At 42.1% G+C, this 144,179-nt stretch overlaps 1 protein-coding gene across 1 annotated transcript; it reads right to left on the reverse strand.

Moving 5' to 3' along the window:
• Positions 1-6,367: 6,367 nt before the first annotated feature.
• On the reverse strand, positions 6,368-94,411 carry ANXA10 (annexin A10). Its single transcript, XM_056551716.1, has 11 exons — positions 94,336-94,411; positions 75,603-75,697; positions 62,566-62,679; positions 61,194-61,284; positions 55,449-55,528; positions 49,282-49,335; positions 45,553-45,646; positions 41,173-41,268; positions 32,208-32,266; positions 27,357-27,479; positions 6,368-6,584 (listed from the first exon to the last, which is right to left on the reverse strand). The coding sequence occupies exons 1-11, from the start codon at positions 94,376-94,378 to the stop codon at positions 6,516-6,518; spliced, it is 918 nt and encodes a 305-aa protein (XP_056407691.1). The 5' UTR covers positions 94,379-94,411; the 3' UTR covers positions 6,368-6,515.
• Between the last annotated feature and the right edge of the window lie 49,768 nt (positions 94,412-144,179).

Below are 144,179 nucleotides of genomic sequence, written 5' to 3' on the forward strand. Positions count from 1 at the left end.
ATGAGTGCACACACATCTTACTTATCACTGTCTTCTTGCTCTGTGCAGTGAGGTCAACCCTTTAACCCCTTAAGGACCGGGGTTTTTTCCGTTTTTGCATTTTCGTTTTTTGCTCCTTGCCTTTAAAAAATCATAACTTTCAATTTTGCACCTAAAAATCCATATGATGGCTTATTTTTTGCGCCACCAATTCTACTTTGTAATGACGTCAGTCATTTTGCCCAAAAATCTACGGTGAAGCGGGAAAAAAAATCATTGTGCGACAATGGGGGCTTCCGTTTCTACGTAGTACATTTTTCGGTAAAAATGACACCTGATATGTATTCTAGGTCCATATGATTAAAATGATACCCTACTTATATAGGTTTGATTTTGTCGGACTTCTGGAAAAAATCATAACTACATGCAGGAAAATTAATACGTTTAAAATTGTCATCTTCTGACCCCTATAACTTTTTTATTTTTCCCTGTATGGGGCTGTATGAGGGCTCATTTTTTGCGCCGTGATCTGAAGTTTTTATCGGTACAATTTTTGCATTGATAGGACTTATTGATCGCTTTTTATTCATTTTTAAATGATATAAAAAGTGACCAAAAATGCACTATTTTGGACTTTTGAATTTTTTTGCGCGCACGCCATTGACCGAGCAGTTTAATTAATGATATATTTTTATAATTCGGACATTTCCGCACGCGGTGATACCATATATTTTTATTTTTATTTACACTGTGTTTTTTTTTTATTGGAAAAGGGGGGTGATTCAAACTTTTAATAGGGGAGGAGTTAAATGATCTTTATTCACTTTTTTTTTTTTCACTTTATAGGTCCCATAGGGACCTATAACACTGCACACACTGATCTCCTATGCTGATCACTGGTTCCTCATAAGAAACCAGTGATCAACGATTCTGCCGCATGACTGCTCATGCCTGGATCTCAGGCACTGAGCAGTCATTCAGTGATCGGACAGCGAGGAGGCAGGTAGGGGCCCTCCCGCTGTTCTGTCAGCTGTTCGGGATGCCGCGATTAGCCGCAGCTATCCCGAACAGCCTGACTGAGCTAGCTGGGAACTTTCGCTTTTAGCCGCGTGGCTCAGCTCTGAGCGCGTGGCTAAAGGGTTAATAGCGCGCGGCGCCGCGATCGGCGCTGTGCGCTATTAGAGGCGGGTCCCGGCTTCACTATGACGCCGGGCCCACCGTGATATGACGCGGGGTTACTGTGTAACCCCGCGTTATACCAGAAGAGCAGGACCAAGGACGTACCGGTACGTCCTTGGTCCTTAAGGGGTTAAGGACCCAGCCAATTTTCACTGTAGGACCCGGCCATTTTTTGCACATCTGACCACTGTCACTTTAAGCAGTAATAACTCTGGGATGCTTTTACCTTTCATTCTGATTCCGAAATTGTTTTTTCGTGACATATTCTACTTTACGTTAGTGGTAAAATGTTGTCGATACTTGCATCATTTCTTAGTGAAAAATGCTAAAATTTTATGAAAAAATTTAAAATTTTGCATTTTTTTTACTTTGAAGCTCTCTGCTTATAAGGAAAATTAATATTCCAAATAAATTATATATTGATTCACATATACAACATGTCTACTTTATGATTGCATCATAACGTTGACATGTTTTTACTTTTGGAAGACATCAGAGGGCTTCAAAGTTCAGCAGCAATTTTCACATTTTTCACAAAATTTTCAAAATCAAAATTTTTCAGGGACCAGTTCCGTTTTGAAGTGGATTTGAAGGGCTTTCATATTAGAAATGCTCAACAAATGACCCCATTATAAAAACTGCACCCCCCAAAGTATTCAAAATGACATTCAAAAGGTTTGTTAACCCTTTAGGTGTTTCACAATAGCAGCAAATTGAAGGAGAAAATTCTAAATCTTCATTTTTTACACTGTCATGTTCTTGTAGACCCAGTTTTTGAAATTTTACAAGGGGTAAAAGGAGAGAAATCTTCCTAAAATGTGTAGCCCAATTTCTCTCGAGTAAGGAAATACCTTATATGTGTATGTCAAGTGTACGGCGGGTGCAGTAGAGGGCTCAGAATGGAAGGAGCGACAATGGGATTTTGGAGAGTGAGTTTTTCTGAAATGGTTTTTGTGGGGCATGTTGCATTTAGGAAGCCCCTATGGTGCCAGAACAGCAAAAAAAAAAAAAAAAAAAAACACATGGCATACTATTTTAGAAACTAGTATTGCTCGCATGCATTTGGAAAATTGTTTTATTTATCAATTTTAAATAAACCACTTTTAACCTCCATCACTATTTCGACTGAACCTTTGTGGACCAAGCAGCGCCGGACCTAAGGGCCTCCTTTTTCTCTCCATAATCCATTATCCTACGGGTTCCTGCATAGGATACCAGTCAAGGCACCTCGGCTGCAGCACGGACACTTCCAACACCCCTGGAAACGGGGAGATACGCATAACCCTCAAGAGGGTCACCAGGTGAGAGTTTACCCTGCCAGGGTTTCCAACTGGGGTCCGTTGTTTTTACGGTATCACACGAGGCGCTGTCCTCTCTCCACTTTTTTCTCTCTCTCTACTCTATTTTAGAAACTACACCCCTCAAGGAATACAACAAGGGGTACAGTAAGCCTTAAAACCTCACAGGTGTTTGACGACTTTTTGCTAAAGTCGGATGTGTAAATGAAAAAAAAATTTTTTTTTCACAAAATTGCTGGTTTTTCCCCACATTTTATATTTTTACAAGGGGTAATAGGAGAAAATTACCCCCAAAATTTGTAACCCCATTTCTTCTGAGTATGGAAATACCCAATGTGTGGACATCAAGTGATCTGCTGGCGCACTACAATGCTCAGAAGAGAAGGAGCACCATTGAGCTTTTGAAGACAGAATTTTGTTGGAATAGAAGTCGGGGGCCATGTGCCAGAACAGTGGACCCCCCCACGTGACCCCATTTTGGAAACTACACCACCCACAGAATTTAATAAGGGGTGCAGTGAGTATTTACACCCCACTGGCGTTTGACAGATCTTTGGAACAGTGGGCTGTGCAAATGAAAAATTACATTTTTCATTTTCACGGACCACTGTTCCAAAAATCTGTTAGACACCTGTGGGGCGTAAATGCTCACTGTACCCCTTATTACATTACGTGAGGGAAGTTTCCAAAATTGGGTCACATGTGGGGGGGGTCCATTGTTCTGGCTCTATGGGGGCTTTGTAAACACATGTAGCCTTCAATTCTGGACAAATTTTAACTTCAAAATCCCAATGGTGCTCTTTCTCTTCTGAGCATTGTAGTTCGCCCACCGAGCACTTTACATCCACATATGGGGCATTTTCTTACTCAGAAAAAATGGGGTTACAAATTTTGGGGGGCTTTTTTCTTATGTTTCCTTGTGAAAATGAAAAATTTTGGGTAACACCAGCATTTTTGTGAAATTTTTATTTTTTTTCATTTTTCCATCCAACTTTAATGAAAATTCGTCAAACACCTGTGGGGTGTAAAGGCTCACTATACCCTTTGTTACTTTCCGCGAGGGGTGTAGTTTCCAAAATGGGGTCACATGTGGGTATTTATTTTTTTGCGTTTATGTCAGAACCGCTGTAAAATTAGCCACCCCTGTGCAAATCACCAATGTAGGCCTCAAATGTACATAGTGCGCTCTCACTCCTGAGCCTTGTTATGCGCCCGCAGAGCATTTTTACACTTACATATGGGGTATTTTCCTTTTCATAAGGGGTAAAAGGAGAAAAAGCCCCCCAAAATTTGTAACGCAATTTCTCCCGAGTACAGAAATACCCCATATGTGACCCTAAACTGTTTCCTTGAAATACGACAGGGCTCTGAAGTGAGAGAGCGCCATACGCATTTGAGGACTAAATTAGGGATTGCATAGGGGTGGATGGACTAAATTAGGGGTGGCATAGGGGGTATTCTACGCCAGTGATTCCCAAACAGGGTGTCTCCAGCTGTTACTAAACTCCCAGCATGCCTGGACAGTCAGTGGCTGTCCGGAGATGCTGGGAGTTGTTTTGCAACAGCTGGAGTCTCCGTTTTGGAAACACTGCCGTACAATAAATTTTTCATTTTTATTGGGGGGACAGTGTAAGGGGTGTATATGTAGTGTTTTACCCTTTATTATCTTTTAGTGTAGTGTAGTGTTTTTAGGGTACATTCACACGGCCGCAGGTTTACAGTGAGTTCCCCGCTAGAAATTTGCGCTGCGGCGAAAAATTTGCCGCAGCTCATACTTGAAGCAGGAAACTTACTGTAAACCCGCCCGTGTGAATGTACCCTGTACATTCACTTGGGGGGGGGGGGCAAACCTCCAGCTGTTTCAAAACTACAACTCCCAGCATGTACTGATAGACCTTGCATGCTGGGAGTTGTAGTTTTGCAACAGCTGGAGGCACACTGGTTGGAAAACCTTCAGTTAGGTTCTGTTACCTAACTCAGTATTTTCCAACCAGTGTGCCTATAGCTGTTGCAAAACTACAACTCCCAGCATGAGGGATCGCAACCACAACTCCCAGCATGCCGAGACAGCTGTTTCAGCATGCTGGGATTTGCAGTTTTGCAACATCTGGAGGGCTACAGATAGAGACCACTGCACTGTGATCTCCAAACTGTGGACCTCCAGATGTTGCAAAACTACAAATTCCAGCATGCACAGACAGCAAACAGCTATGTGGGCATGCTGGGAGTTGTAGTTTTGCAAGATCTAGAGTGCTACAGTATAGAGATCACTGTACAGTGGACTCTAAACTGTAGACCTCCAGCTGTTGCAAAACTGCATCTCCCACCATGCCCAGCAGCTGTCTGGGCATGCTGGGAGTTGTAGTTTTGCAACATCTGGAGGACTACAGTCTCAGACTGTAGCCCTCTAGATGTTTTTAGGCAACTTACCGGCTTCTGTCGGATCCAGAGAGCCGTCCTCTTCTGCTGCACGACACGCCGCCCGCGCCGATCACTGCTGCCGATCCCATCCCGCAGCTTCGGCGTTCGGTCCCCGTCGTTTCCCCGTCCTGCCGCGCCTATTGTGGGTGGGCAGAACGGGGAAAACAAAAGTAAACCCCCCCGCCCCTGATCTGCTATTGGTGGTCGCGTCTAGACCACCAATAGCAGAGATAGGAGGGGTGGCATCCCTGCCACCTCACTCCTATCGCTACAGGGGGATCGTGGGTGTTTTAGACAACCGCGATCCCCCTTATATTCCGGCTCACCATAGACCCATATGACCCGGATTCGGCGCAAATTGCAAGTGTGAATTCACTTGCGATTTGCGCTGATCGCCGACATGGGGGGGTCTGATGACCCCCCTGGGCATTTGCACGGGGTGCCTGCTGATCCAGGTACAGAAGGCTTATCCATACGCCCTAGGTCCTGTACGGGTTAAAGGGGTACTCCGGTGGAAATGTTTTATTTTTTTCTTCAAATCAACTGATGCCAGAAAGTTATACAGATTTGTAAATTACTTTTATTAAAAAATCTTAATCCTTCCAGTACTTATTACCTGCTGTATACTACAGAGGAGTTGAGTTGTTCTTTTCTGTCTGAACACAGTGCTCTCTGCCGACACCTCTGTCCATGTAAGGAACTGTCCAGAGTAAAAGCAAATCCCCATAGCAAACCTCTCCTGCTCTGGACAGTTCCTGACATGGATAGAGGTGTCAGCAGAGAGCACTGTGGTCAGACAGAAAATAACTATACATCTTCCTGTGGAGCATACAGCAGCTAATAAGTACTAGAAGGATTAAGATTTTTTAATAGATGTAATTTACAAATGTGTTTCACTTTCTGGAGCCAGTTGATAGGAATACGATTGTTTTTCACTGGAGTACCCCTTCAATCACTCTCCTATCCATGAAGGGCAGGAGTTCCTGCACAGAAGTAAGATGTGGTTGCTCCCCTGCCTTCGTCCTACTTGCCCCCAGGCCACATGTCCCCTCTTGATACTCTTCTGCACTGGCTGTTAGAAAATCAGGAAGCATGCAAGCTGGAGGTCTGTATATAACACAATACGCCCCCTCAGAGTGATAAACAGCCCGTGTCACTCGCTAAGCAGACGAGGCAGAGCGGGCCGTGTCCTGGCTGTCAATCAAGCTGAGGGGGACTACTTATGGTGCAAGGTGGGGAAACTTTCTGACTTCATATCCTTCCCATCCCTGCGGGCAGGAACGTCTCCGGGGATGGTGAGGAAGAAGATTTTACCACATATTACACATTGCCTTGCGTTATATAAAAAATCTATACAAACAGAAGGCTTTTGAATTAGATTGTAGAGACGTGGCACAGTGCCCACTGGACATTATATTTATGAGGCAACATCATTCAGTATTTGCTGTGGAAGCACAGATCTTTTGCATAAATGAGTATTTATGGGAATTTCTGACTTTATTAGGAACATTAATTAAGATTATGAACGTGTTATGATTCAATGATACATTTTCTGTTGCACGTGTGTGATCATTTTTCATCATTCATGATATCCATTGACTTCTTTGGTAGAGGTTATCCCAGAGGTATCTCTGTCCATCACCATTCTTGTCCATCACCTGCTAAAATTGCAAGCAGTGCCTTCTCATAGTGACCTGAAGCATAGTGCTGCAAAGAAAATTAGAATCAGGTTATTTCTGTTCTCAAGTTCTCTTCATCTATGTGATTTCTGTGCAGACCATACAGGCAACCATTACAGTTTAAAGTGTTGTCATCCAGATTTCCCAGATTAAAGGGGTACACCACCCCTAGACATCTTATCCCCTATCCAGAGGATAGGGGATAAGATGTCTGATCGCGGGGGCCCTGCCGCTGGGGACCTCCGCAATATAGCATGCAGAACCCACTTGTATCTGCTTCCGGAAGTGCTGGAGGTTCTGGCTCCCGACCACGGGGACGGAAGATCGTGACGTCACAACTCCGCCCCCGTATGACGTCACACCCCGCCCCCTCAATGCAAGTCTATGGGAGGGTGTTGCATGCTATATTGCGGGGGATCCCCAGTGGCGGGACCCCCGCAATCAGACATCTTATCTCCTATCCTTTGGATAGGGGATAAGATGTCTAGGGGTGGAGTACCCCTTTAAGCTGCAAATTGTAACTTGATGTTTCTGGGCCTTAAAGGAATACTGTAGTGCAAAATAACCTATCCGAAGGATAGGGGATAAGTTATAGATCGCGGGGGGGTCCCATCGGTCAGACCCACCGCGATCTCCTGTATGGGGCGCTGGCAGTCGGCAGGAAGGGGGTGTGTCTGTCCCTAGCATGATGCGGCAGCTGACACGCCCCACATGTATCCCATAGAGATACATGGAGGGGGCGTGTCAGCCGCTACGTCATGCGGGGACGGAACGCTCCCTTCATTCAGACTGCAGGGGCCCTATACAGGGGTTCACAGGGGTCCCAATGGTCTAACCACCCGCGATCTATAACTTATCCATATCCTTCAGATAGGGGATAAGTTATTTTGCACTACAGTATTCCTTTAATGCAAAATCTGTAATAGGGCACCTGCAGTATCTCCCATGTTCCATTTATAATATTTGTGTCCACATATGTGGGAAAGGGACCTCGGGGTTGTTCCAGGCCTTGGTGTGACATCACATCTTCAGGCTTTAGGCCTAGGTGTGAATGTTACATCTTCACCTCATTATCTATTCTCTGTTTTTATTCCTAAAATAAGCAATTCATTGCATTTGTTGTTGATACTTTAGGCTAGGTTCAGACCAGTGTTGTTCCTTCCATGCTTTGCTCAGTCATTGGAGCAGAACTATGGAAAAAATAGCACTGTAGAATTCATGGCATGCAGACTCCAATAGTGCTCAATGGACTCCATTGACTGTAATCAGGTTGGGCTGTTCACCAGACAACCAACAGAGCCTCCAATGAGCTTAGTAAGTAAAAAAAATTATGGGTAACAACACCATTTCACAGCACAACATGCACAGTCCTGAGACCTGCTGTGATAATCAGTAATAGACAGGTACAGTGCTCAGCAGCACTTTTCATTCCCAGGCTGCCAATGTTGACTCAGAGCTGGATGTGATTGACAGGAGAAGATTTCTGCTCAGAAATTCCATTGCAGCAGCCTCCAATTGTTTTTAATGGGATTCTGCTGCACCGTGCATTCGGCAAAATTTCGACACCAGCAACATCTGCAGCAGAAATTAAGATTTCTGAACTCTGAAAAGAGAATTTTTTGTGGAAATTGCTAGGAAATGCATTGCCAAGTGGCCCTAGTGCCGAGTGATTAAGTCAGCGCCTGCTGCTCACAGAATGTTAAAGAGTACCTGTCATGATCTTGTAAAATTTTCTAATCTTCCCAGTTCACTGCCCCATCATGATAAACCACCCCCTGCCTTTATTTTTTATTATTTTTTTAGTTTTCTACCTTGATATTGCTCTGTATTTTCAGCAGGCGTGACATCATCTGAAGCCATGCAGGGGAGAACTTCCTCCCTCACCCTGCTACACATGGCCCACAGCAGTTCAGTGTGAGATGAGCTATGATTGGGTAAGGCTGCACCCCCTCAGCACTCCAGACTGCATTTTTCCTGCTTTTGGGCTTCTGCCAGGCCAGCAGGAGTCCAAGGTCTGTGCAAGAGATAGGGGAAATGTGCTCTTGACAAGTAGGGAGACACCTAGTGGCAGCTTTTTTAAACACAAATAAAACATAAAAAATCTTTCTAATGTACTTTGTTTAAAAAAATGAAGTTTTCTATTTACCATAATGAGTGCAATAGCAAAAGTTTGTTTTAATGACAGTGCCCATTTAAAGGGCCCAAACACTTTCATTAAAACACGTCACTCACACCTCACTGTCATCCCAATAATTAAAAACACCAACCTCTAATTGTACTTTCAAATTATCTGCTAATCCTAAAGGTTCACATACTTTTGCCACTACCAGATTTGGGATATTGGATCATTTTCCTCAATAAATAAATGACCAAGTCTTATACTTTTGATATGTTTGATTTTGTTTTCTTTATCTACTTTTAGGACATTTTACTATTGCGTTCAATGTATAATCAAGTGTTTAGCCAGGTCCTGGGCACCTTCTAATGGTGGCTATGAGTAGACAGAATTTTATTGTTTCGCTCTGTCTATTCAGTGGATTTTGAGCTCACGTATTACAGGACTATAAACTCTATACAATGTAAATTCTATTTGATACACCTTAAAAAAGTCCATAGATTAAGAAAAATATGCCAAAAAAGCATAGGTTAAACGCAACAATGCATACATACATACATACATCAAACACAGCACAATGAAAATGTAAATCAAAAATCATGCATTGAATGAGTAAATACCATGGTCCAAAATTCAACCACTCAGGTACCAGGCACCTTGGATATGGTTGTGGGAGCTGTTGTGAATTGTGCCACCTACTGCTGCAATCCTTAATTTAGTGAGTTAATGGAGCCAATGTCTGGCATGTTCAACTGCATGTCATCTGACAGCCATACAGCCGGCCACACTGCTGCACCCACAAAATGTGCATTAATGGTAAAGGGATCCCGATCAGGTCAGGGCTGTCATGCGCACTGTTGTCCTCCAGCAACCAGGTCAAGAAGAAAGCTGTTTGATAAAAGACCACACCGCTGCTTAAATAGAGCAAGCAGAGGCCCAAACTACATGACTGTCAGCGTACCAGAAAAAATGAAAGGTGCGAGCAGGGTGAAAAAAAGGATAAAACCTCCCTCTTCTCTACAAAATGTATAAGATGAAAAAAGTGTGGATGCTTGAGGGTGCATTCACACGGGGGTATTTGTCAGCGGATCCGCAGCTGCGGATCCGCTGACAAAGGCCCCTAAAGTGCTGCCCTTTGTGCCTGCTAATAGCGGCAATCCGCCGCTACCAGCAGACACACTGTGAAGTGCGAGTCGCAGTGTATCCGCACATCCCGCATATCGCAGCCGCTCCCCCGGCTCCCTGAGCTACACAGAGAGCGGCCACGATGTGTGCGAGTACACTGCAGAGTAACTCGCACATCGCAGTGTGTCTGCTGGTAGCGGCGGATTGCCGCTATTAGCAGGCACAAAGAGGATAGCACTTTAGGGGCCTATGTCAGCGGATCCGCAGCTGCGGATCCGTTGACAAATACGCCCGTGTGAACGCACACTTAGATTCAGTATAAGATGAAATGTTATACAAAGCGTTATACCAGGTGCAGTGCATACAATGTTAATCTGAATCTAATTCTAACAACACATACCGTATTTTTCGTCCTATAGGCGTATAAGACGCACCCAATTTTTAGGGGTAAAATTTTGAACCCAATAGTGGTCTTCAACCTGTGGACCTCCAGATGTTGCAAAACTACAACTTCCAGCATGCCCGGACAGCATGCGTTGGCTGTCCGGGCATGCTGGGAGTTGTAGTTTTGCAACATCTGGAGGTCCGCAGATTGAAGACCACTGCAGGAGGAGGTAATACTCACGTGTCCCCGCCGCTCCGGACATTTCACCGCTGCCCTGGATGTCGCTCCATCGCTGTCGCCGTGTCCCCGTTGCTCCGGAACGTCTCTGCTGCCGGCCGAGTATCCTCGCTCTCCGTCGCCGCCATCACGTCGTTACGCACGCCGACGCACGTACGCGACGACGGGATGACGAGGAAGGAGAGCGCCGGCATACAGGGGATCCCTGAACGGAGAAGACACTGAGGAGGCAGGTAAGGTCCCCCCCGGTGTCCTGTAAGCACTAACCCGGCTATTCTGTCGGGCTGTTCGGGACCGCCGCGGTGAAATCGCGGCGGTCCCGAACAGCCCGACTGAACAGCCGGGTTAGTGTCCCTTTCCCTTCAGACGCGGCGGTCAGCTTTGATCGCCGTGTTTGAAGGGTTAATACAGGGCATCACCGCAATCGGTGATGTCCTGTATTAGTCGCGGATCCCGGCCGTTGATGGCCGCAGGGACCGCCGCGATAGGGGTATATTCGCCGTATAAGACGCACCAACTTTTTCCCCCCAGTTTTGGGGAAGAAAAAGTGCGTCTTATACGGAGAAAAATACGGTAAGTCCTATGATATGGGCAAATAAATATGTTGTAAGTTATCAGTTGAATATGTGGATGGATCTATTATTATCACTCAAATAAACACGTACAGGCCCCTCTGAAGATTGGCAATGGACCTCTGAATCATGCAGATGTTCATTGGCAAATTTCAGACCTGTGCAAGTGCTTTCTTGAGCAGAGTGACCAGCAGGATTTCAGACCTTCACAGCATAATGTGTTACCTATTGTTTTCTTGGTGATTGGTGATCATTGACAAGATCTTCTCGTGTAGTTCAGGGCTGATTCCTCACTGTTCTCATGATCACTGAAACTCCATGAGGTGAGATTGTGCATGGAGCCCCCGACCAATTTGCGAATAATCGCATGTCTCACAAGATTTTTGCCGATGGTCTTGTAGCTCATTTCAGCCTTGTGTAGGTCTTGTCCCTGACATCTTTGGACAGGTATTTAGTTTTGGCCATCATGGAGAGTTTGGAATCTGATTGATTGCTTCTGTGAACAGGTGTCTTTCATTCAGGTATAAAGATCATATTAGGAGTGCTTCTAATCTCAGTGCTTTTAGAGAGTGCTTTTAATCTCAGTGCTTACCTGTTTAACCCATTAAGGACAGACCCATTTTTTACCTTAACCCCTTAAGGACATAGCCCATTTTGACCTTAACCCCTTAAGGACAGCGGGCGTATCCATACACCCCCGTTTCAAAGTCCTTAAAGACTATCCGTGGTCCGTAGCACCTTTAGCTGCGTGACCCCAGCCCTACAGGGTCTCTGCGGTCTGCCCCCAGCATTTTTTGGGGGCGTAGACCTTTTTTTTTTTTTTTTTGCTAAATGTGTGGCGGGCCCTCTTAGCTATAAAAGAGTGGTCCGCCACCGTTAGCTAAAGCCCCCCTGCCGCTGATCAGTCCCGTAGTACTGATTAGGGATCGACTGATTATCTGTTTGGCCGATATTATCGGCCTATATGCATGATTTTCTAAGTTATCGGTATTGGCGTCCTGCGCTATTGCTGTGTGCTGCACAATGACGAGTGACGTCCACAAAGTGACGTCACTGTCAGCGGCCCAGCGCACAGTGACAGCTCAGGACGCCGCCGGAGCCACAAGTAGCGTGGGAACAGGTAATTATAAAACCGGGGATGGGGGAGGCAATGGGGCAGCGGCGGCAGTCTCTGGCAGCGGCAGTGGTTGGACCCCAGGACAGGCAGGGGGAGAGAAGTGGGCGGCAGCAGCGGTCTCTGGCAGCGGCGGTGGATGGACTCAGGACCCCAGGGCACGCAGGGGGAGAGAAGCGGGCAGCAGTCTTTGGCAGTGGCGGTGGTTGGACTCAGGACAGGCAGGGGGAGAGAAGCAGGTGGCGGCGGCGGTCTCTGGCAGCGGTGGTGGTTGGACTCAGGACCCCAGGACAGGCAGGGGGAGAGAAGCAGGCGGCAGCGGAGGTCTCTGGCCCCACAAAAGCCGCTTCAGTTCATTGATTTAAAGAGCCCGGGGGGGATTAAAATGCGGTATAAGTTATCGGCTATCGGCCTGAAAGTTCACAGGTTATCGGTATTGGCTCTAAAAAATCTATATCGGTCGATCCCTACTGATCAGCGTTTTGTGTGGTGAAGGCGTATTTTCAGGGATTAAAGTGTCTTTGTTATTTTATTTTTTGCACCTATAGGCGGTCCATGCCACCAGTAGCAGGCCTGTGTTGTGTGGATGGACCGCACCCCACCGCTGTCAGTGATTTATCACTGATTATCGTTTTTTTTTTTGGGGTTCAGGTGGGTGCTTTTTTTGGGGTTTTAATCGTTGTTCATTTTATTTTTCGGGTTTTTTGTGTGAGGGTCTGTGTATGTGCCATCAGCCACTGTTCTGGGCTGAGTGGCCAGACCCCCCACTGACTTCTGCGCCTCCTGCTACCACCAAGCGCTAATCAGTGTGCACATCACTGATTAGGTAAACACTTTTTCTTGGCGCAGGTTTTTTTGCGCTAGAAGTCTTTTTTTTTTTTAAGTTTCTTTTTCTTTTTTTAGTTTAGTTTTATTTTATATTTTTATATTTTTGTTCTTAGGGTTAGTTAGGTTAGTTAGTTAGGTTAGGTTAGGGCTGGTTAGGGCAGGTTAGGGAGGTAGTATCGCACCACACCACACGCAGCACACACACACCAATAAAGTTCCCCCCCCCGACATATATACATTTCACCCCCATTATAGTAGAGAAATGGCCCGCAGGGCGTTTTCAGCGGAGGAGGCATATGCCTTACTTGCCTCCGACTCTGAAAGTGCCTCAGAGGTCGAGGAAGACCCCACCTTCCTTATTTCCTCTTCCTCCTCATCATCTTCTGATGATTAGCCACCAAGGCGGAGGCGACGCCAAGCGAGGCTGAGTCCCCCTGGTGCTCATACTAGTCAAGCCCCCCAGCCAAGTTTACTGGTGCCCCATACCGACGAACTTGTCTGGACTCAGCCAGCAGACCACGAGCCCGTGATTCCTGAGTTTGTTGGCGACTCAGGAGTCAAGATTGACATTGTCGGGTTCACTGAAATGGACTATTTCATTTTTTTTTCAGTGACGACTATGTCAATCTGATGGTTGACCAGACGAACCTGTACGCCCAACAGTTCGTCGCTGCAAACCCGGGCTCATTTTTAACTAGACCCAATGAGTGGTACCCAGTCAATGCAGCCGAAATAAGGACATTTTGGGGCCTCATACTGCATATGGATCTAGTTAAAAAACCCAGTGTCCGGCAATACTGGAGTGGGGATGTCCTTTACCAGACCCCGCTTTACAGTATGGCCATGACACATCCCCGGTTCGAGGCCATTCGGAAATGTTTGCATTATGCTGATAATGCGGCATGCCCCCCCAGAAGTGATCCCGCGTATGACCGCCTGTATAATATCAGGCCAGTCATCAATCACTTTGGGGCCAAATTTTGGGAGGCCTATGTCCCAAGGCTCTCTCATGGGTCTCTCATCAGCTTTAAGGAGAGACTCAGCTTCCGGCAATACATCCCTACCAAGCGAGTGCGGTATGGCGTGAAGATGTATAAACTTTGCGAGAGTACCTCAGGGTACACTTGCAACTTTATGGTGTATGAGGGACGAGATTCCCGTATTGAACCCCCAGAATGTCCCCCCACTCTGGGTGTTAGCGGGAAAATCATTTGGGGCCTTTTGCTAGATAAAAGTTACTACCTTTACGTGGATAACTTTTATACTAGTATCACTCTCTTCACATCCCTCGCCACCAGATCCAAGGTCGCTTATGGGACAGTCCGGAAGAATCAAAGAGGCCTTCCGCCCCATCCCCTACACGCTCCTATCCCTTGGGTGAGTCCCATGCCTTTTCCCATGAAAACCTGTTATTGGTCAGGTATAAGGACAAGAGGGATGTCCTTATGCTCACCACAATTCATGGGAACGGCAGACCCCTGTTCCTGTGCGAGGTACCGCGGAAACGGTCTTCAAATCCGATTGTATTCTGGACTATAATGAGTATATGGGGGGAGTTGATCTTTCTGATCAAGTCCTCAAGCCATATGATGCCATGCGGAAAACATGGACATGGTACAAAAAAGTTGCGGTCTACATGGTACAGGTTGCCATGTACAACTCTTTTGTACTGTCCCAGTACGCTGGCAACACAGGGACATTCCTGCAGTTCCAAGAGGTAGTTCTAAAGGCCCTCATCTTTGGTGGCCGCCAAGGAGCGTGTCAGAGCACCTCTGGAACTGTGGGCCCCTGGATCGTCCCCGGCCAACACTTTCCAGGTAAGGTCCCCCAAACTGGAAAGAAGGGACAATCCCAGAAAAAATGCAGAGTGTGTCACAGCAGAGGGATTCGGAAGGACACCACCACTCAGTGTGAAACTTGCCCCGATCATCTGGGCCCCTGCATTAAAAACTGCTTCAGGGAGTATCACACTTCCATGGAGCACTACATTTTTAATCATTTTCCCTAATTTTAATTCCCCAGAATTCGACTCCAATGTACCAGTCCAGAGTACATTGTCTTCCAAATTTTAAAACCAACCCCCCCCCCCAAAAAAAAAAAATCCCAAAACCTCATTCCCAATACCCCTGATATATTTTTTTCCCCCAAAAAAATGGGTCAAGGGACACAGAGTCAACAGCATTGGGGGTTTGCAGTTGCCTCAAATGCACAGCGCTCTCTCTCCACCTGAGCGGGGTGCGCATTTGAGGTAACAGAATAGGGACGGCCACACACATCACATTCCCAGAATGATGATTCAGAACATAGGGTTTGGGGCAGGCATAATTTTTACTTTCGGCTATACTCTGGGTCATCATTCTGGGAATTGGCATATCAGTATTAAAATTGCAATTGCTTCATCCATCCCTGGAAAATACATTTAGGGAACACCCGTCTGTTCCAAATCTCCACTTCATCCCTATACACCTTCCCTAGAGGGTGTACTGTTTGTAATAGGCTCACATGGCGGTGTTCCTTTCTTGTATTTTCCTCTGAATGTATGTAATTGTTAGGTCCGTAAGAAACATTGGCCTCAAATGCGAAGAGTTCTCGCTCATGAGCTCTGTCGTATTTCCAGGCATCAATTCAGAGTCACATGTTAGTTGTTCCCAGAAAGATGAAGCAGAGTATAGGTTGAAAATTGCAATTTTCAAAAGCTACCCTTCATCCATTGCTGGAAAATAAATTTAGGAAACACCCGTGCGTTCAAAATGTCCTCTTTAGCCGCATACCCATTCCTCAGGTTGGGGTACTTTCTGTAATGGTGTCACATGTAGGTGTTTCATTTTTGTATTTTCCTCTGAATGTATGTAAGCGTCAGCTACTGATATGCCATAGGCCTCAAATGCAAACAGACCTCTATGACTTCTGAGCCTTGTTGTGCTCCCGCCCAGCACATTACCCCATATTTGGATGTGTTCCCATAGGAACCCAATTTCTCCAATTACCCCTTGTGAAAATATAAAAAATTGGGTAACCCCAGCATTTTAGTGGGAAAAAATCTAATTTTCCATTTTACGTCCCACTGCTCAAAAAACCTGTGAGATATAAGTATTCACTGTACCCCTTGTTAACTTCCTTGTGGGGTGTAGTTTCAGAAGTGTGGTAACTTGCCGGAGTTTTTTATTTTTTGGTTTTACGTCAGAACCTCAACCATTGCAGTGCAAAGCACCACTTTAGGCCTCAAATCTCATCGGTTCTGTCACACTCCTAAGCCCTATTTTGCACCCACCTAGTGTTTTACCACCATATATGGGGTATATCCTTATTCTGGAGAAATTGGGCTACAAATTTTGTGTTTTTTTTTCTTCTATAACTTGTGAAACTAAAACAATTTTGGTTAATACCAGCAATTTAGTATGAAAAATACAAATTTTCACTTTTAAGGCCCACTGTTCAAAAAACCTGTGAGGTGTAAGTACTCACTGTAACTCTTCTTACGTTCCTGGAGGGGTCTAGTTTCCAAAATGGTGTCACATGTGGGGGGTTCTTGCTCCATGGGAGGTTTGAAAATGCACATGACCCCCGACTTCAATTTCAGCAAAATTCTCTCTTCAAAAGACCAATGGCGCTCCTTCTGTTGAGACCTGTGGTGCGCTAGCAGAGCACTTAACATCCACATATGGGGCATTTTCTTAATTGGGAGAAATTGGGCTTCAAAGTTTGGGGTCAATTTTCTCCTATTACACCATGTCAAAATGAAAAATGTGTGGTAACACCATCATTTTAGTGTTAAAAATCAAATTTTCCATTTTCACGTCCAACTTCAACGCAAAGTCGTCAAACACCTGTGAGGTGTTAAGGCTCACTGCACCCCTTGTTACATTCCTTGAGAGGTGTAGTTTCCAAAATAGAATGCCATGTGGGGGCTTTTTTGCTGTTCTGGCACCCTGGGGACTTTCTAAATGCAACATACCCCCCCAGTAACCATTTCAGCAAAATTCTCTTTCAAAAAGCCAAATTTTGCTCCTTCTCTTCTGAGCTTTGTAGTGTGCCAGCAGAGCACTTAATGTCCACATATGGGGCGTTTTCTTAAATGGGAGAAATTGGGCTTCAAATTTTGGGGTCCATTTTCTCCTATTACCCCTTGTGAAAATGAAAAATTTGGGGTAACACCATAATTTTAGTGTTAAAAATTGAATTTTCCATTTTCACGTCCAACTTCAACGCAAAGTCGTCAAACACGTGTGAGGTGTTAATGCTCACTGTACCACTTGTTACGTTCCTTGAGGGGTGTAGTTTCCAAAATAGTATGCCATGTGGGGGTTATTTTGCTGTTCTGGCAACATGGAGGCTTTCTAAATGCAACATGGCCCCCAAAAACCATGACAGCTAAATTTGTTTTTAAAAATCCCACAGTTGCTCTTTCCCTCTTGAGTCATGTTGTGAGCCCACAGAGCACTTTATGTCAACATATGAGGTATTTCCATACTCAATAGAAATTGGGCTACACATAAAAATGCAGATTTAGATTTTCTCCTCTACTTTGCTGCTATTCTTGTGAAACATTTAAGGGGTTAATAAACTTTCTGAATGTATTTTTGAATACTTTGAGGGGTGTAGTTTCTGTAATGGGGTCATTTATGGGATATTTCTCACAGAAAGGCCCCTCAAATCCACTTCAAACTTAACTGGTCCCTGAAAAATTCAGATTTAGAAATTTTCGTGAAAATGTTGAAAATTGCTGCTATACTTTGAAGTCCTCTAATGTCTTCATAAAGTAAAAACATGTCAACTTTATGAAGTCAACATAAAGTAGACAAATTGTATTTGCGAATCAATATAACATTTAATGGAATATCCATTTTCCTTACAAGCAGAGAGTTTCAAAGTTAGAAAAATGCAAAATTTTAAATTTTTTTATCAAATTTTGCAATTTTTCACTAAAGTTTTTTCACTAAAATTTACCACTAACATAAAGTAGAATATGTCACGAAAAATCTCGGAAATCAGAATAATCGGTAAAAGCATCCCAGAGTTATTAATGCTTAAAGTGACAGTGGTCAGAATTGCAAAAACAAGGCTCAGTCCTTAAGGTAAAAAAGGGCTCAGTCCTTAAGGGACTTGTTTTGCGTTTTCGCTTTTTTCCTCCTTGCCTTCTAAAATTCAGAACTGTTTTATATTTCCATTCCCAGACTCATATGAGGGCTTGTTTTTTACGTGACCAGTTTTACTGTGCAATGACATCACTCATTTTACCCAAAAATTTATGCTAAACCTCCCCAAAAATTTTGTGCAAGGAAATGTAAACGAAAATCATAATTTAGCAAATTTGGGGGGGTTTCGTTTTCGCGTTGTACACATTGCAGTAAAAATTACATGTTTTCTTTATTCTATGGGTCAATATGATTAAAATGATTCCCATGGTTACATACATTTCTATTACTGTACTGCTGTTAAAAATCTCAAACTATTTTTAAAAAAATCAGTATGTTTAAAACTGTCCTATTTTGACCACCTCTAACTTTCTTATTTTTCTGTATTCAGGGATATATGAGGGATAATTTTTTGTGCCATGATCTGTAGTTTGTTTTGGTACCACATTTGCGTATATGTGACTGTTACGCCTAGCGCTCCGGGTCCCCGCTCCTCCCCGGAGCGCTCACGGCGTCTTTCTCCCTGCAGCTCCCCGGTCAGTCCCGCTGACCGGGAGCGCTGCACTGTCATGGCCGTTGGGGATGCGATTCGCACAGCGGGACGCGCCCGCTCGCGAATCGCATCCCAGGTCACTTACCCGTTCCCGTCCCCTGCTGTCATGTGCTGGCGCGCGCGGCTCCGCTCTCTAGGGCGCGCGCGCGCCAGCTCCCTGAGACTTAAAGGGCCAGTGCACCAATGATTGGTGCCTGGCCCAATTAGTTTAATTGGCTTCCACCTGGTCCCTGACTATATCTGACCTCCTCCCATGCACTCCCTGGCCGGATCTTGTTGCCCTTGTGCCTAGTGAAAGCGTATTGTGTGTCTAAAGCCTGTGTACCAGAACTTCTGCTATCCACCCTGACTACGAACCTTGCCGCCTGCCCCCGACCTTCTGCTACGTCCGACCTTGCTTCTGTCTACTCCCTTGTACCTCGCCTATCATCAGCAGTCAGAGAGGTGACCCGTTGCTAGTGGATACGACCTGGTCACTACCGCCGCAGCAAGACCATCCCGCTTTGCGGCGGGCTCTGGTGAAAACCAGTAGTGACTTAGAACCGGTCCACTAGCGCGGTCCTCGCCAATCCCTCTCTGGCACAGAGGATCCACTACCTGCCAGCCGGCATCGTGACAGTAGATCCGGCCATGGATCCCGCTGACGTCCCTCTGCCTTATATCTCTGATATCACCACGGTGGTCGCCCAGCAATCCCGACAGATCGCCCATCTAACCCACCAGCTGTCGGAAGTATTCACCATTGTGCAGCAACTTCAGTCGCAACTTCAGCAGCAATCATCTCCTCCGCCAGCTCCTGCACCCCTTTCGCAGCGAGTGGCCACTCCTAGCCTCCGCCTGTCCTTGCCGGACAAATTTAATGGGGACTCTAAGTTTTGCCGTGGCTTCCTTTCGCAATGTTCTCTGCACTTGGAGATGATGTCGGACCAGTTTCCTACTGAAAGGTCTAAGGTGGCTTTCGTAGTCAGCCTTCTGTCTGGAAAAGCTCTGTCATGGGCCACACCGCTCTGGGACCGCAATGACCCCGTCACTGCCTCTGTACACTCCTTCTTCTCGGAAATTCGAAGTGTCTTTGAGGAACCTGCCCGAGCCTCTTCTGCTGAGACTGCCCTGCTGAACCTGGTCCAGGGTAATTCTTCCGTTGGCGAGTACGCCATACAATTCCGTACTCTTGCTTCTGAACTTTCCTGGAATAATGAGGCCCTCTGCGCGACCTTTAAAAAAGGCCTATCCAGCAACATTAAAGATGTTCTGGCCGCACGAGAAACTCCTGCTAACCTGCATGAACTCATTCATCTAGCCACGCGCATTGACATGCGTTTTTCTGAGAGACATCAAGAGCTCCGCCAGGAAAAAGACTTAGATCTCTGGACACCTCTCCCACAGTCTCCACTGCAATCTGCGCCTAGGCCTCCCGCCGAGGAAGCCATGCAAGTGGATCGGTCTCGCCTGACCCTGGAAGAGAGGAATCGCCGTAAGGAAGAGAATCTTTGTCTGTACTGTGCCAGTACCGAACATTTTTTGGTGGATTGCCTATCCGTCCTCCACGTCTGGGAAACGCACGCTCGCACCCAGCTCTCGTGGGTGTGTCGTCTCTGGATGCTAAGTCGGCTTCTCCACGTCTCACGGTGCCTGTACGGATTTCTACTTCAGCCAGCTCTTCCCTCTCAGCCGTGGCCTGCCTGGACTCTGGTGCTTCTGGGAATTTTATTCGGGAGTCCTTGGTGAATAAATTCCGCATTCCGATGACCCGTCTTGTCAAGCCACTCCACATTTCCGCGGTCAACGGAGCCAGGTTGGATTGCACCGTGCGTTACCGCACGGAGCCCCTCCTAATGTGCATCGGACCTCATCACGAGAAAATTGAATTTTTGTTCCTTCCCAATTGCACTTCCGAAATTCTCCTTGGACTACCCTGGCTTCTACACCATTCCCCAACCCTGGACTGGTCCACTGGGGAGATCAAGAGTTGGGGTCCCTCTTGTTCCAAGGACTGCCTTAAACCGGTTCCCAATACTCCCTGCCGTGACCCTGTGGTTCCTCCTGTATCCGGTCCCCCTAAGGTCGTTAGGGACTCTGCCTGCCACAGAAAATGCCTCTCCCCCCCTCCCAGTCCCTTCAGGCAAGCCTCTGTGTCCCCTCATGGCTCCCGTCCTTGTGTCTCCCTGCCCCGTGCCAAGCTTCACCCTCTGCCCTCCCTCCCCATTCCTACTCCTGCTGTACTGCCTGCTATTGAGGAAACCATCCATTACTTCCCGGTGTCCTCATCCCAGGGGAGGCAGTCACCGGACAAAAAAAAGGGGAGACCTAAGGGGGGGGGTACTGTTACGCCTAGCGCTCCGGGTCCCCGCTCCTCCCCGGAGCGCTCACGGCGTCTTTCTCCCTGCAGCTCCCCGGTCAGTCCCGCTGACCGGGAGCGCTGCACTGTCATGGCCGTTGGGGATGCGATTCGCACAGCGGGACGCGCCCGCTCGCGAATCGCATCCCAGGTCACTTACCCGTTCCCGTCCCCTGCTGTCATGTGCTGGCACGCGCGGCTCCGCTCTCTAGGGCGCGCGCGCGCCAGCTCCCTGAGACTTAAAGGGCCAGTGCACCAATGATTGGTGCCTGGCCCAATTAGTTTAATTGGCTTCCACCTGGTCCCTGACTATATCTGACCTCCTCCCATGCACTCCCTGGCCGGATCTTGTTGCCCTTGTGCCTAGTGAAAGCGTATTGTGTGTCTAAAGCCTGTGTACCAGAACTTCTGCTATCCACCCTGACTACGAACCTTGCCGCCTGCCCCCGACCTTCTGCTACGTCCGACCTTGCTTCTGTCTACTCCCTTGTACCTCGCCTATCATCAGCAGTCAGAGAGGTGACCCGTTGCTAGTGGATACGACCTGGTCACTACCGCCGCAGCAAGACCATCCCGCTTTGCGGCGGGCTCTGGTGAAAACCAGTAGTGACTTAGAACCGGTCCACTAGCGCGGTCCTCGCCAATCCCTCTCTGGCACAGAGGATCCACTACCTGCCAGCCTGCATCGTGACAGTGACTTTTTGATCGCTTTTTATAAAAAAAAAAATTGCAGTTTGATGTGACAAAAAAAGCAGACTTTTTTTTACTTTTTTTCTTTTACGTTTACGCCATTCACCGTACGGGATCATTAACATGATATATTTATAGTTTTGACATTTACGCACATGGCGATACCAAATATGTTTATTAGTTATCTTTTTTTATGCTTTTTTGTATTAATATGGGGAAAAGGGTGATTTAAAACTTTATTGGGGTAGGGGCTTTTTCAATTTTTTTTCCACTATTAGATTGCTAATGCTGTTCAGTGCTATGCATAGGGCATAGCACTGATCAGTATTATCGTTGATCTTCTGCTCTGGTCTGCTGGAAGGCAGATCAGTGCAGAAGACCCCGGGAGACGGACGGAGGCAGGTGAGAGGACCTCCGTCCGCCATCTTGGCTGATCTGATCCCCACGGCATGTATTGATCACGGCATCTGAGGGGTTATTGACAGACATCAGCATGATCGCTGATGTCCGCCATTACTGGCGGGTCCACCGCTGCTGACAGCCACGTCACAGCCATGCCATAAATATACGGCACTGTGAACTAAGTGACACTATGAAGCGCCGTACATTTATAGCGCATGTCCTTAAGAGGTTACAGGGGTACTCCGCTGCTCAATGTTTGGAACAAACTGTTCAGAACGCTGGAGCCGCCACCAGGAGCTTATGACGTCATAGCCCGCCCCCTCATGACGTCTATGGAAGGGGGCGTGACAGCTCTTTCAAATGCTGAGCAGCGGAGTACCCCTTTAATGACCGGGCTCTTTTTCTTTTTTTAAATGTGACTGGTTCTCTTTAATGGTAATAACTTTAGAATGCTTTTTCTGAGCAGAGCGATTCTGCGATTTTTTTTCCGGGACATATTGTACTTTGATGCAGTATTTTTGGTGAAAATGTCTGGCATATTTTTTTTTTTATGGTGTACACCGTGCGATAAAAGTAATGTTATATTGTACCAAAATTGGCCAATTTTGCGCTTTTTTGTTGTTTTTTTTTACGGCGTTCACTGTGCAGGATAATTTACATTATAGTTTTATAGTACACATCCTTACGGACATGGAAATACTTATTATGTATATGATTAGTGTTTTTGATCTTTTTTGATGACAATACAGGGTTTTATTGGGAAAGGGGCATTTTTTTTTTTTTATACTTCATACATATATTGAGCAAACTTTTATTATTTTAGTTTTCACTTTTTTACAGGTTATTCTATGCTGCAATACATTTGTACTGCAGCACAGTATAACCTGATCTGCTGCAGATACTACAGCCTGTGGCTGGATTTTACAGGCTTCCGTAGCTGGCAGACAGGAGGCCATCATCTGACCTCCTGCTGCCATAGCAACCAACGGCGACCCGCGATGGTATTGCAGCGCCGCCGTTGGTGAACAGGGTGATCGCTCCCCCCTGTCAACACCAAAGATGCCGTGGTGAGGATTGATCACCTCATCTATGATGTTAATGCTGCCAGGACCGGCACAATCGCGGCTGTGATTGACAGCCAGGTCCCGCTGCTGATCTCCTGCACTTTCTGTGGCAGTGCAGTTGATCACTAGGACATATGCATATGTCCCAGCGCGAACATGTCAAGTGCTGGGAGGTATGCATACGTTCTATAGTGGGAAGGGGTTAAGAGACACCTAGCAGCAATAATTCTTGCTGACTGATAGGGGATCAAATACTTATTTCACTCAGTTTAAAAATGAAAATCAATTAATTATCTAAAATGCATTTTCTTGATTTTTGGTGTTGTTATTCTGTCTTTTACTCAAATAAACCTATCAAAGGGGTATTCCAGGCAAAACCTTTATATATATATATATATATATATATATATCAACTGGCTCTGGAAAGTTAAACAGATTTGTAAATTACTTCTATTAAAAAATCTTAATCCTTCCAATAGTTATTAGCTTCTGAATTTTTCTGTCTAACTGCTCAATGATGATGTCACATCCCGGGAGCTGTGCGTGATGGGAGAATATCCCCATAGGAACTGCACAGCTCCCGGGACGTGAGTCATCAGAGAGCAGTTAGACAGAAAACAACAACTCAACTTCAGAAGCTAATAACTATTGAAAGGATTAAGATTTTTTAATACTAATTTACAAATCTGTTTAACTTTCCGGAGCCAGTTGATATATAAAAAAAAAGTTTTGGCCTGGATGACCCCTTTAAAATTATAGACTGATAATTTCTTTGTCAGTTGATGAACACTGCTGCTCAATCTATCACCGGCCAAGGCAGGACGCCATTTCTGCAGTCAGTTAGCCGAGCCACAGTATTAGATTTCAGGTACCAAAAGCCAGAAGAGGACCAGGACCCAAAAGTTTCCACAGCTTTGCATGCCACACGGCTTGCATTCAAGCAATGATTCCCTGGCAATAGATTTTTAATAATGGCTATGTACCAGGCTCCTGCATCTATGATATGTGACACTCGGACAATATAGGAGAACATAAAAATGTCAGCATCTACTTTCAAAACGTGCCAATATCTCTGTAAGATGCCAAGTATACACTTGGACTAGTTATCGTAGGGCTTATCAATCTAATTATATTTTCATCCTCATCCTTCTGTCTTGTTATCAGCAATTCCTGATGGTTTTGGGATAACGGACACTTAAAGGCAACCCCCAACCCCTCTTTACTTTGGGGGATGATGACACCTCCAATGAGGGAGGCTGTTTGTAGATGTAGGTCTACAATAGAGGATATCTTTAAAATGGCAGGTTCAGAAGATATTTTTTCAGTCCATCAGGCTTTTTCTAAGGGAAACACAACAATTTCTTCCCATCAGCCCAGAAAAAGGATAGCAATATGTGGTTAGCATATAAGGGTTCCCCTAAACCCCAGATAATATCAGACTGCAATAAGGCCATACAACAAGGCCTAGGCCTAGTGAGGCAGTATAAGGAGGGACAACACCACTGATTCCAGCAACTGCTGCCATCGATTGGGTGCCATGTGGGTGTTGAGTGGGAAAAGTGCAAGTCTGCATTGGAGGAGGGGTTGGCCTAGGGCAGCATGTATCCAAAATACACCATTTATTACAAGGCTTCCACATTAATACTCACTATAAACACAGAGGTGTCCATTTCAAGGGACTCAATCTTAATAGCCAAATCCATACTATCACGTGTGTAGAGGTGTCACAAAGTTTCTAAGAACTTGGTAGATATAGACAAGGGCTTCTAGTTCCGAAAAGGTCCCACCATAGGTAACCCATAAAAACTAGAGGTCTGAGGACATGATGGAAGCATAAAGGAAAAAAGCTTATTTGTAATAAACTTGGGCTCCAGACCCTCAAATAAACTAGTACACAGTTGCCCTAAGAACTAAAATTTTGAGCTCAGAAAAAATTAAGCTCCGACATAATGAAAATAATTATTAGAATCTGGACAACCCCTTTAATTCTAGAACTCTGTAGTGTAATTTCCTGTTAATGTGTCAGTCATAATATTTTTTCACTATAGTAAAATGTATGTTTTAGCCTCATACTGCAGAAATGAATAGGTAAACAAGTAGCAGTGCCATATAAAGTGCACTGCCGTTCCAATTAAATTAGCAGGGTTCTTGCATATGTATAGTGGATTTTAATATCCAGTATAACATCTCTTTGCAAATAAACAAGTCATGAGAGACATTTGGATTTCTCTGCTCGGTGCAAAGTCTTACTAAATCAGATGGAGAAAAAGTGAATTTGCTGTTTTAATAGCATTTGACATTTTGGATTATGCGACATGCTGCAAATCAGCAAAATGGCCAAATAGGATTATTACCCCTTCTGGCTAAAATATGCTGCAACTAAGATGTTTTATAGTAGGAAATGACAAAAAAGAAACCTATAAATCTTTATTGTGAATTAAATATGTGAAGAACACCATATGGCATTTGTTGTATTGACAATAAACAGTGCAGGAAGCCATAGAATAAAAAGAATACTTCTGTTTAGTCTTTGTATCTTATCTACATGCATTCTTAATGTAATTGCTCTGCATTATATGGGAATAGAGGAAAGCATAAGTTCAAAAAGTGCTTTTTAATGTTAGACAGGCCCTAGGATGTTCTCCGTCCCAGCATCTTATTCTGATAGAGAGGGGCCCTCAGAAACCATTTTATTGTGGAACAGTCCTTGAGGACAATATGATAGACTTTAGAATAGACAGTATGAGAATGCCAACACTATGGAAGTAAAGAAAAAGGTAAACTAAGCATTGAACTACCCTTAAAAAGAACCTATCCAGTCCCCAGAGACTCAAACACTACCCCAGGGCCTGATAGGGGACAGTTTTCTGAAGCAATTTCTCCTCTGCATGATGATGCTTAGAGCAGAAAAATAAGTTTATATTGGATGCATAGAAAGTGGATGCATGGGGAGTGGACACAGAGAGTGGACACATAAGGAGTGGATGCATGGGGAGTGGACACATAGAGAGTGGACACATAGGGAGTGGACTCATGGGGAGTGGACACACATACAGAGTGGATGCATGGGGAGTGGACACATAGAAAGTGGATGCATGGGGAGTGGACACATAGAGAGTGGATGCATGGGGAGTGGACACAGAGTGGACACATAAGGAGTGGATGCATGGGGAGTGGACACATAGAGAGTGGACACATAGGGAGTGGACTCATGGGGAGTGGACACACATACAGAGTGGATGCATGGGGAGTGGACACATAGAAAGTGGATGCATGGGGAGTGGACACATAGAGAGTGGATGCATGGGGAGTGGACACAGAGTGGACACATAAGGAGTGGATGCATGGGGAGTGGACACATAGAGAGTGGACACATAGGGAGTGGACTCATGGGGAGTGGACACACATACAGAGTGGATGCATGGGGAGTGGACACATAGAAAGTGGATGCATGGGGAGTGGACACATAGAGAGTGGATGCATGGGGAGTGGATACAGAGAGTGGATGCATGGGGAGTGGACTCATGGGGAGTGGACTCATGGGGAGTGGACACACATACAGAGTGGATGCATGGGGAGTGGACACATAGAGAGTGGATGCATGGGGAGTGGACTGATGGGGAGTGGACACATAGAAAGTGGATGCATGGGGAGTGTACACATAGAGAGTGGATGCATGGGGAGTGGACACAGAGAGTGGATGAATGGGGAGTGTACACATAGAGAGTGGATGCATGGGGAGTGGACTCATGGGGAGTGGATTCTGCAGCTCTAATCCAGTTATGCTGGGACCTTTTACTCCTCAAAATTAAGTCCAAAAAATAAATTAGGCAGACACCACATATACCACTTACCTGTCCCACACTCCTGCAGAACTCCCACCTTCGCTGATGGAAGTTACATGTGAACATTTATCAGGTTCACACTATGGAATGCCTATGGAATTTCGGCACGTGGAATTGCTCTTTGGAATTCTGCAGCGTCAAACTTTGCCTTGGTGTGAATGGGTCTTTCGTTGACTTGTTCACACTGCAGAATTTTACCTGGAAATTGATCCGTCGAAAGAACTAACATGTTAATTATTTCACCGGAATTACATGTGAGCGGAGATTCCATAGTGTGAACGCACTCTAATGCAGAAAAGAAAAATTAAGTGGTTTCCATGTAAGGGAGGCTTATGCATGATATGTGCAATAAAATGAGATATACTAAACCGTATAAAACTGTGTTTTTAGATTTACCTTAATGTCATGGAAGAGGGATTTTCCATATTTCTCCTTGTATCTCTGTCTGATAGTCATAAGATCTATTTCACTTCTGGCTATGATGGTCCTTATAACTGTTTTATTGTGAAAACCAAAATCCTAAAGAGAACAAGGGAAGAGCATATCCATGTTACATATACCAACATTGTAGAATGCATTCCAGTAAAAGTAAACTTTAAAAATGTTATCCCAACTGGAAGATGCCCTGGTGACCAGGTGATCAGTGAAGTTCCAGCTTTCCTGACCTTCACTGATCAAAGGTTACCACTGAGGGTAGCTACATACCACTTGTTTCCTGTGCAGTATTAGTATTACACAACACCTCTTCAAATGAATGAGCCACAATGTTTTATAAAGTAGTGACGAGTCCACAAGAGTAGGAGTCCCTCCATTGATGTGTATATATACACTGATAGAGCATATGGGGGAGATTTATCAAAATCTGTCAAGAGCAAAGTTGCTAAGTTGCCCATAGCAACCAATCAGATCACTTCTTTCATTTTTCAGAGGCCTTTTGAAAAATGAAAGAAGCGATCTGATTGGTTGCTATGGGCAACTGGACAACTTTTCCTCTGGACAGGTTTTGATAAATCTCCCCTTATGAGTAACATGGAGTCTGCTTTGAACTTGCAGTTGAACAAATAGTTTTGATTAAACAATGGAACAACTTTCCTTCTGAGTACTCCACAACTGGGGCCAGAGAGGTCACCACTGCTGGAGGTCCCACTGATTTGGGATCTGTTTAAGTGACAGTTGGCTACCAGCCTATTCTCTTTATGCTGCTCTAGGACTGTGAGTGGCTACCCAGTTACTTAGCATAGGAATTGCCCTGTGCCTTTTGCAGGTACTCTTGGCCACTATGCCATTGCTTTCATGGAAACCCTACTACTGTTGGCAAGCTTGTAACATGAACCACACCTATGTGCTGTGTAACACTTGAATACAGCTCCAAACTACAGTTTGAGTCCTTATAAAAAATGGATCACTAAATTTATCTTGCAGAACACAAGGTCAAAGGAATTATCCATCTTTTAAATACACTTTTTAAAGGCCCCAAATGCATTAAAATAGCAAACTGTTACCTCTTCCTCCATTCCCATGCTGATCCCCCATTCTGCCTCCTATCAGTGCTACGTTCTTGCTTTAGGAGTGGTGGTCACGTGACTGCCGAAGCCAATCATTAGCCTTGGCAGTCACACTCAGTACCCCTGGCACCAAGGCTTCAGTCACAGAAAGGTGATGCCAGGAGTACTGAGAGTGAAAGACAAAGCCTATCAGTGTTCTCCGCTCCTCTAGCAAAACCCCTTATACACTCTAATGTTCCTTATGTGCAAAAGATGGAGTAGTGCTCTTGTAACAGTCCCTTTTATACCTTTTTGTTAGGCTGGAGACATTAACCCCTCTGTAGGCCTTAAAGCAGCCAGACTCTTTCTTTCTGCCGTGCATTCAGCCAGTCTCTGAATTGGCATTCCCAGCCCATGCAGTTCAGGCCGTGGCATTCAAAGTGTTCCCTAGCCCACAGGCTTGTCTATTGGATGTTGTACTCAGGCTTGCTGCTCAGCACTATGCATTGGTCCCTTACCACAATACGGTGCAATGCTTTGCACCTTGGCATTGACCACCAATGTCATCATCCAGCCCTGCATAGGCTCACACTGACCCTAGGTTTTATCTCCTGTGACCTGACAACTGGGAAATTCTAGCAACCAGTGGCACTATATGTGCTCAGTAGCACCGCTATGCACAGCAGCCTGCCAAACATCATGGTAACGAGAAAATAGCCATTCCTGCCTATTGTTGACATTCCTACCCCCCACCCCCCCCCCTTACATATACTGAACTTTACCAAATAGACCCTTCTATACAAAGAACTGGCAAAATATTTTGAAAACCAGTTATACACAGTGATGACTACATACATACTGTGACTGGATTGTTCAGCTTGGTTAGATAGTTTATACTGGTTTATTCATTTATTGTAACAATTGCACCTTGCCAGGTTTCCAGGGCTGTGCTCTGGCCACTCAGGAGCAGCAATTGCAGGGCCACTGGGATCCGGCCTTAGCAACCGCTCCCTCCTGAGCTGGTCTTTAGAAGACATCAGTCTGCTGTTGGACTTGGCTTGTGATTACAGCTCATACATGTCTCCATTCTGTTTGCTTTGCCTTATATGTTTCTCTGACCTCCTGCCTGTTTATTGACTATTCTTTTGCCTGCCGTTTGTGTTTTGTAGTCCATCTGATTTGACCTCTGTTTGTATTTATCTTCCCTCAAGCCTAGTATATTGGTACTTTGAGCTTTCCTGGTTTGATCTGGCCTGTCTCACATCACTTTGTTAGTCTATCTGTTTTCTGGTCTATACTTTGGTGAACCCTTTGTGTCCTGACTTGATCACTGACCTCTTTACTGTATTTTTAATTATTTAGACTTGTGATGCTTCTGACAGCTCCAAGTTATGGAATCGCCATTTAGGGCAATTACATAAGTAGGCGGAAACAATGGATCTGGGTGAGAGCAGGGGTGCACTGTTTTCTGCCCATATGTGACATTTATTGACTCAAACTATCTTTTTAAGATCTGGGACTTTTATCCACAGTAAGATTTTTATAGTTCTGTTTTCCTCTCTCTCATTTTAAGTCTCATTGTAAAAACATAATGCCATCTGTGATATAGTCTGATTCATGCTGCCTGCTATAGAAGCACTGAAATCCTGGGTGTATCATACAACAGCCTCAGTATTGTTGGTTGCTTGAATGCAAACTCGTTGTTAGAGGAATTTTTTTATGATATCAGAATATATAAAATGGATTCTGGATCGAATGTCAGGCACATGAGGCCCCTCTATGCCTGCAATGTTTAGGTGGCTTTTTAAGACTGGGTTCACACTTCCTTTCTGACATCCATTAAATGTATACTTCAGGAAAAGTTCCTGACATAATCATTAGATGGATGCTGTGATGGATGCCTAACAATGGTTTCTGTCACCCATAAACTAATAAAGGATTATGAAAAGGTCATCCTCGAAACACTAAAAGTGTACCTATCGTCAACAAAAACTTTTTATATATATATATATATATATATATATATATATATATATATATATAATATTTGTAATATACATTGGTTAAAAATTGTGTTTATTTTTGGGTGAAAAAATGCTTCCCCTGCAGCTATTGCCTGTGTTTCTCTATGAGGAGTCCAAATACAGGAAGTGAGGGTAGCACAAGAAGGGATGTGTGTAGACTCCTGGCTTGTCGATCATCCTGATGCATGAGCCAGAAACATGTTATAGAGCCTCAGTTCACACTGTCCTGCTTTTTCTTGGTGCACAGAGCCCTGCTTGTCCACCCACACTTCCTGTACTTGGTCTCCTCATAGAGACACACAGGCAATAGCTGTAGGGACAAAAATATACAAATTTTTTAACCAATGTATATTACAAATATACATATAATGGTATTATCTACATTATATAAAACGTTTTTGTTGACGACGGGTACACTTTAAATCCATGCTGTTTCCTAATGACTACTGCATCCATATGTTTTCAATAGAATTACAATAAAAAGAACTTTTAATAGACTTTCTAGCACAGGACATTTTCCTGTTTGTATAGACAAGATATCCGCACTAGTGAAGTATCTATGTGCCCTGCGCAGTTGCGTACAAGTGGGCAGCTGACTGGACTTTCTTGTGTTATAAACTAATAGGGGATCATTGATTAGATATATTATAGGCTTTTCTTGACAAATCCAATAAACAGGGGCCATTATCGTCTCTGGGTAATGTTGTGCAAACATTTAATACATCTATCACATAAAGGTTTTTGTGGCATCTGTTTACAGTATACATAATGTAAAGCTTGATAATGTTTTCAATAAAGACTTGCCTGGATGTAAGGATGTCATACAGAGGCATCCATTACCTTTAGGTAAAAATGGTATCTGTGTAGCAGATATTTGTCTACTATGCTATTCCATACTTTATTTTTTTGCAGTATATTGTTGTATAACAGTCAGATGGAGGCCAAAAGACAACTCTAGTAATGTATTTTAATGTTTTAATTAAATTTTTTGCTTGATTTTAGCATATTAGGTTTGATCATACAATCATTCCACTGAACTGCACTATGTCATAGCCATTATAGTGTAACAGGTTTGGACTTATAGGTGAACAGTATGTATTAACCACTTCATAACAGATCTCTAGTTTTCTGACTTGTGAGTGAACAACTTTAGGTTGTCATTTTTCCAAAAGTACCTTGTATAGCTGCAACTGTTGAACTGTATGCATTAGAACAGTTTAACACCAGGTGGCAGCAAAGTCCATATAAATAGTATTGCAGTAAGGGAATTTTATTAATAGATTTACATGCATTTTAACTTGTAGAATAAATACAGAAATCTGTTATCTTTTGCCTTGTATCTGTTCAGAACAAGGGATTTTTTTAATCAAAATATCATTTTACAGCAAATGCATTGTAGAAATGAAGTGGAGGAGCCCAGTTGTTAGATATATTATTTTAAAGCAGTTTTGACATTGTAAAATATTTTTTACTATCTGGTAAAAGCATCTAGTTGATCTCTATTGTAGTTTTCATCCATAGTGAGACCCTGTTATTGAGACATCACGCTATCAGCTCCATTTAATGGCCTTTCACTTCAGTTAAGGTTGTCTTCAAATTTGCCCAATGTACCCAAATAATGGTTCTCTTAATATTTTACCCAACCCAGAACACCTCTGAACTAGGTTGTGTTGTTTGCCCCTTAACATTTATAAAGATGGCATATACTTTACAATGTATAATAAAGAATACCCACTTACGTGAATAGCACAGTACAACCTGTATGCAAAATAGGAAGGCTTGTCTCTAACACAGGACACTGGGAAATACAAAAATATTAAAGATAGATGGTTAGTTGTATTATCAAGACAAGTTCTTGTCTGTAGAAAAAAATGACAATTAATCTACTGTTACACATATTCCACGCATGTGTAGCTCCAGAGTTTGCCCTATACCCTGGCATACAATTACAGTAGACGGTTTACAGCATCAACAAGCACTGTATGTAGTCATTGTGTAAGTCCTAAGTATGCCCTGCATTACATCACTTTCTGCACAAAGATGCCAATAGCATCATGCAGTGTGTTCAAAAAGTTTTCAGACCCTTTCACTTTTTTCTAATTTTTTTTATCTTATGGCTTTGTGCTACAAAATAAAAAAAATAATTGAGTTTCCTTCCCTCATTCTACACTAAATACATCATGATGAGAATGTGAACATTACATTTTTTTTTTTTACAAATGTATTAAGAAATTGGCGTAATTACAGTATTTAGAACTTTTACTCTGTACTTAGTTGAGGGCCGTTGAGGATGATGCCACAAGGTTTCCATCTCTGGATTTGGGGATTTTCTAAAATTGTCCTCTGCAGATCCTCTGCAGCTTTGTTAGGTTAGATGGGGACCATCTGTGGACAGTCATATTCAGGTCTCTCAAGAGAAGTTCATGGCTGCGGCTGGACACTCATGGACATTCATAATGTTGTCCCTAATCCACCTCTGTGCTTAGGGTCATTGTCGTGTTGGAAGGTGAACTCAGTTCTGCCAAGTCTGAGGTCCAGAGTACTCTGGATCTGGTTTTTATTATAGCACTCCAATTTGTTTTTCTGTGCCCATATCATGCACATTCATCATCACTAGTTCTACAGGGTGATCTGTTTTATTCCAGCACAGCTGCATCCATGCAGCTTTTTTAGGTTAGATGGGGACCATCTGTGGACAGTCATATTCAGGTCTCTCCGGAGAAGTTCACAGCTGCGGCTTGACACTCATGGACATTCATAGTGTTGTCCCTAATCCACCTCTGTGCTTAGGGTCATTGTCGTGTTGGAAGGTGAACTCAGTTCGGCCAAGTCTGAGGTCCAGAGTACTCTGGATCAGGTTTTTATTAAAGCACTCCAATTTGTTTTTCCGTGCCCATATCATGCACATTCATCATCACTAGTTCTACAGGGTGATCTGTTTTATTCCAGCACAGCTGCATCCATGCATTTTATTTCTGGGTCATGTGATCACCAGTCTGACAGACAAAAAAAATCACAGAGTGCTTAACATATGAGAAGAAGTGGCCAGTCCTGGGTCAGCTGACTTTCTGTAAACTACTATCAGACAGCTCTCTCCTAGCTCTATCTGTATACTACTGCTGCTTTATAGTAGTTATATATCTCCTGTAATGCTGTGTTCACACATTCCTTTTTTGGAGTTTTTTTTTTTTCTTCAGTTTTTGACTAGAAAAAAATTGTTTTCCACTGGAGTACCCACTTTAACATAAAATGTGAAAACGCAAAAGTGTATGTATATAGTTGACTGCTATTATTGGGTGTGAATATTGTATCTTAAAGATACCCCTTAGCAGATAGTTAATGCTTACTGCAAAGAATAAGAAGAGTTATCAGAGTAATAAATACTACCTTGACTTTGGCCTACTACCTTTTATCAAAGGCCATATAAAAAGTGATTATCTAAAATGCTCCTTTTTCCCTAGAGCAGTGCCATGAAGTAGTCTTCCTGGGTTGTGCCCTATAAATATAGATACAGAATGTTCACACCTGCAAAGGTGATATAGCAGCTATGCCGAAGTGTTGTTTTCTTCCCTGTGCAGCTAAATGCCCAAAGGAGAATTGTTTTTTTGTATCATCTATGTGTTAGGAATGCTTTTTAATTACAGTTGCGGTATATGGAGGTTGCTATGTATCTTACTTGTCACCTTTCTCAAAAAGCAGAAGGAATAGATTGAAATGTTCACACAAATCTTTTTCCATGGTAACAATATAGACAACAACTGACCCAACAAATATGATTTGTAGAAACAGAAGCAGGAGCTCCTATGCACAATGACATTTTATAGTAATGCATTCTGCCTCAAGCAACTTGCTGAATAACAAAGAGTATTATCCTAAGAGGAAATTGCATTGATATAAATTAATCTTCTGTATGGGTATACAGCATTAGTCGTAGTGAAGTGTGAAAGCTTTGGCATACTGTATAAATTAATCCCAATTTATTTTTAGAGTTCTATTATATGTTATAAATGGAGTTAAGCGAGCCAAGACCAGCAAACCTGGTCTCGCTCAGAACTTTGGGTTAAAGGGGCTTCCTAATCATTAAAACTCAGCTTGAGCAAACATGACGTTTTGTTGCCTGAATAAATAGATGAAGTATTAGGAACACTGAGATGATGTTAGGGTAGCCCAGCATACCTTGCAGCTAGCAGCATGATCACATGACCCCAGGTTAGTTAATCATTGCTTGCATTATGTGATATACAGCTCCCAGGCCAATCAGGAGACAGCATATGGATAGATTTAAGAGGCTGATTAAACCCTATCCACTGCATCTAGGAGAAAAAGCTGAGAGAGAGTACAGAGGAACTACTGATCTCAAAAAACTTCAAAAATCCAACAGAAAGCAAGCTGAGCAAAGCATAAAGCAGTGGACTGACCTCAGTGACCTGTCACCTGCATTGCTGTGTCCAATTGGTCCACTACACATTCCAGCAGTCTGACTGGAGAAGAAGCCTATAAAAGCTATCACATGACAATAGAAAACAAGCTGAGCAAAGCAGTGGGCTGACCTCACACAGTCACCTGTTAACTGCATTACAGGTATTTTGTGGGTTTAATAAAACATATAGCATTTCTACCTGGGTTTAACAGAAATATACATATGAAAAGCATTGAGAATGAACGTGCAATATGCATTTTAGGCCAAGTTTTTTCCAATTTTTTTCTAGGTTTGATCTAACAAATAGCATTTCTACTTGTGTTCAACATAAATCCGCTGTAAAAGCTTTGAGATGAAAGGTGATTGACAGTTTTTCTGCCACCTACTTGGTGAGTGCCAAATCACCCCATAAATATAAAAATAACCTCCAAATCTTTTTCAATTAAAAAAAAAGGCTCTTAAAGGAATGGTTGGCAGAGGAAGGGGTAATGGAAAATGCCATGTCATCTGTCAAAATGCTTGTTGGTAGCAGTAGCACCTCTGAGGGCACCACCCATTTGCCCAGGTCCAGTGCAGGTAGCAGCAGCCCGGTTCTGATGTTATTAGTAGTAGACGTTGAACCAGGTGTCAGTGGATTCCACTTACAGTTCCACAGCATTGTGGAATTGTCAGGGGTCCATTCTCTGCTTCCCAATAAGTCAATTCTCCATTCCCTCTGCCAGCTATACCCCTACAATAGACATGAGCGGCAGCAGCATCTTCACATTGAAATACGTGATGACAACATTTTTGCATCCTATATTTCACCCTGATATAATTAATCACCAAAGGGATGTACGCCACCAACTGAACAACCAGGTTAGTGCATACCTAGACTGTTCCCTTTCTCTGATAGATACGATGAGACCAGATGCTATGGACTTCTGGATCACCAGATTAGACCATTGGCTAGAACTTTCCCAGTTAGCTATAGGTGTTCTGCCTTGTCCACCCTCTAATGTAGCATAAGAGAATTGTTCAGCATGCAAGGAGTTGTAACACCTAAGGAAACAAGATTGGCTGCCAGCAATGTGGAAAACCCACGTTTGTTAAAATGAATCAGGCATGGATCATTAAGAAATGTAAAATGCCTGTGCCAGATGCTACTGATTAGACAGTACTACCACCACCCCTGCGGTCTGCTGGCTACTACACCTCCCACCAGTCTACTACTGCCTGCTGTTCTTTCTACTGGCTACTTCAACTCCCACCAGTCCACCACTGTCTGCTGTCCTGTCCACTGGCTACTACAACTCCGACCAATCCGCCACTGACCGCTGTCCTTTCCACTGGCTAATACCATTCCCACCAGTCCACCACTGCCTGCTTTTTGCTGGCTACTACAACTTCAACCAGTCCACTACTGCCTGCTGTCCTGTCCGCTGGCTGCTACAACTCCCAGCAGTCCACCACTGCTTTTTGCTGGCTACTACAACCAGTTTACTACAGACTGTTCTCTGCTGGCAACAATAACCAGTCCACAATTACGCTTGCTGCTGCTAATACCAGCCAAGCCTACACATACACAACCCATGATCCCAAAAGGGATAATTTTTTTGGCTTTTCAAACAAAAGCTATTTCTTTTACACTATTTTGGACACCAATCCTGTTGCAACTCTCAAAAGGGAGAACAGTTGGGAAGAACCATGGCAACTGAAAACTTGTTGCTACTTTCAAAAAGGGAGAATTTTTTTCTTTCGACACATCCATGTGCATTTAACACCAGTAGTAGGCATCTGCCAACAACCAGGGATATTTTATGCACCTTTTTTTTAGTTGATAATGCAGTGTGTTTTTAAACAAGCTGTTAGTTACCATGGGTTACCACATGTCGCCATAGCTTTGGCATTAACTTAGCCATAAAAAAACAATTTAAAACTACTTTAATACATTCCAATGTGACCCTTGCAGTATTATACAGGACTTTAGAGCTATTTGGCAGTTTTATACATATGTTTTGAGGCTTATTGCAACATATAATTTTTCAAAAATTTCAGCAAGCCAGACGAGCCAAACTTTTAAAAATTTGCTCAAATCTAGCTATAAATTTGTCTGTTTCACCTTTTAAATACTGAAAATTATATTAGTTAAAGGGGTTATGTGACAAAAGAAAAATGTGTTACAGAAAGTCAGAGTGCCTTATCTACTTACTAGAAAAAAAGAAGGAAAGAGCGCTCCATAGCGTAATACCGCAAGGTAGGGGATCCACAGGTAAAATAGGAAATGCCCTTACCATGAGCGGTTGTGTAAACTCACACACAACAGTGGTCAGAGTGAGTGAGAGACAAGTCCAGTCTGCAGCCTTCCCATCCAAGCGAGACAATGGCAGGATAAGACTTCAAGGTGTGATGGGATTCAATGGGGCTGAGCAGGAGCAGACACATCAGGTAAGGTGGAGGATGACTTTATTAAAACAATGCTACGCGTTTCACCGCAGGTGCGGCTTCATCATGCCTGATGAAGCCGCACCTGCGGTAAAACGCGTAGCATTGTTTTAATAAAGTCATCCTCCACCTTACCTGACGTGTCTGCTACTGCTCAGCGCCATTGAATCCCATAACACCTTGAAGTCTTATCCTGCCATTATCTACTTACTGACTGCCCACAGACCATAAACTAGAGCCAGTCCACAAGTGGCTCTGCAAGGATGTTCCTAAACATCTTTGTATGGTCTTCAGTGATGCGAAAATCATGCAAGAAAGAAAAGCTAGTGGTCCGCAAGGACAGTTTATTGCACGTCTGATCGCTGTACACAAATTAGAAGATTTATTATGTTCTTTGCTCCATATTTCTGTCTAAATTGGTGGTATTTTTTTATTTTCTTCAGCAGTAAGTGTCAAGAAACTTCTTTACTAATTTATCTGGGGCTAATATTTCAGCTATAAAAAAAGTATTGAAAATGTTATGTTAAAATGCACTCTCCTTAGGTCTTTTATGACCTTATGCGTCATATGAGGGTTATAATATGTGAGATAAAAATATATAAAGAGTAAAGTAATTAAATAAGTAAAGTAAAAATAAAAAAATGACCAAAACCACAACTTCCTGCTCCTATGTGAAAAATTACACAAAAATAACATCACTGTTGCATAGTATGAAAATAATACATTTTATTAAATATTCAAGTTAAAGGTATCTCAATGCAGAGTAGCTATCAATACAAATGAATAGAAAGTACAAAAATGATAAAGGCCTTTACATAATCAGTAGGGACTCATTAGGGTTATAGGTTGTACTTGATGGACTTTGGTCTTTTTTCAACCTTATGAACTATGTTACTATGTTACTATAATGCCATGATTTGGCTAATTATGAACTGACTAGGCTATAATTGAATTTTAAGGCCTGCACACTTTTGCCCCAATACAAAACAGTGTGGAGCTGTAAGACCGTACCTGACTGCTTGTAAGGACAGACAAAAGTCATTACCAAATCGCCCAGTATAAAGGGCAAAATCATGTAAAGTGCAAAATACAAGTTTACTAATATAAAGATACATTAAAATAAACAGTTTCACAGAAAAAAAAATTGAATAACTGTATAGCTTTTAATTCCAAATGCACATAAATATGCACAAAAATGTGTCTTGTGACCTGCCTTAGCTAGTGTTCTGGCAGTCTGTGTGTCAAGCCATTACCCAGAAGCACTAAGCATGGGAGATCTAGGCACCATCAGAGTAACAACAGTGAAAGATTGGGTAGGTAAGTGTCCTATATTTTTTATTACTTGTTAAATGGTCAGTCTCATTAAAACTAATTTGTGCTATTGAATTCCTTATGGTAAATAAAAAATATTTCTAATATACTTTGTTTAAAAAAATGAAGTATTTTAATTGTGCTTAAAAAAGCTCAAGAGCACATTTCCCTCCATCTTATACACACACTTTGGACCGAAGCCCAAACACAGGAAGTGCAGCCTGGAGTGCTGAGGAGGGTGTGTCCAACCAACAGCATATGACAGTTAAGTGTGAGAGAAGCTATGATTGGATGAGGCTGGACACACCCCCCTCAACACTCCAGGCTGCACTTTCTGTGTTTAGAATTCTTTTTGTGCTCTTAGGTTTTTTAAGCACAAATAAAACATAGAACACTTCATTTATTTTAAACAAAGTATATTATAAATATTTTGTATTTACCATAAGGAGTACAATAGCAAAAAATTTTTTAATCAGAGTTACCGTTTAAGCACCCGGAATCATTTAACCCCTTAAGGACCACGGGTTTTTCCATTTTTGCACTTTAGTTTTTTCCTCTTCACCTTTTAAAAATCATAACCATTTCAATCTTGCACCTAAAAATCCATTTGATGGCTTATTTTTTGCGCCACCAATTCTACTTTGCAGTGACATCAATCATTTTACCCAAAAATCTAAGGTGAAATGGAAAAAAAATCATTGTGCGTCGAAATTGAAGAAAAAACGCTATTTTGTAAATTTTGGGGGCTTCCGTTTCTGCGCAGTAAATTTTTATGTAAAAATGACACCTTATCTTTTTTCTGTAGGTCCATATGATTAAAATGATACCCTACTTCTATAGGTTTGATTTTGTCGTACTTCTGGAAAAAATCATAACTACATGCAGGAAAATGTATACGTTTAAAATTGTCATCTTCTGACCTCTATAACTTTTTTATTATACTGCGTATGGGCCGGTATGAGGGCTAATTTTTTGAACCGTGATCTGAAGTTTTTAGCGGTACTATTTTTGTATTGATCGGAATTTTTATTCATTTTTTTCATGATATAAAAAGTGACCAAAAATATGCTATTGTGGACTTTGGAAATTTTTGGCGCGTACGTTATTGACCATGCGGTTTAGGTAATGGTATATTTTTATCGTTTGGACATTTACACATGCGGGGATACCATATATGTTTACATTTATTTTTATTTACATGTTTATTTTTCATGGGAAAAGGGGGGGTGATTTGGACTTTTATTAGGGAAAGAGTTAAATGACATTTATTAACTTTTTTTTTGCAGTGTTATAGCTCCCATAGGGGGCTACAACACTGCACGCACTGATATTTTACACTGTTCACTGCAAAGCCATAGCTTTGCATTGATCAGTGTTATTGGCAGTCGATTGCTCAAGCCGACATCTCAGGCTTGGAACAATCAATCGCCGAAGGGACGCACCGGAGGAAGGTAAGAGGACCTCCGCTCGCGTCCCAGCTGATCACAGGTGCCGATCTGCCCCACTGAGCAGCCGGGAAGTTTTTACTTTCGTATTAGATGCGGCATTCAACTTTGAATGCCGCATCTAAAGGGTTAATAGCGCACGTCACCGCGATCGCTGACGCACGCTATTAGCCCCGGGTCCCAGCTTCAGATACATGCAGGGACCGACCCGATATGACACGGGGTCACCGAGTGACCCCGCGTTATATTGTGGGAGCCGGCCAAGGATGTAAATATACGTCCTTGGTCGTTAAGAGGTAATATATATATATACACACACACATATATATATATATATATATATATATATATATATATATATCTTCATTTATTGCATTACAGCTGTATAGATTTTCATGTTCTATCTATATACTCATGTTTCATCTATATCTTTGTGCTAGCAGTGTGCTGCTGTATTCTCCAGTTGTTGTATATTTAGCCCAGCAGCCTGCACCTGCAAGCCAGGTTTTTACAATAGTTTGGAATTAATAGTGCTGGCCAACTTTATTCTTTGGTTGTATTACACATACGGGGGAGTGGCTACCTCCATGTTGGCTCCTGCACCCCACCCACCTCTATTAGGTGTATATAAGGTGCCTTGGATGTTTCAGACCTTGCATGCCTGCCGTACTGTTCACACAGAGGCATATTCACAGTGTAGGGTCCTTCCCAGAATGAGGTCACCTTACCGTGGTGGGACGGTCCACGCTATTTGGCGCCAAATTTGCAAGCTAAGTACCTCATAATTTCATAGTTTCATATCTTCATTTATTGCATTACAGCTGTATAGCTTTTCATGTTCTATCTATATACTCATGTTTTATCTATATACTCATGTTTCATCTATATCTCTGTGCTAGCAGTGTGCTGCTGTATTCTCCTGTTGCTATATATATATATATATATATATATATATATATTTTTTTTTTTTTTTTTTTTTTTTTTTTCATTTCACCTTACAGTCCTTTTAGGAATACTAACTGTAAACTGCTATAGTAAACTGGCATTAAAAGTTTATCAAACACATGAAATATAATACATTTTCCTATTTTTTTGTCTACTTACCTATTGCCAAGAGAAGCTGCTGAAAGTATCCATCATAACATTCTTCAATTGCTGCTGCTATGTCTTGTCCAGAAACATTTTGGAATTCCTGAAAAACTTTAAACAAGAAACATCACTTTTAACATTTTGTAATAGATACAGTTCAAATGTTTTTTCCAATGTAATTTCTAAATAACAGCCTACTTTAGTAAAGTACCAAAATAACTAAAATGCTGCAGCAACTAACAGTGAGTCTTTAGAAAACCCTTCCTGCAATTTATAAATGGCCTGTCCTGGGGAAGCTGGCCAAAAATTTTTTGGAGTAAAGTTTGCTTACAGTTGGTGCCTGTTTGTGCCAAATTAACTAAATTCCAAAACTTAAAACCAACCATGAGCAAAATATAACAATTGCCTGATGTTTGAACTATGTTCGGTATTTCTAAGAAATTTCGAATCTGTTTTTCTTTGTAAGTATACACCACAGAGTTTCTTGTATTATACTGTGATATTACACTGCCTTATTATTTGTGATCTTATAGCTACAACAGTAGTTTTCGCTTGCTTTACCATTGACCACAGCTTTATACTGAATTATCCATTAGTGTATGTTTACAAAACCCTGGATCTTGCCACAAGACCTCCAAGGTAATATTTTCTGAAATATTACCTGTATCACGAGACACACCAGAGAGGCAGAGGGAGATTAGGGAGGTAAAAAAGTGTCTCAGAAGCTAGTGTAGGAAGGAGGGGTTTGGGTTCATGGAGAACTGCGCTGACTTCACTGTTGGTTACCGGCTCTACCGTAGGGACGGGCTGCACCTCAATGGGGAGGGTGCAGCTGTGCTTGGGAAGAAGATGGCTAGAAGGGTGGAGGAGTGTTTAAACTAGGGACTGGGAGGGAGGGAACCTACAACGTAGAGGGGGAAGATAGTATAGATAGAGAAGGGAAACTTATTAATGTACCTAGGGGGGACAGCGGAGGATAGAATAGTTAATAAGGATAGGCTTCATAGGAAGAAAACACCTGACTAATGCCAGAAGTCTGTCCAATAAAACAGAGGAACTGGAGAGGTTGATGTCTGAGGAAAATTATGACATATATAGTGGGTATAACAGAGACTTGGTTGAAAGCTGTGACTGGGCGGTCAACATACAGGGTTATAGTCTATTCAGGAAGAATCGGGCAAAACAAAAAGGGGGAGGAGTTTGTTTTTATGTGAAATTGAGCCTGAAGGCCACACTGCGGGAGGATATATGGGAGGGAAACGATAATGTGCAGTCATTATGGGTAGAAATATATGGAAATAAAAAATGAAAAATTCTGATAGGGGTTTGCTATAAGCCACCAAACATAATGGAAGAGGCAGAAGATCAATTACTGTGGAAAATAAACAAGGAAGCAAATCAGAATGACAGAATGAGGTGATAATAATGGGGGACTTTATCCTGATATAAACTGGGAGACTGAGACCTGTGAATCTCATAAAGGAAACAGGTTTCTGAGCTAAAGACAATTATCTGTCCCAAATGGTGCAGGGCCCGACCAGAGGGGGTGCCCTACTGGATTTAATATTACCCAACAGACCTGACAGAGTAACTAATGTGCAAGTAGATGGATACCTAGGAAATAGTGATCATAATATAATACTTTATAACTTGTTCTTCAATAAAGGAATCTCTCGAGGGGCCACAAAAACAATGAACTTTAGGAAGGCAAAGTTTGATCAACACAGAGAAGCCCTTAACAATATAAATTGGGATAATGTCCTCAAAAACAAGAATACTGACACTAAATGGGAGACATTTAAAAATATCTTAAATGGGAACTATCAGATACAAAAACATTTGATATGTTGTAAAGCATGCAAAATCAATAGGTTTTGCAATTGCTTTTATTAGAAAGTTTTTAGTATTTCATACTGAAAAAAAAACAGTCAAACTGCCCCCCCCCCCGCTGCTTGAACACTTACTAGTCCTGCTGCGTCCATGCGTCATCACCTATGTCATGGACACACTTCCTTGATTGACAGCTGTAAGAGCAGGGTTCACAGCTGGAGGAAAAATCCTCCCACTGTCAGCTTGTGTGCCACTACTGTCAGTGAAGACAAGCTGGAAGTTGTAGTTTTGCTAATTCTAGGGGAAATGTGAGCAGACAGCATACTGATGGAGGGGGCGGAGACCTGCACAGTGAGGCCATGCCCCCTCCCTTTGAGAGGAATTCAGATTAGTGAGCTAAATTAAAAGTGTAATAAAAAAATAAATAAAGGTGCTAGACACATAAAAATTAGATGTACATGGTCAGGATTAGAATAAAATAATAACATTACAATAACATTAGGTCTATAGGGACAGAATCTATAGGGATCTATTCTGATTGCCAAATTTGGAGTCGGGAAGGAATTTTTACCTTGAGTATGAGGGTTTTTTGCCTTCCTCTGGTATAACTTAGTAGGGACTCATTAGGGATATAGGTTGAACTTGATGGACTCTGGTCTTTTTTCAACCTCATGAACTATGAAGTATGCAACTATGTAACAAGAGGGTTCAAAAGTGCTTCCCCCATTACCACTTAAAAAGGGCTCTCAGAGGCTACTTTTCTGTAGTGTGTCTGTTGGTGAGAGATCACTGAATGCTACACATGCTATAAGATGCACTCAAAACATTTTTTTTATTTGGCAGAGGGAGCACATCATTGGACCGAAAGAAACCGGATGATAGTTTTTAATAATTTTTTACCATCTAGGCTGTTCTGACCAAGCTTTTGGAAGGTGTCGGAACCAGTGTTTTTTTGAGGGTTGCTGGCACATTTATCATGAATTGAGCATTTATGGCAAGCCAGCTTCAGCAACCTACAACTGTTTGAATGGAGTTGTGGTCAAAATGGGCATTGCTGCTTTATTTAAATTCTATCATATAGCCTCATGCCTCTGTACCTTCCTCTCTCTTTGTGGTAATCACACCATATGCATTGGGAACCCGTGAGCACCACTGTATTAGTATTTGAGCCTTTAAATTTGTATGGTTGGCCATTTTTCTTATGCAAAATGTAATGCATAATAGAAATTTGTAAAGTGAAGTGAAGAACATTTTAAACATATCACATATGTGAGATTTTGCATATAAATCCTTCATTAGGAAGCATGATACATCCCTAGTCCTAGTATACTGAGCCTGGCCTATGCAAATAACTTTCTGCTTGCTTCGGCAATGTAAGAAGTTTTTCTTTTGTTCTGTGCGCCTGTGTGGAACTGACTTAAGGGGGTAATCCACTGGCCAGAGTTCGGAACTAAATGTTCTGAACGTAGTTTTTCTAACTTAAAGGGGTACTCCACTGGCCAGCGTTCGCAACTTAATGTTCTGAACGTAGTTTTCACACTGCAGGGGTCGGCCACGCCCCTCGTGATGTCACGGCGGTGCCCCTCAATGCAAGTCTATGGGAGGGGACGAGATGACCGTCATGCCCCCTCCCATAGACTTGCATTGAGGGGGCATGGCCGTGACATCACGAGGGGCGTGGCTGACCCCTGCAGCGTGAAAACAGCAGTCAGAACATTAAAGCGTACCTGTCAGATTCAATAATTTTTATATATATATATATATATATATATATATATATATATATATATATATATCATTATCGGTACCTAATCCTGATCATGTACATCTAATTTTTATGTGTCTAGCACCTTTATTTATTTTTTTATTACACTTTTAATTTAGCTCACTAGTCTGAATTCCTCTCAAAGGGAGGGTGTGTGGCCTCACTGTGCAGGTCTCCGCCCCCTCCCCCAGTATGCTGTCTGCTCACATCTCCCCTAGCATTAACAAAACTACAACTCCCTGCTTGTCCTCACTGACAGCAGCGGGAGACAAGCTGACAGTGGGAGTATTTTTCCACCATCTCTGAGCCCTGCGCTCACAGCTGTCAATCAAGGAAGTGTGTCCATGACATAGGTGATGACTCATGGACACAGCAGGACTAGTATGTGTCCAAGCAGGCAGGGGGGCTAGTTGTCTGACTGGCTATTTCAGTATGAAATACTGAAAATTTTCTAATGAAAGCAATTGCAAAACCTATTGGTTTTGCATGATTTACAACATATCAAATGTTTTTGTATCTGACAGTGCCCATTTAAGTTCCAAATGCTGGCCAGTGAAGTACCCCTTTAAGGAGTTAGTCAATACACGTGCAGCATGGGAGCTTTCAAGTCACTGGACAATCTACATCATATGATGACATTAATCATTCGTAACTGCTCCTGTTTATAGAACATCAGATCTACCTTATATTAAAGTTTAGCATTTCTGATGCTCAGTTCTGGTTACTTCATTCATCTAACAAAATAGTGTTTGTTTATGCAACCTTACTCAAGACATTCAATAACAACAAAGGAACATTACCCATCCATAACTGCTGATGGCTTTTATTACACAAGATCATTTGCATCATATTTTTGTGCTCCGCTGTTCTTCTTTGACATGCTTCCCACAGAACCTATAACATAACAAGATACATTATTAACTTTACTTTGTTCAGCAGGAGAGCCTTTAAACAGTAGTACATAAATCCATGTTAAATACTAACAAAAAGAGATGCTCCTCTTGGAACATGGTCTCCTAAAGGAGTGGTCGTCTCGAAAAAGAAGGTTACTATATCTGGTAAAGTGGCGTAGCTATAGAGGTTGCAAGGGTCGCAATCGTGACCGGGCCCGGAAGCCCGGGGGGGGGGGGGGGGGCCCTGACACTTCCCTTTACTATGCTGCAGCCAGGGCCGGACAAGATATCGGGCACACCGGGCATTTGCCCGGTGGGACCGGGCCGTCCAGTGGGCTGTCTGCCTCAATGCAATGTTTAAAAACTTAATTTTTTCCCCCTTAAGTTTGCGGCGGCTCTTACCCCTCCTCCTGCTGCAGCGGATTGGCTGCTGGAGGCAAACGTGTGCCGCGCAGGCACGAACGTCTTCTTGCTCCTGGCGCCGAGGAAGAAGTGGAGGCTGGCAAGCAGATGGGAGCTGGTGCTCCCTATCTGCCTCTGACCCCAACATCCACGGCAGCATATTCCTGGTGGCCGGCAGGGGGGGGGGGTTGCCTTCCGTCTATGTAGGGGCCCCCAGCAGTGCCCCCCTCCAAACTAAAACCCATAGAAACCCAGCACCCCAACCCCAACCTCCCGCATTCCCGGTAGCACGGGACTCTGCTTTGGCCTACCCAGGGCACTAAAGCTTCCGTGCGGCCTGATGCCTCCGACGCTGGATTCCCAGGACCGGATTACCCTGAACTCACGGCGTATGCAGGTGAGGAGGCCAAGGACCGGGGGGGGGGAGGGATCATGTGAATGTATGATGTTTGCATGTATGTGTTATGTGAGGTGTGTGTGTATGATGTGTGTATATGTATGTTTTATGTGTGAGTACATGTATCATGTGTGTTTGTATTATTGCGTTTGTGTATGTATGTTGTGTGTATGTATATGTATGATGTGTGTAGAATGTGTGTATGTATGTAATGTATGTATGTATGTAGTTGTAAGCGCGATGTATATATGCATGGGGGGATTCTGGGTCTGGAGGCAGCGTGTGTATGAATGATATGTGTGTATGTACAGAATGTATGATGTATGAATGATAGATGTTGTGTAAGAAAGATGTATGTATGTATGATGTGTGTAAGCTAGAAGAATATATGTATGAGGTGTGGACATGTATTATGTTGGGGGATCTGGAGGCGGCAGGTGTATGTATGATATGTGTTTATGTATGATGTATTTGTATGTATGATGTGTATGTATTATGCATGTGTGGTGGGCCAGAAGCGGCGTGTGTATGAATGATGTGTGTATGTACTGTATGTATGATGTATGAATGATGTGTGTAAGCAAGATGTATATGTATGATGTGTGGAGATGTGTGTAAGGTAGAAGGATGTATGTATGATGTGTGGAGATGAATTATGCAGAGAGATCTGGAGGCGGCGGGTGTATGTATGATGTATGTGTATGTATGATGTGTGTGTATGTATGTATAATGCATGTATTTGGGGGGTCCAGAGGTGACGTGTGTATGAATGATGTGTGTATGTACTGTATGTATAATGTATGTATGAATAATGTGTGTATGAATGATAGATGTGTGTAAGCAAGATGTATGTATGTATGATGTGTGGGAGGGTACAGCGTATAGCATGGTTATTTTTGAGGGTTTATATTCAGGGGCACAGTATGTGGCAGTATTATATTTAAGAGGTACAGTGTGTGGCAGTATTATATTCAGGGTGAACAGTGGGTGGCTGTATTATATGCAGGAGGTACAGTGGATGGTAGTTTTATATTCAGAGGGTACAGTGTGTGGCAGTATTATATTTAAGAGGTACAGTGTGTGGCAGTATTATATTCAGGGGGTACAGTGGGTGGCAATATTATATTTAAGAGGTACAGTGTGTGGCAGTATTATATTCAGGGGGTACAGTGGGTGGCAGTATTATATGCAGGAGATACAGTGGATGGTAGTTTTATATTCAGGGGGTGCAGTGGGTGGCAGTATCATATTCAAGGAGTACAGTGGATGGTAGTTTTATATTCAAGGGGTACAGTAGGCGGCAGTATTATATTCAAGGAGTACAGTGGATGGTAGTTTTATATTCCGGGGGTACAGTAGGCGGCAGTATTATATTCAAGGAGTACAGTGGATGGTAGTTTTATATTCAGGGGGTACAGTAGGTGGCAGTATTATATTCAAGGAGTACAGTGGATGGCAGTTTTATATTCAGGGGGTACAGTAGGCGGCAGTATTATATTCAAGGAGTACAGTGGATGGTAGTTTTATATTCAGGGGGTACAGTAGGTGGCAGTATTATATTCAAGGAGTACAGTGGATACAGTGGGTGGTCCAGGATTGGGGAAGAGGGTCGTTAGGTGGTAGGGGGCCCAGGGCAATTTTTTGCACCGGAGCCCCGTGGTTTCTAGCTACGCCCCTGATCTGGTATACAGTAATATTTTAAAAAGCTACCACTTTGAGAAGGCCACCCCATTCTACACTAGATTAGTATGTGATAGATTATTGATTCCTTTATATTCTACCATCTTCTATGAGAAGATCCCCCTTCTGGAAGACAACTTTTCACTTAATTTTTGAATAGTTGTTTCTAAGTTAGTTCACCGTACAAGCAAGTTGAAAATCTATCATCAAAAAATCTGATCTGATTTAGGAGTGATTCAATCACAGAGACAGTGTTTTGGCAAAGATTTACTGTATATCTCTCTTTATAGAAACAAACTCTGAGGCCTTATGCTGAGGTCATGTTTACTTCACATTCACCATTTTTCAGAGGATCTCACTGTGTACTCTCTCTAGGAACATTCCTGGTTGGTTTACCAGCAAGCACTCATGTGAGCACATAGCTGTCCTGCACTATACCGATCTGACTTAAAGGGGTACTCCAGTGGAAAACATTTTTTTTTTTAACTCAACTGATGCTAGAAAGTGATACAAATTTGTAATATTACTTATATTTAACAATCTTAATCCTTACAGTACTTATCAGATGCTGTATGCTCCAGAAGAAGTTCAGTTGTTATATTCAGTCTGCCCACAGTGCTCTCTGCTGACACCTCTGTCCATGTCAGGAACTGAGCAGGATAGTTTTGCTATGGGGATTTGCTCCTACTCTGGACAGTTCCTCACATGGACAGAGGTGTCAGCAGAAAGCCCTGTGGTCAGACTGAATATAACAACTCAACTTCCTCTGGAGCATATAGCAGCTGATAAGTACTGGAAGGATTAATATTTTTTAATAGAAGTAATTTACAAATCTGTTTAACTTTCTGGAACCATTTGATTTGAATTTTTTTCCCCCACCGGAGTACCCCTTTAAGGCACTTTTACTTCAGTGAGGTTACATTATTCTTTTAATGACACAATGAAACACTGATATACTGATGTCAAGATTTATTATTTGGGTTTCATTTTATTGTATTGTGAGAAAAAAATCACCTAGAAACCATTAACAAACTTCGGATGACACATTAGTATTAGCACAGCAACTAAAATTAATGTGGAAACAATTCACAACATTTCAAACTGTTTAAATGATACATTTCTGAATAAAATAATCAGCTAAATATCTTTTCACATACCATAGCATCCTGAGCTGCCATTCCAGGATCGGCATATCCTTCCTCTCTTACTGCCTATGCAGAGATAACATAAATGTGTCAATGTTATGTGATACAATTCGGATACATCAAATGATAAAAATGAGTTTTAATTTGTATGTTAACTCAGTAGTCAAGCATCTACCGTATTTTTCGCCGTATAAGACGCACTTTTTCTTCCCCAAAACTGGAGGGAAAAGTAGGTGCATCTTATACGGTGAATACACCCACCTATCGCGGCGGTCCCTGCGGCCATCAACGGCCGGGACCCGCGGCTAATACAGGACATCACCGATCGCGGTGATGCCCTGTATTAACCCTTCAGACGCGGCGATCAAAGCTGACCGCCGTGTCTGAAGGGAAAGTGACACTAATTCGGCTGGTCAGTCGGGCTGTTCGGGACCACCGCGGTGAAATCGGGACACCGGGAGGGACCTTACCTGCCTCCTCGGTGTCTGCTCCGTGCCGGGATCCCCTCCATGGCCGGCGCTCTCCTTCGACTTCATCACGTCGTCGTGCACGCCATCCCGTCATCCAATAGGAGCGGCCTGCATAGCGACGTCATGACGGCGGCGGAGAGCGTGGATCCCGGGGAGAAAGACGTCCGGAGCGTCGGGGACACCACGGCGACAGCGATGCAGCGGTGACGGGTCCGAAGTGGCAGGGACACATGAGTATTACCTCCTATAGTCCAGTGGTCTTCAACCTGCGGAGCCTCCAGATGTTGCGAAACTACAACTCCCAGCATGCCCGGACAGCCAACGGCTGTCCGGGCATGCTGGGAGTTGTAGTTTTGCAACATCTGGAGGTCCACAGGTTGAAGATCACTGTTGGGTTCAGAATATTTTTTTTTCTAGATTTTGCACCTTTAAAATTGGGTGCGTCTTATATGCCGGTGCGTCCTATAGGGCGAAAAATACGGTAAAAGAAATGAGGACAAATCTGTGGAGGTATTGTCACAACTCGGTTGAGGACTGTAAGAGAAGAATGCAAAATGACATCTATATGGTGCTGTCAGCTTTCCAAGAGATGGGTCTAAAGCGTCACATGCACAGATAGCCATTGCAGTGTAAGTCTTTGTTGTTTAAAAGTCTTAAATAATAACAAATATTTTTTTGTTTCAGGTGCAACTCACCCTTCTGCAGATTAATTGACACAATATTAAAGAACATACAAAAATAAGAGTATACAGGAAAAAGCATCAAACACTTTACCTTCAATGTGTGGGTAGTGCAAGTCATGTCCAACAAAAGGACAAATTACAGAAAGCGATAAAAAAGGTAGTGGGAACTGTTACAAAAAGTATAATATACACTATTGTATATCCATGACAAAAATTAAAATATAACATTTACTTTCTCTCCAATTTTTATTCATTGATTTATTTATTTTCTGCAGTTTAGTATTACTATAACAAAACGCATAATCTACATATTCAGGGAATAAAAGAGACATATCGTTCATTATAAATTTTACAACAAATGTTAAAACAACTGAGCAATAAGAGTATATAAGAATCCTTGAGATAGTTAATACAAATCACAACAGTAATGAAAACAATCGGGGTAGGTAGGATGCTCTAGATATCAGGGACATACCAGCCCTAATTACATACTGTTTATATCTCTATACATACTGTTTATACCTCTATCGTTAACTCCTCACAATATTAAACATACAATGATGATAACTCACCCATGATGATGATGCTAGCCCACATCTTGCCCCGATGTACATTTGGTCACCGCTTTCTCAAAAGCGTCCCTTGAGAAAGCGGTGACGAAACGTACGTCGGGGCAAAGGTGAATTACTTTCAGGAGATCTGCCCCACAATTGTTTAGGACTTTCTTTTTTTTTCTCCTATCTATCTCATATTTGTAATAGTGTTACCTTCCAATCATGTCTATTTATGTCTGCTTATACAATTAAATAAAATGATGCATTTTTTAAGCAGTAGTAATGCTCAATAGCTTTGCCTAAAGTTGTACAATATTTCTATGGAGCCTGTCTTCAGTGAATGTGAGACAGCAGGGATAAACAGCGCTTATCTCAGGGATTTGTATACTCTTATAGCTCAGTTGTTTTATTATTCACGTTTGCTGTAAAATTAATAATAAACAATATATCTCATATTCTCTGAAGATGTAGATTATGCGTTTTGTTCTAGTAGTGCTTCCGCTGGATAACCCTTTTAGGCTAGGTTCACGCTCTAGATTTTAGAGTGTAATTCAGTTTAGAAATTAGGCTAAATTTCCATAAGGGAGGAGAAGTATAAGTCCTTCCTTTATATGTCCTATTCCTTTTTGAATACATTTCTGGCTTTGACTCAAAACTGCCAGAAAAAATAAAAACAAGTGTAAACTTAGCCTTACGCTCAGAAAATCTGGTGCAGCAGAGTCCCATTGCTGTCAATGGGATTCCGCTGCACAGTGCACACTATGGAATTCTTTCCAAGTGGAATTCATTGCAAACTAGGGGGACTGATTCCATTGGTGCAGACCACTCTTGGAAATGTTGGCCAGAATTTTTCCTGCTAGAGATTCCGTAGTGTGAACCTAGCCTAGGTTAGATAGTCCTGAAAATTCCATTCTGTAAGATTCTGCATTCTTCATGATTTTTCAATTAATTTTTTCTCTATATGTTGTAATAAAAATAAGAATAATCTTAGCAGTGTAAAATGTTCTGTTTTACACGAATTCTAATTAAAAGGCATTATCCCAAGGGGAGAACCCTCTGCACATCACAAACTTTGAAAAATATTTTAACCTTGAGTAAGTTAAAGGAGGAAAATAACATTCAAAATACACTTGATCTATTTCCGTAACTAGTGGGAATTATAAATGTAATCATTTTGCTAGCAAATGTAACAATGAAAAAAGTTCACTTCCTATACTACTTAAGAAGCTTTTTTTTTTGTTACAGTATCTTACTTTTAAATAGTGAGTTGGAATACATAGTGTAGCTACTAGAATGTAGTTCTAAGGTAATAGCAGCAAAGGATTCCCTCTACATAGTGTGTCAAAACATGCAGCAATGTGACATAGCTGTAATGTTTTTGGACTTTACTGTCACTTCTATTGCACACATAAAGAATGATGTCCTTCACTGCCTTGATCTTTTTATTTATTTATTTTTTAAGTGTGATGCTTTTTGGGTCTAAACTATAGACATTAAAGAACATCTGTACTGCATGAATTTTACATATTTCTGTGCCTGGGCGGCAAAAATAAACAAAATAAACTTTAACTCACCTTTCTACATTCCCCTGTTGCTCTGGTACCGGCCTCATGGTCCTCCGCTGCGGTCCTCTTGCTGCTTCCTGGGGACGGTAACATTACAAAGCCATCAACATATCACCGGCCGCAGCGATGTCCTGCCTTGGACGGTGATAGGCTGAGCGCACTGTCATGTAAGGAGCCGGCCAGAGCTCCCTACATGACAGTGCGCTTAGCCTATCACCGGCTGAGGCGGGACATCGCTGCGGCCGGTGATACACTGACGGCTCTGTAACGTTACAGTCCCCAGGAAGCAGCAAGAGGACCGCAGTGGAGGACCGTGAGGCCGGTACCGGAGCAATGGGGGGACGTAGGAAGGTGAGTTAAAGTTTATTTTGTTTATTTTTGCAGCCCGGGCACAGGGATATGTAAAATTCATGCAGTACAGATGTCCTTTAACACCTACAGAATATATTAAAAGCTTAGTGTGAGGTTTTTTATATATATATATATATATATATATATATATATATATATACTGATAGATAGATAGATAGATAGATTGGTAGATAGATATAGAGATAAAATAGATATAGATACATCTTGGCAAAACATTACCCTTTCTAATATACTTCATAAGAAAATTCAATTTCCTTTTTTATAGAAATCATGTCTTATAAACTCACGGCTTTATCCAAGCTGAAGCACAGGTACGGACAAAGTCCAGTAAGTGAGGACAGGCTAGCACTACTCTGTATTCTCTCCTGTCTCATAGTACTCCTCTGCACTCTCTCCTGTCTGATAGGACTCCTTTGTGCTCTCTCCTGTCTGATAGTACTCCTCTGTGCTCTCCCCTGTCTGATAGTACTCTTCTATGCTCTATCCTGTCTGATAGCACTCCTCTGTACTCTCTCCTGTCTTATAGTACTCCTCTGTGCTCTCTATTGTCTGATAGCACTCCTCTGTGCTCTCTCCTGTCTTAAAGTACTCCTCTGTGCTCTCTCCTGTCTGATAGCACTCCTCTGTACTCTCTCCTGTCTGATAGCACTCCTCTGTACTCTCTCCTGTTTGATAGCACTCCTCTGTGCTCTCTCCTGTCTGATAGCACTCCTCTGTGCTCTCTCCTGTCTGATAGCACGCTTCTGTACTCTCTCCTGTCTGATAGGACTCCTCTGTGCTCTCTCCTGTCTGATATCACTCCTCTGTGCTCTCTCCTGTCTGATAGCACTCCTCTGTGCTCTGTCCTGTCTGATAGTACTCCTCTGTGCTCTCCCCTGTCTGATAGCACTGCTCTGTGCTCTCTCCTGTCTGATAGCAATCCTCTGTGCTCTCTCCTGTCTGATAGCACTCCTCTGTGCTCTCTCCTGTCTGATAGTACTCCTCTAGGCTCTCTCCTGTCTGAAAGTACTCCTCTGGGCTTTCTCCTGTCTGATAGTACTCCTCTGTGCTATCTCCTGTCCTATCAGACACAGAGGAGTGCTAGCCCACCCTCACTTTCTGGACTTTGTCCATGCCTGTGCTTCAGCTTGGACAAAGCCATGTTTATATAAGCCACTAGCTGAGTACACGGCGTTGCCTGTTTTTTTCCTTCCTAATCCTTGTTGGGGAGGAAAATCAACAAAGGAGGAAGCTTTTGACTTCATATCCCGTCGTCATATATTGTTGTCATATCCCAACCCCATATCCTGACCTCCTATCCCGACCTCCTATCCCGACCTCCTATCCCGACCTCCTATCCTGTCCTCCTATCCCATTCTCCTATCCCGTCCTCATATCACGTCCTCATATCACGTCCTCATATCCCGTCCTCCTATCCCGCCCTCCTATCCCGACCTCCTATCCCGACCTCCTATCCCAACCTCCTATCTCGACCTCCTATCCCGACCTCCTATCTCGACCTCCTATGTCGACCTCCTATCCCGGCCTCCTATCGTGACCTCCTATTCCGTCCTCATATCTCGACCTCCTATCTCGACCTCCTATGCTGACCTCTTATCCCGACCACCTATCCCAACCTCCTATCATGGCCTCCTATCCCGTCCTCCTATCTCGACCTCCTATCCTGACATCCTATCCCGACCTCCTATCCCGACCTACTATCTCGACCTCCTACCCTGACCTCCTATCCTGACCTCCTATCTCAACCTCCTATCTCGACCTCCTATCCCGACCAGTATCAGAGAGCACTTATACAGAAAAGAACAACTCAAATTCATCAGCTCATAAGTACTGAAAGGATTAAGATTTGTTAATAGAAGTAATTTACAAATCTTTTTAACTTTCTGGAGCCAGTTGATCTATAAAAAAAAGTTTTTTCCTGGATAACCCCTTTAAATTACCTATCCTATGTTTGGTGTTGACATATAAGTAACATGTGTGCCAAGATTCATGTTAATATCTTTAGCCGTTTGAACGTGATGCTGGAACATACACACATACAGCTTCTAGCTTCAAAAATGATGGACTTCCATACAAACTTTCAATCCCTTTTTCACCCCCTTAAGGGTTGAATTTCGAAAAATACTTTCTTATTCCTCGTCTATGTCTTAAAAACAACACCTGTGAAAAAATTCAGCTTTCTAGGTCCAAGGGTTTAGGCTGGGCTCTGATGAGGCAGTGAGTCAGGCCTTCTCTTTTTATATACATAAGATGATTTCTATAAGGAAATAACATTTTCTTATGAAGTATATTAGAAAGGTTAATGTTTTGCCAAGTTGAACAACATATAAAAAGATTTTGTATCTGACAGTGCCCATTTAACTAAGAAAACATGTAGGAAGATATTTTCATGTGGAAACACTTTTATGTATTTTGAAAATATCTTGGTGGTTCTTATGAATTATGTTTAAATGATGATTTTTTTTTTTACTTTCTTGTATTGCCTATGTCCTGGTTCTACTTTATCCATCTACAATAGAACATAGCATACTGTACCTGGGCTAGGTTTATTAAAGCATCTCTAAAATGCCCTGAGGTTTCAGAATAAATGTCTTGATCCAGATTGCAGCCATATTCTACAAAGGAAACAAATGTTTGCATATTATTCTAAATGTCAGGCATGTGTTCTATGAAAACATCCATTTAATGTAATCAAACTTCTGAAGTGCTGACTACGTCACCAGAACTGTTTCTATGAAGAACAGCGACAGGCAGACATTGAAGAAATATGGAAGACTCATCAGGTTGTGCTGAATGCAACACAAACCAGACACCCACAGTAGAATTCACTTGTTTCTATAGTGTCCAAGCATATACAAAGGCAAATAAATGTGGTTTGGGGGCTTTAATCTTTAGGTTATGTCTTTGATGAGCACAGATAAAACATTTGCACTTCATATATACATTTGTTTGGCTGCATGAAGGCTTCTTAGACATTCAAAGTAAAAAGAAGCATCAAAGTAGCAGATATGTGAAAATAGCATATGACTAATTGACTATGTTCACATGTGCATGGAGGTTCTGTTTGCTTTTTCATTTATTTGTCCATTTATAAGTCTGAGAGCAGAAAAAAAAACAGATGTGCACAATGGACACATTGGGCCTCATTTACTAAGAGTGTCGGGTTTTTACTAGTGGGAAATCTTGTTTCAGAATTCCTCTGTATTTACTATGGGGAAAAGTCAGGAACATTTTCTGACCAGTTTTTGGATTTTCTGTGAATGCCATAGTAAATAGGTTGGGTTGTGAAGCCACACCCTTTTTAGGCTTTTCACAGTGCAATATCGGGTTTGTCGGATTTTCCTGGCGCATACTGTCACACACTGGCGCAGACATGTCCGAGACACTCTACACCAAAATAACCAGACAAAAACAGGTCGGTTTTAGCTTAGTAAATGAGGGCCAATGTAGCCTGTTTGACTGTCGGATTTCTGGCTAGTATCTGTTTTTTACTAGGTTTTTCACTGGACACTACAGGGGAGATTTATCAAAATCTGTCCAAAGGAAAAGTGGCTAAGTTGCCCATAGCAACCAATCAGATTATTTCTTTCATTTTACAGAGGCTTTTCTCAAAAATGAAACAAGCGATATGATCAGTTGCTATGGAGAACTCAGCTACTTTTTCTCTGGACAGGTTGGAAAGGACCAAAAATGGTTGGAGGTGACCAAAAATGTGCTACTTTGGACTTTGTTTTTTTTTATACGTGTACGTCAGTGACCGTGCGGTTTAACTAACCTTATATTTTAATAGTTCGACATTTACACCCACGGCGGTACCACATATGATTATGTTTATTTTTTATTACATAAATTTATGTAAAAAATGGAAGGAGGGTGATTCAAATTTTTATTAGGGGGTTGGTCCACTTTTATTAACTTTTTTTTTCCCTATAGAGGGCAATACCATGCAATCTTATGATTCCTTACACTGTTCAATGCTGAGCATCAACTAAGCATTGATCAGTGTTATCGGTGCGCTGCTGCTCTAGCCTGCCATGGCTAGAGCAGCATCAGAGCATCGACCGGACAGCAAAGAGGCAGGTAAGGGCCCTCCAGATTTCCATTCAGCTGATCTGGACACGCGATTTCGCCGCAGATGTCCCAATAAGCTCCGCTGAGCTAACCAGCAATGTTAAAGGGGTACTCCGGTGCTTACACATCTTATCCCCTATACAAAGGATAGGGGATAAGATGCATGATCGCGGGAGGCCCGCAGCTGGGGACGCCCGGGATCATGCACGCGGCACCCCGTTTGTAATCAGTGCCCGGAGCGTGTTCGCTCCGGGTCTGATTACGGTCGACCGCAGGGCCGGCGGCGTGTTATGTCACACCTCCGCCCCTCAATGCAAGCCTACAGGAGGGGGCATGATAGCTGTGACGTCACACGGGGCGGAGGCGTGACGTCACACGCCGCCAGCCCTGCGGTCGACTGTTATCAGACCCGGAGCGAACACGCTCCGGGCACTGATTACAAACGTGGTGCCGCATGCAGGATCCCGGGTGTCCCCAGCTGCGGGACTCCCGCGATCAGGCATCTTATCCCCTATCCTTTGGATAGGGGATAAGATGTGTAAGCACCGGAGTACCCCTTTAACTCCCGCATTTAGACTCTGCGATCAACTTTGATCACGGTGTCTAAAGGGTTAATGCCGGGCAAGGTTCTACAAGCTATTGAATCAATGGGCAAACTTTGTTTTTTACACGTGGGCTTTCCATTTTGGCCCAGTGTTTGGTAACTAATTGTATACATGGTGAAATATGGTGTTTTGTTGTTCATCTGAGGTTGTATTTACCTAATTGTAAAACTCTCAAAGGACCAGGTGTTTTTTGTATTATACCCTAATAAGTTAAACCATAGGAATTGTGTGTATATATAAGCTTTAGCTGATTAAATGTAACAAAACAAAAAATGTTAGTTGTTGTTTAAGGTCTTTTTTTTTTTAGGCCTGGTCATTAAGTAGTTAATATATTTGTTGCACACATGTGCATGAAAATCTCACAATGCACTTTTATGGATTGCCAGAGTTTAAATTGTTACTACAAAATTCCTGTCTATAATTCTAGCATATTGAAGAATAAGGCAAAATCTTCAGTAAATCATATACAGTGGGGCAAAAAAAGTATTTAGTCAGCCACCAATTGTGCAAGTTCTCCCACTTAAAAAGATGAGAGGCCTGTAATTTTCATCATAGGTATACCTCAACTATGAGAGATATAATGAGAAAAAGAAATCCATAAAATCACATTGACTGATTTTATTTGCAAATTATAGTGTGGTGTCAAAATGATCACTAGAACGGTGATCGACAATCCCAGAACCACACGGGGGGGGTAACCTAGTGAATGACCTGCAGAGAGCTGGGGCCAAAGTAACAAAGCCTACCATCAGTAACACACTACGCCGCCAGGGACTCAACTGGTAAAAACTCTGGTAAAAACTCAACTCGTTGTGTTTGGAGGAGAAAGAATGCCGAGTTGCATCCAAAGAACACCATATCTACTGTGAAGCATGGGGGTGGAAACATCATGCTTTGGGGCTGTTTTTCTGCTACGGGACCAGGACGACTGATCCATGTAAAGTAAAGAATGAATGGAGCCATGTTTCATGAGATTTTGAGTGAAAACCTCCTTCCATCAGAAAGGGCATTGAAGATGAAATGTGGCTGGGTCTTTCAGCATGACAATGATCCCAAACACACTGCCCGGGCAATGAAAGAGTGGCTTGGTAAGAAGCATTTCAAGGTCCTGGAGTGGCCTAGCCAGTCTCCAGATTTCAACCACATAGAAAACCTTTGGAGACTTACAGAAAATATTTGACCTCTGTCATTGCCAACAAAAGGTGTATAACAAAGTATTGGGATGAACTTTTGTTATTGACCAAATACTCATTTTCCACCATCATTTGCAAAAAAATTCTTTAAAAATTAGACAATGTGATTTTATGGATTTTTTTTCTCATTATGTCTCTCATAGTTGAGGTATACCTATGATGAAAATTACAGTCCTCTCTCATCTTTTTAACCCCTTAAGGACTCAGGGTTTTTCCATTTTTGCACTTTCGTTTTTTCCTCCTTACCTTTAAAAAATCATAACCCTTTCAATTTTCCACCTAAAAATCCATATTATGGCTTAATTTTTGCGTCGCCAATTCTACTTTGCAGTGACATTAGTCATTTTACCCAAAAATGCACGGCGAAGCGGAAAAAAAAATCATTGTGCGACAAAATCAAAAAAAAACCGCCATTTTGTAACTTTTGGGGGCTTCCGTTTCTACGCAGTGCATATTTCGGTAAAAATTACACCTTATCATTATTCTGTAGGTCCATAGGGTTAAAATGATACCCTACTTATATAGGTTTGATTTTGTCGCACTTCTGGAAAAAATCTACATGCTACATGCAGGAAAATTTATACGTTTAAAAATGTCATCTTCTGACCCCTATAACTTTTTATTTTTCCACGTACGGGGCGGTATGAGGACTAATTTTTTGCGCCGTGATCTGAAGTTTTTATTGGTATGATCTTTGTTTTGATCTGACTTTTTGATCACTTTTTATTCATTTTTTAATGTTATAAAAAGTTACCAAAATACGCTTTTTTGGACTTTGGAATTTTTTTGCGCGTACGCCATTGACCGTACGGCTTAATTAATGATATATTTTTATAGTTCGGACATTTACGCACGCGGCGATACCACATATGTTTATTTTTATTTTTTTTACACTGTTTTTTATTTTTTTTACACTACATTTTTCTTATGGGAAAAGGGGGGTGATTCAAACTTTTATTAGGGAAGGAGTTAAATGACCTTTATTAACACTTTTTTTAAACTTTTTTTTGCAGTGTTATAGGTCCCATAGGGACCTATAACACTGCACACACTGATCTCTCATCCTGATCACAGGCGTGTATTAACACGCCTGTGATCAGCATTATCGACGCTTGACTGCTCCTGCCTGGATCTCAGGCACGGAGCAGTCATTCGTCAATCGGACACCGAGGAGGCAGGTAAGAGCCCTCCCGGTGTCCGATCAGCTGTTCGGGACGCCGCGATTTCACCACGGCGGTCCCGAACAGCCCGACTGAGCAGCCGGGATACTTTCAGTTTCACTTTAGAAGCGGCGGTCAGCTTTGACCGCCGCTTCTAAAGGGTTAATACCGCACATCGCCGCGATCGGCGATGTGTGGTATTAGCCGCGGGTCCCGGCCGTTGATTAGCGCCGGGAGCCACGCGATATGATGCGGGATCGCGGCGCGATCCCGCTTCATATCGCGGGAGACGGCGCAGGACGTAAATATACGTCCTGCGTCGTTAAGGGGTTAACTGGGAGAACTTGCACAATTGGTGGCTGACTAAATACTTTTTTGCCCCACTGTAGGTGCCCAAACACCTTAGACTAAAGGTGACTAAAGTGAATAAAGTGTGTGTGGTGGAGAGGCGACAGATGATGTTGTGGAGAGACTGGTTGGGTGTCTTAAATTTTCACTATATGACTCTATTGGTCTTAGAGAGATAAGCCAGTGCCAGAGTTGTTTGACTGCGGCATACCCATCCAATCTCAATGCTGAATGTTTACGCTGCGAGGTTAAGAGAGATACCTATCGGCTAAAAAATGCATGGCCAACAGTTATTGAAAATATATGATCACCTTTCAGCTAGGTAGCATCTGTCTTACTAGAATAGGGCTAAAGATGTAAAAAGGCAAAAAGACATTAGACACAATGGAATACTAGTGTATTGATCAATTTTATGTCCGCTCACATCTATGACTTTTCTTTTTTGTTTCTGTTGTATCTATTAAGCAGAAAACATTAGAAAATTTAATTTACCTACTGTATATATACATTTAAGGCTTCTTTTTCACTGCTGTTGGGACACGGCAGTGTGAAGCCCGTCGGGGAAACTGGGGAGAATAGTGGGAGGAAAAATACATCATGCAACGTTTTTTCCTCCTGCTACTCCCGTCAGAAAACAACGGCGCTTGACAAACCCCATAACAGTAAATGTTTTTTTCTTTGGTTCCCCATCAAAAAAAGTCTGTAAAGGCACAAAAAAAAGTGCCTTACAGACGTTTGCCGACGGGGAACAACGGCAGTGTGAAAGAAGCCTAACAATCCCAAGCACAGCTGCAGCTCAATCTTTGATTCATTGTGGACAAATAATTAGTCTGAACACTACAATGTAGACAATTCTATCATTAATTAATTTGTTTAGAATATTGTGACCAAAAAAATACTCACGCATTAAATAGGCTTCCTTCAGCTGAAATATATCAGAAGTTGTTCTTGAAGCTAAGATATCAATAAGACAATTTTCATCTGTGCCGGCTCCCTGTTAACAAGTATGTGTGTGTGAGAAAGATGTGGCATGCGTAAACAAATTAAATGTTTTTAATAAAAGTGTATAGTACCATGATGCACGGTGTACACATAAACAACTTCCACCAATTCAGATGACTAATAAAGGACATTTTATTTGCAGATGAGCACATTTTAATGAGATAGTTTTCTGAGAAAAAGAAGGCATATCATTCCATCTGACACAATAAATGACCCAATGATTGCTCATAGAAATTGATATGGCATTCTTGTGCCCTGGGAATACTAAGATTCATGTAAATTGAAGAAACACTCCAGATTTGATCTTTATATGTCTATATAGTGCAGTTTAGTCTATTTTACAGAGATAATGTAGTTGTATATTGTGGGAGACAAGCTCCTTAGATCCAGGCAAATAATGGCAAACAGCAGTTAGAGACATTGACACAAAAGAAATGTTCAAACAGGGCTTCTCCAGTTTTTATATTCCAGCATAATAAAAATAAAGCCTTTACATTTAGAAACAAGATACATATTATATTCTGCTCATCTAATTACTAACACAATCTCCCCTATCTATACAGGTGGCTTACTACCAGTTACCCAAAAAAATAGGGGGGCATTTGTCAAGATATTTTTTGTGCAAAAGTGGCACACAAGAACTTTTTGTGTGACTTTTGTGAGTAAGCAAAATGTTACAAACAGCCTTACCTAAGCAAATTTCAGTTTTCAGTTGCAGTGGTCAGGTATTTATGATGTGCGAAAGTCGCATGTAGGCAAGAAAAAGTTGCAAACCCCTTACAAAAAGTTGCAAGTCTACTCCAGGTCTGACCTGGAGTACAAAACTCCCGTACGTGAGCAAATTTTAAAAGTTGCAAAAAAGTCTCACAAAAGTCTCAGCTGCGACTATATTTGTTTTGCTAAAACAAACCAAAAAATTACTTCAGAACTTGCTTACCAAAGCAAACAATGATAAATGTCCTGCATAGTCATCACATGTTGGTGTTACTTACACAGGTCAAAATGTCCACTCTAAGGCTGCAGAGCTAAGAATTCTAAATCTCATTAGAGCAATTTAGGCCACAATGAAAACCTAGACTGGCCTTGAAAGGAATGACAGTCCCTACTAAAAAACCTAACTGTAATTTCATAAAAATAAAGGCCCAAAAATAGACTTAAAGGAGTACTCCGCCCCTAGACACCACTATTCCTGCCAGTGACTTACAGTGTGCATTTGGTATATCTCTTCTAGTTGATGTGCCATTTATGGTATAAATATTTTTTAGTGACTTACCTTCATGGCATGCCAGAGTTCATGGGCATCATAAGCTGGTGGAGAGTACATCAAGCCAACCATAACTTCCTTAAAATGATCATCAAGATTTTCTTTCAAGTCTTCAATCAAATTCTATGAAAAAAAGAACGAAAAACTAAGTTGTAATCTATATTTGACAGCAGTTTTTGTTTAAAAAATATTGCTCATACAAGACCTGCCGAAAAAGTGTGTCCGATCTACAACTTTTTTTGTTGTAATCTGTACATTTGTTGGGAAAAAAAACAACCAAAACCTACATTGAGTGATATTTACCATGATATAAATACTTTTCCCAAAAAACTACCACATATTTATTTCGCTGCCTGCATTTTTCACTGTTTATCATGTCTCAAATATTTTGAAAAGAAAAAAAATTGGTACCATTTCAGCCAGTTAGAAACATTTTATTGCTCTTAATAAATGAAAGAAAAAAATATTCAAGACGTTTTTAATACATCATGGCATTTAGTGCCAAGACTATGGTGTGCAACATTGGAGGTAGAACATGCGAATGTTGGGGATCTATCATTATACGAGAACAGGTATTACTGTGCCTCACATCACAGGGATAGGTTCCATTTTAAGTGCCAGAAGGAAATTAACTCCTGATCATAATGTTTCTAAAATGTAGTAGTTGTTCAGTAGGTCGGTGGTGTCATGTAGATAGCTGGTTGTATTTCTTACTAAGGATTCCCTTTACCTGTCCTGAGACTGTATACAGTAGGACGTCACACAGATAAAATATTCCAGTTCAGAGATTCTTAGTTATCAAGTCAAAATCTTTTTTCAGTTTTTTTTCTCCAGTATTAAGATGTCTCATTCACTTCAATGAGCCGACCGGAGTCATATAGTGACTCCGGTCGGCTCATTTTTGCCCCGTATCCGGTTTTTGACTGTACCTAAAACCGCTACATACCACGGTTTTAGGTACGGTCAGAAAACCGGATAAGGGGCAAAAATGAGCCGACCGGAGTCATATAGTGACTCCGGTCGGCTCATTGAAATGAATGGGACACGGGCCGGGTCCGGCTGGGATACAGGAGTGCCCGGTTTTCACTGCCCCCATCCGATCAGGTTGCCATAGTCTCAAAACGTAGTGTGAACCCAGCCTTAGATAACATCATTTTCCCAAATGGTATTCACTGGCCTCACTATATATTTGACTATTTGAAAGTTCTGTCTCCCTTTTTTTATGTAAAAACTCTTGTAGCCGAATTTCTGTTTCATCTAGAAGTTTAGCAGGATCGAATTGTGAGTACTCTAAAGAGAACACTGAGAAATATTTTTAACCAAGTGATGGAGGCTGCACAGCAACATGCAGAGTCTCATGTGGCCTTATACTACAGAGCAAGAATGGTTTTATACTTGTATGATGTGCCGCTGAAATTTTTCTCCCCTGAAAGCAATGAATAGAACATAAAACAATATATTTGTCAGATTTGTTCAGAATTCAATAGAAAACATTGTATATTTGTCTTCATATGAAATCAGAAGCATATAAAGGTACAGTAAGGCGCCAAACACCTTTATGGTTGTCCTGTTAAGGAAGCATGCATGTAGTCTAACTATACTAAACTAGTGTTGAGCGGCATAGGCCATATTCGAATTCACGATATTTCGCGAATATATGGACGAATATTCGTCATATATTCACTAAATTCGCATATTCGTAATATTCGTGTTTTATTTTCGCATATGCGAAAATTAGCATATGCGAAAATTAGCATATGCTAATTTTTGCATATGCGAAAATTCACACGCCAGTCTCACACAGTGGTATTAGAGCCTTCTTTACACCACACAAGCTGGAAGCAGAGAGGGGTGATCACTGTGATGTGTACTGTGAAAAAAAAAAATAATATTTGTAATTACGAATATATAGTGCTATATTCGCGAATTCGCGAATATGCAATATTTGCGAATAAAATTCGTATTGCGAATATTCGCGAGCAACACTATACTAAACATAGGCTATCTAACAATGTGCTGAACCCCCTTATTGGAGCTTGCATGACATGTGGGTATGACTGTGGTAACCAATACAGAACCACCTGATCTCTCTGTAATGAATAAAGTCCCAAATTTAGATCTCACTAATAACTTCCCAATTCATGGACTGGTGCTCTCTTACAGGAAGCCCCAACTGGTCTCATATTGATGACCTGTACTGAGAATAGGCTATCAACTTTTACCCAACTTTCTTAAATCCTAAATGTTGTTAGAATCTACCTAAAAAATGTATTTTTCTCTACAGTGTGACTCTCAGCCGTCTAGTAGCCAGTTTATAAAATTTCAAAATAATTTCTATGGAAGTAATACATTTACCAGGTTTTCTATAGTAAGGCCTATATCACACATAGAAGAGATGACTGTGCTCCAATGTGCCCATTTATAGTTTTTATGCTGCCTGCAATGTGTATGTAATTGGCAGTATGTGCATAGCTACAGTTACATTGTGTAAAACTCCAGCTAGAAGGAATTATATCATTAACGCTGTCAGTCATATAGTAAGGCAATCTATTGACCGCTTACTTAATACAATGCTATTATCATAAACACTCCCTTTGGGAGTGATCCAAAATTATCCCTGCATATGAAATTTCATACTATAGATATTTTCACATTGAACTTCTAGCATAGGTTTCGTGAAATTGCTTATGTTCAGATGCACACAAGCTTATTTGACATCCATGTCATAGGAATCCTAAATAGGGGGTTGATGCCTTCCAATGCCACCATGCATGCCACTTTTTAAGACAAAGTGGCAGAAATTTGTTTATGCAGAGTCCACATAAAACTAAAATTCTCAGCACAATACATAGGTTTCTGCATGTCAGACAGTTCTCTTCATTAAAAGATTTGATCCTTAAAATGGATACTTACATGGATACATGCGATGATCACCCAGGTGCACAGTTCATCACAGTAAGGTTGGGCTCACAAATACAGGGTAGCAGGCATGGGAGGCATGTCCAAGAACAATGCCCATTGCTGTGGTTTTAGGGCAAGTATAGGTGAAACACTTGGCTTTCATAGGCTTTACCTGGTCTTGGTACAAAATTGTTGGCCGCGCTACAGCCAGGATACCACCCCCAAAAGAAAACAACCTTACTGACATCTAGGAGAGGCTTTTCGGGGGTACCTGACCAATGGCCTTATTGGACGGCATTTGAGTTAAACCTCTACATCGAGACCCTGGTGTTAATTATCAAGAAACCACATGCTTTACTGGCGATACCTCTTTACCTGATCACGAGCATCTGATTTCTAGAGGTCCATATCCACGCAGCATTATATACACCCTTCAAGGCTTCACACTTCACCTCATTGAAAAGAGGAACAAGAAATACATACAAATACCATTGGCCTATTAAGAAGTGGGATACAACACACTGTGCAGACTATCTGAATTGTGGACATACACTCTGGGTCTCACCACCGCTGTTAATCCTTTCCTCCATATATATATGCACTACACTGTACTATACTAGTTTTGTGTGAGATAAGTGACATTTATTGGGTGTCACATGGCACTAATCCCTGATGAGTTGTGCCGGCTGGTTTTATGCGATACAATGAAACACACTGGATTTGCTTGTTTGTAACTAACTGGATGTTATGGTCACTATACTAACTGTATATATATATATATATATATATATATATATATATATGTGTGTGTGTGTGTGTGTGTCTATAACTGCCTAGTACTCACTTACATGTAAATTGGAGGCTGCAGAAATCAGCATTCTGAAATAATAGTGGTCTTTATATTTTTATCTTTATTGGGCTCCTTCCCCCTTCCTTTATTAGGGAGAGGTAGGAGGTTCCTGATGTAGGTTGGTCCTCACAAGGAAGAACTTCCTACATTAACAGGCAGTGGGGTCTACATAGACCAGCAGGGCCAGATAAGTAGGCTGCTACATGCAAAATCCCTAACCTAGGGACTAGCTGATTCTCTTTCACTTTATCGTGTTATCACTTAGTTTATAATTTTGTATGTCCTATATTTTAATACATATCTAATAAAGGCTATATTTACTACATGACCTAGTGTTTTTTTCTCCTATTGTTCTTGGTACAAAATTGCAGTAATCCTTGTAGTTTAGGTGCTCAGCTCTGAGTCCCACAGAGCACTACCGCCCTGCATCTGTAAAATGTGAACCCAGCCTTACAGTATGTGTAATATATGACCATGCTCAGATACTTATCACCTGGAAGTATACAATAATGGTTCTTTTTGAATGACTTCAAGCAGGGCTCTTAAAAAATGATTTGAAAGTTTACAAAAAACAACAGTATACAAAAAAAAAAACATTTAATGAAACCGAATCACTGCTTTCTAATATAATATCTTGAGCAAAAGTACACTGAATGGCCACTTTATTAACCCCTTCCCGCTATAGGATGTATGCATACGTCCCAGCACCCAACATATTCATGCGCTGGGACGTATGCATACGATGTGTGTGTGACGGATGCGTGGCGATCCGGAGGTCTTGCAGCGGCGATGGCGGGGGTAAGTGCCCCTGCCATCGCCACGCACCCGCCATCGCCGCTGCCAGACCTCCGCCCACATGTGGAGGTCCGGGGAGAGTGGGGCACAGAGGGAATAAGAAGTCCTTGCTTACCCGGTGGCAGATCCTGCAGGCTGCGGAGGGATCTGACTGGCCGGAGAGTGATGCTCCAGATGTTGCAAAACTACAACTCCCAAGCATTGGCTTTCTGGGCATGCTGGGAGTTGTAGTTTAGCAACATCTGGAGGACCACTGTTTGGAGACCAATGTGAAGTTGTCGCCAAACTGTGATCCTCCAGATGTTGCAAAACTACAACTCCCAGCATGCCCAGACTGTCTGGACATGCTGGGAGTTGTAGTTTTGCAACATCTGGAGAACCACTGTTTGGAGACCACTGTGTAGTGGTCGCCAAACTGTGATCCTTCAGATGTTGCAAAACTACAACTCCCAGCATGCTCAGACAGCCAATGACTGTCTGGGCATGCCGGGAGTTGTAGTTTTGCAAGATCTGGAGGATCACAGTTTGGAGACCACTACCCAGTGGTCTCCAAACAGTGGTTCTCCAGATGTTGCAAAACTACAACTCCCAGCATACCCGGCTGCAAACGGCTGTCTGGGCATCCTAGGAGTTGTAGTTGTGTTCCTCCAGCTGTTGCAAAACAACATCTCCCAGCATGCCCAGACAGCCAATTGCTGTTAGGAGATCAGTGTGCAGTAGTCTCTAAACTGTAGCCCTCCAGATGTTGCACAACTGCAAATCCCAGCATGCCCAAACAGCTGTCTCGGCATGCTGTGAGTTGTAGTTGCATACCTCCAGCTGTTGCATAATTACATCTCCCAGCATTCCCTTCGGCAATCAGTACATGCTGGGAGTTGCAGTTTTGCAACAGCTAGAGGCACCCTGGTTGGAAAATACTGAATTAGGTAACAGCACCTAACTGAAGGTTTTCCAACCAGTGTGCCTCCAGCTATTGCAAAAGTAGTTTTGAAACAGCTGGAGGTTTGCCCCCCCCCCCCATGTGAATGTACAGGGGCAGGTTTACAGTAGGTTTACAGTAGGTTTCCTGCTTCAAGTTTGAGCTGTGGCAAATTTTCTGCTGTGGCGCAAACTCCTAGCGGGAAACCGTCTGTACGAATGTACCCTAAAAACACTACACTACACTAACACATAATAAAGGGTAAAACACGACATATACACCCCCTTACACTGTCCCCCTCCAATAAAAATAAAAAACATATCGTACGGCAGTGTTTCCAAAACAGAGCCTCCAGCTGTTGCAAAACAACAACTCCCAGCATTTCTGGACAGCCACTGACTGCCCAGGCATGCTGGGAGTTTAGCAACAGCTAGAGGCACTCTGTTTGGGAATCACTGGCATAGAATACCCCTATGTCCACCCCTATGCAATCCCTAATTTAGTCCTCAAATGCGCATGGAGCTGTCCCACTTCGGAGCCCTGTCGTATTTCAAGGAAACAGTTTAGGGCCACAAATGGGGTATCTCCGTATTCGGGAGAAAATGCACTACAAATTTTGCGGGGCTTTTCTCCTTTTACCCCTTATGAAAAGGAAAAGTTGGGGGCTACACCAGCTTGTTAGTGTAAAAAAATAAAAGATTTTACACTAACATACTGGTGTTGCCCCATACTTTTTATTTTCACAAGTGTTAAACGGAAAAAAAGACCCCCAAAATTTGTAAAGCAATTTCTCCTGAGTACGGAAATACCCTATATGTGGGCGTTAAATGCTCTGCGGGCGTACAACAAGGCTCAGGAGTGAGAGCTCACTATGTAGATTTGAAGCCTAAATTGGTGATTTGCACAGGGGTGGCTGATTTTACAGCGGTTCTGACATAAACGCAAAAAAATAAATACCCACATGTGACCCCATTTTGGAAACTACACTCCTCACAGAACGTGACAAGAGGTATAGTGAGCCTTAACACCCCACAGTTTTTTTTTTACGAATTTCCGTTAAAGTTTGATGGGAAAATGAAGAAAAAATTTTTTTTCACAAAAATGCTGGTGTTACCCTAAATTTTTCATTTTCACAAGGGAAAATAGGAAAAAAGCCCCCAAAATTTGTAACCCCATTTCTTCTGAGTAAGGAAATACCCCATATGTGGATGTAAAGTGCTCTGCGGGAGAACTAAAATGCTCAGAAGAGAAGGAGCGACATTGGGATTTTGGAGAGAAAATGTGTCCGGAATTCAAGGCCACGTGTGTTTACAAAGCCGCCATAGTGCCAGAACAATGGACCCCCCCCCCCCACATGTGACCCCATTTTGGAAACTACACCCCTTACGGAATGTAATAAGGGGTGCAGTGAGCATTTACGCCCCACAGGTGTCTGAAGATTTTTGGAAGAGTGGTCCGTGAAAATGAAAAAAAATATTTTTCATTTGCACAGCCCACTGTTCCAAGGATCTGTCAAAAGCCAGTGGGGTGTAAATGCTCACTGCACCCCTTATTAAATTCTGTGGGGGGTGCAGTTTCCAAAATAGGGTCAAATGTGGGAGGGTCCACTGTTCTGGCACCACGGTAGGCTGTGTAAACGCCCACGACTTCTATTCCAACCAAATTCTCTCTCCATAAGCTCAATGGTGCTCCTCCTCTTCTGAGCATTGTAATGCACCAGCAGAGCCCTTGACGTTCACACATGGGGTATTTCCATACTCAGAAGAAATGGGGTTACAAATTTTGGGGGGCATTTTCTCCTATTACCCCTTGTAGAGATGTAAAATTTGGGGAAAAAACAGCATTTTAGTGAGAAAAAAAAAATTTCGTTTACACGTACTGTTCTGGCACCATAGGGGCTTCCTAAATGTGACATGCCCCCCAAAAACCATTTCAGAAAAATTCACTCTCCAAAATCCTATTGTCGCTCCTTCCCTTCTGAGCCCTCTAGTGCACCCACAGAACACTTGACATACACATATGAGGTATTTCCTTACTCGAGAGAAATTGGGTTACAAATTCTAGTAAGATTTTTCTCCTTTTACCCCTTGTAAAAATTAAAAAACTGGGTCTAGAAGAACATGAGAGTGTAAAAAATTAAGATTTAGAATTTTCTCCTTCACTTTGCTGCTATTCCTGTGAAACACCTAAAGGGTTAACACACTTACTGAATATCATTTTGAATACTTTGATGGGTGCAGTTTTTATAATGGGGTCATTTGTGGGGTATTTCTAATATGAAGACCCCTCAAATCCACTTCAAAACTGAACTGGTCCCTGAAAAATTCAGATTTTGAAAATTTTGTGAAAAATTAGAAAATTGCTGCTGAACTTTGAAGCCCTCTGATGTCTTCCAAAAGTAAAAACATGTCAACTTTATAATGCAAACATAAAGTAGACATATTGTATATGTGAATCAATATATAATTTATTTGGGATTTCCATTTTTCATATAAGCAGAGTTTCAAAGTTAAAAAAAATGGTCAGACTTGCAAAAAAAAGGCCTGCGTCCTTAAGGTGAAAATGAGCTGTGTCCTTAACCCCTTAAGGACGCAGGGTTTTTCAGTTTTTGCACTTTCGTTTTTTGTTCCTTACCTTTTAAAAATCATAACCCTTTCATTTTTTCACCAGAAAATTTTTTGCGTCACCAATTCTACTTTGCAGGGACATTAGTCATTTTTTCCCAAACATTCACAGTGAAATGGAAAAAAAAATAATTGTGCGACAAAATCGAAGAAAAAACGCCATTTTGTAACTTTTGGGGGCTTCCGTTTCTACGCAGTACATATTTTGGTAAAAATGACACCTTATCATTATTCTGTAGGTCCATACAGTCAAAATGATACCCTACTTATATAGGTTTCATTTTGTCGTACTTCTGGAAAAAATCATAACTACATGCAGGAAAATGTATACATTTAAAAATGTCCTCTTCTGACCCCTATAACTTTTTTTTATTTTTCCACGTACAGGGCGGTATGAGGACTCATTTTTTGCGCCGTGATCTGAAGTTTTTATTGGTACCATATTTGTTTTGATTGGACTTTTTGATCACTTTTTATTCATTTTTTAATGGTATAAAGGTGACCAAAAATACGCTTTTTTGGACTTTGGAATTTTTTTTTACATGTACGCCATTGACCGTGCGGTTTAATTAATGATATATTTTTATAGTTCGGACATTTATGCACGTGACGATACCACTTATGTTTATTTTTATTTACACTGTTTATTCTTTTTTTATGGGAAAAGGGGGGTGATTCAAACTTTTATTAGGGAAGGGGTTAAATGATCTTTATTAACACTTTTTTTAAACTTTTTTTTGCAGTGTTATAGGTTTCATAGGTCAGCTTTGATCGCCACATCTGAAGGGTTAATACAGGGCATCACCGCGATCGGTGATGTCCTGTATTAGCCGTGGGTCCCGGCCGTTGATAGCCGCCGGGACCGACCCGATATGCCGCGGGGACACCGCGGCATATCGCGGGAGCCGGCGGAGGACGTACATATACGTCCTTTGTCGTGAAGGGGTTAAGGGGTTAAATGGGTCCTTCCTTAACTCCTTAATGACGAAGAACGTATATTTACATCCATCAACGGCCGGGACCTGGGGCTAATACAGGACATCACCGATCGCGGTGAAGCCCTGTATTAACCCTTCATACACTGACCGCCGCGTCTGAAGCGAAAGTGAAAGTATCCCGGCTGCTCAGTCAGGCTGTTCGGGACCGCCGCGATTTCACCGCGATTTCCCTAACAGCTTACAGGACACCGGGAGGGACCTCACCTGCCTCCTCGGTGTCCGATCGGCGAATGACTGCTCTGTGCCTGAGATCCAGGCAGGAGCAGTCAAGTGCCGATAACACTGATCCCCGGCGTGTTAATACACGACAGTGATCTGTGTAAAAGATCAGTGTGTGCAGTGTTATAGGTCCCTATGGGAGCTATAAAACTGCAAAAAAAAAATTAAAAAAAAAGTGTTAATAAAGGTCATTTAACCCCTTCCCTAATAAAAGTTTGAATCACCCCCCTTTTCTGATAAAAAAAATAAAACAGTGTAAATAAAAATAAACATATGTGGTATTGCCGCGTGTGTAAATGTCCGAACTATAAAAATATATTGTTAATTAAACCACACGGTCAATGGCGTACGCGCAAAAAAATTCCAAAGTCCCAAAAATGTTGGTATTTTTGGTCACTTTTTATTTTGCGTATTTTTGGTCACTTTTTATACCATTAAAAAATGAATAAAAAGTGATCAAAAAGTCAGATCAAAACAAAAATGGTACCGATAAAAGCTTCAGATCATGGCGCAAAAAATACCGCCCTGTACGTGGAAAAATAAAAAAAGTTATAGGGATCAGAAGAGGACATTTTTAACCCCTTAAGGACCAAGGACGTACCGGTATGTCCTTGGTCCTGCTCTTCTGATATAACGCGGGGTTACACAGTAACCCCGCGTCATATCATGGCGGACCCGCCTCTAATAGCGTGCAGCGCCGATCGCGGCGCCGCGCGCTATTAACCCTTTAGCCGCGCGCTCAAAGCTGAGCCGCGCGGCTAAAAGTGAAAGTGAAAGTTCCCGGCTAGCTCAGTCGGGCTGTTCGGGATAGCCGCGGCTAATCGCGGCATCCAGAACAGCTGACAGGACAGCGGGAGGGCCCCTTCCTGCCTCCTCGCTGTCCGATCGCCGAATGACTGCTCAGTGCCTGAGATCCAGGCATGAGCAGTCATCCGGCAGAATCGTTGATCACTGGTTTCTTATGAGAAACCAGTGATCAACATAGAAGATCAGTGTGTGCAGTGTTATAGGTCCCTATGGGACCTATAACACTGCAAAAAAAAAAGTGAAAAAAAAAAGTGAATAAAGATCATTTAACTCCTCCCCTATTAAAAGTTTGAATCACCCCCCTTTTCCAATAAAAAAAAAAACACAGTGTAAATAAAAATAAAAATAAACATATGTGGTATCACCGCGTGCGGAAATGTCCGAATTATAAAAATATATCATTAATTAAACCGCTCGGTCAATGGCGTGCGCGCAAAAAAATTCCAAAGTCCAAAATAGTGCATTTTTGGTCACTTTTTATATCATTTAAAAATCAATAAAAAGTGATCAATAAGTCCTATCAATGCAAAAATGGTACCGTTAAAAACTTCAGATCACGGCGCAAAAAATGATCCCTCATACCGCCCCATACACAGAAAAATAAAAAAGTTATAGGGGTCAGAAGAGGACAATTTTAAACGTATTAATTTTCCTGCATGTAGATATGATTTTTTCCAGAAGTCCGACAAAATCAAACCTATATAAGTAGGGTATCATTTTAATCGTATGGACCTACAGAATACATATCAGGTGTCATTTTTACCGAAAAATGTACTACGTAGAAACGGAAGCCCCCAAAATTTACAAAACAGCGTTTTTTTTTTCAATTTTGTTGCACAATGATTTTTTTTCCCGCTTCACCATAGATTTTTGGGCAAAATGACTGACGTCATTACAAAGTAGAATTGGTGGCGCAAAAATAAGCCATCATATGGATTTTTAGGTGTAAATTTGAAAGAGTTATGATTTTTTAAAGGCAAGGAGCAAAAAACGAAAATGCAAAAACGGAAAAACCTCCGGTCCTTAAGGGGTTAAACATATACATTTTCCGGCATGTAGTTATGACGGTTACCATTTTAACTGAATGGATCTACAGAATAATGATAAGGTGTAATTTTTACCAAAATATGCACAGTGTAAAAACGGAAACCCCCAAAATTTACAAAATGGCGTTTTTTCTTCGATTTTGTCGCACAATGATTTTTTTCCGTTTCGCCATGGATTTTTGGGTAAAATGACTAATGTCACTATAAAGTAGAATTGGTGATGCGAAAAATAAGCCATAATATGGATTTTTAGGTGGAAAATTGAAAGGGTTATGATTTTTAAAAGGTAAAGAGGAAAAAACGAAAAGGCAAAAACTGAAAAACCCTGCGTTCTTAAGGGATTAAGGGGTTAAAGGGGTACTCCGGTGAAAAACTTTTTTTTTTAAATCAACTGGTGCCAGAAAGTTAAACAGATTTGTAAATTACTTCTATTAAAATATATTAATCCTTCCTGTACTTATTAGCTGCTGAATACTACAGTGGAAATTCTTTTCCGTTTGAAACACAGAGCTGTCTGCTGACATCTCTGTCCATTTTAGGAACTGCCAGAGTAAAAGGAAATCCCCATAGCAAACATATGCTGTTCTGGGCAGTTCCTAAAATGGACATAGATGTCAGCAGAGAGCACTGTGCTCATGATGTCAGCAGACAGCTCTGTGTTTCAAAAAGAAAAGAATTTCCGTTGTAGTATTCAGCAGCTAATAAGTACAGGAAGGATTAAGATAATAGAAGTAATTTACAAATCTGTTTAACTTTCTGGCACCAGTTGATTTAAAAAAAAAAGTTTTTCACCAGAGTACCCCATCAAGAGTACCTTAGTGGCACACGCTAGTAGCATTCTTGAGCTTCCTAGACCTTCAGAACCACCATCGTTCTGAAGGAATATTGGCCCATGTCAGTTTTCACAAATTAAATGATGGTACTAACAGGCTCTGAACAACCCATTCTACTTCATTCCTAAGTGCTCTATAGGATTAAAATATTGGTCTATGAAGGCCAAATAAGCAAGCAAAACCCATTCTTTTGTACCTGGAACCAATCCATGACTATACAACCCTTGTGGCATGGTGCATCTTTCTTCGGCCGCAATAACCGGAGTTATAATGGACGTTAGAGAAATCCCATTCAAGTGAATGGGATCCTCTTTGCCCGTTATAACTCCTGTTAGGCTCTGTTACAATATCGAACAATAATGTCAGACAAAGTAGAAAAAAAAAAGAGCCATTAACGTCCATTTGTAATGGAGCCTCTTCACTAGTGTGAAAGAAGCCTTAGACAACAATGACATTCAAAATGGTTGTCTGCTGCTATAGTCCATCTGTGCTAAGTAATGATGAGTTGTGCATGTAGACATGTACACTGGAGCATCAATTGTGCAATTTTTCTCAACTTTGCACAACCCATTCATCAGAATAATTCTTGACATCCTCCTTTGAACACTTTCATTGACAAGGTTATGTCCATGGGGTCCTGTTTGTTTGGACATTTTTCCTTGATCACACCATTCTTTGTATACCCTAGATAACTTTGCACAAGAAAATCCCACAGAGTTTGTAGGGTTTTTAAAATGCTGGCCCTAAATGTCTAGCTGTAATGTGGATTTCAGCTAAAACAGCAAAGTTGTACACATGATGTTATGATGCACTTTAGGGTCATATTTCTAATTTTTCCAAATGTGAAAGGGCAGGTGTCCCTTAGAGATCAGTGGAGTGGTGGGGTGTCAGCGCTGAGACCTGAACCTGGACCCAGCGCTGAGACTTGGACCCATCACATTACTGCATAACATGTCAAAAGTTTTTTTTTTTAAATAGTAATGCTCTAAATTGGAAAATTAAAAAAAGGTATATGCAGAATATAGTAATTTTTATATATAAATATATTTTATACCCTGCCGTACAAACTCCCGTAGGCCTCTGCAATAATAATTCTTTGTGCGCTGCTCCGCTGGGTAAGAATATCAATCAAGACATCCTTGTCACAACCTGGAGAGGAACAAGATAGGATAACATTAATTGTTCACTTCTTTAACAATATTTTAAATATATTATGCCACACTACTGGGCATTTCTTATGTTTCTTTTTTCTTAAATAGACGAATATGACTAAAAGCTGCATTGACCATACATAGCTCCTCTGGTTTCCTCCCACAAGCCCTTCTGGCTACTTTATTTTTTTCTATTATAGGCGCATTTGACAGTTTTAGATCCTTACAGAGCTTAGTTATTTGATGCCATATCTTTATAAAATCATGATTTTTTTTAACTGTATGTAAACTTTAGTTTTTGAGAACGCTATTGTAATGTATAAATAATGCAGCCCCGAAGAGTTAAACGCTACATCAGTGCTACAAAATTTGTCTAAGGGTACATTCACGCGGATGGATCCGCAGCACATGGATCCGCAGCTTTGGATCCGCCAAAGATGGAATGCTACATTGTGCCTTCATCTGTGCCTGCTCATATCGGCAATCTGCCGCTACGAGCAGACACACTGCGATGTGCGAGTCACCGAGCGAATGCGCAGTGTACTCACACACATCGCGGCTGTTCTCAGACTAGCTCAGGGAGCAAGGGGAATGGCTACGATGTATGCAAGTATACTGCGCATGAGCGCGGCGACTCGCACATCACAGCGTGTCTGCTCGCAGCGAGGGATTGCTGCTGTGAGCAGGCACAGATGGAGGCACAATGTACGGGTCCATTGTTGGCGAATCCGCAGCGTAAAATACGCGGCAGATCCATCTGTGTAAACGTACCCTTACAGTGTATTCACATGGGGTGGACTGACTGGTGATTATATACAAATAAAGAAATCACAAGGAATTTTTTGCAGTGTAAAATTGCTTTTTTCTTTCTTTAGTAGCTGCCTTCAGGCAATAAGCATAGACAAATTACAAAAATAGTCACCACAAGTGCTCACTGATATCCGCGATAGTCCGTGTGAACTCCGACCAATCTTCACCCTTCTTTGGGCATGCAGAGTTCAGAGGACAGACACCTTCCTCTCACGAAGGGAAACAGTCATGGCCGTAAATGTTGGCACCCCTGAAATTTTTCTAGAACATGAAGTATTTCTCACAGAAAAGGATTGCAGTAACACATGTTTTGCTATAATAATGTTTATTCCCTTTGTGTGTATTGGAACTAAACCAAAAAAAGGGAGGGAAAAAAGTAAATTGGACATAATGTCACACCAAACTCCAAAAATGGTCTGTACAAATTTATTGACACCCTTTCAAAATCGTGGAAAAATAAGATTGTTTCAAGCATGTGATGCTCCTTTAAATTCACCTGGGGCAAGTACCAGGTGTGGGTAATATAAAAATCACACCGGAAATCAGATAAAAAGGAGAGACGTTCACTTAGACTTTGCATTGTGTGTCTGTGTGTGCCACACTAAGCATGGACAACAGAAAGAGGAGAAGAGAACTGTCTGAGGACTTGAGAACCAAAATTGGTGAAAAAGATCAACAATCTCAAGGTTACAAGTCCATCTCCAGAGATTTAGATTTGCCTTTGTCCACAGTGCGCTACATTATCAAGAAGTTTGCAACCTCTGGCACTGTAGCTAATCTCCCTGGGCGTGGACTGAAGAGAAAAATTGATTAAAGGTGTCAACACAGGATAGTCCAGATGGTGGATAAGCAGCCCCAAACAAGTTCCAAAGATATTCAAGCTGTCCTGCAAGCTCAGGGAGCATCAGTTAATAGACAGATCGCAGTGGGTGTATAGATGCTTGCGGCCGGCTGTTCTTCTCTGGTCCCACTGGAGTATATGCTGTATAGATACCTATTATGAATATTTCCCGCAGAGAGCTGTGATTGGCGTGAACCATCTGGCCAAACACAGCTCTCTGTGGGAAATATGAATAAGTGATGTGAATTGTTTGGCCAGCGTATAGTGCAGAGATGCGAGCGCAGGAGAAAGCCGCTCCATCTCTGCAATATAAATGACAATTGGGTGTCAGGAGTGACACCTGCTATGATCTGTCTATTAGTACAATTACTACAGCTCCCGTCATGATACAGTCTGTTCCATGCTGGGAGTAGTAGTATTACCTAAAAAATAGAGAAAAAAAGTTAAACACACACACATTATTAAACACAATATTAATATACATAACTAACAAAAAATGTAAAAAATGTATTACAAAAATATATAATTTTTACATTTAAATGGCCCCTTTCTACATTTTTATTATTGTCGGCAACATTTTTGGGTCCCTGCCCGCCAACATAAATTGATCCCTGTTTATACATTAACATTAACATTTTTTTTTGGTGGCTTTATAATTTTTTTAAACACCCAAGAATGGAGTCTACATTTTATTCTATTCTGCCAGAGCAGAGAAAATCATTAACGAGACTACAGTAGCTGCAAAGGTCACAGGTTAAATATGTGGTTAACCACAATTAATTTGCATAATAAGTAGGTCAATTGACTGTGCTCTTGTGGTTAACCACATGTTTAACCTGTGACTTTTGTAGCTACTGTTTATTGATAATGATTATTTCAGCTCTGCACTGAAAAGAAAAAAAGTCTGATATGTGGATTTCAATAATTTCCTTATGTATCACAAAAATAAAGAAATAAAAGAACTAAAACTGTTACTGTGGCCATGCCTGAATTTGTAGCCAACAAAATTTCAATGTTTTAAAATGAAATAATTTTTTATTAAAACGCAGTGAACAATTTTTGTGAGCAGGGCAGGGAACTGAGAGCCCTGGCCAGCCGATATTAACATGCAAAGCAGCCTGTGAAAATGAATAGAATACTGTAATATAGTATTACAGTAAAGGCTAGAATAGACAAATTATACTCTTAGACTGGTGCGCTCTATATATATATATATATATATATATATATATATATATATATATATATATAAATATATATATAGCATTTAATATTTCTAGCTGTGATGTTCTGCAGAAATAGTTTACACTGCCATGTGCAGAAGATTGAATCAGCCTGTTGTACAGTTCTGCTGGGATGGATTTATTTTGCTAAAATGTTTTAATAAGGGGGTATAGTGACTAAAAGTAATATACAAAATACAACCGTACAGCATATATGCACCCAAAGCACCTTTCGTTATGCCATATGGATGTATTTTGGAGTCGCTATACCCCCCCCCTTAATAAAAAGTGTTAGCAAAATAAATCCATCCCGGCAGAACTGTACAAAAGGCTGATTCAATCTTCTGCACACGGCAGCTAGAAATATTGAATGATATATATATATATGTATATATATATTTAACCCCTTAAGGACCAAGGACGTACGATACATCCTGAGTCCTCTCCCTTACTATAATGCAGAGGCCACGGCGTGGCCCCGCATCATAGCAGGTCGGGCCCGGCCGGGACCTGTGGCTAATAGTGCGCGGCAGTGATAGCGGTGCCGCGCGCTATTAACCCTTTAGATATGGCGTTCAAAGTTGAATGCCCCGTCTAAAGTGAAAGTAAATAAAGGCCGGTTAGCTCAGCAAGGGTCCCCTTACCTGCCTCCTGTTGTCCGATCACCGAATGACTGCTCAGTGCCCGAGATCCAGGCATGAGCAGTCAAGCGGCAGAATCATTGATCAATGGTTTTCTATGAGAAACCATTGATCAATGTAAAAGATCAGTGTTTGCAGTGTTATAGCCCCAATAAAAGTGTAAATAAAAATAAACATATGTGGTATTGCCGCATGTGGAAATGTCTGAATTATAAAAATATATTGTTAATTAAACCGTACGGTCAATGGTGTACAGCCAAAAAAATTCCAAAGTCCAAAATAGTGTATTTTAAGTCACTTTTATTTCATGAGAAAAGGAATAAAAAGCGATCAAAAAGTCTGATCAATACAACAATGGTACTGCTAAAAACTTCAGATAACGGCACAAAAAATGAGCCCTCATACCGCCCCGTACACGAAAAAATAAAAAAGTTATAGGGGTCAGGAGATGACAATTTTAAACATATAAATTTTCCTGCATGTCGTTAGGATTTTTTCCAGAAGTACGACAAAATCAAACCTATATAAGTAGGGTATCATTTTAATCTTACGGACCTATAGAATAAAGATACTGTGTCATTTGTATCGAAAAATTTACTGTATCAAAATGGAAGCCCCCAAAAGTTACAAAATGGTGTTTTTTTTCTTCAATTTTGTCGCACAATGATTTTTTTTTCCCATTTTGTCATAGTTTTTTGGGTAAAATGACTGATGTCATTACAAAATAGTAGAATTGATGGTGCAAAAAATAAGCCATCATATGGCTTTTTAGGTGCAAAATTGAAAGAGCTATGATTTTTTTAAAGGTAAGGAAGAAAAAATGAAAGTGCAAAAACAGAAAACCCCCTGGTCCTTAATGGGTTAAAGCACCAGTCTAAGAATATTATTTGTCTATTCTAACCTTTACTGTAATATTGATGGACTCTATAGTAACAGGGACTGTTTCCCAGGACTGGCGCATGGCAAATGTGGTGCCCATATTTAAAAAGGGGTCAAAAGGTGACCCCGGGAATTATAGACCTGTTAGTTTAACCTCAGCTGTATGTAAATTGTTTGAGGGTTTTCTAAAAGATGCTATTTTGGAGTATCTTGATAAAAATAAATGTATGACTCCATATCAGCAAGGCGTTATGAGGGATCGGTTCTGTCAAACTAACCTCATCAGCTTTTATGAGGAGATGAGCTCCAGACTGGACCAGGGGGAATCGCTGTCGTATATCTGGATTTTTCCAAAGCATTTGATACGGTGCCACATAAAAGGTTGGTGCATAAAATGAGAAGCATTGGGCTGGGGGAGAATGTGTGCAAGTGGGTAAGTAACTGGCTCAATGATAGGAAACAGAGTGTGGTTATTAATGGTACTTATTCTGATTGGGTGACTGTTACTAGTGGGGTACCACAGGGGTCCGTCTTGGGTCCTGTCCTATTTAATATATTCATTAATGACCTTGTAGAGGGATTGAAAAGTAAAGTAGCAATCTTTGCAGATGATACTAAACTCTGTAAAGCAATAAAAACAATAGAGGACTGTGCACCGTTACAAATGGATCTGGATAGGTTGGAGGTTTGGGCTGGGAAGTGGCACATGAGGTCCAACACTGATAAATAGTGTAAATAAAAATAAACATATGTGGTATTGCCGCATGTGGAAATGTCTGAATTATAAAAATATATTGTTAATTAAACCGTACGGTCAATGGTGTACAGCCAAAAAAATTCCAAAGTCCAAAATAGTGTATTTTAAGTCACTTTTATTTCATGAGAAAAGGAATAAAAAGCGATCAAAAAGTCTGATCAATACAACAATGGTACTGCTAAAAACTTCAGATAATGGCACAAAAAATGAGCCCTCATACCGCCCCGTACACGAAAAAATAAAAAAGTTATAGGGGTCAGGAGATGACAATTTTAAACATATAAATTTTCCTGCATGTCGTTAGGATTTTTTCCAGAAGTACGACAAAATCAAACCTATATAAGTAGGGTATCATTTTAATCTTACGGACCTATAGAATAAAGATACTGTGTCATTTGTATCGAAAAATTTACTGTATCAAAATGGAAGCCCCCAAAAGTTACAAAATGGTGTTTTTTTTCTTCAATTTTGTCGCACAATGATTTTTTTTTCCCATTTTGTCATAGTTTTTTGGGTAAAATGACTGATGTCATTACAAAATAGTAGAATTGATGGTGCAAAAAATAAGCCATCATATGGCTTTTTAGGTGCAAAATTGAAAGAGCTATGATTTTTTAAAGGTAAGGAAGAAAAAATGAAAGTGCAAAAACAGAAAACCCCCTGGTCCTTAATGGGTTAAAGCACCAGTCTAAGAATATTATTTGTCTATTCTAACCTTTACTGTAATATTGATGGACTCTATAGTAACAGGGACTGTTTCCCAGGACTGGCGCATGGCAAATGTGGTGCCCATATTTAAAAAGGGGTCAAAAGGGGACCCCGGGAATTATAGACCTGTTAGTTTAACCTCAGCTGTATGTAAATTGTTTGAGGGTTTTCTAAAAGATGCTATTTTGGAGTATCTTGATAAAAATAAATGTATGACTCCATATCAGCAAGGCGTTATGAGGGATCGGTTCTGTCAAACTAACCTCATCAGCTTTTATGAGGAGATGAGCTCCAGACTGGACCAGGGGGAATCGCTGTCGTATATCTGGATTTTTCCAAAGCATTTGATACGGTGCCACATAAAAGGTTGGTGCATAAAATGAGAAGCATTGTGGGTAAGTAACTGGCTCAATGATAGGAAACAGAGTGTGGTTATTAATGGTACTTATTCTGATTGGGTGACTGTTACTAGTGGGGTACCACAGGGGTCCGTCTTGGGTCCTGTCCTATTTAATATATTCATTAATGACCTTGTAGAGGGATTGAAAAGTAAAGTAGCAATCTTTGCAGATGATACTAAACTCTGTAAAGCAATAAAAACAATAGAGGACTGTGCACCGTTACAAATGGATCTGGATAGGTTGGAGGTTTGGGCTGGGAAGTGGCACATGAGGTCCAACACTGATAAATATAAGGTTATGCACATGGGGAAGAAAAACCCAGGCTGGGATTATTAAATGGGAGAACGCTTGGGACGACTGACATGGAAAAGGACTTGGGAGTCTTAGTTAATAGTAAATTTAGCTGTAGTGACCAGTGTCGGGCAGCTGCTGCCAAGGCAAATAAAATCATGGGGTGCATCAATAGGGGCATAGATGCCCATGACAAAGAAATAATTCTACCACTGTACAAATCACTAGTCAGACCACACGTAGAATACTGTGTACAGTACTGGGCACCAGTGTACAAGAAAGATATATTGGAGCTGGAGAGGGTTCAAAGACGGGCAACTAGAGTTATACGGGGAATGGAAGGACTACAGTACTCAGAAAATATATCAGAATTTGGGTTATTTAGTTTAGAAAAATGAAGGCTTAGGGGCGACCTAATAACTATGTTTAAATATATCAGGGGACTGTACAGAGATCTCTCCCATGATCTATACATACCCAAGACTGTATCTATAACAAGAGGGCATCCTCTATGTCTTGAGGAAAGAAGGTTTCTACACCAGCACAGACGGGGGTTCTTTACTGTAAGAGCAGTGAGACTGTGGAATTATCTCCTGGAGGAGGTGGTCATGGTGAACTCTGTAAAAGAGTTCAAAAGGGGTCTGGATCCATTTTTGGAGAATAATAACATTGCTGATTTATAGGGAGAGAACGTTGATCCAGGGATTTATTCTGATTGCCATATTTGGAGTCGGGAAGGAATTTTTTCCTCTAGTATGAGAGTTTTTTGCCTTCCTCTGGATCAACTCAGTAGGGACTCATTAGGGATATAGGTTAAACGAGATGGACTCTGGTCTTTTTTCAACCTTATGAACTATGTAAGAATACAATATTACAGTATTCTATTCATTTTCACAGGCTGCTTTGCATGTTAATATCAGCTGGCCAGGGCTCTCAGTTCCCTGCCCCGCTCACAAAAATTGCTTTTTAATAAAAAATAATTTTGTTTTAAAACATTTACATTTTGTTGCCTACAAATTCAGGCATGGCCACAGCATCAGTTTTACATCTTTTATTTCTTTATTTTTGTGATACATAAGGGAATTATTGAAATCCACATAGCAGACTTTTTTTCTTTTCAGCACAGAGCTGAAATAATCATTATCAATAAACAGTAGCTACAAAGGTCACAGGTCAATTGACCTACTTATTATGCAAATTATTTGTGGTTAACCACATATTTAACCTGTGACCTTTGCAGCTACTAGTAGTAAAATGTAAACTCCAATCTTGGGTGTTTAAAAAATTATAAATGAGATACACGTGTATAAGGCACAATTCCAGCTGACACTCCGGCAACTACGACTTAGGTGAGTGTACACATATCATTGGTGACTCACTGTTTAGTAGAAAATTTCTTTTCGGTTAATTCAAGTATTTTCAAGTAATTCGTTGTCTCGCAGGACATCAGGTTAGCAGCAATACATCAAAGCAGCATAGGTGAAAACACGCTCTGTGCTCCCTTCAGTCATGGCCCAACGTTTCAGGGGCAAGCTCCCTTAGTCATGCGCATGACTAAGGGGGCTTGCCCCTGAAATGTTGGGCCATGACTGAAGGGAGCATGGAGCATGTTTTCACCTATGCTGCTTTGATGTATTGCAGCTAACCTGATGTCCTGCGAGACAACGAATTACTTGAAAATACTTGAATAAACCGAAAATAAATTTTCTACTAAACAGTGAGTCACCAATGATATGTGTACACTCACCTAAGTCATAGTTGCCGGCATGTCAGCTGGAATTGTGCCCTATACACGTCTGTCTAATCATGAACTGTTGAACAGAGAGGCTGGAGCTCTGTTGTATGGGCTTGTTCATACACACAACGAATTGATATAACTTGGTTATATTGTATATATAAAAAAATTATAAAGCCACCAAAAAAAAAAATAATGTTAATGTGAATTTTTAAACAGGGATCAATTTATGTGGGCGAGCAGGGACCTAAAAATGTAGCCAACAATAATGAAAATGTAGAAAGGGGCCATTTGAATGTAAAAATAATATATTTTTTGTCATACATTTTTTTTATGTGTGTTTCATTTTTTCCCAATTTTTTTTCCTTTTTTTAGGTAGTACTACTACTCTTAGCATGGAACAGACTGTTCCATGATGGGAGCTGTAGTACCTGTACTAATAGACAGATCACAGCAGGTGTCACTCCTGACACCCGGTGCGATTGTCCTTTCTATTGCAGATGGAGTGGCTTGATCTCGCATCTTTGCACTATACTCTGGCTGGCAGGTGATGTGAATAGAATTCACATCACTTATTCATATTTCCCGCAGAGAGCTGTGATTGGCCAGATGCTTCCAGCCAATTACAGCTCTCTGCAGGAAATATGAATAATAGGTATGTATACGGCATATATTCATACTACAGTGGGACCAGAGAAGATCGGCCGGCCGCCCACATCCATACATTATACATATATAGTAAGTGACACCCGCTGCGATCTGTCTATTAATGCAGATACTAAAGCTCTCAGCATGGAACAGAGTGTGCTCCATGTGGGGAGCAGTAGTACCTGCAGTTGAGGACAGATCACAGCAGGTGTCACTCCTGAATCGTTCTACTGTGATCGTCCTATCTATTGGAGAGATGCGAGTGCAGGAGAAAGCTGCTCGCATCTATACATTATAAAGGATTATCACAGTTGGTGTTACTTATGAAGAAATTCATTATTTCGAATCGAGTTAAAGTTGGGATTCGGTCCGAATCCAAATTTTCATGAAATTCAGAACGAATTTGACTTTGTCCGATTTGATTCGCTCATCTCTGTTAACAATGATGGAAAATGTTACAATTTGTACATACGTTGAACAATAGTCATATTGTTTTTAGCCTTGACTGAGTCCCCATTGCATGGCGTATTAAATAAAGAAAGGAAATAATCTCTTGTCTGAATCTACCGATTCAACAAGAAATAAATGTTCTATCTAAGAGGTAATGATTGCAAAGGGAATTGAATAGATATAATAGATGTATATACAGCCTTACATATATTTAGGGCAAAGGTTTCACAATAATCATTCCCTTACTTTCTGCCCTCTTATGACAACCCATGAACGTTTTATTTCTCATTCAGGTTTAAAGATATGCATCTCACGTTTGCAATTCATCTATAATAATTATTCAACACTTTCTTCATGTATACATTGCTTATGCATATGTAAAGGGGCTGGGACTGATAAAACCAGTGCTCAGTAATACTCAATAGAGGCCTTTGTGTTTGTTCCCTCAAGGCTAGCTGAAGTATACAAGTAATATGTTTTCAAGCCAGCACCTCTTCAATCTACCAGATAGAGGCTAAATGCAAGGATCTTACTTGTTCTTATACATGCACATAAAGCCTACACAAGCACATTAAAATCACAAGACCTCCATGCAGATTTTCCTCTAGGTTGGATCCAGCCAATGAGCCATGTTCTCCAAGTACATAACACAGTGTTTTCCAGCCCAGGTGCCTCCTTTAACCCCTTTAAGCCAAATTTAATAGGGATGTGTATCTTCCCCTAATATGTGCTCCTCCTCGCTCTGTTCTGTGAATAATATGATTTACATTTGTGTTTTGTGTGCGGCTGCTTATATACAAGAAGGTAAAAAAAAAAAAAAAAAGACGATGGAATGGATTATATTGTTGTATTCAAAAAACATTTCACTTCACATCGTTTAAAGGTTTTATCCAGTAGGAAAAAAACAGATCTGACCTCAGATTGTGTGTGGTATTGCAACTTGGTTCCATTTAAAGGGGTACTCCAATGGAAAACTTTTTTTTTTTAAATCAACTGGTGCCAGAAAGTTAAACAGATTTGTAAATCACCAGTTGATAGACAAAGTAATACTAGGGCTGGAATGGTTCTCTTACAGGCTGGGTAGATACACAGGTGTGGAACCTGGCTAGTCTCCACCAAAAATGTATAGAAAATACAGATAAATATGTGTATCGGCGCACAGTAATGAAGTTGAAAAAGTGGGTTAATATACTTACAAATATAGAAGATAGATCTATCTTCTATATTTGTAAGTATATTAACCCACTTTTTTAACTTCATTACTGTGCACCGATACACATATTTATCTGTATTTTATAGATTTGTAAATCACTTCTGTTAAAAAATCTTAATCCTTCCAGTACTTATTAGCTGCTGAATACTACAGAGGAAATTATTTTCTTTTTGGAACACAGCTCTCTGCTGACAAAATGACCACAGTGGTCTCTGCTGACACCTCTGTCCATTTTAGGAACTGTCCAGAGTAGGAGAAAATCCCCATAGAAAACATATGCTGCTCTGGACAGTTCCTAAAATGGACAGAGATGTCAGCAGAGAGCACTGTGGTCATGATGTCAGCAGAGAGCACTGTGGTCATGATGTCAGCAGAGAGCTCTGTGTTCCAAAAAGAAAATAATTTCCTCTGTAGTTTTCAGCAGCTAATAAGTACAGGAAAGATTAAGATTTTTTAATCAGTTGATTTAAAAAAATTTTAAAAAAGTTTTCCACCGGTGCACCCCTTTAAGTGAATAAAGCCAAGTTGTAATATCACACACAACCTGAGGACAGGTGTGGTGCTGTGTTTAAAAGAAATTTGCAGTTTTTCTATTCCTGGATAACTACTTTAAGTAATTTTTTTTAAAACTCCCTTGGATGAAGTCACATATGACATTTGCAGTGGACGGTGATATATCAAATGCAACAATGTAAAAATGTTGAAAATTTGTGCGCAATCCTGCAAATGTTTGCGCTTTCTTCAACCTGGACCACAATTTAAAACTAACTTAGATCTAAGCTAGTCAGCCATTTATGAAAAATGTAATAATATTTTTGCTGTATTTAGTAAAAGTACAAATGATGTACGCACAAGCAAATGTTGGAAAAATAACTTAAGTTACACATATAATACATTTTTAAGAAATGTGATGAAAAAAAAATAACTATTAAGCTGCGTTTCCACTTTTTATTTATTTATTTATTTGTTTGAGAAAAAAATTGCAGAAATGCAGCCTAATGATTTTATTTTTAGTTCGTCACTGGTGGATGCGGATCCTGCAGTTCCTGCCCTGTTTTTGTTTTCTTTGCTGCAGAAATGATGTCACATACATTTACATGACTATTGCAGCCAATCGCTGGCCTCTGCACTCTCATGCTATACATACAGGCATTGCTACTGGGGCTAGTGATTTGTTGCTTCATTTTTTTCACTTACAAAATATACTGGGACATACAAGCAGTTTTTTCTTCTGAGTTTATATATATATAGCCATAATGTTAGAACAGCTCATGAGTGTAATAGCAGTTCGCAGATCTGCCTTACAGAGGGCATGTAGAAACCAGTCACAAAAGACAGAGCTCATTTTGGCAAACATTTGCTACTTTTTGACAGGTTTATGCCACCCTCTCTGAAGCCTCCACTGCCTTCTAAATTTACTACAGTTACGCTGGAAACAGTCAGCGACAATTGTGAGCGTATTCAATCTGACTTTTGTCTCTGCCAGGCTGCTGCAGGAGATAATCTGCAAGCAGGACTGCAACCAGGACCAGAAGGAGGACCCCTGGTGGTCAAACTTTTAAGGATTAATTTTAAGTTAATTAATTAATCACATAAAGTTAGAAAAAGTAGTATATTAGAAAGGTAATTCAAATAGGCAAATCTATAATCTATAATTTTTTTATTACGAATGACAGGTACCATTAAAGATCGTCATGTGAAATGCTGTTCATGGTAAATCCCCCTCCCCCCACTGAGTATGAAGGGAATATGTCATCACTTTTATGCTGCCCAAATCCTGAGTCACAAGGTGATCCCCAGTGGCTTCTGCCTGCCCCACTGGTTTTGGTTTATAGATCTCCCCCTGTACCCAAACAAGGTGTCAGGGCATGGAAAGGCTGCCAGGGGCTGCTCATAGTTCAGACAGCATGAAAGTGATGGCAAGTTCCCTTTAATTGGAGAGCGTTGTTGGCATGCTCTGTGCCCTGTGCAGAGAAAGGAAGAAAAGTTAAGCTGTATTTTTTTAACCTATTAATAATTTTGTGATTATGTGTTATGTGTTTTTTAGACTTGTGATAGCGGTTTTCCTTTTCATTGTAACCCAACGCTATTTTGATAATATGATAGACTCAACACAATCTAAAAAGGAAAAAGAGTGCTCATTTTCTAGTGTGTAAACAACACTATCCCATCTCAGAATATCATTTTTTAAGAGCAGACACAGTGAAACCAAACGCCGAACACTTTTAAAAAAAATATATTTAACACAAAATCTTGATTTAAGCAATAAGTCATTTTCTAATTACACTTTCCCTTTAAAGCATATAGACCCTTGGTTTACACCATAGGATAATTACTCAGTAAAATGCAATTTACATCTCTTTGTGTGTGGAAGATTAAGTGCGTAAGCGAGGCACAGAGGTGCATAGACTTTAATCTTTCATAGCGCAACCTATAAAGTTTTCCCTTGATTAAAATGATATAGTGCAACGTAGTAGGAAACAATGTCATGCTCTAAATCGCTAGAATTTAAGGAGGAAGGTCAGTAACAAAATGTCTTCTTGTTCCATTTACAACGAGGATACAAAGCGCTGCGCATGCAGGATAGTTTATGCAGTGCAGACATCAGATTGTGTTGCCGTAAATTCTGTATACGCTGTACATACACGTTTATCTTTGCATAAAAGAATAGCTGGGTAATTTATAGTTCACAACTTTTGATCTGTGCTGAGAATAAATTGCTAATGAGATGTCTAAATTTATAATTGCCTATAACTCTGCCTGACATTGCTATATACCCGATTAAAATTCAATGTAGATGCATCATTTAAACTATAAACTGAATGGATCTCAGATGAGCAACATTTTTGCCTTTAGCATACAGTGCCTAGTAATTAAACTCTATTAAATTCCTTGTAGATGAAGTGTTGTGTGCCGCAGTTGTTAAAGTGGTTAAAATGATCAGTTATCAAAAAGTGCGCTAAATAACTAAAAACAATTAAAGCAAGACTTGTATCAGATTTAATACTGATGGAGTCAAGTGGCAGATTACCTGCGGAATTTCCACAGCGTATTTGCGTATTTTGCTACTATGGGCTTCAATGGGTCTGAAGGAAAATCTGCAAATCTGTCTCTATTGCAGATTTTCTGCTGACCCATTGAAGTCATTGGTAGCAAAACCTGCTGCGGATTTATGCTGCAGAAATCCCACTCATGTGAACGTACCGTTAGGTTAGAAATAATATCATTCAAGCAACCTTCTTTTCTGTAACACAATGGGTTTACAGTTGTTGGGCCCAGTTCACACTACGGCTTCTCTTTATGAAAACTATGATGGATAATAATCTTGATGAATTCCATTGACATAATGGGATCTGTCAGTTTTCCTTAAAGGATTTTGCATTTTGATGGCAAAAATAGTGCTAAAAATTGTGCTAATTTTCCCATCAAATACTTCAAAACCCCAAATACCCCTAATTGTAAGAACATATATCAAAGACAGATGCACAGATGCAAGGTTTATTTGAGGTATACAGTGCATTTGATTTTTAGACCATTTTACTTTTGCACATAATTTCCACCCATCATTCTGCACTCAATAACCCATAATCACAATGTGAAAACAGAACAGTGGAAATGTTTGCTAAATCAATGAAAAGAAAAGACTAAATATTACATGGATGAAAGAATTTAGACCCTGTACTTAATACTTTGTTGAAGATCCTTTGGCAGCAAATACAGCCAAAGTCAATTCAGACATGCGATTTTCTGCAATTCCGGGCGGATTGGGTCTCTGGTGACCCGATCACCCGGAAAATTGGGAGGATAAGAGCTGTCAGTGACAGCCCCGATCATCCTGAGGGCCAGGAGTGAGGTCACAGTGCTGTGATCTCCTCCTATCCCCTGCCATTAGTCAGAACTGATTCTGACCAATGGCAGAGCAGGACAGTGGGTTGCCATGGCAACCCCCCATTCTGCCCACCCCTGGATGTCGAGGGGAACATGGGGAGAAGATGAAGGCCGGTACCTGGAGGAGAAGATGCCATGAGGACCGCCGATCGTCGCAGGAGACTGCAAAGATCCTGGCTCAGGTAGGGAAACGACGGTGGGGGGGGGGGGGTAATGAAAGTGAAAGTAAAGTGATCTTTACCTGTGGCAACCACTAGGAAGGCCAAACTGCAACTCCCAGCATGCCCAGACAGCCAAAGCCTGTCTGGGCATGCTGGGAGTTGTAGTTTTGCAACATCTGGAGGGTCACAGTTTGGAGACCACTGTTACAGTGGTGCCCAAACGGTAGCCCTCCAGATGTTGCCAAACTACAACTCTCAGCAAGCATAGACTGCCCAGGCATGCTGGGAGTTGTAGTTCTGTAACATCTATCCCTTCAGATTTAGCAATTTTCATGAAATTCTTGAAATTGCTGCTCTACTTTGAAGCCCTCTAATTTTTTCAAAAAGCATAAATATGTCCATTTTATGATGCCAACATAAAGTGGACATATTGTGTTTGTGAATAAAAATAAAATTTATTGGGAATATCCATTTTCCTTACAAGTAGAGAGCTTCAAACTTAGAAAAATGCTAAATTTTCTAAATTTTCATGAAATTTTTGGATTTTTCACCAAAAAAGGATGCAATTAACGCCGAAAATGTACCACCAAAATAAAGTAGAATATGTCACGAAAAAACAATCTCAGAATCAGAATATTCGGTAAAGCTTTTTCGAGCTATTAATTCGTAAAGCGACAGTGGTCAGAATTGCGAAAAAGGGCTCAGTCCTTAAAGGGGTACACCGGTGGTTAAGATTTTTGGCTATATTGCATCTTCTTTTAATGTTCATGTTTTTTGCAATTGACATGTATTATGTTTGTGTAGCATGTGTCTTTTTTTCTTACCTGTTTGTGGGCCAGGAAGTTCTGTAGTTCTGTGTTGGATCTCTGACTGTTGTCCACAGGTTAGGATTAGGCTGTGAACAAGATGTCATGTTTTTTTTTCTCTGTTCTTTGAGAACTGCATGACAGAGATAGGTCACGCCCCCTCATCTCCCCCTCCAGGTGGTCACAGGTGTGCATGACAGAGATAGGCCACGCCCCCTCATCTCCCCCTCCAGGTGATCACAGGTGTGCATGACAGAGATAGGCCACGCCCCCTCATCTCCCCCTCCAGGTGGTCACAGGTGTGCATGAGAGCAAGAAGCTCCTACACAGCTCCTCATCTCCCCTCCCCCCTGCTTTGTCTTGTGAGGACTCAGGTCTGCACTGAAATAAGACAGAGAAGATGTATGTGAAGGGATAACAAGGTGCATGGGCTGGGGATGTATAGACTGCAGGGGGATAAATCTCGGACTGGGGATGATTTCTATGTGTGAAGGACGGGGGGGACTCCTGAATTACACATGCTGGGAGTTGTAGTCCCTGTTCTGTGTGTGTGTGCATGCTAGTGTTTACAAACCAGTCTGCCTCCAGCTGTATCAAAACTACAACTCCCAGCGTGCCTGAACAGACTTTGGGCATGCTGGGAGTCGTAGTTTTGCAACACCTGGAAGCACCCTGGTTGGGAAACACTGGTGTATGCCCTATAGAGTTGTGGTGAACTACAGGCCCCAGGAGACTACAGAGGCAGCATGCTGGTGTTATACCACAGACTGTAGACTCCTGAATGACACATGCTGGGAGTTGTAGGCCCTTTTGTGTGTGTCTGACAGTGTATCCCAACCAAGGCTGATTATATTAGTGTGCTGTGTATAAGGGGGCAGACCCGGGAAAATAGTAGGATGGGTAAAGGGCGGAACAAACAAACAAAAAAAAAGGAGCCAGCCCCAAACCAGCAAGGCATGTGGCATGCTGGGATTTGTAGTTTTCAGCACAGCAAGAAACAGGAAATAGAAGCAAAGATAGGAAAACAAAGTGGGGGATAAAAAGACAACAAAGGAGAGAAATAGAGTCGCCTAAACAACAAGAATAGAAATGAAACAAAACAAATAGGGTAAGTCAAAAACGGAAAAACATGTTGACCGCTGGAGTACCCCTTTAAGGTGAAAAAGGGCTGCGTCCTTAAGGGGTTAAATAAACAAGGCCTTGTCTTTCCAAATCATGTCCAATCAGCTGGATTTACTGCAGGTGACTCCAATGAAGGTATAGAAACATCTCCAAGATAACAAAGAGAAAATGGAGGCCCCAAAAATAAATTTCAAGTGACATTGCAAAGGGTCTGAATATTTATGACCATGTGAAATTTTAGTTTTAAATTTTTTTATAAATTTGAAAAAAAATCTTAAATTCTATTTTTACATTCTCATTATGGGTTAAGTACAGATTGATGAGGAAAATATACACAGTATATACCTTTTTATTTTAGCACAGGCCCCAAAATAACAAAATCCTCAGAGTAGAAGACAAATCTGCTGCGGTTCCTCTGCTGGTGCCATTCGAGGTTGAGGTGGGATATTGCTGTGGTCCTGGATTGCCTGAGTTAGAATTTCCTATGTGTTGAAAGCAGAAGTGCTAAGCAGTAGGAGCCAGCACGGTTGGAACAGCACTGGTGGGGGATTGGTGGTAGCTAAGTAAATTTTTTTTTTTAAATGTTCTTTTCCACCCTGACCACAATAAAAAAGATTCTCACCTATGATAAAGTCTGGTCTTGAAAGGTTTCTGCATGGTTATAAAATTAATGGCCTGTCTTCAATAGTAGAATGGCAGGGGCTTGACTTTGGCAGTCACTTGTTTTCTGTGGGCTCAGTTGAATTTGTCATAATTTTGAGGTTCATGAAATGAAATGAATATCTTTACTTATTGTTATGGGAAGAGAGGGATGGATACAAGATGGCTATTCTTCTGTTGTTCTTTTGGATTCAGTTTGTACAGTTTCCAGCAAATGGTATAAACTACACAGTATAACTTTATTTTTAGAGTTGTGGCAAATTTTATGGTACTGGGTACTGTATTTATAGTTTATGCTTTGCTACTCATGCCCAATAGAGACACTTTTTATAAATATTTTTTTTTCATGTCACCACATTCCTACAGCCCTACCTTTCTATTAACATACAATTTATCTTTTGTAGATTTCATTAGAGTCATGTGTGTATGGGATTGATTATCTGTTATTCTTTGTTCACAGTTTAGGTTGATCTGCTTTCAACAATTCTAATTACAGCATGAAGTATGTAGTTTAATAGTTTTTAATTCCCCCCCCCCCCTTTTAAAGGTATGATTATACATGCCATATTTTGCTGTGTATTTGCTTCTGCATATGTGAAGACATAAAGAAAACATAGCCTGCACTCACCGTACAGTAGGGGTCTCGCGGCCACGGTCTTTGGACCTCTTGATAGCGTGGGATATACAGCGTCGGCTGATAGCGCTCAGAATACAGGCAACTGCCGGCGGTTTCGCGTTACAATCAACGCTTCTTCCGGCCTAATTAGGCCGGAAGAAGCATTGATTGTAACGCGAAATCGCCGGCAGTTGCCTGTATTCTGAGCACTATCAGCAAACGCTGTATATCCCACGCTATCAAGAGGTCCAAAGACCGTGGCCGCGAGACCCGTACTGTACGGTGAGTGCAGGCTATGTTTTCTTTACGTCTTCACATTATACTCATGCCTGACTCTCAGTCCTAGCACCACCGTTGGGTCAGAACAGAGACTCTCTTAGCTATCCCAGAGATCCTAAGAGGTGATTGAAGATTGAGGATACTAGTGCCGCTACCTGTCTGTTTCTTTAAGAAGTGCTTGTGCATATGTTCCTATCCATTGAAGTGATTGATTAGCAAAATCAGCTGTAGAGAATATGCAGCAAAATATGGCATTTGTGACCCTACCCTAAATGTAGGTGTGTGTGTGTGGGGGGGGGGGGGAGACATAATTTAGGGGGCACAAGAGAGACAGTTTTCTTCCTTCAGGAAAGGTCGTTTGCATACTCTATTTCCAATGAGCATTGCCTGTTGGTCTTCTTATGCTAGCTGGGTCTCTTTAATCGGAACCAGCATCTTTCATGAGCTACTGTATATTGCGCACAAAAAGAATCTAAAACCATTACAATATTTCAATGTTTAACATACCGAATCCTTGTAGAGCCCCTCCAATTAGCTGTGCGTCTATCATGGGGTCAGAATTGGGGTTTGGGAATATTGTTCCCTGGACCTGCTGAATTGTCAAAATATAAAGAATAATTAAACAGATGAACAGAAGGATATTATAACATCACCTAAAGAAAACAAATAAACTATTTATTATTTACTGGATATATTCCAAAGCACTTTACAATTGTAGAAGCAAACAACAAATAACAACCAAATGTGTCTGTCCATCTAAATAGAATGAGAGTAGGACACATGGTGCAAATTTTGTTCATGAAATGGTCACCCAACAAGTATCCAAACCAGCACCTATAAGAAGAGCAAAATGATGTCACAAGGATTGCTAGAGGGACATAGAATAGTGAAGGTATATTTGACAAGATCAGGTAGTGTGTGGGCCATGGACTCAAACAAAACTACTAGGCCCCTTAGATTCATTGTGCATTTAGTCGGCCCTTCATGTCTGATAGAATTGCTGGATATTAGTAAACCTAGCACAGCTCATATTATTAAAAAGTAATATAAACTAGGTAAAGAGGTATTCCCATCTGAGCGATAGCAGGTAATAAAAGTCCATTTAAGCCCAGGAGAAATATAAGGAAACTTACTCTGCCCTAATGGACATTACTCATTGTCTGGTTAATTTCATGAGTAAGGTCTATTAAGGGCCTAAATTGGTAGGTTTCATTACATTTCTCCTGTGCTTTAACCCCTTCCCTCAAATGGACGCATATATATGTCCACTGCGGGCTCAGCAGCTGAGCGCACATCATACCTGGTGGGTACCTGTTGCTATCAGCAACCAGGACCCACACTAATACCGCCGATCAGGCTGATGCCTGGCATTAACCCTTTTGACACTGCAGTCAAATTTGATTGCGGCATCTAAAATTGGTAAATCCCATTCCGGGCTAGCTCACTGGACTGATCGGGACTGCAGCGGTGAAACTGCGGCATCCCGATCAGCTGAGAGGATGGCGGGAGGTTTCTTACCTTCCTCCCTGCTGTTCGATCGGTGCTCCAACCTTGCAGTCATCTATGCCAGGCTGAAGCAATGAAGCACCGATAGCACTGATCAATGCTCTCCTTTGGAGAAGCATTGATCAGTGTATGCAATCTAAAGAGGGCATGTTATAATCCCCTATGGAGAATAAAAAAAAGTGTAGACATTTTTTTTAAAGTAATAAATATGCATAAATCCCTTCACTAATAAAAGGTAACATCACTCCCGTTTTCCCATATAAAACCTAAACGTGTGTGCCGCGTGCGTAAATGTCCAAACTATAAAAAGATTATGTTAATTAAACCTCATGGTCAAAGGCACAAGAGTAAAAAATTCCAAAGTTCAGAAATGCGTATTTTTGGTCACTTTATATACAAAAGAAAATGAATAAAATGATATCAAAATGCAATCAAAACAAAAATAGTCCTAATAAAAACTACAGATCACGGCACAAGAAAATATGCAGGAAAATAAAGAAGTTATAGAAGTGGGCAATTTTAAGCATACTAATTTTCGTACAAAAAATTTGATTTAAAAAAAAAAAAAAGTAAAATAAAACAAAACCCATATACATTTGTTATAATTTTAATCATATGGCCCTACAAAATAAAGATAATGGCCCTTATTTAGGCTTGGTTCACACCACATTTTTGCAATACAGTTCCTGTATCAGGTTTTTGATAAAAAAACGGATTCTTCAAAATCTGACTAAACTGTATCAAAACGTGTGTACAAATTTTTATCTGTATACGGTTGAAAACTGTATACGGTTTGAAAAATGATGTCCGGTTGCATCCGTTTTTTAAGAAAAAAACGTATACGGTTTTAACTTTTCGCTCCATTATGAATAAAGTTTTACTTGAAATTCCAAGAAAAAAAACCGAGCAAAGCCAAAAACCGTATGGTGAAAACCAGATGGAACGTACACACATATGGTTCTGTACGGTTCCCATTGACTCCCATGTTAAAAAAAAACAGCATACGGTTTAATACAGTTTTTCACCCGGATCAAAATGTCACCCGCAATGTGACAGAATCTGGCGCACAACCCGACAAAACATGTCGGGTTTGCAATAGTAAATGAGGGCCAATATGTCATTTTTACTGAAAGGTGCACTGGGTAGAAACATAAGCCCCCAAAACTTTCAAAATGGTGTTTTTTTTTTTTTACATCTTTTCCTACAAATACTTTTTTGTTTGTTTCACTGTACATTTTGAGGAAAAATGAGTGATGTCATTACAAAGTACAATTGGTGATGCAAAAAACAAGTCCTCATACTGGTCTTTAGATGGAAAAATAAAAGAGTTATATTTATTAGAAGGCGAGGAGGAAAAAACAAAACCTAATAAAGAAAAAATAGCCCAGTCCTGAAAGGGTTAAAAAGTACCTGTCACCAATTAAACAGTTTTAAACTACCTCAGGCTATGTTCCCTAACTACTGCTAACACCCATTAAAAACATTTCAGAGCTTTAACCCCTTAAGGATGCAGACAATTTTATTTTTACGTTTTCGTTTTTTCCTCCTCGCCTTCAAAAAATCATAACTCTTTTATATTTTCATCCACAGACTAGTATGAGGGCTTGTTTTTTGTGCGACCAGTTGTACGTTGTAAAGCCATCATTCACTTTACCATAAAATGTATGGCGCAACTAAAAAAATACTATTTGTGTGGTGAAATTAAGAAGAAAACTGCAATTTTGCTAATTTTGGAAGGTTTCTTTTTCACGCCGTACAATTTATGGTAAAAATTACATGTGTTTTTTATTCTTTGAATCAATACAATTAAAATGATACCCATGATACCATACTTTTCTATTACTGTTGCGCTTAAAAAATATCTCAAACTTTTCAACCAATTTAGTACGTTTGAAGGGGTACTCCACCCCTAGACATCTTATCCCCTATCCAAAGGATAGGGGATAAGATGTTTGATCGTGGGGTCCTGCTGCTGTGGACCGCAGCAATATAGGATGCGGCACCCACCTTTTTACTTGTCCGGAAGCGCTGGAGGGTCTGTGTCCTGACCACAGGAACGGAAGTCCGTGATGTCACAACTCCGCCCCCGTGGGATGTCATGCCCCGTCCCCTCAATGCAAGTCTATGGGAGGGGGCGTGACGGGGGGCAGCGGGACCCCCGCGATCAGACATCTTATCCCCACCCTTTGGATAGGGGATAAGATGTCTAGGGGTGGAGTACCCCTTTAAAATCCCCCTATTTTGAAGACCTATAACTTTTTCATTTTTCCGTATAAGCGGCGGTTTGAGGGCTTCTTTTTTTGTGCCGTGATCTGTACTTTTTATTGATACCATATTTGCTCATATAAAACTTTTAATCCATTTTTTATTAATTTTTTGGGGAATAAAATGTTATAATAAAAAAGCAGCTATTTTGGACTTTTTTTTTTTACGTTCACGCCGTTCACCGTACAGTATCATTAACATTTTATTTCAATAGTGCAGATATTTACGCACGTGGTGATACCAAATATGCATATAAAATATTTTTTAACACTTTTTGGGGGTGAAATAGGGAAAATGGGACAATTTAAATTTTTATTGGGGGAAGGGGTTTTTCACATTTTTTTTACTTTATTTTTTTACTTTTATTTTTACACTTTAATAGTCCCCATAGGTGACTATTTATAGCAATCATTCGATTGCTAATACTGTTCAGTGCTATGTATAGGGCATAGCACTGATCAGTGTTGTCGGTCATCTTCTGCTCTGGTCTGCAGGAAGACAGATCAGAGCAGAAGACGCCAGGAAGGCAGCGGAGCCAGGTGAGGGGACCTCCGTCTGCCGTGCTGGATGATCGGATCGCCGCGGCAGCGCTGCGGGCGAGCTGATCATCCATTTTAATGACCGTGATGCTGCAGATGCCGTGATCTGTATTGATCACGGCATCTGAGGGGTTAATGGCAGACATCCGCAGGATCGCGAATGTCTGCCACTACGGGCAGGTCCCTGGCTGCGATCAGCAGCCGGGACCTGCCGCACATGATCCGGGCATCGCTCCGATGCTCGCGGTTATGTTTAGGACGTAAATGTACGTCCTGGTGCGTTAAGTACCAGATCACCAGGACGTACATTTATGTCCTGCAGCGTTAAGGGGTTAAAAAGCTCTGTATCATACCTTTGTTCTTGCTCACATAGTGGAATTTTCCAGCAGGAGAAAGTGGGCCTGCCGGGGGACCACTTCCACCCCCACTGCCCTTCCGCCCTCTGTGCAGCTGTCAATCGAGCTAAGTGAGACCAAACTCACTGTATTAATTGTGGCAGGGAATAGAACACCGCCACCTAGTGGCCATTTTTTTATATTATATTTTAAACATATTTTTGTTATACAGGGTTGGCCATTTATATTGATACACCTTAATAAAATGGGAATGGTTGGTCATATTAACTTCCTGTTTGTGGCACATTAGTATATGTGAGGGGGGAAACTTTTCAAGATGGGTGGTGACCATGGCGGCCATTTTGAAGTTGGCTATTTTGAATCCAACTTTTGTTTTTTCAATAGGAAGAGAGTCATGTGACTCATCAAACTTATTGGGAATTTCACTAGAAAAACAATGATGTGCTTGTTTTTAACGTAACTTTATTCTTTCATGAGTTATTTACAAGTTTCTGACCACTTATAAAATGTGTTCAATGTGCTGCCCATTGTGTTGGATTGTCAATGCAACCCTCTTCTTCCACTCTTCACACACTGATAGCAACACCGCAGGAGAAATGCTAGCACAGGCTTCCAGTATCCGTAGTTTCAGGTGCTGCGCATCTCGTATCTTCACAGCATAGATGAACCCAAAGTCTAAGGGGGTCAGATCGGGAGACCTTGGGGGCCATTCAACTGGCCCACGACGACCAATCTACTTTCCAGGAAACTGTTCATCTAGGAATGCTCGGACCTGACACCCATAATGTGGTGGTGCACCATCTTGCTGGAAAAACTCAGGGAACGTGCCAGCTTCAGTGCATACAGAGGGAAACACATTAAGTGGATTGGTTGTCGTGGGCCAGTTGAATGGCCCCCAAGGTCTCCCAACCTAACCCATTAGACTTTTATCTAAGGCAATGGTCTATGCTGTGAAGATACAAGATGCGCAGCACCTGAAACTACGGATACTGGAAGCCTGTGCTAGCATTTATCCTGCGGTGTTGCTATCAGTGTGTGAAGAGTTGGAAAAGAGGGTTGCATTGACAATCCAACACAATCGGCAGCACATTGAACACATTATATAAGTGGTCAGAAACTTGTAAATAACTCATGAAAAAATAAAGTTACAGTAATAACCAAGCACATCATTGTTTTTCTTGTGAAATTCCCAATAAGTTTTATGTGTCACATGACCCTCTTCCTATTGAAAAAACTAAAGTTGGATTCAAAATGGCCGACTTCAAATGGCCGCCATGGTCACCACCCATCTTGAAAAGTTTTCCCCTCACATATACTAATGTGCCGTAAACAGGAAGTTAATATCACCAACCATTCCCATTTTATTAAGGTGTATCCATATAAATGGCCCACCTTGTACAATTTTAAAAGCAAGTGAATTGGAAAGTGTCTGCTAATTACACAAGGAACATTATATCAAAAGTTTTATTTGGTGACAGGTACTCTTTAATGGACTTTTATTACCTGCTATTTTTTTATGCAATTTGTATGCAAGAAGAAAATAAAGCTGTGAAGATTCTAAATGTTCATTGCTATTTTAGATATTTCAGGTATGGTAAATGGAAATGGTATTAATTATTCTTCTTCCCATTAGTATATATTTAAAGGGGTAGTCCATGAAAAAAAAAATTTTTTTCATTTCAACTGGCTCCAGAAAGTTAAACAGATTTGTAAATTACTATTGAAAAAATCTTAATCCTTCCAGTACTTATCAGCTGCTGAATTTGAGTTGTTCTCTTCTGACTGAAAACAGTGCTCTCTGCTGACATCTCTGCCAGTCTCAGGAATTGTCCAGAGTAGCAGCAAATCCCCATAGCAAACCTCTCCTGCTCTGGACAGTTCCTGAGACAGACAGAGGTGTCAGCAAAGAGCACTGTTATCAGACAGAAAACAACAACTCAACTTCAGCAGCTCATAAGTACGGGAAGGATTAATATTTTTTATAAAAGTAATGAAGAAATCTGTTTAACTTTCTAGAGCCAGTTGATATGAATAAAAATATTTTATTTTCATGGAATACCCCTTTAATTCATTTTATTATATGTAATGCAGGTATTGTTTCTTAAAGGGATATTCCCATTTAGGACATTTATGCCATATCCACAGGATATGCCATAAATATCCCCCAGATGCGTGTCTCACCATCTACCTTGAGTGCTATATTTGTAGAAATAAACCTTTACCTACAAATTATATTGATTCAAATTACTATCTGTGATGGCAAATAGAAGAATTTACTTTGATACTGTAATGCATAATTTTTTTTTTACCTATTCAACTTGTTCATATTATTGTTAAGTAGCTCTGCAGGTTCAATAGGGCCTATAATGTTCTTAAAGAGATTGTACGGTTACATTATTGTATTTTTGTTTTAGTATACAGATTCACAATATCAAATCCTGTATAAATCCTTGACTGTACACTACATCATGGTGTCTGTTTATTTTAGGATGACAGATGGACAGACTATCATCCATTATTGTACTGATTACTGACCTTTACACAAAACACACAGGAGTATAAAAGCCAGAGAAAGATGTACACATGTTATTTACTAGAATAATGGAAAAGATTTTAAAAGTGCAAATACCAAAGTGCAGTGGAGCGTAGCAGCAATTTCGATATTTGACTCCATTGCGTAAACTATATTATACCAATCACAGTTAATTCCTAACATGCCAAAAAAGGTAAATGAGGGTTATAAAAATATAAAGGTAATCCTATTGTATATAATGTTCTATATGTATATCGTTTTTAAACATATTGCCCTAAGATCTATATACATAGAAGCAGCTATATGGGCAGTTTTAGGAAGGTTGCACACCCCATGGGTGGGAATTAATCATTCTGGTGCATTGGCTCTTTGGCATGCAAAAGTCTTTATTTGTATTTATTTATTTTTTTACACTACTAGTCTAGGGCTACTTTTTACAAGACCATAATATGATTGCATTTTAGTTACCATAATATGACTGTAATACGTAGACCTCATTTGGTTCTACTGAACAGGATTTAGCTTGAGTGGAAAGTGCAGGTAATTTTTCCATAATATGGACACTAACATGTGGCCATACGATTACCATGTGAAAGCAGCCTATGGTTGTATTCACACAGGGGAATGATGTAACATATAGCAGCACCATCATAGTGCAGCTAACCGCTCAAGAACCTCTTACTTTATTTTTTTAAATATTCTTTATTATTTTATTTTTTATAACAATATAGCATTATATAGCAAATCATAGCCATATACAAAACATTTTATTAAGGAAATTTGATGATTAAGATTTGATGAGGCAAGCCTTATATTTTTGAATGTTTCATCCCACTCTTCCCTGCCAATATATCTGATTTCCTTCACCCACTTATCTTTACTTTGGGGGCCTTTCCTCTCTATAATATATTTCACTAAGATCTAATTTCCCGAAACCTTTAATCTGCGATACCTGCAATCTTGTTATGTGTTCCTCTAATTCATGATGTACTATTTCACACCTAGATTTATTTCTATCTCTATTAAAGGCACTACTTATCTGCTAATACATAAAGAAATATTCTTTTTTCAGACCATATGCTTTTTCTACTATCAAATCTTTTAAACCGTGTTCTTCCCAATTTATGTAGTCTTTTAGTTTGAATAATTCTGTGAAAAGCCATTATTCCATATTAGTGTTTACTCTAAACTACCCTTTAGCCACAAAACACTTCTTGTGTATTTCCAAATTTTATTGAACATTTTACACAGTGAAATTTTCATGTTTTCTGTCTGTAAAATTCTTCCACTCTCTACAAGTAAAAAAATCATGCCCCCGGTTTTCCTATTTTTGCAAAGAAAACCTTTAACAATTCTTCCTCTGTGCCCAAAAATTCTAATTGTGCTGCTATATAGTACCACTGAAAAATTGGTACTCCTAGTCCTCCCTTCTCTATAGAGGGACTCAGAAATTCTTGTTTCATACGTTAGTGTTGTCTTCCCCAAATAAAGTAATTGTTACGCCGAGCGCTCCGGGTCCCCGCTCCTCCCCGGAGCGCTTGCAACTTCCTCGCATTTGCAGCGCCCCGGTCAGACCTGCTGACCGGCTGCGCTGCAATGTCTCTCTCAGCCGGGATGCGATTCGCGATGCGCATCCCGGCTCCCGTACCTGACTCGCTCCCCGTCGGTCTTGTCCCGGCGCGCGCGGCCCCGCTCCTTAGGGCGCGCGCGCGCTGGGTCTCTGCAATTTAAAGGGCCACTGCGCCACTGATTGGCGCAGCAGGCTTAATTAGTGTGTTCACCTGTGCACTCCCTATTTATACATCACTTCCCCTGCACTCCCTTGCCGGATCTTGTTGCCATTGTGCCAGTGAAAGCGTTTCCTTGTGTGTTCCTAGCCTGTGTTCCAGACCTCCTGCCGTTGCCCCTGACTACGATCCTTGCTGCCTGCCCTGACCTTCTGCTACGTCCGACCTTGCTCTTGTCTACTCCCTTGTACCGCGCCTATCTTCAGCAGTCAGAGAGGTTGGGCCGTTGCTGGTGGATACGACCTGGTTGCTACCGCCGCTGCAAGACCATCCCGCTTTGCGGCGGGCTCTGGTGGATACCAGTAGCAATTTAGAACCGGTCCACCAACACGGTCCACGCCAATCCCTCTCTGGCACAGAGGATCCACCTCCAGCCAGCCGAATCGTAACAGTAGATCCGGCCATGGATCCCGCTGAAGTCCCACTGCCAGTTGTCGCCGACCTCACCACGGTGGTCGCCCAGCAGTCGCAACAGATAGCGCAACAAGGCCACCAGCTGTCTCAACTGACCGTGATGCTACAGCAGCTATTACCACAACTCCAGCAACAATCTCCTTCGCCAGCTCTTGCACCTCCTCCGCAGCGAGTATCCTTGCCGAATAAATTTGATGGGGACTCTAAGTTTTGCCGTGGCTTTCTTTCACAATGTTCCCTGCACTTGGAGATGATGTCGGACCAGTTTCCTACTGAAAGGTCTAAGGTGGCTTTCGTAGTCAGCCTTCTGTCTGGGAAAGCTCTGTCATGGGCCACACCGCTCTGGGACCGCAATGACCCTGTCACTGCCTCTGTACACTCCTTCTTCACGGAGATTCGAAGTGTCTTTGAGGAACCTGCCCGAGCCTCTTCTGCTGAGACTGCCCTGCTGAACCTGGTCCAGGTTAATTCTTCTGTTGGCGAGTACGCCATCCAATTCCGTACTCTTGCCTCCGAATTATCCTGGAATAATGAGGCCCTCTGCGCGACCTTTAAAAAAGGCCTATCCAGCAACATTAAAGATGTGCTGGCCGCACGAGAAATTCCTGCTAACCTGCATGAACTTATTCATCTGGCCACCCGCATTGACATGCGTTTTTCCGAAAGGCGTCAGGAGCTCCGCCAGGATATGGACTTTGTTCGCACGAGGCGGTTTCTCTCCCCGGCTCCTCTCTCCTCTGGTCCTCTGCAATCCGTTCCTGTGCCTCCCGCCGTGGAGGCTATGCAAGTTGACCGGTCTCGCTTGAAACCTCAAGAGAGGACACGACGCCGCATGGAGAATCTGTGCCTGTACTGTGCCAGTACCGAACACTTCTTGAAGGATTGTCCTATCCGTCCTCCCCGCCTGGAAAGACGTCCGCTGATTCCGCACAAAGGTGAGACAGTTTTTGATGTCAACTCTGCTTCTCCACGCCTTACTGTGCCTGTGCGGATATTTTCCTCTACCTTCTCCTTCTCTGCTGTGGCCTTCCTGGATTCCGGATCTGCAGGAAATTTTATTTTGGCCTCTCTCATCAACAGGTTCAACATCCCGGTGACCAGTCTCGCCAGACCCCTCTACATCAATTCTGTTAACAATGAAAGATTGGACTGTACCGTGCGTTACCGCACGGAACCTCTCCTAATGTGCATCGGACCTCATCACGAAAAAATTGAATTTTTGGTCCTCTCCAACTGCACTTCTGAAATTCTTCTTGGATTACCGTGGCTTCAACGCCATTCCCCAACCCTTGATTGGTCCACAGGAGAAATCAAGAACTGGGGTACTTCTTGTCTCAAGGACTGTCTTAAACCGGTTCCCAGTACTCCCTGCCGTGACCCTGTGGTTCCCCCTGTATCCGGTCTTCCAAAGGCTTATATGGACTATGCTGACGTCTTTTGCAAGAAGCAAGCTGAGACTTTACCCCCTCACAGGCCTTATGACTGTCCTATTGACCTCCTTCCGGGTACTACTCCACCCCGGGGCAGAATCTATCCTCTGTCTGCTCCAGAGACTCTTGCCATGTCAGAGTACATCCAGGAGAATTTAAAAAAGGGCTTTATCCGCAAATCCTCCTCTCCTGCCGGAGCTGGATTTTTTTTTGTGTCCAAAAAAGATGGCTCCCTACGCCCTTGCATTGACTACCGCGGACTTAATAAAATCACGGTAAAAAACCGCTACCCCTTACCTCTTATCTCGGAACTCTTTGATCGCCTACAAGGTGCCCACATCTTTACCAAACTGGACTTAAGGGGGGCTTATAATCTCATCCCCATCAGGGAGGGGGACGAATGGAAGACTGCATTTAACACTAGAGATGGACACTTTGAGTATCTGGTCATGCCCTTTGGCCTGTGCAACGTCCCTGCCGTCTTCCAAGACTTTGTTAATGAAATTTTTCGTGATCTCTTATATTCCTGTGTTGTGGTTTATCTGGACGATATTCTGATTTTTTCTGCCAACTTAGAAGAACACCGCCAGCATGTCCGCATGGTTCTTCAGAGACTTCGGGACAATCAACTTTATGCCAAAATGGAGAAATGTTTCTTTGAATGACAATCTCTTCCTTTCCTAGGATACTTGGTCTCTGGCCAGGGACTACAAATGGACCCAGATAAACTCTCTGCCGTCTTAGATTGGCCACGCCCCTCCGGACTCCGTGCTATCCAACGTTTTTTGGGGTTTGCCAATTATTACAGACAATTTATTCCACACTTTTCCACTATTGTGGCTCCTATCGTGGCTTTAACCAAGAAAAATGCCAATCCCAAGTCCTGGTCTCCACAAGCGGAAGACGCATTTAAATATCTCAAGTCTGCCTTTTCTTCTGCTCCCGTGCTCTCCAGACCTGACCCATCTAAACCCTTCCTATTGGAGGTAGATGCCTCCTCAGTGGGAGCTGGAGCTGTCCTTCTACAAAAAAATTCTTCCGGGCATGCTGTTACTTGTGTTTTTTTTTCTAGGACCTTCTCTCCAGCGGAGAGGAATTACTCCATCGGGGATCGAGAACTACTGGCCATTAAATTGGCGCTTGAGGAATGGAGGCATCTGCTGGAGGGATCAAAATTTCCAGTTATCATATACACTGATCACAAGAATCTCTCCTATCTCCAGTCTGCCCAACGACTGAACCCTCGCCAACGACTGAACCCTGTTCTTTGCCCGTTTTAACTTTGAAATTCATTTTCGCCCTGCTGACAAGAACATTAGGGCCGATGCCCTCTCTCGTTCTTCTGATGCCTCTGAAGTAGAAGTCTCTCCGCAACACATCATTCCTCCGGACTGTCTGATCTCCACTTCTCCAGCCTCCATCAGGCAAACTCCTCCAGGGAAGACCTTCGTTTCTCCACGCCAGCGTCTCGGGATTCTCAAATGGGGACACTCCCCCCATCTCGCAGGCCATGCGGGCATAAAAAAATCCTTGCAACTCATCTCTCGTTTTTATTGGTGGCCGACTCTGGAGACGGATGTTGTTGATTTTGTGCGGGCCTGTACTGTCTGTGCCCGGGATAAGACTCCTCGTCAGAAGCCTGCTGGTCTCCTTCATCCTCTGCCCGTTCCCGAACAGCCTTGGTCACAGATTGGTATGGACTTTATTATAGACTTGCCCTCATCCCGTGGCAACACAGTTGTTTGGGTGGTCGTTGATCGATTTTCCAAGATGGCACATTTTATTCCTCTTCCTGGTCTTCCTTCAGCGCCTCAGTTGGCAAAGCAATTTTTTGTACACATTTTTCGCCTTCATGGATTGCCCACGCATATCGTCTCGGATACAGCTCAAGATTAAATTAAACTTTTCTTCTTCTTATCATCCCCAATCCAATGGGCAAGTAGAAAGAATTAATCAGGTCCTGGGTGACTATTTACGGCATTTTGTTTCCTCCCGCCAGGATGACTGGGCAGATCTTCTACCATGGGCCGAATTCTCATACAACTTCAGAGTCTCCGAATCTTCTGCTAAGTCCCCATTTTTCGTGGTGTACGGCCATCACCCTCTTCCCCCCCCTCCCTACTCCCTTGCCCTCTGGTTTGCCCGCTGTGGATGAAGTGACTCGTGATCTTTCCACCATATGGAAAGAGACCCAAAATTCTCTTTTACAGGCTTCATCCTGGATGAAAAGATTTGCCGATAAGAAAAGAAGAACTCCCCCCATTTTTGCTCCCGGAGACAAGGTATGGCTCTCTGCTAAATTTGTCCGCTTTCGTGTCCCCAGTTACAAACTGGGACCACGCTATCTTGGTCCTTTCAAAGTCTTGTGCCAGATCAACCCTGTCTCTTACAAACTCCTTCTTCCTCCTTCTCTTCGTATTCCCAATGCCTTCCATGTCTCTCTCCTTAAACCACTCATCATTAACCGCTTCTCTCCCAAACTTGTTTCTCCCACTCCTGTATCCGGTTCTTCTGACGTCTTCTCCGTGAAGGAGATTCTGGCCTCCAAGACGGTCAGAGGAAAACATTTTTTTTTGGTGGATTGGGAAGGCTGTGGTCCAGAAGAGAGATCCTGGGAACCTGAGGACAACATCCTAGACAAAAGTCTTATTCTCAGGTTCTCAGGCTCCAAGAAGAGGGGGAGACCCAAGGGGGGGGTACTGTTACGCCGAGCGCTGCGGGTCCCCGCTCCTCCCCGGAGCGCTCGCAACTTCCTCGCATTTGCAGCGCCCCGGTCAGACCTGCTGACCGGGTGCGCTGCAATGTCTCTCTCAGCCGGGATGCGATTCGCGATGCGGGAGGCGCCCGCTCGCGATGCGCATCCCGGCTCCCGTACCTGACTCGCTCCCCGTCGGTCTTGTCCTGGCGCGCGCGGCCCCGCTCCTTAGGGCGCGCGCGCGCCGGGTCTCTGCGATTTAAAGGGCCACTGCGCCACTGATTGGCGCAGCAGGCTTAATTAGTGTGTTCACCTGTGCACTCCCTATTTATACATCACTTCCCCTGCACTCCCTTGCCGGATCTTGTTGCCATTGTGCCAGTGAAAGCGTTTCCTTGTGTGTTCCTAGCCTGTGTTCCAGACCTCCTGCCGTTGCCCCTGACTACGATCCTTGCTGCCTGCTCTGACCTTCTGCTACGTCCGACCTTGCTTTTGTCTACTCCCTTGTACCACGCCTATCTTCAGCAGTCAGAGAGGTTGAGCAGTTGCTGGTGGATACGACCTGGTTTCTACCGCCGCTGCAAGACCATCCCGCTTTGCGGCAGGCTCTGGTGAATACCAGTAGCAACTTAGAATCGGTCCACCAACACGGTCCACACCAATCCCTCTCTGGCACAGAGGATCCACCTCCAGCCAGCCGAATCGTGACAGTAATTCATAATTTTTTGCAAAAAAATATCACTCACTCAAATCAGTGCCGCCCTGACAACATGGAGCACCATTGGTGAGATAACCATCTTGACAAGAGATATCCTTTCAGCCATATAAATGGGAAGTTTATTCCAGACAACAATTTTCGCTCTCACCTTTTCCAACAGAGGGTTATTTAACTGTGTAAAATGTTTCAATCTTTTTGAGAATCTGACCCCTAAGTATTCCAAATTCTCACTGAGCAGCAGGATTGGTTCCTCATCCAAACCTCCCCTTTGTTCATCATCCAGTGAAAGGAGCCCTAATTTCCCCCAATTGATCTTTAACCCGAAGTATTTACCGTTTATCAAACGGATTACAATAGGGATTTTTTCCACCGGATCTTTTATAAATCTTTCTTTTGCCCCATTAATGCCAAATCCTTCAAATAGATCTGTGTCCCTTATTATCTGCGCCAATGGTTCCAAAAACAGTGAGAGGACAGAGGGCAACCCTGCCTTGTTTCCCTCTGCAGCATCACCGATCCTCTTGATATGTTATTGTTGATATGGATTCAAGCTTTAGGACCCTTATACAGTAGTATAAAAACTCTCCCAAATTCATACATTCAATGACCTTAAATAGGAATCCTTACTCCACCCTATCGAACACCTTATGGGAGTCTAAAGAATAGATTGAGTGGGGCAACCTCCTCCCTAGGAGTCTGCATATTCAAGAAGGTCCAACGAATATTTCCAAAAATATTTCTCACCGGTATGAATCCCTTCTATTCTAATCCATTCAATTGACTAATTTACTTTGTGCAACCATTTTGCCCATATTTTAGCACTGTCCTTCCCTTTTTTGGTATAAGAACAATTATAGCTTCTGCCATTGAGGAGGTCACCTCCCCCTCTTTCAAGGATTTATTGATTACCTCAAGGAGGCAGGGCAGCAGGGAGTCTCGAACTTTCTTATATATGTCAAACACCAGCCCATCTGAGCCCGGTGCCAAGCTACAGGAAAAAGAGTCAAGTGCAGCACTAACTTCTGTCAAATTAATATCCCTTTTTTGTCTATCACCCTTACTTGAGGTAAATTTATTCCTTCCAAAAATGTTTTGATCTAAAACTCAGACTTCCCGCTTTCCTTAGTGTATAGCTCCTAATGATATTCAAGGGCTATCTGATCTATCTCCTTCTGATCATTAACCAATGTCCCTAACTTATTTTTCAGTGTGACAACTTTTTATTCTTCTGTTGATTTTGTATAAGCCCTGACAGTAGTTTGTTGGGTTTACCCCTTCTGTGTATTGGATTTTCCCTCTGAAAAAAATTACATGCTGGGGTTTCTCATTATATATTTTGTAAGCTCCATTTTGTGCAAAAAACATTTAGGCTTTTAAACATTTATACTGCTTATAGCGAGAACTTAAAGGGGTACTCCGGTGGAAAACTTTCTTTTTTTAAATGAACTGATGCCAGGAAGGTAAGCAGATTTGTAAATTACTTCTATTAAAAAATCTTTACCCTTCCAGTACTTTTTAGCAGCTGTATGCTACAGAGGAAATTCTTTTCTTTTTGAATTTCTTTTTTGTCTTGTCCACAGTACTCTCTGCTGACACCTCTGTCCGTGACAGGAACTGTCCAGAGCAGGAGAAAATCCCTATAGCAAACCTATGCTGCTCTGGACAGTTCCTGACACGGGCATCAGCAGAGATCACTGTGGACAAGACAAAAAAGTCTTCCTCTGTAGCACACAGCTGCTAAAAAGTACTGTAAGGGTTGAGATTTTTTAATTGAAGTAATTTCCAAATCTGTTTAACTTTCTGGCACTAGTTGATTTAAAGAAAAATGTTTTCCACCGGAGAACCCCTTTAACGGCAGGGACATTGCCTCCTGCAGCCTTTAAGATTCCATAAAATTCATGCCACAAAATTGGCATCATTTTTTACATAAATAGTACAGCAATAGATCATGACAAAATTGGGCTGTAAGTTGACAGCTCTCATATCCAGTCATATGAGGTGAGCGAAGATGTATGTAGTATATATTGCTGCTCAATTCACATTTACCAACATAAGTGGTAGAGGAGCCAGCCCACAGTACACCCTAGAAGCTTGTCATAAAAAAAATGCTCAGGATCATGATCTATTTAGAATAGATCAAATATCAAGAAGAATTGTAGAAAATAAAGTTCAGGAAATGCTTAAATTGGATGTTATCGAACCATTTAAAAGTCCAGGCCTTCACTGGTCATGTTGGTCAGGAAAAAGATAGTACACAATTTTCTATATCTTATATAATGCTGCCATCAGTTTCAATGGTTTACAAATTCCTTACATCAATGATCTCATTGTTAGATTGGGATGGGAATTGCAGTTTATTTTTTCTTTCGATTTTGCTAAGTTCCACTTGATAAGAAATAACACTTTCAGAGGACCATAGACCTACTCATAAAGGACCACATGGAGTACAATGCTGCATGTTTAGATGGTGTAATTTTTAGCAAATCACAAGAAGACTACAGGTTGAGTGTGGTTATGCAGCTCAATTCCATTTATGTGAATGGAGCCAATTTGTAATACCACACACCACCTGCGGACAGGTTTGATGCGGTTTTTGGAAGAAATTACCTCTGTTTTTCTATTGCTAGATAACCCCTTAAAAAGGAGCTAAAACGAATTATAAGGTAGCTGAAAATTAAACTCAACAATGGACAAGAAATGTATTTGACTTACAAGCCTTTTTATTCGAGTTTTATTACATTCATTTTGATTACATTATTTCTGGCATATTAATCTCTATTAATATTTACTATACTGTTTCTTTTTGTAAACTTACTTTGTGGACATTTTCATTATCTTGATCAATTTCAATAGTCTTGAATTAAGTTGAGTTAAGTTGAAATATTGTTCTAAGTTTCAGTCTGTAAAGTTAATTTCCTTTATTCATTTTAAGACCTCCAAGTATTCACTTTGCAGTGTGTTTCTATGTTCAATTTATGAATATACTCCCAGTAATACATGCTGGATGAATGGTTTGTGTGTTCAAGAGTCTAGAGTTTGCATCGGGAGCTCTGCTATATCTATACACTTAAAAGTACACAACAAAAAACTGAGTTTACACCACACCGCTTGAGTGAATAGAAATGTATACTTTATTAGCAAATATAATAAAAACAACTCTCAAAATCTTGATGTATAAGGACCCCAAATATAGGCCGAGCAGAAACAGAGTAGCATGTACATATACAATAGTAATATCCTGGGAGCACCTTTATGCTCTATTGCACTACCAAGTATAGTGAGGAATACCACATTCGTCAGCTATAACTAATAGCTCAGCTGAGCCATTATCACAGGGTCATAATATGGTGATGCATATGGCATTAAAAATACGAAACCCCTCATGAATTGCACAATTGTAAATGCCAAAAATATATATTTTTCAAGTAGTTTTCTTTTAAATATTGTTTAAATGTTTTGCATTACATTACATGGACGGTAAATTGTAAGGACAATGTGGAAAGAGAAAGAGAACCCCAGTGATCTCTCCTGCAGCACCCCCTGTCATCTAGTGCACAGAGCGATCTTCGCTCCGTGCCTGATGACTGGCGATGCAGGGGCTGGAGAATCGTGATGTCACACCCCACCCCTTAATGCAAGTCTATGGGAGGGGGTGTGGTGGCCTTTGGATAGGGGATAAGATGTCTAGGGGTGGAGTATCCCTTTAAAGGGGTACTCCGCTGCTTGACATCTTATCCCCTATCCAAAGGATATGGGATAAGATGTCGGATCATGAGGGTCCCGCCGCTGTGGCCCCCGCGATTTTCCGCAGCACCCGGCATTCCGAACAAACGCCGGTTCCGATGGCAGTGGTCATGACATCATAGCCACCCCCCCATGACGTCACGTCACACCCCCTCCCATAGACAGGAATTTTCCATTAAAATATGAATACTTTTATGTAGAGTATTTGTCTTCTAACTTTTTTCTTAGAAGAACATTATCGTAAAATGTGTTTATATGGGGATTACTTGAGCCTTTATAAATAGAGCTCTGTGGACCATTAATATGGAGAGGATTGTGCAGTATGAAATACATTATCAGGCAGAATTGCTCTTTAAGATGGCTCTGTGTTTATAAAAATGAAGCTGTTCAGTCATGAAATGTCACTATGTAATATAACCTTACGTCTATTATGTATTATTTTCCAGTTTTATGAATGTAACCAGCAATGTAAGCAGTGGAATTTTAGTTATGTCAAGGGACATTATTTCTTAGGTATTATAGTCAACAAAGCAGCACAATTACAGCATAGATCTACACATGACATAGCCATGGTAACTAGAATTGAAACCTCTATTGTTAAAGTTAATGTCTGAATTTATGGAACTAGAAAACAATGGAATAGATGTAAGATTCTATTTTTAATTGTTTAAATTTTCTGGCCAAGCAGGTTTATTTGTTACAAAAAAGATACTATGGGGATTTAAATAGTAAAAGATAATGTAAGAAACTTGTAATTAGGGATGTCCAGATACCATTTTTTTAAGTCCGAGTACGAGTACCGATACTTTAATTCTAGTACTCGCCGATACCAAGTACGAGTACTTATATTTAAAGGTAATCTGACACCAGGGTGACCCGGTTTCTGGCGCTGTTTACCGTATGATATGTGGGTCCTTGTTGTGTACAATGGAGGTGGCTGCTATAGTATGAGCCAAGATTTCTCTCTTCTCCATTGGACAGAACAGGGAATTTGAATTGGCGGTGAGACCTATGTACACATGGTGAAAAGCGGCAGAAACCGGGTCACCTGCACTATCTACCTATAAATTCAAGTTAGGGCAGGTGACTCTGCTGTAAGATTGTCTTTAATAGTAGGTAGTATCCCCTTGCAGACATTAGCAGCAGCCCCCCGGCAGTCATTAGTAGCAGCCCCCCCTGTAGACAGCTGCCCCCCTTGTAGACAGCAGCCCCCCTGTAGACATAAGTAGCAGCCCCCCTGTAGACCACAGCCCCGCTTTAGACAGTGGGCCCCCAGTTAAACAGCAGCAGCCCCCCTTTAGACAGCAGCAGGCCCCCCCTTTAGACAGCAGCAGGGCCCCCCCTTTAGACAGCAGCAGGGCCCCCCCGTTTAGGCCGCAGCAGGGCCCCCCGTTTAGACAGCAGCAGGGCCCCCCCTTTAGACAGCAGCCCCCCCCTTTAGACAGTGGCAGGGCCCCTTTAGACAGCAGCAGGGCCCCCTCCTTTAGATAGCAGCAGCCCCCCCCTTTAGACAGTAGCAGGGCCCCTTTAGACAGCAGCAGCCCCCCCCCCGTTTAGACAGCAGCAGGCACCACCCCCATTTAGACAGCAGCAGGGCCCCACTTTAGACAGCAGCAGGCCCCCCCTTAAGACAGCAGCAGGCCCTCCCCATTTAGAAAGCAGCAGGGCCCCCCATTTAGACAGCAACAGGCCCCCTCCCGGTTAAAACAGAAGCAGGCCCCTCCCCTGTGCAGCAGGGCCCCCCCCCCCCGTTTAGACCACAGCAGGCCCCCCCCCCCACTTAGACATTAGTAGAAGCCCCCTCCTTGCAGGCAGCTCACCTCCTCGGGTCGGGTGCTGGTGCTGCCGCTCTGCTGCCCCGTTCTCCCGTCCTCCGGTTCGCATCGTGTCGTCCTATGGAGGAGCATGTGACATACACGTCACTTTGCTTCCTGCGTAGCATTACGCTGGGTGCAGGGGAGGAGGCAGAGTGACGTGTGTGTCACATGCTCCTCCATGGAACACTATGATGCGGATGGGAGGATGGAAGAACGGGGCAGCAGAGCGGCACCAGGTATCGAGCATGGTATCGGGGACATTAAACGAGTCCCCGATACCATGCAAATGGCTAGTATCGGCCCCGATACCAGTATCGGTATCGGGACATCCCTACTTGCAATATATCTCATTACAGAAAAATTTCTCTCTTCACTGATCAGGCTACTATTTGATTTACAGAACTGCTAAAAGTCTGTCTTAACAGGCAAGATAGACCTTAGGATCACTAAGGGATCAAGTTACATACTGCCTATAAAAGTCTATACTGGCTAAGATAGTACACCACAGAGGACCAGAAGCAGATAAACTAGGAGCTGTAGTGGGAACTGCAGAGGACTGGGGTAGGTAAGTATATATTTTTTCTTTTCTATCTGTATACCAGAATATCCTTTTTTACCCTTTAACATCTCATATTTCTGAACTTAACTGTTGCTAGCTTTTACTTTGAAATAATCACTAAACTACAATTTCCTTGTTATTCTCCAAAATCCTCCAACACAGCCCAGTCTTTGGATAAACCTACGTACAATTTGTGTGCACAGAAGCCTGAAATTAGGTTTAAAATTGAAGTTTTTAATTACAATATTGAGGCACGCTGCACGATTTCTGACAAAAAATACACAAGTTCACAACACAGAAAATACTGCAGCTCCTGATATCTAATCCCTATAGACTTTACACATTTATAGCTAGTAAGCTTTGCTGGGAACAATGTTTGCTCCCTCTACTAACAATGATAACATATAATACCATATAAAGCTGAACTGTCTATTAAGTTTCAAGCAATAATTTATTTAAAGATAGAAAAGAGATTGCTAAAAGTGGATAACAATAGGGCTGGATTTTCCATTGTGTCAAGATGTCTTTTGTTAGAGTGTACACTGCAGAAAGGTGCCTGGTCCTTAGCATCAGAAAAAAATTGGTCTTTTTGTATGAAGATTAGTGGAGAAATGGCCTGGAGGTGCTGCCCATAGGTACCAAACAGAAGTACTAGAAGTAGTATCATATAAACGGCAATACAAAAGAGCATACATGCACTCACCACAGGGAATGTATCAAAGCATCCGGGATCACGGGATCATGCTGAGACAATGTGGAGCGCTCAGAGGCAATGCCAGCCATTTCGTAACAAGCAGCTGGTGTTGCCTCTGAGCGATCCCCACATCGTCTCAGCATGATCCTGTGATCCCAGACTGCCAGATGCTTTGATACGTTCCCTGAGGTGAGTGCATGTATGCTCTTTTGTATTGCCTTAAAAACTAGACTAAAACTAATAAGAAATAAAGTTAGTATAGAAATAAAGTTACAAACAGGTGAAAGAGCCAGCTCCGTAAAAACAAAGGCTTATTCGTTTCTTAAAAATTCCAATAGAAAAGGCAATGTGGGAGAGTACATCAGGCAATATTCATCAATTTACAGCATGGGATGGATCCCTTCGTCCCGACGCGTTTCAGGTCATAGACCTTTAGTCATGGCATGTATGTTAATTTAATGTGCGTTCTATTTATACTGAACCAAACGTCCACCTCCACAGAAAGTGTGGGGGGGGGGGGAGTTTTCGAGTAGGTTCAACTACCTTTATCACCCATGTACACATTAAAAACAAAGAAAAAAATAAAGGGAAACAAAAATCCAAAATTACAATTTAAGAGAGACCGATATTAAATGTATGTTCAGAGCTTAATAGTGTAAGATTAAATCTTTCCTATTATTCATTCCGTTCCGTTAGGTTGGATGCTATCAAACAAGTCGATCCACATTGTTTCTTTATTACGGAGATGTTGAACAAAATTTCTGCCCCACTTGCTCTGGACAACCCTTTCTATGCCTGAGAAAATTAAAGTGGAAATATTCCCTAAATGTTTGACAACAAAATGTCTAGAGATATGTAGTAGTAGGACCAGATGTGTGTCGCACATGTTCCTGAATTATCTTTTTAAGTGAATGTTTAGTGCTGCCTATGTAATTCAAGTTACATTCTATGCATATTATTTTGTAAATGACATATTTGCTGTTACAATTTATAAAGTTCCTGATGGAATACTTTTTGTTATCCATGGTACCTTCAACTACCAAACACTTTTTGGCATATTGGCATACACCACATCTAGGTTCAGCACATTTGTGGAATCCCTTAATGGATAGCCATGTTTCTTTTGTATTTGTTTCTTCTACTAGACTGGGAACCAACATGGATGATAAAGTAGAAACTCTTCTACTAGAGAAGCACACACCTTCCTGTAAAAGCTGTTTAACCTCTTAAGGACCCATGGCGTACGCATACGTCATGAGTCTGCTCCCAAACTATAACGCGGGGCCACGTCGGGGACCTGTGGCTAATAGTGCGCGGCATTGATCACAGTGTCACGCGTTATTTACCCTTTAGACGCGGCGTTCAAAGTTGAACGCCGCGTCTAAAGTGAAAGTGAAAGCATACCGGTTAGCTCAGGGAGCTGTTTGGGATAGCCGTGGCAAAATTGCGGCATCCCGAACAGCTTACAAGACAGCCGGAGGATCCCTTCCTGCCTCCTCGCTGTCCGATCGCCGAATGACTGCTCAGTGCCTGAGATCCAGGTATGAACAGTCAAGCGGCAGAATCATTGATCAGTGGTTTCTTATGAGAAACCACTGATCAATGAAAAAAGATCAGTGTGTGCAGTGTTATAGGTCCCTATGGGAGCTATAACACTGAAAAAAAAGTGAAAAAAAGTTAATAAAGATCATTTAACACCTCCCCTATTAAAAGTTTGAATCACCCCCCTTTTCCCATTAAAAAAAACCCCAGTGTAAATAAAAATAAAAATAAACTTATATGGTATCACCGCGTGCGGAAATGTCCGAGTTATAAAAATATATAATTAATTAAACCGCACGGTCAATGGCGTACGCTCAAAATAAATTCCAAAGTCCAAAATAGTGCATTTTTGGTCACTTTTTATATCATGAAAAAATGAATAAAAAAGCGGTCAATAAGTCCTATCAATGCAAAAATAGTACAGCTAAAAACTTCAGATTACGGCGCAAAAAATGAGCCCTCATCAAAATCAAACCTATATAAGTAGGGTATCATTTTAATCATATGGACCTACAGAATAAAGATAAGGTGCCATTTTTACTGAAAAATGTACTATGTAGAAACGGAAGCCCCCAAAAGTTACAAAACGGCATATTTTTTTTTCCAATTTTGTCTCACCGTTGATTTTTGGTGTTGCCTGAAATGGGTTAACGGAACGGGGTTACTTCCACTTTGTTGCAGTTAGCAACCAACACAATATCCAAAAAAGGTACAGTGTTTTTTTCCCAAGTATGAGTGAATTTCAGATTGCAATTATTTGCATTAAGATATTCCATAAATTGTACAACTTGGTTGTCTTCCCCATTCCAGGCAACAAACACTTCATCTATGTATCTGCCATACCAGATTAGGCAGTTTTTAAAAGGATTATTTTCTGAAAAGATGTAAGTTTCTTACCACCAAAAAATTAATAAATTGGCAAGGGCAGGTGAGGACTTAGCCCCTATAGAGGCTCCTGTTTTCTGCAAATAAAAAGAATCATTAAACATAAAATAATCATGTTTCAAAACTTAAACATAAGATGTGACTTCCAAAATAAATAGCTTAAGATCATCACTACAATTTGAAAAAACATACATGACACTTTCAATAGCTTGCAGAGCCAAATGATGTGGCATAGCAGAATAGAGCGATTCAATGTCGCAGGTAATCCACGAATATGAGTCGCTCCATGGGAACTTCTGCATGATTCTAAGTAAATGCTTAGAATCTTTGATAAATTTTAATACCAGAGGCTGGAGTACTAAATCCAGCAATTCACAAATTTTCTCATTCAAAGAACCAATTCCCACCACGATAGGGCGCATTTTTGGCAAAGTGTGAAAAATAGGGATGACAGGTTTTTCCACAAACATATATTCTTTTTCCAAAATAACAGACAAATATACTCCTTCTTGTAGTAGATTTCTCAATGTTATTTGAAAGAGCGACATGGGATCAGTACTCAATGGTTGGTAGGTGTTCACATCCATAAGCATCTCTCCACTGAGTTTCAAATATAAACTAGTATTCAGACATACTACAGAGCCGCCCTTATCTGTGGCAGGAATAATCAAATCTTTTTTTTTGAAGGGAGTCCAGCATTTGCCTTTCCTTTTTCGTTAAGTTGTTCTTTTTTCTATTATTTTCAGTGCTATGTTTTTTTTTTTTAGATCTACCAAATCTTTCATAATTAAGTCCTGAAAATGATTCAACACTAGAGGTCTTGTTTGCACAAGATAAAAGTCGCGATTTGTGGTCTTGAACGATTGAGAGTTGATTTATATTGTTTTTATTTGTTTCAGTTTCTAAAATATTTAAATTACAATAAGCTACTAGACATAAAGTTAGTTTAAAATAAAATAAGTTATTAGGAGTAAATTTAACTAAAATCTATCAACATTTTAATGAACCAACTAAAACTAGACTAAAATGTTAGGTAGAGAAGATTTAAGAAGATTTTGTCTGCATTCAGTGTTCAAATTAACATAAGTAAGAACAGGTTAATAACTATTTATGTACTCCAGGAGTATAGAATCAGGTTGCTTTATTTTAGCATTTCTCTAGAATTTGCACTGCACTTTACCTAAACCCGTTAGATTTTATGCTGTAGATAGAGTTGACTAAAATCTTCTGACAAAATCTGCTGACTTAAATTAGACTAAAGTTAAATCAATTGTGACTAAAACTAAATGTCATTTTAGTCAAGCAACTGTGACAAAGAAGACATAAAAAATTGTTGCCAAAATGCTGGCCAGGCCAATGCCCACCTGTTTAGTCATAATAATAAGTGCAGGGGAGTACTACAGTCTGCATAACCTTTTCATTTAGTTAGTTCATGTTACTTGGACATTAAGCTAGTGCAGGGGTCGGCAAAGCTTTTGAGTGGCACGCAGGGTCCCTGGTGGAGAAGTGTTCACTCCGCTCGCTAATGGGGATCCGGGACACCTGTCCCGGATCCCAGGCGAACGAGCGCTGCTTTAAGCTGTGTGCGCACATGCACACACAGCCAAAGCCTCCTCTCAGTGTGAGCCGCAGGAGCTGCGGCTTCACTGGGAGGAGACCTGTGAACTCTGCCCTCATGTCAATGGCGTAATTATAGCGGTTGCAATGGTCGCCATGGTGACCGTGCCTCACAGTCCGAGGGCCTGCAGGGGGGTGGGTGGTGGTTAGGAGGCTACAATGGTGATGAGAGGTGGAGGGGGGGTTATGGGGGTGGTGAGAGGTGCAGGAGGTTATGGGGGTGATGAGAGGTGCAGGGGGTTATGGGGGGGTGATGAGAGGTGCAGTGGGGGTTATGGGGGGTGATGATAGGTGCAGGGGGGTGTATGGCGGTGATGAAAGGTGCAGAGGGGGTGATGAGAGGTGCAGAGGGGGTTATGAAGGTGATGAGACGTGCAGGGGGGATTATGGGGGTGATGAGAGGTGCAGGGGTATTATGGGGGTGATAAGATGTGCAGGGGGGTTATGGGGTGATGAGAGCTGCAGGGGGGGTTATGGAGATGATGAGAGGTGCAGAGAGGGTTATGGGGGGATGAGAGGTGCAGGGGGGTTATGGGAGTGATGAGAGGTGCAGGGGGGTTATGGGGGTGATGAGAGGGGCAGGGGGTTATGGAGGGGATGAGAGGTGCAGGGGGGTTATGGAGGTGATGAGAGGTGCAGGGGGTTATGGGGGAGATGAGGATAGGTGCAGGGGGGGGGTTATAGTATTGATGAGGAGAGGTTTGGCGGGGGTGATGAGGAGTGATGAGGACACAGAGGATAAGAGGGGGTGTATATGTATTTATGATGTGTATGCATGTGTGTGGCAGTATTATATTCAGGGTACAGTGTGTGGCAGGATTATATTCAGTGGATACAGTGTGTGGCAGCATTATATTTAGGGGACAGTGTGGGGCAGGATTATATTTAGTGGGTACAGTGTATGGCAGTATTATATTCAGGCTACAGTATGTTGCAGGATTATATTTAATGGGTACAGTGTATGGCAGTATTATATTCAGGGTACAGTGTGTGTCAGCATTATATTTAATGCACACATTCTATGGCAGTATTGTATTCAGGGTACAGTGTGGGGCAGTATTTTATTTAGGGTACACTTTCTGGCAAGGTTATAGAGGGACATTTATCAATGTTTGCTTATGTATTCTTTTTTTTAGTAATTTTTTCCTTACTTTTTTTTTGCTTATGTGCGACGTATTTATCAACTGGTTTCAGCCTGTTGATAATTTTCTTTCACGTAAGCAATTTTTCCTTTTCTACTTTGGTAGTAGCTTTTTCTGCTCCATGTTTGAGCTGGAGTAAATTTAGTCAATTTTTAACGCTGTTGCGACTTTTTTTTGCGCAGTTGCGACTGTCGCAGTTAATAAATACCTGACTACCCGTAGTCCATTTTAAAATTATTACTACATAGTAAATTTTAGGAAAACTTGCTTTTCTCGCTTTCCAGTCAAAATGTCGCACGAAAAATCGTGTAGTCGCAGTTGCGACAATTTTGCAACAATTATAGTAAAGAAAACCTGACTAAACCCGTTGATAAATGTCCATAATAATGATTACTGCCTTCATGCAGAGGATGAGGATCTGCTGACAAATTGAGGAGCCAATGATATCTGGGTGCAGAGAAGATGGAGCTGGAGGAAGACCTGGTCTCTGGACCAGATGAAGAAGAAAAGATAACAGAGAAGATATCACTCAAGTCAGAAGACGTCACTCAGGTCATTAAACCATTCTGTATTCTCCTGACTGTCACAACAGAGCTGTAGTCACTTGTAAGTTCTGTAGTGATGATGGGTAAAACTGTGTCCAATCTGTGTATTTCCAGCAGTTGCAAAACTACAACTCCCATAATGCCTGAGGCTTTCCAGACATGATGGGAGTTTTAGCTTTCCAACAGCTGGAGAACCACTTCAACCGAGGTGATCGGTGGGGTCCCAGCAGTCGGACCCCCATCAAAAAAATGGGCTGCTTATTCTAAAATGCCCAGGCCCTGGAGGAAGGGGAGGTAGGTGGCCCTGAGATAATTTTTTGCATCGGGGCCCAGTGGTATCTAGCTACTCCCCTGCCCCACGTCACTCATCAGCGCCTGCACTGTAGCGGGAGAAGAACGCAGCCAGCTTGTGCTGCTGAGGAGATCCCTGCCTGCGATATAGGTGAGTAAAAGTGTTTTTTTGTTTTTGTTTTTTTTATCACCCTGGCATCAGAAGGGGAGGTGCAGGTGATGGAGAGGGGGGATGGGGGTGCAGGGAGGAGGTACAATGAGTCCAGGAAGGATGCCCAAACATATAAACACCCCAGAAGTTGAATGTGTGAAGTATTTATAGAAGGCCCTATGACTATAATAGACAATGTTCTTGGTTTATAGAACTAAATACCTTGACCAATATTAGAAGAAAGGGACACAAGAATGACAGCAAGGAAGGTATGAACGAAGGGAGGTGGGCAGGGAGGAAAAGAAAGAAGTGACGGATGGAGGAAGAATGTGTCATGTCTGTCCTGGTCTGTGTTCACACACAACTATTGGATTGCTGTGTGTGAACAGTTTTACAGTTTCCCAGCGAGGGAATAGTTAATGCCTATGGCTTTTTCAGCCAATAGCTCCTTGGGTGTGTCTATTTAAAGTCAGCCTAGCCTAGCCTCTGTGCTGGTGTGTGACTTCATTATATCCTGACTTGCTAGGATGCTGGAAATGCTGCATGGAGCTCTTGGTGAAACACTCTTTATTTGAGCTTTTAATCTTCTATCTCTGTCTTAGCATGCACTTTGTATTTTCTGGTTTTGCCATGGTTAGGTGGCATGCTTAGCAGATTTTAAGCTGTGTTTGTATAGTTGGTTTTATGATTTGTATATCCTTTCTGCTATGTGTGTGTTCACACTGGGTTTTCTCTTGTATCTGTTCTTATGAAGTTCTGTGTTTTATATTTCTGTTTTCCTACTGGGTCAGCTTCTGACCACACTGTGGAGTGTGCCGCTGGCCAGTAGTCTATTTGGATTTATTATTAATGGCTACTCCTTAAGTGGAGTGGAGTGTCTAGTTTGAGTGTCCATTGTGAACAGTGTCCTATGTTGCATCCCTGTGACCGCTTCATGGGGACTCCTTGTCTACTGGAGGTGTTCGGAGGGATTGCTATTCCTGTCTTGTGTTCAGTGTGAACAGTGTTTTATAATTATATTCTGTTGTATCCGTTTTTCTGAGTTGTAATTTGGCATCCCTGTTACTGTCCATGGGGACACCGTGTCTACTGGAGGATTGCGATTATTCCTGTTTAGCGATAGATCCCGTTTACCTGTCCGTGGGGACTCAGAGGGTATTGTTATTCCTGTGTCTACCGAAGGTTTTTCTAGGGGATTAAGCTTATTCCTCTTTTGTTCAGGAGTATGTTCAGACTTATCCTTTTTCCTGTCTGGTGTTTTGAACTCTATATGTAGATTATTTCTTTATTCAGATCTTTGGAGTTATGTTCATGAACGCTTATCTGTAGTGTCCTCTGTTCATGACCACTGAGTCCTCTGTTCATGTCCGCTGATATAGTGTCCCCTGTGCTGCTCACTGATCTGTGTCTTCTGAACTTTTATACTATGGAGTTCCATGTTCCTGTATGTTTCTGGTTTGTGACCGACTATTTGTTAGTATGTGTTTTTATTAGGCCCCTGCACTTTAGTTCAGGGAGGGACCGGCACCCAGTTGTCGATCCACTGGTTAGGGTGGATGGGTAAGTAGGCAGGGAGAGCGGTTTTAGGATCAGTTTAGGGCTCACTCTCCAAGTCCCCTGTTCGGTCCCTGACAGAATGGGAATAAAAGATAAAGTAAGGAGGGAGGAAAGAATAAAGGATAGAAGAGAGAAGTGGGGAAGGAAAGGAAACAGGAAGGATGGAAGAAGCTAGCAAGGAGGAAGAAGCAAAGAAAGGGCACAGAATAGATGTAAATGAAAGAATGGAGAAAAAGGGAGTGAGGATGTGAATGATGGAAGGAGATATGATGGAAAGATGGAAGGAGGCTGTATGAAGAACAGGAGGAAAGGAAGGAGGTGAGAAGAGAGGGATAGATAAAGGAAAGGAAGTAGGGAGGTTGTAAATTAAAGAAATAGATGAGATAGGAATTATAAAGAGAAGGGGGAGGAAAGAAGAAAGGAAGTAGAATGGGAGAGAGAGAGAGGGGGGAAGAGGGGTGCAGGTGATGGGGAGGGGGGTGCAGGTGACGGGGAGGGGGTGCAGGTCACGGGGGGAGCAGGTGGCAGGAAGGGGGGTGAGGATATGGATGTGAAGGAGCACTAGCTACTTCCATGCCTGGCTACCTACACAATTACTTGCCTGGGTACTTCCCTACCTGGCTACCTATCTTATTAATTTCCTGGCTACATACCTACCTACTTAGCCACCTGGCTACCTACCTACATAGCAACCTAATTACCTAGCTACCTAATTGTTACCTACCCAGGTACCTACCTACATACATACATAGCTACCCATTTAACTACCTTGCTACCAATGAACTTACCTCCATATCTACTTACCTACCTGCAGAGCTACCTATCTACCTACTTGGCTACCTATCTACCTATATCCAAGGAAAATCATAGATCACCAAAGTATGAAGTGCAGAATTCAGTGCAGTTCATTCCATTTCAAACAGTGTTCCAGAACAGGCTACGTTTCATGCTTAACAAAGGCGAAGACAGGTTGCTGAAATGTAGCCTGCTCTGTAACACTTTGGAATGGAATAAACTCCACAGAATTCTGCACTTTATACTTGAAGTGTGGAGAGCCTGCAGAAAATGCAGAAACTAAGATGTTTGTCCTGCAGATGCTGCAGTGATGGGTTTTGGCTGTAAGAAGTCTTTATGGTGGTCTGAACCAAAAGGAAAACACAAGGAAAGAGGATGACGCCAACATTAAAAGACGTGAATTGTAAGTCAGTTATTGTAACTGTATGTATATTATTGCGCAACATGGCTGGGGTCTGAATTATGTAAGGGGAGGGGGGGTGTCTGTATTATGGTGGGGTCTGATTGTGAGGTTTGAATTATGGCGGGGTCTGATTATCGGGTCTGTATTATGGTGGAGTCTGATTCTGGGGTCTGTATTATGGTGGGGACTGATTCTGGGGTCTGTATTATTGTGGGATCTGATTCTGGGGTCTGTATTATAGTGGAGTCTGATTCTGAGGTCTGTATTATGATGGGGTCTGTATTATGCTAAGTCTGATTCTGGGGTCTGTAATATGGTGGGGTCTGATTCTGGGGTCTGTATTATGGTGGGGACTGATTCTGGGGTCTATATTATTGTGGGGTCTGATTCTGGGGTCTGTATTATAGTGAAGTCTAATTCTGGGGTCTGTATTATGGTGGGGTCTGATTCTGGGGTCTGTATATGGTGGGGACAGATTCTTGGGTCTGTATTATGGTGGGGTCTGATTCTGGGGTCTGTATATGGTGGGTGGTGATTCTGGGGACTGTATTATGGTGAGGTCTGATTCTGGGGTCCGTATTATGTGGGGACTGATTCTGAGGTCTGTATTGTGGTAGGGACTGATTCTGAGGTCTGTACTAGGGATTGATTTTGGGGTCTGTATTATGTTGGGGTCTGATTGTGGGGTCTGTATTATAGTGGAGTCTGATTCTGGAGTCTGTATTATGGAGGAGTCTGATTCTGGGGTCTGTATTATGGTGGGGTCTGATTCTGGTGTCTGTATTATGGTGGGGTATGACTCTGGGGTCTGTATTATGGTGGGGACTGATTCTGGGGTCTGTATTATGGTGGGGACTGATTCTCGGATCTGTATTATGGTGGGACTGATTCTGGGGTCTGTATTATAGTGGAGACTGATTCTGGGGTCTGTATTATGGTGGGGGCTGATTCTGGGGTCTGTATTATGGAGGGGTCTGATTCTCGGATCTCTATTATGGTGGGACTGATTCTGGGGTCTGTATTACGGTAAGTCTGATTCTGGGGTCTGTAATATGGTGGGGTCAGATTCTGGGGTCTGTATTATGGGGGGTCTGATTATGGGGTCTGTATTATAGTGGAGTCTGATTCTGGGGTCTGTATTATGATGGGGTCTGTATTATGGTGGGGTCTGATTCTGGGGTCTGTATTATGGTGGGTGGTGATTCTGGGGTCTGTATTATGGTGGAGTATGATTCTGAGGTTTGTATTATGATGGGGACTGATTCTGGGGTCTGTATTATGGTGGGGTCTGATTCTGGGGTCTGTATATGGTGGGGACTGATTCTGGGGTCTGTATTATTGTGGGGTCTGATTCTGGGGTATGTATATGGTGGGGTCTGATTCTGTAGTCTGTATTATGGTGGGTGGTGATTCTGGGGTCTGTATTATGGTGGGGATTGATTCTGGGGTCTGTATTATGGTGGGGTCTGATTTTTGGGTCTGCATTATGGTGAGGACTTATTCTGGGGTCTATATTATGGTGAGGTCTGATTCTGGGATCTGTATATGATGGGGACTGATTCTGGAGTCTGTATTATGGTGGGTGGTGATTCTGGGGTCTGTATTATCGTGATGACTGATTCTGAGGTCTGTATTATGGTGGTGACTGATTCTGGGGTCTGTATTATGGTGGGGTCTGATTCTCAGGTCTGTATTATGGTAGGGACTGATTCTGGGGTCTGTATTATGTTGGGGACTGATTCTGTGGTCTGTATTATGGTGGGTGGTGATTCTGGGGTCTGTGTTATGGTGGGTGGTGATTCTGGGGTCTGTTTTATGGTAGGGACTGATTCTGGGGTCTGTATTATGGTGGGGTCTGATTCTTGGGTCTGTATTATGTGGGGACTGATTCTGAGGTCTGTATTGTGGTAGGAACCTATTCTGAGGTCTGTACTAAGGACTGATTTGGGGGTCTGTATTATGTAGGGGTCTGATTTTGGTGTATGTATTATAGTGTAGTCTGATTCTGGAGTCTGTATTATGGAGGGGTCTGATTCTGGTGTCTGTATTATGGTGGGTATGATTCTGGGGTCTGTATTATGGTGGGGACTGATTCTGGGGTCTGAATTCTGGTGGGTGGTGATTCTGGGGTCTGTATTATGGTGGAGACTGATTCTGGGCTCTGTATTATGATGGGGACTGATTCTGGGGTCTGTATTATGGTGGGGTCTGATTCTCGGATCTGTATTATGATGGGGACTTATTCTGGGGTCTGTATTATGGTGGGGACTGATTCTGGGGTCTGTATTATGTTGGGGGTCTGATTCTGGGGTATGTATATGGTGGGGACTGATTCTGTAGTCTGTATCATGGTGGGTGGTAATTCTGGGGTCTGTTTTATGGCGGGGTCTGATTCTGGGGTCTGTATTATGGTGGGGACTGATTCTGAGGTCTGTATTATGGTGGGGACTGATTCTGGGGTCTGTATTATGGTGGGGTCTGATTCTCGGGTCTGTATTATGGTGAGGACTGATTCTGGGGTCTGTATTATGGTGGGTCTGATTCTGGGATCTGTATATGGTGGGGACTGATTCTGGGGTCTGTATTATGATTGGGGACTGATTCTGGGGTCTGTATTATGATTGGTGGTGATTCTGGGGTCTGTATTATGGTGGGTGGTGATTCTGGGGTCTGTATTATGGTGGGGTCTGATTCTTGGATCTGTATTATGGTGGGGACTGATTCTGGGGTCTGTATTATTGTGGGGTTTTATTCTGGGGTATGTATATGGTGGGGACTGATTCTGTAGTCTGTATCAGGGTGGGTGGTGATTCTGGGGTCTTTATTATGGTGGGGTCTGATTCTGGGGTCTGTATTATGGTGGGGTCTGATTCTGGGGTCTGTATTATGGTGGGGACTGATTCTGAGGTCTGTATTATGGTGGGGACTGATTCTGGGGTCTGTATTATGGTGGGGTCTGATTCTTGGGTCTGTATTATGGTGAGGACTGATTCTGGGGTCTATATTATGGTGAGGTCTGATTCTGGGGTCTGTATTATGGTGAGGTCTGATTCTGGGATCTGTATATGGTGGGGACTGATTCTGGGGTCTGTATTATGATTGGTGGGGATTCTGGGGTCTGTATTATGGTGGGTGGTGATTCTGGGGTCTGTATTATGGTGGGGTCTGATTCTTGGATCTGTATTAGGGTGGGGACTGATTCTGGGGTCTGTATTATTGTGGGGTCTGATTCTGGGGTATGTATATGGTGGGGACTGATTCTGTAGTCTGTATCATGGTGGGTGGTGATTCTGGGGTCTTTATTATGGTGGGGTCTGATTCTGGGGTCTGTATTATGGTGGGTGGTGATTCTGGGGTCTGTATTATGGTGGGGACTGATTCTGAGGTCTGTATTATGGTGGGGACTGATTCTGGGGTCTGTATTATGGTGGGGTCTGATTCTTGGGTCTGTATTATGGTGAGGACTGATTCTGGGGGTCTATATTATGGTGAGGTCTGATTCTGGGATCTGTATTATGGTGGGTGGTGATTCTGGGGTCTGTATTATCGTGATGACTGATTCTGAGGTCTGTATTATGGTGGTGACTGATTCTGGGGTCTGTATTATGGTGGGGTCTGATTCTCAGATCTGTATTTCGGTAGGGACCGATTCTGGGGTCTGTATTATGGTGGGTGGTGATTCTGGGGTCTGTTTTATGGTGGGGACTGATTCTGGGGTCTGTATTATGGTGGGGTCTGATTCTTGGGTCTGTATTATGTGGGGACTGATTCTGAGGTCTGTATTGTGGTAGGGACCGATTCTGAGGTCTGTACTAAGGACTGATTTGGGGGTCTGTATTATGTTGGGGTCTGATTTTGGTGTATGTATTATAGTGTAGTCTGATTCTGGAGTCTGTATTATGGAGGGGTCTTATTCTGGTGTCTGTATTATGGTGGAGTATGATTCTGGGGTCTGTATTATGGTGGGGACTGATTCTGGGGTCTGAATTCTGGTGGGTGGTGATTCTGGGGTCTGTATTATGGCGGAGACTGATTCTGGGCTCTGTATTATGATGGGGACTGATTCTGGGGTCTGTAATATGGTGGGGTCTGATTATCGGATCTGTATTATGGTGGAGACTTATTCTGGGGTCTGTATTACGGTGGGGTCTGATTCTGGGGTATGTTTTTGGTGGGGACTGATTCTGGAGTCTGTATCATGATGGGTGGTAATTCTGGGGTCTGTATTATGGCGGGGTCTGATTCTGGGGTCTGCATTATGGTGGGGTCTGATTCTGGGGTCTGTATTATGGTGGGGACTGATTCTGAGGTCTGTATTATGGTAGGGACTGATTCTGGGGTCTGTATTATGGTGGGGTCTGATTCTCGGGTCTGTATTATGGTGAGGACTGATTCTGGGATCTGTATATGGTGGGGAATGATTCTGGGGTCTATATTATGGTTGGTGGTGATTCTGGGGTCTGTATTATGGTGGGTGGTGATTCTGAGGTCTGTATCATGGTGGGTGGTAATTCTGGGGTCTGTATTATGGCGGGGTCTGATTCTGGGGTCTGTATTATGGTGGGGTCTGATTCTGGGGTCTGTATTATGGTGGGGACTGATTCTGAGGTCTGTATTATGGTGGGGACTGATTCTGGGGTCTGTATTATGGTGGGGTCTGATTCTCGGGTCTGTAATATGGTGAGGTCTGATTCTGGGATCTGTATATGGTGGGGACTGATTCTGGGGTCTATATTATGGTTGGTGCTGATTCTGGGGTCTGTATTATGGTGCGTGGTGATTCTGAGGTCTGTATTATGGTGGGTGGTGATTCTGGGGTCTGTATTATGGTGGTGACTGATTCTGGGGTCTGTATTATGGTGGGGTCTGATTCTCGGGTCTGTATTATGGTGGGGATTGATTCTGAGGTCTGTATTATGGTGGGTGGTGATTCTGGGGTCTGTATTATGGTGGGGACTGATTCTGGGGTCTGTATTATGGTGGGGACTGATTCTGGGGTCTGTATTATGGTGGGTGGTGATTCTGGGATCTGTATTATGGTGGGACTAATTCTGGGGTCTGTATTATGGTGGGTGGTGATTCTGAGGTCTTTATTATGGTGGGTGGTGATTCTGGGGTCTGTATTATGGTGGGTGGTGATTCTGGAGTCTGTATTATGGTGGAGACTGATTCTGGGGTCTGTATTATGGCGGGGTCTGATTCTGGGGTCTGTATTATGGTGGGGTCTGATTCTGGGGTCTGTATTATGGTGGGGACTGATTCTGGGGTCTGTATTATGGTGGAGTCTAATTCTCGGGTCTGTATATGGTGAGGTCTGATTCTGGGATCTGTATATGGTGGGGACTGATTCTGGGGTCTATATTATGGTTGGTGCTGATTCTGGGGTCTGTATTATGCTGGGTGGTGATTCTGAGGTCTGTATTATGGTGGGTGGTGATTCTGGGGTCTGTATTATGGTGGTGACTGATTCTGGGGTCTGTATTATGGTGGGGTCTGATTCTCGAGTCTGTATTATGGTGGGGACTGATTCTGGGGTCTGTATTTTGGTGGTTGGTGATTCTGGGGTCTGTGTTATGGTGGGGACTGATTCTGGGGTCTGTATTATGGCGGGGACTGATTCTGGTGTCTGTATTATGGTGGGTGGTGATTCTGGGGTCTTTATTACGGTGGGACTGATTCTGGGGTCTGTATTATTGTGGGTGGGGATTCTGAGGTCTTTATTATGGTGGGTGGTGATTCTGGGGTCTGTGTTATGGTGGGTGGTGATTCTGGAGTCTGTATTATGGTGGGGACTGATTCTGGGGTCTGTATTATGGTGGGGACTGATTCTGGGGTCTGTAATATGGTGGGGACTGATTCTGGGGTCTGTATTATGGTGGGGACTGATTCTGGGGTCTGTATTATGGTGGGGACTGATTCTGGGGTCTGTATTATGGTGGGTCTGACTATCGGTTCTGTATTATGGTGGGACTGATTCTGGGGTCTGTATTATGGTGGGTGGTGATTCTGAGGTCTTTATTATGGTGGGTGGTGATTCTGGGGTCTGTATTATGGTGGGTGGGGATTCTGAGGTCTTTATTATGGTGGGTGATGATTCTGGGGTCTGTATTATGGTGGGTGGTGATTCTGGAGTCTGTATTATGGTGGGGACTGATTCTGGGGTCTGTGTTATGGAGGGGTCTAATTCTGAGTCTGTATTATAATGAGGACTGATTTTGGGGTCTGTATTATGGTGGGGTCTGACTCTGGTATCTATATTATGGTGGGGTATTATTCTGGGGTCTTTATTATAGTGAGGACTGATTCCGGGGTCTGTGTTATGTTGGCGTCTTATTCTGGGGTCTGTATTATGGTGGGAACAGTTTCTCGGATCTGTATTATAGTGAGGACTGATTCTGGGGTCTTTATTATGGTGAGGTCTGATTCTGGGGTCTGTATTATAGTGGGGACTGATTCTGGGGTCTGTATTATACAGGTCTGGGTTAAAATGTTTGTTCTCACTGTAAGGTCCTTATAGCGAGAACAATATATAGGGACAATTCTGAAAAAAAAACACTCTGTGACAAGCCACACCCACAAACCCCACCCACAGCAAGCCACACCCACAACAAGTCACACCCATATTGCCCACTAAGCGACTTTGAAAAAAATTTGAGCACAGCATTACCAAAAGGTTGCCTACCCCTGAGCTAGTGCATCAGAAAGTTCTCACATCATTGGGCGAGATTTATCAAAGTTGTCTATTTGCTGCATCAATATAGACCAAACTACAGAGGGTTAGGCTGGTCTATTGTGTGCTTAATTTATCAAAAGTCACAAGGCTCTTGATAAATTCTGTGCACAGACTGCATGATCTATGGTTTAGACTGTATTTAAACCTGCTCCAGCATGGTCTAATATTTCAGCATACTTTCAGCCAATGCGACTTTGCGCAGAAAAATCGCTATTAATAAATTGAGCACCAATGCATTTTTCCGTCTAAAATAGGCTAGAATGCAGCATGTTCTAAAAAGCCTCTATAGCAAAAGTCGCAAAAAAGACGCACATATTTAGACTGCGACTTTCTGTGCGACAAATTTAGATGGGAAAAAACGGTCTAAATCCTTTCATAAATCTACCCCATTGATTTTATTTAGTTCTCACATCAGTCTACATATGCATCAGGCATATCTATGTACATGTGCAGGAAGCATCAAAGATTGTCTTCTTTCAAGTATACAGTCATGGGCGTAAATGTTGGCACCCCTGAAATATTTCAAGAAAATGAAGTATTTCTCACAGAAAAGGATTGCAGTAACACATGTTTTGCTATACACATGTTTATTCCCTTTGTGTGTATTGGAATTAAACCAAAAAAGGGAGGAAAAAAAGCAAATTGGACATAATGTCACACCAAACTCCAAAAATGAGCTGGACAAAATTATTGGCACCCTTAACTTAATATTTGGTTGCACACCCTTGGGAAAAAATTTATGAAATCAGTCTCTTCCTATAATCATCAATTAGCTTCTTACACCTCTCAGCCGGAATGTTGGACCACTCTTCCTTTGCAAAGTGCTCCAGGTCTCTCTTATTGGAAGGGTGCCTTTTCCCAACAACAATTTTGCTCCTCAGGTGTTCAATGGGATTTGGATCGGGACTCATTGCTGGCCACTTCAGAACTCTCCAGCGCTTTGTTGCCATACATTTCTGGGTGCTTTTTTACATATGTTTTGGGGTCATTGTCCTGCAGGAAGACCCAAGATCGTGGATGCAAATCTAGCTTTCTGACACTGGGCTGTACAGTGCGATTTGACCCAAAATCCATTGGTAATCCTCAGATTTCATGATGCCTTGCACACATTCAAGGCACCCAGTGCCAGAGGCAGCAAAACAACCCCAAAACATCATTGAACCTCCACCATATTTCACTGTAGGTACTGTGCTCTTTTCTTTGTAGGCCTCATTCTTTTTTTCAGTAAACAGTAGAATGATGTGCTTTACCAAAAGCTTTATCTTGGTCTCATCTGTCCACAAGACTTTTCCCCACAAGGATTTTGGATTACTCAAGTTCATTTTGACAAAATTTATTCTTGCTTTTTTATGTCTCTGTCTCAGCAGTGGGGTCCTCCTGGGTCTCCTGCCATAGCGTTTAATTTCATTTAAATGTTGACGAATAGTTTGCGCTGACACTGATGCTCCCTGAGCCTGCAGGACAGCTTGAATATCTTTGGAACTTGTTTGGGGCTGCTTATCCACCATCCAGACTATCCTATGTTGACACCTTTCATCAATTTTCCTCTTCCATCCACGCCCAGGGAGATTCGCTACAGTGCCATGGGTTTAAAACTTCTTGATAATGTTGCGCACTGTGGACAAAGGCAAAACTAGATCTCTGGAGATGGACTTGTAACCTTGAGATTGTTGATATATTTCCACAATTTTGATTCTCAAGCCCTCAGACAGTTTTCTTCTCCTCTTTCTGTTGTCCATGCTTAGTGTGGCACACAGACACACAATGCAAAGACTAAGTGAACTTCTCTCCTTTTTATCTGCTTTCAGATGTGATTTTTCTATTTCCCACACCTGTTATTTTCCCCTGTTTAGTTTAAATGAGCATCACATGCTTGAAACATTATCTTATTTTTTCACAATTTTGAAAGGGTGCCAATAATTTTGACCAGACCATTTTTGGAGTTTTGTGTGACATTATGTCCAATTTGCTTTTTTTCCTCCCTTTTTTGATTTAGTTCCAATACACACAAAGGGAATAAACGTGTGTATGGCAAAACGTGTTACTGTAATCCTTTTCTGTGAGAAAAACTTAATGAAAAATTTCAGGGGTGCCAACATTTACGGACATGACTGTATCTGTGAAAGCAGCTTTAACCCCTTAAGGACTCAGGGTTTTTCCATTTTGGAACTTTCATTTTTTCCTCATCACCTTTTAAAAATCATAACACTTTCAGTTTTCCACCTACAGACCCATATGAGGGCTTGTTTTATGCGCTACCAATTTTACTTTGTAATGACATCAGTCATTTTACCCAAAAAATCTATGGCGAAACAAAAAAAAATAATTATTTGTGAGACAAAGTTGAAAAAACCCTCGCCATTTTGCAACTTTTGGGGGCTTCCGTTTCTACGCGGTGCACTTTTCAGTAAAAATGAAGGTCCAGATGATTAAAATGATACACAACTTAGATAGGTTTGATTTTGTTTTACTACTGTTTAAAAAATTATAACTTTTTGCACGAAAATTTATATGTTAAAAATGTTCTCTTCTGACCTCTATAACTTATTGGGGCAGTATGAGAGCTCTTTTTTGGCGCTGTGATCTGAAGTTTTTATCGGTACCATTTTTGTTTTGATGAGACTTTTTGATGTCTTTTCATAAAATGTTTTATGATATACAAAGTGACCAAAAATACGCAATTTGGACTTTGTAATTTTTTACGTGTACACCATTGACCATGTGGTTTAATTAACATTATATTTTTATAGTTCAGACATTTATGCACGCGGCAATACCACATATGTTTACATCTATTTTTGTTTACATATTTTCTTTTTCAATGGCAAAAGGGGGATGATTCAAACTTTTATTAGGGAAAGGGTTAAATCACATTTATTAACTTTTTTTTTACACATTTATAACCCCCCTATGGGACCATTACATGCAATTTTCTGATTGCAGACACTGATCAATGCTATCGCCAATCGAACACTGAGGAGGAAGGTAGGGATTAATTCAAGGGACATTCTCTAGAATTAACATTCACCTCACTCCTGAAAGCTGTACCACCGTGTTTACTGAAGAACACTGGGTTACACCACTTGGTTATGTGACATATTAAACTGGACTACTGTCCTCATCATTACCCTTAGTATCATCCCTGTGACCACCACATCTGCACAATTTATAAAAAAAAAAGTCTGAGTATTGTATATGTAGTGATCTTTACTAGTGGCTGTCTCTACTGATGATCTGCACTGGCCAAAGTGTGAAAGCACACATCACAGTTTAGGATCCTCGGAAAAAGAGCAGATCAGTGCGAATGCACCACCAGTAATGTCACAAGCAAGGATTTACAGGTTAAATGTATAGGCTTCTGTCTGTCAATCTAAAGGCTGTGGGCATATACTGGTGGGTCTGGGGCTTTAGTTTAACCCCTTAAGGACACATGACTTTCTCATACGTCTCCATTTCTGAGTCCTTAAGGACACATGACGTATGAGAACGTCATGTGTTTTACCGGCCCCCCGCAACCATCTGGAGCAGAGCCGGTGCCCGATGCCTGCTGAAATCGTTCAGCAGGCATCGGGGCATATCGCCCAGGGGGGTCATGATGACCCCCCATGTCGGCGATGGCCGCAGATCGCTGGACAATTCAGTCCAGCGATCTGCGGCGGATTCCGGGTCAATCGGGTCTCCAGTGACCCGGTGACCCGGAATTATTGGCTGATCGGGGCCGTCAGAGACGGCCCCGAACAGCCAGAGCCAGCAGGGGTGAGGTGGCACTGATGCCACCTCACGATCGCCCTGATTCGTCGGCCGGATTACCGGCCGACCAATCAGGGCGCCTGCTGCGGGTGTCACTCCCGCAACCCGCTCCGCCCCTCTTCCGGAGGACGTGAGCGGGTGCGGGACGTGCACCCCGGGTGCTGGGGACCCCGATCCCCGGCGCCCCTGTTGGGATCGGGGCCCCAGGAGCAGCGGCGGCGGCGGAGACGACGAGGGACTGACCTGTGCAGCTGGATCGTTGGAGGTGAGTGACAGCCTCCAGCTGTTGCAAAACTACAACTCCCAGCATGCTCTGATAGACCGTACATGCTGGGAGTTGTAGTTTTGCAACAGCTGGATGTCCCCCCCCCCCCCCCAATGTGAATGTACAGGGTACACTCACATGGGCGGAGGATTACAGTAAGTATCCGGCTGCAAGTTTGAGGTGCGGCAAATTTTCTGCCGCAGCTCAAACTGCCAGCGAGAAACTACTGTGAACCCCCCGCCCATGCGACTGTACCCTAAAAACACTACACTACACTAACGCTAAATAAAATAAAAAGTAAAAAACACTACATATACACATACCCCTACACAGCCCCCCTCCCCTCCCCAATAAAAATGAAAAACGTCTGGTACGCCACTGTTTCCAAAACGGAGCCTCCAGCTGTTGCAAAACAACTACTCCCAGTATTGCCAGATAGCCGTTGACTGTCTAGGCATGCTGGGAGTTTTACAACAGCTGGAGGCACCCTGTTTGGGAATCACTGGCGTAGAATACCCCTAAGTCCACCCCTATGCAATCCCTAATTTAGGCCTCAAATGCGCATGGCGCTCTCACTTTGGAGCCCTGTCGTATTTCAAGGCAACAGTTTAGGGTCACATATGGGGTATCGCCGTACTCGGGAGAAATTGCCTAACAAATTTTGGGGGGTATTTTCTGCTATTACCCTTTTTAAAAATGTAAAATTTTTGGGAAAACAAGCATTTTAGGTAAAAAAAATATATATTTTTTTACATATGCAAAAGTCGTGAAACACCTGTAGGGTATTAAGGTTCAAACTACCCCTTGTTACGTTCCCCGAGGGGTCTACTTTCCAAAATGGTATGCCATGTGTTTTTTTTTTGCTGTCCTGGCACCATAGGGGCTTCATAAATGTGGCATGCCCCCAGAGCAAAATTCGCTTTCAAAAAGCCAAATGTGACTCCTTCTCTTCTGAGACCTGTAGTGCGCCAGCAGAGCACTTTTCACCCCCATATGGGGTGTTTTCTGAATCGGGAGAAATTGGGCTTCAAATTTTGGGGGGTATTTTCTGCTATTACCCTTTTTAAAAATGTAAACATTTTGGGAAAACAAGCATTTTAAGTAAAAAAAATTTTTTTTTTTTACATATGCAAAAGTCGTGAAACACCTATACGGCATTAAGGTTCACATTACCCCTTGTTACGTTCCCCGAGGGGCCTAGTTTCCAAAATGGTATGCCATGTGTTTTTTTTTTGCTGTTCTGGCACCATAGGGGCTTCCTAAATGCGGCATGCCCCCAGAGCAAAATTTCCTTCAAAAAAGCCAAATGGGACTCATTCTCTTCTGAGACCTGTAGTGCGCCAGCAGAGCACTTTTCACCCCCATGCAAGGTGTTTTCTGTATCGGGAGAAATTGGGCTTCAATTTTTGGGGGGTATTTTCTGCTATTACCCTTCTTTAAAATGTAAAATTTTTGGGAAACCAAGCATTTTAGGAAAAAAAAATATATATTTTTTTTACATATGCAAAAGTCGTGAATCACCTGTAGGGTATTAAGGTTCACTTTACCCCTTGTTACGTTCCCTGAGGGGTCTAGTTTCCAAAATGGTATGCCATGTGTTTTTTTTTGCTGTCCTGGCACCATAGGGGCTTCCTAAATGCGGCATGCCCCCCAAAACCCATTTGTCGCTCCTTCCCTTCTGAGCCCTCTACTGCGCCCGCTGAAAAATGAACATAGAAATATGAGGTATGTGCTTACTCGAGAGAAATTGGGTTTCAAATACAAGTAAAAATTTTCTCCTTTTTACCCCTTGCAAAAATTCAAAAATTGGGTCTACAAGAACATGCGTGTAAAAAATGAAGATTTTGAATTTTCTCCTTCACTTTGCTGCTATTCCTGTGAAACACCTAAAGGGTTAATACACTTACTGAATGTCATTTTGAATACTTTGGGGGTGTAGTTTTTATAACGTGGTCTTTTATGGGGTATTTCTAATATGAAGACCCTTCAAATCCACTTCAAACCTGAATTGGTCCCTGAAAAATAGCGAGTTTGAAAATTTTGTGAAAAATCGGATAATTGCTGCTGAACTTTGAAGCCCTCTGGTGTCTTCCAAAAGTAAAAACTCATAAATTTTATGATGCAAACATAAAGTAGACATATTGTATATGTGAACCCCAAAAAAATATATTTTGAATATCCATTTTCCTTACAAGCAGAGAGCTTCAAAGTTAGAAAAATGCTAAATTTTCATTTTTTTCATCAAATTTTGGGATTTTTCACCAAGAAAGGATGCAAGTTACCATAAAATTTTACCACTAAGTTAAAGTAGAATATGTCATGAAAAAACAATCTCGGAATCAGAATGATAACTAAAAGCATTCCAGAGTTATTAATGTTTAAAGTGACAGTGGTCAGAATTGCAAAAAACGCTCAGGTCCTTAAGGTGTAAAATGGCCTGGTCCTTAAGGGGTTAAAGTGAAGGGGCAGAACTGTGTTAGATTTTGCAGCCTAGGGGAAAACCTTGTGGGCTTTATTCCCTATTTTTAATATCATTTCTATCACAAATATGTTGCCACTGGAGCAGTGGATTGCATTAAAAGTGGTATCTATGGATTTAGGGTAAGAAGCCTGAATTGGACCCTATTTTACACTTTTAGTTTAGACATTAAAAAGCTGCTGACAGGTATGTTTTAAACTGTTGCAAAACCATAGTTCATAACTTCAGAGGTAATATCCCCTAATATTAGCACTATAATAAAATAACTAAATGCAAAGCTACTGTATCATCTCTTGATTCGAACATCAGAGCAGGTTCATACTATAGGACTGTTCTTGCATCTAGATTGCAGTAAGTTTCCTATCTATGCTCCCCCCCCACCCTCACCTCCTTTGATCATGTCACTGACTCTCAGAGGAGGCGCCAAGCAGAATAGCGATGCATACTGTAGAGTGATGATGGTCCATCTGACTCTGAGGTCTGAATTTATTTGGAGATTGAGTCTGGGGGTTTTAACTATGTGGCTGGTTTTAGTTATGCCTTTATGAATATGTGCATTAATTGACTCTATAATGTGAGTCTAGGTTATTTGTATGTTGTTATTATTTATACTCTAATATGATTTGCTGATAACTCATAATATAATGAAAAATGAAAGGTAGCACACTAACTTAATGTGTACATTTAATTTTGTACATGTTCTGTGCTCCTGTACAAAGCCTAAGTGTACTACTATGTGGTGTTTTTAGATGCACATTTATACTTCAGGTCCCAGTGCTAAACATGTTATAGGTGAACATACATTTTTAAAGAGTAGCTCCCACCATCTGTATTTTTTTTCGGTCCCTACCTATTGCTAAACTATCCCTAACCCCTCCCTGCCTTGACCTTTTTTTTTGCTACCTTATAAAGAGCTTGTCTCCCTAACTCTGCCGGAAGCCGACTTCACCAGCAGGCACGACGTCACTTACTTCTGCTGGGCGCCGACTTCTGCCCTCACCTCATCTATGCTGCACTCCTGTCGGAGTGCGCATAGATGAGCGTCCAATAGCACGGCAGGCTGCTTTGGGGTCTCCTCCTCTCTTTTTAGCAGTGTAGTGTTATCCAGGGAAGAGGTGTATAGGAGCATCGCCCACCTGCCGTGCTCACCGCCAACACCTGTGACTGAAACAAAGTACGGGTAAGTGAAATAAGACCTCACTTACCCCTACAGGATATGGACAGTCCTGGACCATCAGCGCAGCACTGAGATTCAGTGCCGCACTGCCTCCAGACTGTACATGCCGGGGTCAGGCAGCCAATGAGGCAGCTGCGAGGCCAGGGAGCCAATGAGCGCAGCCCCGGCGTTCACAGCGCTTGCTCCTGCCTGTCTGATTGACAGGCAGGGAGCGAGTGCAGACTGACTGAATTAGGACCGATTGCCTGGCCGGCATCGGTCCTAATTCAGTCGTGACGTCATGGCAGGCTGCAGCCGACCACTAGGAGGGAGACCCCTAGTGGCCGGTTTTCAAATATAAAATACACTATTTTAATAAAAAAATAAATAAAAATGAATGTATATTAGAGATATGTTGTAGTACATAAGTACTACAACATATAAAAAAGAAAAGGTTGGTGACAGTGCCCATTTAAGGAAACCTATTATCGAATCTGTACTGACCTAAGAACAGACGCCATAAAGTGGTAACAGGCCTTGCAATGAATACTTGCATATAGGCAAAAACCATATAGCCACCCAACAGAAATGTCCAACTGAAAGCTATACATTTCTCTAAATTTCACAGTAATTCATTGTAATGGGGGTGTCTGGTGATTTTTCATACTTCTGGTGGTTATGGCAGCAAGACCCTGCTGACAGGTTTCCTTTAAAGGGGTACTCCGCCCCTAGACATCTTATCCCCTATCCAAAGGATAGGGGATAAGATGTCTAGGGGCGGAGTACCCCTTCAAAGAGGCGAAATTCATAATGGCCTTTCACCCTATGGATATTATATAATAGTCACAGGCACTAAATGATAAAATATCTTTCATGGGTCAGTAATCTCTGTAAAGGTTAGTCATCATAGAACAGGATACACAAAGCCAACATATTTTTTTCTGATTTCATATTTAGAAGAAAACTTTTTTTTAAATAAATATATATAATATATAATGCTACCTGCTTCACACACACACATATATATATATATATATATATATATATATATATATATACATATATATATATATATATATATATATATATCAGTTGTAAGACATTTTATACAAATAATGGACAACTCATAAACAAAAGCAAGAGAATATATTAATATAATATATTTGTAGGAAGAATATACCAGTTACATCCACCAAAATAATTGTGTACGTCTACAAAAGGTAAACCTATAATATGGCCCTTCCTTTAATACAATTTTAAGTTTTATATGGGATTTTCAGAATTCTATGTGTTAAACATGGCCCTATTTTTATGTGAACATTGGTTTGGTTTTCAAAATGTAGATCCTAGCTGAACACATTAGTAAAATGTACGTTATTAATATAATAATGAAACTTACATAGCCCCCACCAAACATTGCGGCGTTGGTTGTCGTGTGCAGCTGGTGAACAGATGAATGCTCGGACAGACTCCAAATGAAGCAGGCCTGGTAGAAACCTATGCAGGGAATGCGCCAACTCCACCCAATCTGATAAAGTATCCCACACACGTATCATATTCAGTTTGCTTAAAACAAAGAAAAGCACTTCTTGGTACCAGGTATGTGTACTAAACCATCAGTCATGTTCAAGCAACAAATTAATTTTGCAATACAAATAGAAGGTAATCTTTGCTTTACCTATGACTGATATGAGACCAACCAATGAAATCTTAAGTTCAACGAAAAGGACTGGTTAATATTTAATCTTTTGACACATTACATTGTCACTATTTCTCTGACTCCAAAGAAATTTATATTCTGTTTTAAGCATTGCATAAATGTATGTGACAATTTACATGCATTGGCATATCAATTAAATATATATTTGATATATTAAGCTCTCTCTATATATATCTGTAATTTAACTTTAAAGTGTACCTGTGGTTAACAAAAATACACTATATTATATAATGTAGATAATACCATTATATGTATATTTATTCACTGCACAGAGCCCTACTTGTCCTCAATGCACAGAGCCCTGCTTTTCCTCAGTGTACAGAGCCCTGCTTGTCCTCAGTGTACAGAGCCCTGCTTGTCCTCAGTGTACAGAGCCCTGTTTGTCCTCAGTGTACAGAGCCCTGCTTGTCCTCAGTGTACAGGGCCCTGCTTTTCCTCAGTGTACAGAGCCCTTGTCACGATGCCGGCTGGCAGGTAGTGGATCCTCTGTGCCAGAGAGGGATTGGCGTGGACCGTGCTAGTGGATCGGTTCTAAGTCACTACTGGTTTTCACCAGAGCCCGCCGCAAAGCGGGATGGTCTTGCTGCGGCGGTAGTGACCAGGTTGTATCCACTAGCAACGGCTCAACCTCTCTGGCTGCTGAAGATAGGCGCGGTACAAGGGAGTAGACAGAAGCAAGGTCGGACGTAGCAGAAGGTCGGGGCAGGCAGCAAGGATCGTAGTCAGGGGCAACGGCAGGAGGTCTGGAACACAGGCTAGGAACACACAAGGAAACGCTTTCACTGGCACGATGGCAACAAGATCCGGCAAGGAAGTGCAGGGGAAGTGAGGTGATATAGGGAAGTGCACAGGTGAACACACTAATTGGAACCACTGCGCCAATCAGCGGCGCAGTGGCCCTTTAAATCGCAAAGACCCGGCGCGCGCGCCCTAGGGAGTGGGGCCGCGCGCGCCGGGACAGGAGCGACGGAGAGCGAGTCAGGTACGGGAGCCGGGGTGCGCATCGCGAGCGGGCGCTACCCGCATCGCGAATCGCATCCCGGCTGGAGGCGGTATCGCAGCGCCCCGGGTCAGTGGATCTGACCGGAGCGCTGCAGTGAGAAGAGTGTAGCGAGCGCTCCGGGGAGGAGCGGGGACCCGGAGCGCTCGGCGTAACAGTACCCCCCCCCCTTGGGTCTCCCCCTCTTCTTAGAGCCTGAGAACCTGAGGAGCAGACTTTTGTCTAGGATATTGTCCTCAGGTTCCCAGGATCTCTCTTCTGGACCACAACCCTCCCAATCCACTAAAAAAAAGGTTTTCCCTCTGACCTTTTTGGATGCCAGAATCTCTTTGACGGAGAAGATGTCCGAGGAGCCGGAAACAGGAGTGGGAGGAACAGATTTGGGAGAGAAACGGTTGATGATAAGTGGTTTAAGAAGAGAAACGTGAAAGGCATTAGGAATACGAAGAGAAGGAGGAAGAAGAAGTTTGTAAGAGACAGGATTAATCTGGCACAAAATTTTGAAAGGACCAAGATAGCGTGGTCCCAACTTGTAGCTAGGGACACGGAAGCGGACATATTTTGCGGAGAGCCATACCTTGTCTCCAGGGGAAAAAATGGGAGGAGCTCTTCTTTTCTTATCCGCGAACTTCTTCATGCGTGATGAAGCCTGTAAGAGAGAATTTTGGGTCTCTCTCCATATGATGGAAAGATCACGAGAAATTTCATCCACAGCGGGCAGACCAGAGGGCAAGGGGGTAGGGAGGGGGGGAAGAGGGTGACGGCCGTACACCACGAAAAATGGGGATTTGGAGGAAGATTCAGAGACTCTGAAGTTATACGAGAATTCGGCCCATGGTAGAAGATCTGCCCAGTCATCCTGGCGGGAGGAAACAAAATGTCGTAAATAATCACCCAAGACCTGGTTAATTCTTTCTACTTGTCCATTGGATTGAGGATGATATGCAGAAGAAAAATTTAATTTAATCTTGAGTTGTTTACAGAGAGCCCTCCAGAATTTAGACACGAATTGGACGCCTCTATCCGAGACGATCTGCGTAGGCAACCCGTGAAGACGAAAAATGTGTACAAAAAATTGTTTAGCCAACTGAGGCGCTGAAGGAAGACCAGGAAGAGGGATGAAATGTGCCATTTTGGAGAATCGATCAACGACCACCCAAATAACAGTGTTGCCACGGGAAGGGGGTAAGTCAGTAATAAAATCCATACCAATCAGAGACCAAGGCTGTTCGGGGACAGGCAGAGGATGAAGAAAACCAGCGGGCTTCTGGCGAGGAGTCTTATCCCGGGCACAGATAGTGCAGGCTCGCACAAAGTCCACAACATCCGTCTCCAGAGTCGGCCACCAATAGAAGCGAGAGATGAGTTGCACAGATTTCTTGATGCCCGCATGACCTGCGAGATGGGAGGAGTGACCCCATTTGAGGATTCCGAGGCGTTGGCGTGGAGAAACAAAGGTCTTTCCTGGAGGGGTTTGCCTGATGGAGGCTGGAGAAGTGGAAATCAGGCAGTCAGGAGGAATGATGTGTTGCGGAGAGAGTTCAACTTCAGAAGCATCCGAGGAACGAGAGAGAGCATCGGCCCTAATGTTCTTATCGGCAGGCCGAAAGTGAATTTCAAAATTAAATCGGGCAAAGAACAGAGACCACCTGGCCTGGCGAGGATTCAGCCGTTGGGCAGACTGGAGGTAGGAGAGGTTCTTGTGATCGGTGTAAATAATAACTGGAAATCTTGATCCCTCCAGCAGATGTCTCCATTCCTCAAGTGCTAATTTAATGGCTAGAAGCTCTCGATCCCCGATGGAGTAGTTCCTCTCCGCCGGAGAGAAGGTCCTAGAAAAAAAACCACAAGTAACAGCATGCCCGGAAGAATTTTTTTGTAGAAGGACAGCTCCAGCTCCCACTGAGGAGGCATCAACCTCCAATAGGAAGGGTTTAGATGGGTCAGGTCTGGAGAGCACAGGAGCCGAAGAAAAGGCAGACTTGAGCCGTTTAAAGGCGTCTTCCGCTTGAGGAGGCCAAGACTTGGGATCGGCATTTTTTTTGGTTAAAGCCACGATAGGAGCCACAACGGTAGAAAAATGTGGAATAAATTGCCTGTAATAATTGGCGAACCCCAAAAAACGTTGGATAGCACGGAGTCCGGAGGGGCGTGGCCAATCTAAGACGGCAGAGAGTTTGTCTGGATCCATTTGTAGTCCCTGGCCAGAGACCAAGTATCCTAGGAAAGGAAGAGATTGGCATTCAAACAGACATTTCTCTATTTTGGCATAGAGTTGATTGTCACGAAGTCTCTGAAGAACCATACGGACATGCTGGCGGTGTTCTTCTAGATTGGCAGAAAAGATCAGGATATCGTCCAGATATACAACAACACAGGAGTATAAGAGATCACGAAAAATTTCATTAACAAAGTCTTGGAAGACGGCAGGGGCGTTGCACAGGCCAAAGGGCATGACCAGATACTCAAAGTGTCCATCTCTGGTGTTAAATGCCGTTTTCCATTCATCCCCCTCTCTGATGCGGATGAGATTATAAGCACCTCTTAAGTCCAGTTTGGTAAAGATGTGGGCACCTTGGAGGCGATCAAAGAGTTCAGAGATGAGGGGTAGGGGGTAGCGGTTCTTAACCGTGATTTTATTAAGACCGCGGTAGTCAATGCAAGGACGTAGAGAGCCATCTTTTTTGGACACAAAGAAAAATCCGGCTCCGGCAGGAGAGGAGGATTTACGGATAAAGCCCTTTTTAAATTTTCCTGGACGTATTCAGACATAGCAAGAGTCTCTGGGGCGGACAGAGGATAAATTCTGCCCCGGGGTGGAGTAGTGCCCGGGAGGAGGTCGATAGGACAATCATAAGGCCTGTGAGGAGGTAGAGTCTCAGCTTGTTTTTTGCAAAAAACATCCGCAAAGTCCATATAGGCCTTAGGGAGACCGGTTACAGGAGGAACCACAGAGTCACGGCAAGGGTTACTGGGAACCGGTTTTAGGCAGTCCTTGGAACAAGAGGGCCCCCAACTCTTGATCTCCCCAGTGGACCAATCCAGGGTTGGGGAATGAAGTTGAAGCCAGGGAAGTCCAAGGAGAATTTCAGAAGTGCAATTGGGGAGGACCAAAAGTTCAATCTTCTCGTGATGAGATCCGATGCACATTAGAAGGGGCTCCGTGCGGAAACGTATGGTACAGTCCAATCTTTCATTGTTTACACAATTGATGTAGAGGGGTCTGGCGAGACTGGTCACCGGGATGTTGAACCTGTTGACGA

This window comes from Hyla sarda, chromosome 1 (assembly GCF_029499605.1).
Source record: "Hyla sarda isolate aHylSar1 chromosome 1, aHylSar1.hap1, whole genome shotgun sequence".
Taxonomy (NCBI): domain Eukaryota; kingdom Metazoa; phylum Chordata; class Amphibia; order Anura; family Hylidae; genus Hyla; species Hyla sarda.

Bases quoted from the DNA above. Each gene is read 5' to 3' on its own strand.
- ANXA10 (XM_056551716.1), bottom strand. From the start codon at position 94,378: ATGATAGACGCACAGCTAATTGGAGGGGCTCTACAAGGATTCG. The intron at 75,698-94,335 runs GTATGTTAAACA...GTTCCTCTCCAG, and splicing joins AGGGGCTCTACAAGGATTCG to GTTGTGACAAGGATGTCTTG. The intron at 41,269-45,552 runs GTAATGTTCCTT...TCTTGTTTAAAG, and splicing joins CCATCAGCAGTTATGGATGG to TTTTTCAGGAATTCCAAAAT.